This window comes from Rhyacophila brunnea, unplaced genomic scaffold, assembly GCF_057557595.1.
Source record: "Rhyacophila brunnea isolate RB1 unplaced genomic scaffold, BYU_Rbru_1.0 scaffold_3, whole genome shotgun sequence".
Taxonomy (NCBI): Eukaryota; Metazoa; Arthropoda; class Insecta; order Trichoptera; family Rhyacophilidae; genus Rhyacophila; species Rhyacophila brunnea.
The window spans coordinates 3,396,134-3,532,288 of record NW_028232965.1 but is presented as its reverse complement, the minus strand read 5'-3'; the positions used below and the strand labels follow the sequence as shown (position 1 = coordinate 3,532,288).

Sequence of the window (136,155 nt, the reverse complement as noted above, 5' to 3'; positions counted from 1 at the left end):
AATTTTTCATAACTAATAAGAAATGGGCGCGTGGAATTATTGCTTGTTGATATATTGAACCGATTTTGATATTCCCTCTAACCAGTTTAACCCTGACTCGACCCTCGGCGTATCAAAGTGCCTTGCGATTTATTTTCATGCTAATTTCAAGATAGCTATCATTTCGTTTCTTAGAATAGACATGAAATAGTAACGCGCGTTGTGATATCACACCCTTGATCCTCGAATAAAAAAAACTACTCGCATAATAAGAATTCCATCGTAGCAACTGAACAGTCCTCGGTGTGCGGACACACTAAGCTTCATTTTGTGATTGTCATGTAACTATATAATTAAATATAAACCAAAGATACATTTTTTTACAATAAATCATACATACAATTTATTCTGACGATGACGAACATTTTCCCGCAGGTAAATATAAATTAAATTTAAACAACTGTGACTCCTTTTTAAGTATTATTTTTTTGTGCTAGCAAATATTGATTTATTTAACCATTTTATACATTCTAGAAAAATAACAACAGCCTCCATATATATATATAAGTATATAAATAAAAAGAAAATAATCATGTGACTATAACGAGGAAAAATAATTAGTATACTGGGAAATCTGCTGTTGCTTATTATAAATCGTCGCGCGGCTTCACTATCGCTGGTATATTCGATAGTAATAAATTGTGTATTAGAAGGCAAATTTTCAAAACTATCTAGGAAAATTAATCAACAAGAAATGTTTGAAAACTTAGTTTAAAAAATAAGAAAATGTTTCTAAACTAACCAAAGGTTTTTCTCGTATCAAATATCAATAGCTACCTACGTAATATTGCCATCTCTTCGCATACGGCTCCCTAGATCAAGGTCGAATTAATGGTGGTTACCGCCCCGCCCCGCCCCGCCCCTCTCTCAATATAAAATTATTTAATTAAATGGAAATATTTAAAAAACATTCTTCTACAAAATATTTGTATTACTACAAAAATTATCGTGTCATTTTTCATTACAATGGTTGATAACTTAGATAAAATGGATAAACATTTCGCCAATTACATTCTTGGAGAAACATTTCATCACTTTTATGATAGGAAACTGAACATTGAGACTTTGAGAGAATGCTATCAGTATATTTGTAGACATCTGTAATGAATGTTATCAGAGGCTTTATTATCATATACCCTTGTTTAAATATTATATTTTGCGTTTAATTTTTGATTCTCCGCTCTGTGATAAATATCACCATTCGGTAGTATTCAACAGATGTAGTTAATTAAAAGAATGTATTATCTATGAATTTTGCCACCCCTTAAATCCAGCCGCCCGGATTATGTACACCAAAAACACTTCCGCTTGGCGCCTCTCCAGACAAAGGTACCCAGCATTGTCTCTTCTTTATTGTATAAGACCCAGCATTCCAATTGGAAGAAAAGAATGAGACTAATGAAAGTTTTATATTAGGTACCTAGATTTTTGAGAGAAATCTTCTAAAGTATATTATGTAAACCGTATTAGGATTATTTGCCAGTGCAAAGTGTAATAATAATTATTCTTCTACCAATTTATTGACTGGTATAATTTTGAAAAGTGATTAGCTAGCTACTCATAAAATTCATTCGTCAACTGTATCAAATTCAAAGCCATTGGTAGTGAGTGAGTGATGAATGATGATGTTAATGCGAATCACTCGCATGTATTATGTATTGGCTTGATTTCGTTTCGATTATTTACTTACAGAATAATCAAAAAATCGCAAAAAAAAAATTAAACTCCGCCTTCACATTTTAAAGGCATCGTCATAGCCAATAATTAATATCATCGGAGGTATAATAAATCAAACTACCCTCTTGTGTGAGACTTAAAGTCCGAGAGTCCACCCCATCCCCTTCTGCGACGAAGGCAGTGGCTACTTCACCGTCGCGGCGGACAAACATTTCAAGGCTCCGCTGAAAATCAATCAAAAGCTAATAACCTCAGATGGAAGGCGAATTTATATTTTATTATGGCTAACAGGCAAAGTATTTTTTCATATAAATTATTCAGCGATCATCAAACTACTAATACTCGCATGTGTTCCGCGTCCTAGTTCGTACCGGGTCAAAACAATCTGTGTACGTGTAATAATCTTTGGCTCCATCATATTGCAATATGAAGTATTATTCTATACTACAATATTGTTTTTTTTTTTTTTTCATAATAAACAATGAATATTGCGGATGGCATTAGCAGCATATTGCCAACATAGCAGCCCTGAACAAAATATAGACAAGTAGTGCGACATCAGAATAAAATAATACTCGCCTGAGCAAGACTCTGGTAAAAATAAACACGTAATATTGATGCTTTCATATTGTTAGAGGCGCATACTACAGATTCCATGGACGGCAAATAAGACAAATTTAATATCTCTGCTCTAAAATAAAGAATCGTGAAAGGCCGGTCCTCTAAAATATATCACCAAAGAGTTCCGCAGTTTCTTGTCCACATAGCCAAAATAAAAAAAGGTTTATTGTTGCGTAGAATTATAATAGGGAGGTCGCTCATAAAATCGTTCGACCGAATGCTACGGATGTTTCAATACCTTCAGCTATGCGTACGGTGGTATTCAGGGATCGCTGGAGAGACATAACCAGGATATTTAAAAAAATGTTACGATCGTCACCAGTGAGGGGACAAAAACGTACATTTAGTCGGTATAAGTCGATAATACTAAAATTAATTAGCATTTATCGGTAATAGTATTATCTGTTAATCACTAATACAGTTATGTCATATACTAGCAGCGAGAAATCTGTGAAAGCCACCACTAAGACATAATATGTGTAGTTATAATAATAATTGCAAATGAGAAACAAACAAAAATTCTTCGGCCATCTTTCGTGCGCTGCGAGAAGGGATGAAGCCCTTTCTACCTATGTGCCACTCATATCTGGCCCTCTCCGTTATTCGCCACTCCTTTCTCCGCCCAAACTTCCACTTTCCAGTAGGTACGAGTATCAGTTTACAAGGGCGTTGGTCGTTCTTTAACATCTCTTTTGTATAGGTTCACCAGTATAAGTTGTCCGCTGAGTGAGAGCGCCGCATGGTACTCGTAACATTTCACATATCATTCAATACTTTGTATACTGTGATGAGCTCATTTCTGTGGCGATCAACGAGTCCTGTGAGAACCAAGCATTGTCAACAAAATCCATGACTTACGAATTGATCGCGAAAATATTATTTAATTATTTTTATATTTTTTTTTCACAGGCCTTCAGCGGTATCGGTTAGTGCGTGCTCAGTGAGAAATGCCAACGACGAAAATAAGATTGTTTATCATATACATTTTCTTAGTTTTACACGAATCTAGTACAACCAAAGTATTATGTTAAAATTCATTTCTCACCGAAAGGCATGGGATACTCAGTGTCCACATTATTTGATCGTGAGGGGTTCAATAAATAGTTTATCACGATTGAATGAATGTCACTCTGCTTGACCGTGTAACTGTCACTCCATAACTTTACTGTCAAGCAGTATCGCCGAGCCTCGGGCTAAATATCTCTCTTTTTATATCTTATACTATCGTTTTTATTGTACCTATGTAAACTGTACTTGTCAATCAGTAAAAACTCGCCATCTCCAACAGCAAATAATACAATTAATTATTTATACATCACCCATCACTCCTCACTCTTCAAGCTCAGCATCCTCTATCATCATCTTCACTCAACCCCATAGTTCTAAATTCGAGCACCGGACGATATAATATGATAGTAGGTACATCACATATACCATAATTTGACAAAATTCATATTATCGCCATTTATTATTATCCATCCCTCTTTCTGTTGATGCGACATTTATCTTCAATAATTGAGCTTAAATAATTAATTATCGGCTACGATGTAACTGTTTGAATAAATGAATAATTTTATAAAAAAAAGTATTTTTTTTAATATTTTCAAACTTTCTAATCAACAAAACATTGTCAACCATATTATATGTATAGGTGTACGAAGGTTTAACAATATTATTATGATTGTCATAGTGATTATTTTCCATTATTTTTAAATGAAACGTCACAATTATTATCAGTAATAAATTATAAGAATGCGTAAAGCCCTCAATTTAAACTTGTATAATATGTATTAGGTAATTTAGTCTAGTAATTATAATTATTGTTGTTTGAATTAAACGTTTCAAATTAAATTGAAGATCGTAGAACTCCCATTGTAGGGGGATAAAATATGGTAATCAGGGGGCTCTCCACCGATTCCCCCACACCGCTGATCATTCCACATGTCTTCGAAACGGTGAGGCGGTAAGGGTAGCTAGCTGACCAGAAGTCATTCACCTGGCTTTAAAATATAAATAGCCCCGTACCTACCCGCTCGCAAGAATGGATCCTGATCAATAAATAAAATTACCGACCATAATAATACAATTGAATCGTCAAAACATCGCCTATATTACGCTTGGGTAAATATAGTAAACCACTGTTGGATTATACTACTTCATTACATACTTCGATTAGATAATAGGCGAGACAAAATTTTTAATAAAGTACCCACCTAGAACAATCTGGAATATTACATTTTGAATAGGTGTCTAGAAATACATAATTATAATGAATATAATGAAAGACGTCACCAGATGCTTATTTAATAATTGATTGATTGATGAATTTCTGGTCAGAAATTTATATTTATTTTGCAAATAATTCAATTAAGGTGCCTACTACATACCAAGTAGGCTGTTAAGATTCGACATAAATAGTGCACACTAAATTTTGTCAGTTACACTTATTTGTTTTCATTGATAGTGTTTGTTAGTTTGTAAAATTCAATTAAACCCTGCCTAATCCAAGCCATAGTAGATAATAGTGAAAAAATATTCGTTTATCTACAAAATATCTAAAATTATGACAATAAAACATACATCATTTAAGATATTTATAGATAGAAGAATATTTTTTATCTATTATGATTTGGTTTAGGCAGGGCTTAATGAATTTTATAATATTAACCAACACCATCAGCTGTATTAATATGTATTCTTAATTCAACAAAAACAAATAAGTATGACCGAAAAAGTGCGCACTATTTTTGTCGAATCGCCCATAGCATACCTAAACTATTATGGTTTGGCTTGGACAGGGATTCATTGCATTTTAAAAATGTACCAGCGCCATGTGCAAATTGTATTCTCAGTTCAATGAAAACACTGTATCACTGACAAAGCTTAATGTGCACTATTTATGTTGAATCTTAACAGCCTACCTCAACCCTTCGTCGCCACTATATACATAGATATACGACACGAGCCGTTTGTTACAATTTCAATAATCATTATCTTCATCGGTTTTTGAAGGATTATTTTTACATTCCAAATATTTTTTAAAGCCTCGTAAATTTGATTATTACTTACCTACACATATAAACAATTAACACAAATGATGGCGTCCGTTATCATCCCTAGGCAAAGGATAGCCTTATTTTCAGATAAAAAAATGCGAAAGGCAGTATTTTCAGGCTAAAATTTGCCTAGGGGTGTTACTGGAAGTCATCTTTTGTGTTAATTTTTTTTAGCATGTCCGATACTAATAATAAAATTGAAAAACAATATGTGTACTTGCCAGGCCCTGGATTCGAATCTGGGACCCACGACGTTATAGGCCGACGCTTAAGCCGCTCCGCCTTCGTAGGCGAGTTGATAATTTTTATAATTCATACCTATTGAGACATTTTATTATTATGTCAAACAAATAAATTCAATAAAAAATCCATACACTGCCTATAAAAGTTAGCCCACCTTAGCTGGCAACATGTATGGAACGTAGATACTGTCACTAAATTTAATATTCGCAATTCTTCCATAGTTTGTCACTATAAAAGGCATTATATACGCATACGGGACATCACTAATAATAATTGTTTTTTCCATGAACTGATAATACTATGATATTTCAAGCTATTAGTTTCAAAGTTGCTAACCTCGATTTTTATTTATTGATATTTTTCTTGATTCTGATTCTGTAAGTACTTTGGAATAAAATATCAAATCCAACTCCATTTGTTGGTTAAATAAAATTTAACCGGAGGTTGATTGAAAAGTCGTTTATATTCGTTAGCCACCATTTTTTATAATTTAAGCTTTACATGTTTTCCATTAATGTTAATGACGCTAAAAACATTTTTCTAAAAGTGCTTGACGGTTTTTTGCGATCATCTCAAATGGCGGAATATGGAGGTTACGATACTTTGAAACTAACAAGCTAATAATTTTATCATTATCACACCTAAAAACAATTGTGTCAATTACAATAATTGTATAATAATAATACTGGTTTCCTAAAACTCTGACAAAACTACTATTTTGTATTATAAAACAAAAATCAAAAAATAAATCATTCCCATAAAATGAAGGCTGAATAAATCAATGTTCGAAACTTTTACTAATGCTTCCTTTAGCTTTCCAATGATTCCAAAATGCTAATTAAGTATAACACACACACCTACGACTTATAGTTATATGTAGTTTAACTTCAAGGACTAGATAGATTGTTCTCACGCCCATTATTATTTGTCTGCACATTTCCAACAACACGAAGTCACGCAAAATGACCTATTTCATACTTCTGTAAAATGTGGTCAAATTAACGGTCACCCAGCAAAGAAAGTTAATCGGGGCACCACGACTTGACCTGACCTTATGATATTTTACCTCTTGACCTAGTGCAACTTAATACAATACTAATATAATACCTATTACATCATATGGTAATGCACAATATCAACCCTCTCCGTAAGATAAATAATATTGTTTTGTACATCATGTGTTAACATAGATTTATTATTACAATACTTAAGAATCTTTAAATCAGTATTTAATAGTGGTAGGCCAGTATGAATACTCAGGGATTTTTAGTGAACATGAGTGCCCAAGGTCAACTCATAATTTTGAGATACCTCAAAAATTCAAAACTATCGGAAAGAAAATAAATAATACCTGTGCTCGTTTTGTATTCAGTATTGATGTGATTTTGGCTAGGTAGGTAAGTATTAATCGATATTTTATGTTAAAAAAATACTGTACCTACTTACCTAATGTGTAGTATGTTATACGAGTAAACTGCAAACATTCATTCAAGTTATGTATTTTTTAAGTTGAAAATTGATCCTAAAATTCTGAGACCTCGAGTCAGCTGCCCGTTTTTCTTTACGTCACTATATCAATGATGTTATATTCATTTCACTGTATATTAAAAAATGCGCCTATTAGTTAAAGCATAGATCAAGACTTTTTTTATTATGTTACCTACATAGTTTGCGCATCATTATTATTAATGTCAATACAACCCGGTGTGGGTCTTGGGTGTCTCCAACGGTAACCGGACAAAACAGAACAATAACAGAACATGCATAAATAGAACATGAAGAAACAGAACGGTGACAAAACAGAATATGAAAAACAGAATTCTTTATTTTCTTTCTTTCGACCATGTCCGATCCTAACAGGATTATATGGGCCTCCACGGAGTGGAGGTTTGTATTAACAGGGGAAAAATAAAACATTCATTTTTGCCGTATCTCTTTATTAATTAAATACTTATAAAACTTAAGTTTATAAACGAAATACATTTAAAATTGTACCTAGTCACCCAAACATTTTGAACATATTAGATTAATTAAGACGAGATTTACCTAGTTTGCCGACAACACCGAATTGATGAACCGATTAAGAATGCACAAATTATATAATTTGATTTGTTACGGCGTACTGAAAACCTGCCTTATTAAAAAGCTATAATACAACATATACATTACATGGCATTTTCAATATTAATTGTTATATTTTTCCTGAAAGGTCATAGTTCTATTTATCACTGTTCTGTTTTTTCATGTTCTGTTTAGTCACCGTTGTGTTTATTCATGGAACCGTCTCCACCATCTTCTCTCTTGGATCGCCAATTCGCTACCGTTACTCCGAGAGTCTGGTTGTGCTTTTTAATTAGTATTTACGTATAGGAATCATTCTCTTCCGACGCGTTGTACCCTACGAATTTTTAGACGTATTCATTATACTTCCGTTAAATTTTGTAAATCCCTATGAAAAATGTTATATTTTCTGACACGTCCTTTTAAAAACTTGTATATAACTCATACTTATAAAATACCCTTGACGATTTTCAAATTTTATATTGCGCCACCCATGGCATAAACGATGCATCGTGAATACTTTCTACATAGTGGGTAGGTACATATAATAATATGTACTAGAACTAGGGATTAAAAATCGGGAATACGGGATTACTTAGTATTTTTCCATTTCTTGAATCCAGTGAAATGTGTTTTTACCGTTTCGTAGGTACCGACTAGGTATTGCAATACCGGTATTGCAATACCGGTATTTGAAAACCGGTATTCCAGTATTTATCAATACCGAAATACCTGTTTTTAAATTCCAAAATACCGGAATTTTTGGTATTAAGAAAGCACACTAATTTATGTTTTTGAAAATGAATTATAAGTTATGTGCTGCTAAAATGCGAATGCAACAGATGTGAAATAATGAAAAAACAAAATCTATCAAGTATAATATTAATTATATAATTGTCGCGATGAATTATCTTAATATAATTTCGAAATAGTAAACAAATGACAAATGACAAATGTTCAATTATTCTATTATTATTGATGACTGTACAAGCGTTGAATTTAAGAAGCTTTTCCTGCAGCCGAACTTATTTATTTGTACTTGATGAACTAGCCTTTTTGAGGGCTTTTATTAAAATCATAAATATATATTCAAATTATTAGTAAAAATCACCAGTTCTACAATATTATTAACAATGGATGTTTTAAAATTTCAGCATAATAACTGTATGTATATCGGTTTTCGCTATAAAAAATATTTTAAAGACATTTTTAATAGATATAAGTAGTACTTTCTTTTCGTTTTTTTAATGTTTTTACGAATACCGATATTCAATAAGAAATACCGAAAAACCGGTATTAACATTTACGTTCGGTATTGCAATCCCTAGTACCGACATAGTTATACTTATATCTATGAATTTACACAAAAAAATCATACAATAAAATTTCATATTTCGAAGCACGATTTTGATTGATAATTATTTAGTTGGTACCTACCTAAATAATGATAAAGATACTTCTTGGTGAAAATAATGGATAGTATCTACATATTCGATTTTTCCTATCCGACGAATTATGGGTAGGTACCTATATTTTATCTTATTATATAAGAAACTATATTATAATAAGACTCGTACGCTAGGCACTAACAATAATTATTATTATAAAGTTTCCCTTTAGAATCCGGTTAATATTTTAAGATTTTAAAATATTTAATAAATATTATTTGTTAGTATAGAAGACTATAGAATATGGATAATATGATTTCATAGAGAATTAAAATAATATTATACAAAATAATAACTACAAAACAAAATAACTAAGAGTTAGATAATAATAAGTAAGAGTGAGATTAATATAAAATAATATAAGTATACTAATAGGTATATAAAAATATATTATATTATAACAATCTTAATTAGCCCATGATGGCTGAACGGTAACGTCTCAGCTTCGAATCTCTAACCTAGAAAATTCAGATGTTGTTTTTAAATGTTTGTTTGTGAGTGTGGGCCTAATATGTTGAGTAAGTGGATAACTGTTCGAATATTATTAAATAATATAGATAGCCACACTTATTAATTATTATTATCCACTCATCTCCCATACGTTTATTTTATTGCCTATGATCAATTAAATAAAGTGCATTGAAACTCAACTACCGTTTTAGGGGCTTTTGAAAGTAACATGTATGATTTTAGGGGGTTATGAAACTTACATTATAGCAATGGCGCATGAGGAAATTGCAAAAGGCGTCCTGTGGTTATATTTCTTGTAGAAAAAATAAATATGTTTTGCACAAATTAAAAAAAAAATATTTATTCGAAGTAGGTAACTAAAATTAACAATATAAATTATCTTAACGATATAGAATTTACTATTACTAAATAATAATGAAATAGAACAATAGTCTATACTTATATATAAAAATGAATGTTTGTTTGTCCCGCATGCGTTCCTATACCATTCATCCGACTGCGATGAAACTGTGGTGAGTTATTATTTACACACCCGCAAAGGTCTTTGAATTGGAAAAACTATATTTTTCTTCTTCTTCTTCATTCTATCTTATTTTATTCGTATGATTCTTATACCATTCATCCGATTGCGATGAAACTTTGGTGAGTTATTATTTGCACACCCGCTAAGGTTTTTGAATTGGAAAAACTATATTTTTCTTCTTCTTCTTCATTCTATCTTATTTTATTCGTATGATTCCTATACCACTCATCCGATTACGATTAAATTTTCGTCAGTTGTTGTGCGCACACCCGCGAAGGTTTTTAAATTATAAAAATCATCATCATCTTCTTCTTCTTCATTCTATCTTCTTTTATTCGTATGGTTCCTATACCATTCATCCGATTGCGATGACACTTTCGTCGGTTATTGTGCGCACACCCACGAAGGTGTTTCAATTAGAAAAACCATCTTCTTCTTCTTCTATTCTATCTTCTTTTATTCGTATGCGTTCTTATACCGTTCATCCGATTGCGACGAAACTTTCATCAGTTGTTGTGCGCACACCCGCGAAGGTTTCTAAATTAGAACAATTATCATCTTCTTCTTCATTCTATCTTCTTTTATTCGTATAGTTCCTGTACCATTCATCCGATTGCGTTGAAACTTTCGTCAGTTGTTGTGTGCATACCCGCAAAGATTTTTGAATTAGTATAATTATCTTCTTCTTCTTCTTCTTCTTCATTCTATTTTATTCCTATGGTTCCTATACCATTCATCCGATTGCTTTCGTCAGTTATTGTGCGCGCACCCGTGAAGGTTTCTGAGTTTGTACAACCATCTTCTTCTTCTTCTATTCTATCTTCTTGTATGCGTATGCGTTCCTATACCATTCATCCGATTGCGATGAAACTTTCGTCAATTGCTGTGCGCACACCCGCGAAGGTTTCTGAATTAGTACAACTATCTTCTTTTTCTTCTTCTTTTTTTATTCTATCTTCTTATATTTGTATGCGTTCCTATACCATTCATCCGATTTCAGTGAAACTTTGGTGACTTGTGCGGACGCCCGCATAGGTTTCTGAATTAGTACAACCATCATTCAGAAACCTTCGCTGGTGTGAGCACAGCAACTGACGAACGTTTCACCGCAATCGGATGAATGGTATAGCAAGGCAAACGAATAGAAGAAGAAGAAGAAGATGGTTGTACTAATTCAAAAATCTTTGCGGGTGTGCGCACAACAACTGACGAAAGTTTCATTGCAATATGATGAATGGTATAGGAACCATACGAATAAAAGAAAATATAATGAAGAAGAAGAATATGATGAATTTTCTAATTCAGAAACCTTGGCAGATGTGCACACAAAAACTCACCAAAGTTTTATCGTAATCGGATGAAAGGTATAGTGTACATATAATTATTTATATTCTAGTTAGTGGCTGTACCTACTTTATATTTTGTTATTATGCATTTTTAAATATTTGTATAGAAAATAATAAGTTGGTAAAACCGGTCCTGATAATTAATAAAATATGTGAAAAAAGTATTTAGTCAATAGGTACATATTTAACGTTTTCAATGGTAAACTGTAATTATTTTAAATCAAGTAATTTTATAATCAACAATAGGGGCAGTACGACGAGACACCAATGTATTATTGGACAAATAACACGCAGAAATTGTCAATATTCACTTACCGTTTTTGGCGTTCGTTATTGACTTCCCATATTTATTTTCTTTCTAAACGCTTCCTTGACTCATTGGGCTTACGTTTCGACACATTAATCAGTTCAACATTCATTATAAGTATCGAAAAATACTATTAACCTACAGAGCGATCAACACGAAGTCACTTTAATTTTGTTCAGGCAGACATATTATTGAAATGCGTATCACATGACCATCAGAGCAGCCGCTGATTGGCTTATTCATTTTAGGGGGATTTGAAATTCACACGAAAACTAGGGGGTTTTGAAATTAAGCCTAATTTTTGATATTAAATATTCACGGTTTTAGGCCTTTTTTGAAACTATAACTTTGTCCAACATATAGTGGACAAAACATACCTCTAAATATATAATATCTAACTCAGAATTTTATGAAAACCTTTTAGGGGCTTTTGAAACTAGGCGCTTCACATTTCTTTTCGCTACGTGGAACCATCGTGATTGAAGCCACCTTGTCGAATGGCCCAAACACATAACCATCACGTCACGTGCTGTTACGCCAAGATAGAAATAATAAATCACTAATGTCTATCTTCTGTTAGCTGGCGTTCACATCACGTCGTTTGCGGACGGAAAGCATTGTGCCATCGCGTTCGACTGTTGCAAGTATTCAATGGGAGGGAACGAGAGGGAATGTAGTGTTAAGATGCTGAAGCGGGGGGAAACCGCACGCCAGCTTATATAAGGCAGACTCTACCTCTATCAATCTGTGTGACAGCAAGTGACGTGATGATAAAGTGTTCGGCAATAAGAGGCACCAGCTGCCTTGGCGAAACTTCCGAAGAAACCCAAAAGCGGCAGATCACATTGATGTCTGAACGACGACAGTGTTTTCCGACACATTTCTGGCAGCTCAATCCATTTGAGCCCATACGGTCGACTGGTCTCCAGTTGTAATTACATTGGTGTACCTACATGACATACATCTCTATATTTTGTTTGTTTATAGACCAACTTTTGTTTTGATATTATATTGTTTTCTCAAAATCTATAAAAAAAAATATCCTGATTCCTGTGATTTCGGCATCAAAAAATCAGGGTAGATGCCGGATTTCAAATTAAAATTTTAATTTTAAGCTTAGGCAATATTGTAATCTAGGGTAAACAGAGGGAGGTACTTACCATGGTGGTTTCTTGTGCATCTTCATATTACTGTAAAGGGGTCTTGGGGTACTATTATAAGTGTAAGGGTCTGGAGGACCCCCTTGTCCGAGTGACGCATTGCCAACATATGCACTCATGCCACCTCCGTCGAAAGTCATTTTAAAAGATTTGTCACAACGTCTTGCACATTATTTTATTTTATGTTATGAATAATGTCACGCACAAATAATAATTTCTTTATGATATTGTCACTGTAAAATTTTCACTATGATGTGTTTCCATTTCATTGTAGAACAATCACTGTTTTAATATTGTTATATAACGTTAAAAATCAGGATGACATCCTTATAGAGGAATGCGTTCAATCCAATTGAAAGGATATTGATATATTTTATAAGGCTTTTTCAAAATTCGCGCCGCTACCTCAAATTCCGTTATAATATCATTATTGATAGAAAAAATAATACTTTACGTTGTACTGAGATAATAGATGATTATAATAATTTTATTTCTGTCTGAACACGAAATTTATTTTCATCGTGACAGAAGTCTTGTAAACAATGCAGTTCGTTTTTGTTATTTTTGAACGCAAACGTAACCATAACAACTTGCCCTCGTGTTTGCTCTTAATAATATTTGACGTAATCATAGGTCAATAACTTCGAATAAGATAAATCGCTAAAATTATTATAATAGTATTCGTATGTTTTTTTTAGTATATTAATGTTATAAAGCTGTCATACAAACATCAATATCTATTAACTTGACATAATATGTAGATTCCTACGAAACGCAATGTATAACCATTCTATATACATAGGTATACGATTTATTACTTGATACTCTGTCAGATTTTAATAATATTATATGGTTTATTTTTATTACCTACGTTGTAGGTATATCGTAAAATATTTAGGTATAAGCCATACCTACCAAATATAATAGAGTAATATCATGGCAAAATATAACACTGAGTTGAATAATTAATTAATCACGTCTAAATAAATAATGAAAGTCCGAATTTATATCATTAATAAATAAAATATTTAATTATATTTGGTTGGAAACTGGTGGTGATTTTTTTCAGTGCTTACACTCACGAAAAAGTTGTTGTTTTTGTTAACATTGAATATTTTCAATAGCCAACTCAACGTTTGACAGTTAATTCAAAATGGCCTCCCTGAGAGCTTTCAATCGTAACCTTCCTTATTTGAAACAACAATTTTCGGCATTATTAGGAAATACATCGACGTCAGTCAAATTTATATGCATCATAGTAATATTAAGCTATTTCCTTTCATATTCAGAAGAAGCTGTAAATGTTCTCAGTGTCACTCCCGGATATTTAATGCCCCCATCGTTCTGGTTATGGTCTGCATTTACGTTTTGTTTTCTAGAACTCCACTTTTGGGAGGTAATAGTGGATGTCGTCACAGTAGGTCTATGTGGGAAACTAATTGAACCGTTATGGGGCCAGATGGAGATGCTAAAGTTCTTCGCCTTGACGAATTTCGGTGTCGCTGTCATGACATCCTCCTACTATTTATTTTTGTATATGTGCACTCGAAACCCGGATTATTTGTTCTCGGTGCACATTCACGGATTAGCTGGCTATATCGCTGCTGTGAGCGTAGCAGTCAAGCAGGTCATGCCAGACCACCTCCTCATCAAAACTTCCTTGGGTAAGAACAATTTAAAATACTTTTCTTAGTAGGGACTTTCAGATTTTAGATTCTGACACATCAGCCTTATAATTGGCTGTCAATAACTATTTAATATAGTTTTTCATCTCTTCATTATTCTTAGTAGTTATTCAATTAATATTAGCTCCTTATTCTGAAATCACTACCCATCAATATAGATAAGTAAATGGTTATAATTTTGTGGATTACTATTGTTACAGTACAAATTGCAAAATAAATTAAAGTCAAAAGCATTTAATAAGTATTATTTGTTTGTTTTAGGCAAAATGACAAATAGGATCATCCCACTGCTTGTATTGTGCGTTGCCCTCTGCCTGTGGGGTGTGGGTGCTCTTGAGGGCAGCTATCCTTGCATGTGGGCTTGTGGTACCATCGTTTCTTGGATGTATCTCCGATTCTGGCAGCGCCACAGCAATGGCACTCGTGGTGACATTGCCGATAATTTCAGCTTCGATAAGTATGTAAAAATATTACACCTATTCACATCACAAATATTTTGCTATTCCTAATTAGATTAAGTACTTATATTGTGTATAAATAAAAATCAAGAAGCTTCCTCTTGCAGTAAATAATAAAAGATAAGAAATGTCCACAATAATACAAAGAATTCATCTGATCTGTTCAGTATTTCTTATGCTTCCATTATCAATTATCACCATTGAATCTACAGATTATAATCCCGGACAGAATTTTCAGTTGTAAAAAAAATAAAAACTCACGAAAGTTTTAACGTTAAGTAGTATTAATATATAAAAGTGAAAAAGACATTGTAGGACAAGCAAGAAAATAAATGCACTCTATGCTTGATTCTCTTTATCTTCCAAAAACCTGTTACAAAATCCCCAAACTAAAATCCCTATTTTAATTTGACATGTACCTAAGTACTTAATGATATGTATCTGTAAAATTTTAGATGAAAAGAAAAAAAATCTTAAAATGTGATTATGTATGTACCAAATATACTATTTTTGACAAAAACCAATCCTGAGATCCTGGTGTTCGAAGATTTTCAACCGTGGGATTTTGGAATCTGAGAAGACCTTAATTGAAACCACTCATCCAGACAAGGAGTCATAATATGTATTATTTTAAGAATCCAAAACCTACACAGTACTAAAATGCCAGAGATAAAAATATAGTTATTAAGAGAGTACTTTAAATATGTTTTGTGAATATATAGTATCTTAATGCAATTCAATTTAAAAAAAACCAGAGATGATTAAATTAATATAATTAATATTTAGTAATGTAAATGCTAATCTGTTAATAGTCTTCTCTTAGTCAGTCTGTAGGTGTAAATTTTTCAAATGTAATAATAAAAATAAATAAAATTTAAAATAACACCCACAATGGCCGAGCAGCTTAAGCGTTGACTTATATTGTCGTGGGTCCCAGGTTCGAATCCTGGGTCTGGCAAGTACATATTGTTTTTCAATTTGTGTGTGACTCAGAGTATGGACCTAATAGGTTGAGCAATTGGCTAACATCCATTTCTCGTAAAAACAAAATCTATCAATACAAACCTCCACTCTGTGGAGGCCCATATGATCCTTGACAGGATCAGACATGGTCAAAAAATTTAAACTATTTCACCATTGTGCAGCCCTCTCTTCCTTTTCCTTCTGTGATGATATTCGGATCATAAGCATTCACTGAATGAATTCTTGTTATCTTTAGAGCATCCCAAAAACAGCTGTCAAAACAAATGAGTCATTGAATTATCAAAATCTTGTTTCAAAACCATTTAAATGTAGTTCAACCACATAAACCCAAGTTCAATTAAAAACAATTATGTTCCATCTACTCAATAAATACTTATTGCACAATTTGACATTTTTTCTTGCAGTTTCTTCCCACACGTAGTACAGCCGCTAGTGCGAGGTATATCTCATCCAATAGAAAAGTGCCTGGTCCGTATAGGAGCTTGTCCTGCATCCAGGCGACGAGTCCATCTTGCTCTCAGTCCTCGCGGTGTCACCATTACTCTACCAGGTGTAGAACCACAGGATATGGAGAGACGCAGGTTAGCATATGATTATTATATATTTTAAATTGTACTGATAATTATATTTCATTCATATAAAAATAAATATGTGAGCAAAATACACTAAACTTAATTGTAATTTGGGCATAAGTTGTGACCAACAGTAAGAAGTATTCCTTGAGTCTCTACTTCTATTCTAAATTCTGTATTTCCTAATTAGTTGGTATCAAAATAATTGATTGAATTGAATTAAACCCAATTCCAGGCAAATTGCTTTGAAAGCTTTAAGTGAACGACTTTCGAAAACGAGTGAACAGGCCCGCCACAAAGCGCCATCCAGCAAAATATCGCCCGTGCCTCCGTTCCAAAATCCTAATGTCAGCATCCAGATGCAGTCTGAAGCTGCCGGACCCTCATCGAGCGTCTTCATGCCCGACCCTGCCATTGAACCGTCACAGTCGGTGACCGAAGGTGTTTTAATAGACATGGGACCGACTAATCCTCCGAGTGCATCTAATCAACAAACTTTCGGGAACAGTTAATCCAATGACACGTAACCCATCAATAAAGACTATTTAAATGACTAAGACATTATAATATGCATCAATTTACGTTGGATACAAAAAGATGTGCGAAGTGCTGTGTATTTTATATTTCATTGTGTTTTCTTCTTTGGTATTATTATCTACAATAATATTTTTTTATTATTAGTTTCTTTGTTAGTATTATGGATTTTCATCTCCTGTACCATGTGTTATTTTAATGTTATGAACAAAACGATAATACACTATTCATATTAGAATTCATTCATTATCATTATCAGATGTATAATTTAACTATACATACAAATAAATATCATTGTATAAAACATATACACACTAAGTGAACATCGTTGGTCAACATCAGGTTACATATTGTGTTTATCATCTCTCAACTGTTGAATTGAATTTTATCTGTTGCTCAAAGTTCGCTCTTGAAGCTGTAAATCAAATAAACCTTCACTAATAGTGTGTTAACTCACAGTAATTGATTGTGAATCTATGTAAATCAAGAATTCTATCCAATACTGATGAGAGTGACAGTTACATAGATACTTGTATTCATCAACTGTTGATTAATATTTCCATATATTATTTATATATATTGATAGTTAGTACGATAACAAGTTTTTCTATCGAGTAGGTACCTACACATATTTTGTTAAAAGGGAGTTTTAAATTATTCCAGTCTATTGATACCCCACTTGTACACACTCCCAGAATAATAATTCTCAATCTGATGAATTTTGTCAATATTATTGATATTTTACTGTTTAGTGTAAATAAGAAAGTATGTAATATAATATGGTATTGTGCATTTATATACAGTAATTTCATATACCCACTTTTTAATAATATTTAGTTTAATGATAAGCGTTTTAAAAAAACTGAAACCCTTTTATTTACAATCAATGCAATTTCAAAATGAAAAGAATGTTTTCAACAAATTCATCATGAAACATCTATTTCCATTTTATTTACACAATTTTGTATTTCAATATTAATTTTTCTAAATCATAACCAACGAATTTAACATTTCAATTAAATAAATTAATAAAAATTATACTTGCGTATTATGTATCAAATAATTATGTACAAAAATATTTACCAGAAAATAACATTTTTTTTAATCTCTTATGTAATATCCGTAAAATAATTATAATCCTGTTATTGTAATTATAGTATAATAAATTAAATAGTGCTTAATAATTATTATATACAGTTATTATTGTAAATATATGATTAACATTTGGTTTCACCCGAGAGGTAAAGTGTAAAAAATATATATATTATTAAAAAATAATACAATAATGTCAACTCCTATTGATAAAAGAATATTTTTGTTATTGAAATGGTTTACATTGGATCATTTTTCCAGCTTCATTATCTTCTTTAGTCCTATTGGCACTACATTGAAGGCACTATTATATTTTATGCAGAACAGCGTTATTTAAATTTGTCGTGTATATAGGTGCGTCGCTGTCTTCATTATCGTTTGAGATATTTTTCTTTGAATCCTCTTTCAAGAATGTTTCCATTTCTTGAATGACGTTACCATTTTCCTTGAAAGAAACGACACATTTCGGTTAGAAAAGCTATTAGTTGTTTATGAATTAGAATGAAAAAATCCCCAAACTGAATTTGAATACTAAGAGCACAGATAACGTACGTTGAGTTGTAAAATTAAGAGGTGTCGGGCAAAATTAAATACCGAAAATTTTAAAAATTATTATCTTTTTCAATTATTGCTTTTATTGTAATAAAAATGTTTTCAATTGAAAAACTATAATAATTTCTATTAAGTATGTATTCAAACCAATATAGATCGATTATATTGGTAAGAATTCAATAACATGTATAACTATCCTCCCACGATTGCTTGTCACTAACTAAATGTTCTTTAAAACTGTAAAACCGACAATCGTAGATGCATGGCAGAATAGATAAGATTAACAAACAATAAAATTTATTTTGTCAGTGAACATGCCTAGCTTTCCAAATATTTTATTTATGAATTGAATGTGTGATAATACCTACCTTATAATATGCATTTTTCCTTACTGTCAATTATAACTGTATGATTTTTAAATTTGGAGTCACGATGTTAAAATTTCTAAAGCTGTTTTTTTTTAATTTTGCAAAAATCTGTCAATGAAGAAATTTTCTTTAAAATAAAATGACTATTTTTCATGAAACATTTCAGGCCTACTCATTGTGAAATAAGATAAACTGATATTCTTTTTACCTCATGCTGTTGAACCACGTTGTTCCATGACGCTAAGTTTGAATCGCCGAACATAACATAAATAATTCCAGTGGAAAGAAGCCAAGCAGCAGAAATTAAGTAGACCTTTTGCCATTGTTCAACAGTTTGCTAAAAAAAAATATCACTATAATAATATCAACAATTGAAACATCATATTATCTATAAGGCATTCTGACATGACAATGTCAATATTATTAAATATTTTAATAACTAATGATCGACAGAATCTCCAATATTGATACTGTCGACCGAGGGTACTCAATAGAATTTGAATTCTTACTGTTGGAAGTTTTGTACATATGAATCATTTTTAGCGACCCAGGTTTTGCCTTGTTATGGATAAACCTACATTTATAAACAATAACTAATTTGAATTTGTGTCAGTCATATATTTACCATAGGTAGATCATATACATGGTGCATGAAGATACCAAAAAATGAGACCCGGGTCGCAAAAAAAGATTCATATTATGGAATAATAGTACCAAAGTTAATTCAATAAGAAATTAATTTTAAATATACAACAATAATTATTGAACAACTGCATAAAAAGGGAACTTCGTAAAATTCTTTATCATGTCAGCAAAAATCATTTCGATCTGATGCCTGCGCTAAAGATCGAAATATAAACATCCCTGGAACACCTTGGTTATATTAATTAAAATATTTAGACTCATTTTTCTCAAACCACTTACACCCCTGATGCCCAGAATGATTCTTAAATAATTAAAGCTATACTTTTAACTTGTATAATAACTACCAGCCAAAAGCTAGTACCTAATTAAAATTAAATATATAAGACATACCAACTTCGTAAATACAAATAAACCTTGTCATTATTGTATAGAAAACAAAAGGATGCAAATATACAATAACCCTTATTTATTGCTACTAAACTATGACTATATAATTACAAGATAAAAAGAACTTTATATATACAACGTTTTTAAATTTTCTGTTGAATCATATAAACTTGACTTGACTATCAAAAAAATTTGTACTTGATAGAAATACTGAATAAACATAGAATACTGAAATGTCATTTTGACATTTCATATTGATTTCCATAGTAACGCACGTATATATTAATAATTTAGTTGCTAGGACCCCAGATCCCTAGCAACCAATAATAGTTTTACTTTTTACGGATTTCTCCCGAAATAACTTTTCATACAAAACAGAATTAACTGAAAATGAATTCAATTCTACTTAAAGATGGCTAAAAGTATTAAAAGAATTCATTGTCATCTGTGCTAGGTCTAGCTAGTCGGGAAGTTAGTTAAAAATCGATTGCAAGATTTGTACTGGATAAACAACCACCGGACAAACAAAAATACGACCTAATAAAAACGTAAAATGGGACCATTTCATACTTTAATCAAGAGTTAATTTATCTCATTGAATGATTATTATGAGGAAATTCGTGTTAACATAAAATTTATTGAACATACATAACTTAAAAACACCTCCAATATATGCCGACTAGAAAAAATCTTATTTGGAAAAAAAAATACGATGCTGGGTTTGAACCCGTATGAATATATCTCGTAACTGTGCGTTAACCAATTATGCTACGAGCCTCCTATCTAATTGCGACAATTTAAACTAGTAAGTCATACATGAAATGCTTATCAAATTGCGTTATTATTGACTATCGGTTTCTGTGTATTCAAGGAATATTAATTACTAACCGCCGGCTCTCGCCAAATATTTTAGTTATAATGTCTACTTGAACTTGCTAACAATTTTTAATAAACCATTTCTTTTATTCAACGGATAATTCACAAGATTTTGAGTATGTAACATTCCATATATTGAACATACATAACATATCGGAGGTGTTTTCAAGTGATGTATGTTCAATATATGGAATGTTACATTCTCAAAATCTTGTGAATTATCCGTTGAATAAAAGAAATGGTTTATGAAATTTATATCGGTTTATAAATTCCACTTACGTTATTAAGAGTCAGCCATCCGACTATTGCGGGAGAAATGAATCCTGGTAAGCTCGTTATCATGCCGCTAAAGCCCATAGCCACACCTTTGGAAATTATTACAAACCATATAATATATTTTCAACTAGACACTGATAAAATCATTAAAAAAAATATTGATTTTGCAAAGTTCTTACTTGCATAGTTGGGCGTGATATCAATAAAAGAGGCAAGTGGTCCCGTTGATACAGCGCCATTACTCGCTGTGGCGGCCATTATCAGAATAACCGCTGCAATTTTATCACAGTCTACATACGCCAATGCCAACGTGCACAAGCCTTGGACAATACAACCTTTAAATTCAAAAGAAATCTGTGTTAGCTGTTACATATTAGATTGGGAACATTTTATTACTCTTCATATATTATGATCTGATAAGAAGAACTTCTATTATAAGCATCGATGATGAAAGTTAAATACAAAAGTAAATTCATCACTTTGGCCTTTTAGTATTAGTTTGAGCTATTCATGGAAGTTTTAATAACACAGGCATCTTGTATAAATCGGATAACTAATTGTATTTAATATTCATCGAGGTTATTTTTTTGTTGTGACTCCCTCACTTTATTATTATGTAATAAATGTATTCCGTTGCATACCTATAAAATGATTTATAATGCTATACTTCTTTAAAGTTGGCTACAGACATAACCACATGCTTGGATGGTATAATTACAATTTTTTGTCTAAATATATCAAGTAGTATGAACGTCGTCATCGAAAACCACAATGTAAAACATGGAACTAGTTCAGACTCAAGCAACATGAAACATGATAATATTAAATAAATATAATAGTTAACTTACAAACTACGGTGGCCATTTTCCGTACATTTGTTCTAGATAATTTGTTAGTCCGCAGAAGAAAATCTCCCAACTGAGAGAATGCAGACGCAAACACCATCCGTAAAAGATGTGGGATCCCTGACAGTATGCCAGTCTGAAAAAATACAAATAAAAGTAAAAAAAGTAAAGTAATGTTGAAAATGCCTGCACTCTTATCACTTAAATACGGAATCTTGAATATTATAATCCCTGCAGATCTATTACAATCTAAGTACATACGAAATACCTTAAAAACTTTTCTTTTTTTTATGGATCCAAGATAACCATCCATCATGTTACATATTTAAAATGGACAAGGGTTATCTAAATTGCGAGGTAACCTTCCATTAAACAGAAATGTTCAGTATTACAGTAAATGTTGACCTGAGCAGTACTTCATATTGTGGCCAACAGTGTTGCTAACCGTACTATAATTAATTATAGTATTTGTACCATAATAATTTTGGTCTCCGTACTATGTATGATATAAAAAAGGTTTAGTACACCCAAAATACTATAAAAAGTTAATTTTTCTTAAAGATTTCATTACATGATAAGTAACAATTTTATTATTGTTAACAGCCATAATATTATTTAAAAATATATGTATAGAAATGGTGTTGCCATCTAGCAATGTCACATTTGTTTATATAGCAATACATTGGACCGACAATAGTGAAATAAGCTTAAGGAGGTTTTCATCCAGCAGTGGATTTATTTAGGCTGATGATGACAATGATACAAATATAATATTATATCACCAGTTGTTAAATGGCCTTTAAATATTTTTAGGTTATTAAATTTTAATATCTTTCATTGGTTCCATACACGTGCATGGATTTACTGCTGGCAGTTCGTATTATCGCGGCCATAACAACAAAATGCACATTTAAACACGTATTATTGCATGGAAGATTGCATGCATTTATCAAAAAGGTTCAGAAGCGTTCACGCAATAATTGGTACTTGCATGGCGGTGCATATCGTCGTTGAAACTAGAAAATTGTGTAACTCCAAAAACACTACTTTACAGGAGAGACAAAAAACATTATGGTTTCCTATACAAATGTATGGTTTTGGAGTGAAATCATCCATGATTTAACAATGATACAATTTTTCTGGAATTACAAAATTTGCAATACAGATAGATATTATCAACGGCCACTAGATGGCATTCAAAGTCAATTTTCGATCAAAACGGAGTTACACAATTTTCTAGTTTCAACGACGATATGCGCAGTAGAACGATAGTGGCGGACCTGCCGGAAGAAATACAAATTTCACCACACAGAATATTTTGACATCTACCGATTATTTATGAACTTGTCTGAATCTGTCAAATAGCACCAATACGACGACAACGTCGCATCTCGCTTACGCTTGAAGAATAATATTGGAGAGACAGTCAGCACTTTTATGTGTAAACGGTTATTATCGTGATCGTTTAAAATACACACTTGGTGCAAGTAAATCCATACACGTGTACAGGCGCTATTAGTACCTAAACAGGCACAAGGGTTCTAGGTATATTGACAATTGATATTTACTGCTGAAGGAATTATTATTTCTCTAAATAAACTAATCACAATACGAGATGTCCAGCTTACCGATCGAATATCCCACCCATGTATGTGTTTCAGATATGTAGGGGCTTGTGTCATCAGGGTGAATAGGCCCCATATTCCACCCCATTGTGCAAGTGTTGTCATCCAAAGGGAGCGTGACCGCATTATTGCGCCCCATGGAGGTTTCACCTGCAATATATAATTATCTACAATTAATTGATTTACAATTCAGTAGTCTACTATTATTCTTTACATTATATTCCCAGACAAAACATAATATGACCACTATTTTACTCATAATTTTCCATATAAAATAAAAATAGACTTTTAGCTTAATTCGCATAGCTCTGATACATACATTGTTTTTGCCATTTCGTAAGGCAATCGGTCTTAGAAATTACCTATGTAGCCAATGAGGTGTCGGTCCATTAGAATGGAGCGGTTTACAGCCAATGATGACATTTATATCACTAAAATGCATGTGAGTAAAAACTGTACGTGGACTGTACATGATTTTTGCATTTAAATGCATCTCCAAGAGCGCAGCAAAAAAAATTAAACTTCATTGATGTTACTCATATTTTAAATGGTAAACTGCCATTTTTTTTTTGACCTTGTCCGATCCTAATAAGATCATACATTACCAACATCTAACGTCACCCGAGAACTTTCGGTGAGTTGAAATTCCAACAGTTTTACAAAAACACGGGAATGGGGGTCGCTGGTAGTTTGAACCTGGCACAAATCTGGCAGGTCGAAAACTGTCCGTCTATGGGCGCAGCAGATTATCTACCAAAGATAACTGTATGGCCGCCATTACGTATTAACTGGCATGTTCAACATGTTACGAAAACTGTACGTATATGGCCAGCTTATGGGCCTCAACAGAGTGAAGGTTTGTATTAACAGATTTTATTTTTACGAGAAATGGATGTCGGCCACTTACTCAACCTATTATGTCCATACTCTGACTCATACATAAATTGAAAAACAATATGTGTACTTGCCAGACCCAGGATTTGAACTTGGGACCCACGACGCTATAGGCCGACGCTTAAGCCGCACAGCCATCGTGGGTGCCATTAGTTGTTTTATAATAATGCTTTCAATGGAATAATTGTGATTCTCTATGTGAGGTAGTGTCCTGGCATAAGTCAATACGTTATGTGCACACATGACAAGTGAATTTACTTATCAATCGTGCTTAAACATACTAAGAGTGAAATAATGTCATGATTGTACTTCTTTATAATTCAGTAGGCAGCTATTTGATATTCATCAAAAGTGCAATTTCTCGCCTTGTGCTGTGATATGGCTTTTCCGATTGAATTGATGATGTAATCCCGTTCTTCAATACTGATCCTGGGATGCTCTCCTGGCGAGTCGTAGACCAGCATCCACCACAAAACGAACCACACCGTCCCAATGGCACCACTCAAATAGAAGACTAGAGGCCACCCAGCCCAGTGAATGATGTACCCGCACAAAGGGAAGGTAAGTGCCGCCCCTACGGAGCTTCCTGGAAAGGATAACTATTTTATTTCTCATTTCATAAATTTTTTTCATTCATACAAGATTTGTGTTTTGTAAAAGAACCATTTACTTCATTAAAACAGCCATTTCACGTCTGTGGCTATAGATTGACAGATTTTTTCTCTTTCCAAAAGTTTTTTGGTCAGGCTTATATGGAACTTTTATTGACAAAACAAAAATCACAAAAAAGATGCAGTAAAGCATTTTTATGGTGAATAGACAATAAGAATACGACCCAGTGGCTCCTCCTATGTTAGGCGCGTGGACACAAACTTTTAAGGAAGCGCATGTAAAATTGATTGACACCCATGATTGACACATTATTCAATGGAATGAAATTTTGAGATATAAATTGGTACACTTTTTTTATTAAGTATACATATTTGTATTTCCAGTGACATCCCGTGGGGGTAGGCAGATTGAGCGTCGCTTGTGGGCGGCAGTTTCTCGAAGGGCGGCAAATCGATGAGAATCATTGGGTATATATTATAAAAATAGCTACCTAAACATAGTACCTAATAATAACAGTATTTTTTGTCGGTTCGCGATGTCTAGTGTACTTCCGTTGTCCTTGGACGTCACGTCCTTGATGAGCAGCGATAACACGTGCAGATTTACGAATTATATTTGAATTATGGGTAGGTACATACTTACCTAATTTAAAATTTATCCAAATATTTTTGCACTATATCACTCGCGAGTTTCGGAAGTTGTCGGGTGTATTTTTAAACGTATCTGAAACTGTGGACTCTCAATATTGTCTATTGAAGCAGAGATGGCATTTAAATTAGATTTAGTGCTATATATTTTGTTAGTAATGTATCCATACAACACATTTCTTAGATATTGGAGTCACGAAAGGATGATAAAAAAATGGGGCGGCATTTTGGCGCTGCCTAGGGGCGGCATTTTGTCTCGGGACGTCACTGTGTATTTCTAAATATATTACATTTTGTAAAATCATATTATTATATAGTATAAATGACTCCCTCTAGAAAGATTTCGTATATCTCAATTCCGGCTTTTTTCATGTCTGCGTATATTGCTGTACAAAAACTTTTTACAGTAAACATCCGACAGTTTATTTTTGAGAATACAAAATGCAATATAAAATTAAAGGGATCATTGAACAAACATACTACATACAAGAATTTCCTAAATACAGGGAATAAGATGAAAAGTGATCATAGGGGTTTTTCTTAAACTTATGTTTTTTTCTCACTGAACGTATAAGAAAAAAAACGTAAAATAATAAAATCTAATTAATATTAAAACTTTCACAAATAGGTAATTAATTTTTCTTTAAGTAAATAAAAAATAATTACCTAGATAAGCTGTTACGAATTTACTTCTTTCGTTTGGCGGAATCCATCTCGCTGTCAAACTATGCATAGCGGGCCAAGTGAATCCCTAAAACAGAATTTAAAAACTCCATTATAAAATATTTTTTTATAATATATTATAACACACAGGAAGTAAAAACTAGAATGTATTGTCGTAGTGTATAAGAATCGTTGGGTAAATTATTATACCTACACTGAACATCCCTTGCAGGCACCTTACGAAAATGACCGCCGAGTAGTGGATGTGAGACGCGACGGGGATGAAAAAGCAACAGAGTGTGGCAGCAAAATTAGTCACCCCGAAGACTGTCTTGGTGCCGTACTTGTGCGCTAGTAGACCTCCGGGAAGCTGCATCAGCCAGTTTAGCCAGAAGAATGCTCCCAGAATCAGGTTCTGCTGATTTTCATCCCAAGAAAACCTTGCCATCTGAAAATATCAATATCACTTGACCATGCAGTTCCAATCCTAGCCGAGTTGTTCAAAAATTTTAAGTAATAATGATGAATTTAGTTATATATATGTTTTTTCTGAGGATACGGATACCTACCTCAACTCTTTTAATGTATTTTTATAATTAATTTATTTAAAGTTATAAAACAGGTTTCTTTGTTAACACAACAAAACACAGTAAATATAGAGAAATTTGAAAAATCTTTATAGCTATTTCGGTTTTCACGCCATAATCAACAGCGATATTACTGTAACAATTTATTTTAGAAAGAGATGATAATATCTTCCATTACAGTGTAAATCTTGTGGTTTCTCGACTTTTTCGATTCGAAAATAATGGAATATTTGATTCTCGAGAATCTCGAAAATTCTCAGTACTTTTTATGAATACAGGGAAATATTTGATATCAATATCAAGAATTCTCGACCTCAACTTGACTTGTTAAAATTTCGGCATAGAGTAATTGAATGGGAATTAGATAATATTTAATAGAATAAGTCGGTATACATGCACATAAATCCTGACATTCATTATTGCATTATAAATTAAATTTTAATCAATATTATTAAGGTACATAGAACCACTTAAAATGATTTTAAGAATAAACTACAGCCTTAGACTATGTATACCGTAGACCCTCTACGTTTCGCCGTAGAGGGTTTACGGTTTCCGCTAGACTCATGATTTTGATAATATGTAGGCTTCTTTTTCTGACGTCTATTTTTACGGGCGACAACAACTGTTTTTTTTATATTATTTTTCCCGAAAATTGTAAATAGAACATTCTTTATTGAATTACAATAATGGTAACCATTTTATTAATGGTTTTGAAAACAAAAATATGGATAGCATAGTCATTATGAAATATTTGGAAGGATGGTACTCGGATCGGTATTTTAGTAGTTGTAGACGTCGTTCAGCAAGCTAAAAACGTATGTTCGAGTCCAACTCGGACTAAGATTTTTTCTAGATTTTTCTTATGTCTATGTTTTTGACTTTCTTTATTTTTTGTATTATTTCCAAACACGATACTAGATCCACGGCTTTAGACCCGGGCCCTTTAAAAAGAGCTTCACCGTGAATTAATATTATAGTAAGATTTTGCCAAATACTGCAATATTATATTTCAAAACAACTTCACCTAATCAAGATGACATTTTTATCATGAAAATAATTCATATTTTTTCAAAATTTAATTTCTTAGCTTTTTCGCTATTAATTATTTAACAGAATATACAATATTTGCAAAATATTTGCCGATTTTATTCGCCTAAAGATTGATAATTATCTACTGAATATTTCATTTTAAATTTACCCATTTTCCAAGGTAGTCGTCATTAATAAATATATTAATAAGATTAGGAAGATAATTATGTATTATTGACTTGTCCTAAGAATTATATTATGATTCTGCTACATGCGGGCTCCTCATTTAAAAACAATATTACATTTATTTTAATTTCATTGTTATTTTTTATTGCGACGTCCGAAGTAGGTACCTACAGCGCTCGATTTAGCCCAAACAGTCCGATCGCCCTAAAACCGGGCCTTCGTACAATAAAATTGTGGTTGTATATAGTTAGTACTGGGATATATTATCTAATGATATTGAGGGTTATATTCTTGCTAAATTTCGGCTTATTACCTCGGACAAATGCGCTAAATCTAGTTAGCTAGTCTAAAAGCTTTACACGACCCAAATTTGATTCGTAATACTTCATTTTGTTTCGAGGTTTTAAAACATGATTGATCCGTAGCTGATATAGTATAATAAAAGGCAAGCCGTAGAGTTTACTGTAACACAAACGGTTACTCTTCTTCTTTATACTGACCTCTACACCATCATCACTCAGTGATGTGACTGGCATTCCTCCACCACTGTCGTCTTCGGTGGAGTTGTTAATGGAGGAGCAGGCCGCCGGTCGAGTGGGAGTCCCCGCGCGCGCCTTCACCATGGCCACAATGGCGATGTTGAGGTTGATTCTAATCATGTAGTTGACCGCGAAGCCGCAGAACACCAGACACCATAGCACCGAGCGCGCCGACACACCACTCGACATTGAAACTGCCCACACAAAAATAATACATACGGCTACATTTCGTATTTCAGTTTATATTTAATTTTCTTTATTCAGAAAATCAGAATAAAGTAGAAAACATGAAATACACAAAAATATTTAATTACGAGTACTAATATAATAAAGTAATATGAAGATACTGGAGATCGACAACTATAACTTGATGTGTGGCAGGTGGGAGGTCTAATAACGCGCAATACACCGACAGTATTCATATCGCGAGACTAGAACTAGAACTAAGGCCACGGCTCAAATTAAAGTTGTCGGTCTCTAATACACCAAAGATGTTGAATCTTCCTCCAGGTGGAACTTTTTGTGGTTCCTTATAAAAGTCGCTGAAGGCAATTTCAGTTTGTCGTAAGCTCTATATTGTTTTGTGGAAGAAACAAATAAGATAATCCTGATAGTTTATATGAAAATCGGTAGTCACTTTGAAACGTTTGGGCTCTATCTCTATTTAATACACACCTCGGTAACATACGAATACATGTATCGAAAAAGTTGATATTTATAGGCGTGTTGGTAATATGCCTATTCCCTGAATAATTGACTAATTGCTTCTTAGCACATAAAAAATCCTAAAATATCTTTAAAATCAATCCAATTCATACATATTATGTGGTGTATTGTGTCGCTGAAAAAGTTTAAAACTGGAATTTCAACTTCTATTCGTCTGGCAGAAAGTACCACAATTTAAAAAATATTCATATTTTTCACAATCCGAGTGGATACATCACTGTTATTATCTATACACAATCAATCAAAGAGTAGGTACTATAACTGAGCCACGATAACTATTGTATTTTAAATACAAGTATACCATAATAATTATGCAATGTTTTTGCAAGGGGCCTCGGCCTCCACGAAGCAAAAACCGTCACTGAAAGGAAGGCACCATAGTCAAAAATCTTCAAAATGAAAAATCATTTTTGGGAATACATATTATTAGTGTATTGTAGAATTTATTAAATTATAGGTTAAAAAATGCCAACTTAAGCTACTCTAGAGAAGGTCTTGTATACCTATTTGCTAATTGATATTATCAAAGAATATTTAAGCAAAATTTGTTAATATCCCATGGGTATTGCAAAACGCTCTCATTGATTTTTCTTATGTAATGGGCAATTTTTACGACCATCTTTCATGAAATATAAAGTGTATGTAAAAGATTTTCTTAAAAATATGTTAACTTCCTTAGAAATGTATTTTACAACAATTGTATTTACTACAAAATAATAATACATACTTACTTTTTTATTGGTTTGGATTTTTATAATTACCGTATAAAATGTGCTTCTAAATAATATTTTAATAAAAATATATTTAAAAAATATCCACAATGCAAAGAGATGAAAATCACAAAATACTGCTTTTATGAGGTACAGGTGATGAAGTTGATTTACTTTGATATACTAATGAAAACTGTTAAATTAATATTTTCAAAAGTAAACACAACCATTCTCACTTGTAATGAATAAACACGCATAAAACAATTTGTGGAAACCACTGGTTCTCTATCTAATGATTTGACGTAGGAAATACTTACTTATTTAAAAACAAAGCTTATGTTAACATGTTACTATTACAATAATACACATATTATAACCTTGCTACCATCCTCATATATTCTTAACCTTTGTGTCGCTTGGCATATTGAGTGGGTCGCGAAAATCAAGAATAACCAAATTCTTGAGATAAATAGCGTACGATACATTAAAAAAATATTTACAAACATAAATTTGGAAGGAAGAGATAAAATACTGATGATTTGTATTCTGTGCGGAATCTTTTAGTTCGGCGGAAAAATTAATCGTATTGAAGATTTTTCAAAGAAAAGCTAAAAAAACCTCTCGACGTTGAATAAACATATTCTTGGTTCGCGTAGGTAACAAAAACAATTACCTTAATCTTGGTCGCAGCTCAATGATATTAGGAAACCCTGTTGTAGATTACTAGAAACACATTTTATATTCGGATTTTTATAGTCGTAGATAAAGTCACAACTACTGTTCAAATCTACCGAGGTGTTTCTACAGTGGAACCTCGATTATTCGAATTTATTTTTGATCATTAGTTTCGTATGATTATAAAAAGCTACAAATTATATTAAAATAATTACAAGATAAAAAGAACTTTTTATATACTTACAACGTTTTTAAATTTTCTGTTGAATTATTATGCTCAATATGCTCAAACTTGTACTTGATATGAAGTAAATAAAAAACAAACAAACAAATATAGAATACTGAAATGTCATTTTGATTTATATAGTAACGCACGTATATATTATTAATTTAGTTGGTAGGACCATCCACTAAGCAACCAATAATAGTGGATTGGATTACGGATTTCTTCCGAAATAACTTTTCATACAAAACAGAATTAGCTGAAAATGAATTCAATTCTGCTTAAAGATGGCTAAAAGTATTAAAATAATGCATTGGCATCGTGTTCTGATATATTCTAAAAGTTTCAAATGTCTAGCTAGTCGGGAAGTTAGTTAAAAATCGATTGCAAGATTTGTACCGGACAAATAAGAATACGAGCTAATAAAAACGTTGTAATAAATATTGTTTTTTTTTTTTGTTCCGTTAGGATTTTATTATTTTTTTGATTATCCGAATTAATTAAGGAATCTCTAATTAGTTTAGTAAGATAATATAGATTCTACTGTCCGTAATCTACGTGTACCTAAGACAATATCGTCTACGCATGGATATTCGCACACGACACTGTTCTATTCATAATTAGTGGTTATTTTACATAATATTATGACGTTGGTATCAGTTTAATAATGTTTGAGCCTCGCTGAAGTGACAGAATAAAAATATCGTCCACTAAACTATAACCCCATCTTAGAGCATCCCATTCCAAAAATATGCTTGCTAAAAGCAATTTAAATATTGATACATAAAACACAACGGCAATGGGTAAATAACAGGGAACTCAGCAATAATGCGAACTGAAATACCTAACGGGTGTGGAGAAGCTAGCAACCGATCTTGAGTGTGGAAGAATACGGGATAAACTTAAACACGTATATGGAGCCAGTTTTCAATAATCAGCAACTGTCCGCAATAAAGATATAATATTTTAATGGATTTAAGTTTTGTACTATATAGTGTACAGTGCCTGAAGATGCCGAAAGGCGAAACCCGGGTCGCAAAAAACGACTCAAGTGGAATAGTACAAAACTTAAATCCACTATAATTCAAATTCCATCAATTTCCTTCGGTCGATAGTATTAATATTATAGTGTTGTTGTTTAATTTAATAAAACGCATTTTTTTTGTAGTACCTATTCCACTTTTAATCAATAAATTAGGACCGGTTTCGTCCGCCTCAGAGGGACATTTTCAACTAAATATCTACATTAAAAAAAACAATATTTATCAAAAATCCAAAGCGACAGAAATAATATAACAATAGGTACATAAATTATCCGTCCAATAATACCTTCCCAATAACAAACTAATTTAAAATTAATGAGGTTGGACATTATTATTTCATACTACATCTAACGATATTATAAGAATTTTGAAAAATGATCGTATTTTTATGGTTAATAAATTTTACTAATATGCACAACTGATTTTATTTTGGGTTGGTGGCTACTGATTAATATGAAACCTATTGTTAATATATCATATTAAGATATTTTGACAACTGAATTAAATTACGCTATTACTATCTAAGCTTCATTTCATTATGGCACTGTTTATTTTGGATTACCTGATGCGCATCTGTGTCATATTTTAGTAAATTGTATAGGCATGTTAAAACAGCATTATTTATCGTAGTTACACTTCTGTCAGGGAAACCACTTCTAGAGGCGGCCAAGATCCACACCGGATTGTGGAACCATTTTATAAAAAGTCAATAATTTCGTCGCTATAATAATTATTAGACTATTTCTTGCAGGATGATAGGATTTAAATTAATTACAGCAATTCACGACGTAGTCGCCTATAGAATACTAAAATAGCCAATGAAACGGGTAGTGTGATAATAGGTTTACGTATTAGTACATATTATTATATTGTTTTCTGACTGGAAGTTTTCTTCTGACGCACATATTATATAGGTACTTACAATCTTCCATCTTTAATCGCTACCATTAGATGGTTTAAGGATGCCGTCACGGAAACTAGCTTTAATTTTACTCAGGGATGGCATTTTCCTGGTAGCTTTAGTCCGTATTTATCTAATCTATAAAAATAAATATTTGTTTGTTTGTTTGTTTGTTCGAATTGTATGCACTGCCATACCGTTCATCCGATTGCGATAAAACTTTGTTAACTTATTGCTTGCACTTCCGTGAAGAGTATATCTTATATATAAAAATGAATGTCTGTCTGTCTGTATGCCTGTTTGTCTGTCTGTCTTTCTGTCTGTCCCGTATGCGTTCCTATACCATTCATCCGATTGCGATGAAATTTTGGTAAGTGGTTGTATGCACACTCGCAAAGGTTTCTGAATTAGAAAAATCATCATCACCTTCTTCTTCTTCATCATTCTATTTCCTTTTATTCGTATGGTTCCTATACCATTCACCCGATTGCGACGAAACTTTCGTCAGTTATTGTACACACACCCGCAAAGGTTTCTAAATTAGAAAAACCATCTTCTTCTACTTCTTTTATTCGTATGGTTCCTGTACCAATCATCCGATTGCGATGAAACCTTCGTCAGTTGTTGTGGTAACACCCGCAAAGGTTTCTGAATAAGTACAACCATCTTCTTCTTCTTCTTTATCATTCTATCTTTTTTTATTTGTATGGTCCCTATACCATTCATCCGATTGCGATGAAACTTTCATTAGTGGTTGTGCCAACACCGGCGAAGGTTTCTGAATTAGTACAACCATCTTCTTCTTTTTCTTCATTATATCTTCTTTTATTCGTATGGTTCCTATACCATTCATCCGATTGCAATGAAATCTTCGTCAGTTGTTGTGGTAACACCCGCAAAGGTTTCTGAATAAGTACAACCATCTTCTTCTTTTATTTTATATTCTTCTATTCGTATGCGTTTCTATTCCATTCATCCGATTGCAATAAAACTTTCGTCAATAATTGTGCCAAAACCCGCAAAGGTTTCTGAATTAGAATAACCATCTCCTTCTTCTTCTATTTTATCTTCTTCTATTCGCAATGAAACTTTGGTGAGTTGTCGTGCGCATGCCCACAAAGATTTCTGAATTAGAAAATCATCTTCTTCTTCTATTCGTATGCGTTCCTATAACATTCAACCGATTGCGATGAAACTTTTGTCAGTTGTTGTGAGCACACCTGCGAAGGTTTCTAAATTAGTATTATATAAAATACAATGTTTATTGTTTGTTTGTTCCATGAAATTTTGTTTTTTTTTTACTACATATTAATAACATTAATAACGTTTGCATATTTTGGATTCGATTTTAATTAAGTGGTCTTTTGTTTGACCTTTACTCCTATTAGAATTATTTTCATATTGCCATATTGTATAACACAGATATTTTAATATTAAAAAAATAATTACCTCTTATTATTTATTAAATATCTAAGATAAATATAACCACGAAGCGACCCTGTGCGAAGCCGGGTACTTCAGCTAGTTATATATAAATAAATACTAATTATAAACTTACGCTCCTATCTAATTTGGCAAAAATAATGAGTTGCCTAGAGTCATAGCTCACATTTTCAAAAAATCTGATTTTGAGATAAAAGTATTGACCCCCTCGAATATTTATGAGTGAGTGAGTCGATTTACATTATTTTTTAAATATATTATATATATATATATATATATAATATTTCTAAGGCTGCAGACAGATAGCATACTATGAGAAATAGAGCTAACTGATTGGTTAGAAAGGCCTTGGTGACAGAACTCACATTATTCACTTTGTATATTTAACTCAAGAACGACAAAATTGCAAAATGTGAATTATGGCTCTAGGCTACTCAAATATAGATGTGTCTATCTCAATCTCAAGATAAATAATCTAAAACAATATTCTATCTTGAAGTATTGAAAATTTATTTAATTATTCAATCGTTTACTATCAAGGTTTGTAATGCTAATTTCGGGATTTCAATGCCGGAATCCCCTGATTTAAAAATTTCCATATTCCAGGATTATGTTTTTAAATGACAAAATAGACACATTTTCTCAGTACCTACGTAAATAAGTGTAATTTAACGATATCGGTTACTTATATATAAAATATGTAAACACTAGTAATATCCTAACTTTCACGGACTTATGTAATTATATGTAATTTAATTTAAAATTTAGTGTAAACTAAATCTCTAACAACAACTAATACCTACGAAATATGATTTTTTTGTAGGTGTCATTCTTCTATCTGTAGCTTACTCCCAATTCAGGCCTCAACTCCCTGACTGACGGAGGTCATGTTCATTAAAAAAATACTGGAGACAGTATTTTTTATAAATATAAAACTTCACTGATTTTTGTCTAAACCCGCGATTGAAAATTCTCCGCGGAATTGCAATACATGCTAAAACATGTCTACAAATTTCATTACCTTCATCTATGTTATTTATCATTTTAATAACTATCCTCAGGGCTAGAAATATTATAACATTTCACATTTAAATCATTTGATCTAGTAGGTAGAGATTATACTGTGTTTGATGAAAACATATACGATAATAATGATGTAATCATTATGTAAATAGCACATTCGTATATATGCCTATCATAAATCATGTCTGATATAATAATATAATAATTTTCCATCAGCTCAATATGAACTGAGTCTTAAATTTCGTCTGCACATATTATTTTACTGTGAGTAAACTTGGATGTTAAATTAATTCTTTCCTAGAAACAATTAATATATAAGACAAACTATCGTCTTTCAGAATTTTAAAGACTTTCTGCAATAATATTATTATTCTGAATTCTCCACATTATGTCTTTAGAAAAATACCATATATCTACTCACGACCTAAATCTGTGAATCAGAATGCGAATATGAAGATGTCGTTTCAGTTGGAAAGACAAAACTATGTAAGTCGAAGATAAAAAAAAGACCGAAGAAATAAAAGAAAAACTATAAAGTTTGCATACTTTAGCCACGTCACGGGGCATCCCATGAGATATCAACCTCTGCGTATTATCACAAGGAAAGATTTCCTGTAAACGAGGTCTTGGCTGAAGATGAAAGTCCCGGCTCAAGAATCTCGAAGAATGAGACCATCACTCCACTCCTGTTTAGAGCAGCAATAAACAGGACAAAGATGGCAAAATTCATCGTCTATCTCCGATAACGGATAATGCAAATTTAAATGATTTTACTAGTTTTGATCTCATCTTCTGCGTGTGAACTATTTACTATCGTCGGGTGTGCAGTGCACCAAAACAACTAAAATAAAGGTGGAAAATAATACGACGTCATGACTTATGGTTCCGATGTCCTATGGTGGAGAAGACTAGCTGTTGTACTTAGGCAAAAATAATAATACCAATATATGTATACTGCAGTGATCATTGTGTTATATTAGAGATTAGACAAATAATAGATAGTAACACTAAGTAACGTATGGCAATTTATTATAGGGTATTTCTTCCCTAAAAACCGAAAAAATTAGAAGAAACGGAATATGTCCGGAATATTTTAAATATCTACATATTATCTTTGAATATAAACTTCCGACTCCTCACACAGTGCGGTGCTAGTTATTTTCATACAAATTTTAATTGGAATTACAAACCAATAATATCATATTACTTCTCTCGCTTGCAATTTCATTACTTACGGATGAATTGATAAATCAATTTCCACTATGTGTGTTACATAATTGCATGAGGTAGGTATTTGCTTAGAAAATTCTCGTACGACTGCCTCGTAAATTTTACAGGTAGATATATTATTATCGTAATAGATTTGTGGGTTTCCACCGTGTGTACTTCTTCCTTCTCGCTCATTGTAGAGGCCATTATCAAGAGATCTTATCTTTTATATCTAATCGTCAGCTGAATGCAGAAGTATTCTAACTCACATTTTAAATATTTTGCAGGAGAGTTTTTTGAAACAGCCTACTTCAGTTATTTATTATTTATATAGACAAGTGTATGCACCATTTTTTTCATCAATAATCCTACTAAAATATGATGCATCCATTTATCCATAAAGATAATAAAAAAGTTGTTTCAAAAAACTCTCCTCAAAAATTTCAAACATACGTTATAATAGTTCTGTATTCAGCTGACGTCTTGATAATGGCCTCTGCAACGAGCTCGAAACGTCGAGGAAAGAAGGAAGAAGCACACACGGTGGAAACCCAAAAACCTATTACGATAAAAAAAACAACCGTGAAAGTCTCAAACATTACTATTTAACAAAATATGTTTGCCTATTTGTATCCAAAGATCAGCAAAGTTATACATAAGCATTAAAGTACCTACATCATTTTCTTAGAAAAAAGTGAAAATGCCTCATTTTCTACATGCCATTTGGAAATTATGTTATATTCGATGATCGCCTCGAATTAAGCAAAAAGGATTGTTCAAAATGATTGTAGTGGTAATTACGAAAAAACCTATTCAAAAATATTTTTGTAAGGTCATAGGTAGTTACCCTACCTATATTTATATGTAATGTTTTTATGTTTTTTTATGCTTGGTAATGAAATAGTTTATGTCAACATTTTCAAACGTTTAATGAGTAATCAATCAGCGCTTTATCTATCATCTGAAATAACCTGCAAACATAGTAAAACGAATGAATAATTAATGGGGATTTCCCGTAGAGCCGTCAATAGATTTGTAATTAGCGGAATAAAAATCGATCTTAAATGAAATACTAACCTTGCCAAAGGAAATTAAAATGAAATAATTTGTAAACGCATGTATGTATATATATAGTACCTATACATTATAGTTTCCTACCACAAATAAATAATTATATCTAAAACAAAAAATCTATTATAGCCTTTGTTGGATAGTAATTCCAATTCAGTAGCGAAGGATGGAGGTAGGCTGTTAATATTCGCCATAAATAGTTTTTTTTTACATTTTTTGACCATGTCCAATCATAATAAGATCATAATATGGGCCTCAACAGAGTGGAGGTTTGTATTAACAGATTTTATTTTTACGAGAAATGGATGTCAGCCACTTGCTCAATATATTAGGTCCATACTCTGACTCATACATAAATTGAAAAACAATATGTGTACTTGCCAGACCCATAATTCGTACCTGGGACCCACGACGCTATAGGCCGACGCTTAAGCCGCGCGGCCATCGTGGGTCGTTAAATTACGTCTGTCAATAATCACTTGAGAGGGTGGCGACCTCAGTCTTGGATATCTGGTCCTGCGACATTCCCAGGCGTAAACAACTACTGATACTTCACACACAAACGTAGGGCCTCGTGAAACGCTCAATTAATACCGAGTGTGGTGCGGGACGTGTTGATTTGAGGGTCCATGTTTGTGTTATCCAACAGAATTTATTATTAGATAAACACAGGGACAAACAAAGTCACATTGATTTATTAAAACAAGATCCTACGAATTATTGTAAAATCTATATCAGTTGGCTACACAAATGGCGTTAGGATGGTGTGATTGTCATAAATTATAAATTCAATCAACATAATATCTGTTATCTATAAGACTATGAATACATCCGACTAAGGGACTTACGAACGCACCCTGCTAATATTTCCCGTGTAAATATGTAGATTTTAGCTGTAGTGTAATCGAAAGAAGGATTAAATTCCAATAGAATACGATGGCTCGACTAAAATACGAGATCATTGTCCTGAGCAACAGGCTCCTAATCACCACGATGATTTTCTAAGTGACACCAGAAGAAACATACATATTCAAGCATAATAAACATATTGTAATTTACCATGCACAGTAAGTAAAAATCACGACGTGCAACTTACATTTTCTTCTTGCATCTTCTGGTTTCCTTGAGCCTGATGCTCTGCCTTGTTCTAACATCAGCTCTTCTTCGACTCCATAATCATCCATTCCCATTAGTGCTGATCTATATATTCATTAAAAAATATATGGGTACACTGATATCAGTGGCGAAGTGTTAAGATCAGCCATAAATAGTGCACACTAAACTTAGTCAGTCATACGTATTTGTTTTCATTGAAATAAGTAATACTACAATAATTAATAGATGGTGTTGGTTAGTTTTAAAAATAAATAATAATAAATAATAGTCAAAAAATACTCATCAATCTATAAAATATCTAAAATTATTCAATTAAATCATACATAATTTTGGATATTTTATAGATATTTGTTATATATTATAATTTGGTTTAAGCATGGCTTAATGAATTTAAAAAAAATAACCAACAATATGTGTAATATGCATTCCTAATCCAACGAAAACAGATAAGTATGCATGAAAAACTGTGCACTATTTTGTCGAATCGCCTATAGCACACCAAAACTATTATGGCTTGGTTTAGGCAAGGTTTAATCGATTTTTAAAAACTAACCAACACCATCAGCTGTAAAGTGTAGTCTTAGTTCCATAAAAACAAATACGTATGACTAATAAAGTATAATGTGCACTATTTATGGAGGACCTAAACAACCCACCTCCACCCTTCGCTGCCGACTGATATACCAAATTGATTTCGCACCAAGTAAGAATATGTAATTATAATTTTTGACTAATTGTTCTGTGGATATCTTATTATAGGTAAGTAGGTACACACAACATAGAAGTAGGTACCTAAACACGTTTCGGCTGTTCTGCAGTCCACGTGTGATTTTTAAGTATCAATTCAATCTTTTTTTTAAATCATGCACTGGTGACGCACTTTACTTTTTTCACAGGGAAAAATGTAAAAAGAAACGATAAACTCTACACTCACATTTTGGGAAAGTCTGCCGAACAAAAGTTAAATCGTTGATAATTAATTTATAGTTATCACTGACTCAAAGATATCGAAAGGCGAAACCCGGGTCGCAAATAACGATATGTAATATATTTATATTACAGAAATATATTTATTTGGATAATTGTGAATTTACTATCAATTTCCATCGAGCACTTCCAGTCGATATGTATATTATTGACATTTCTAGGAACATGCTGTTGTTATTACTTAGCATATTTAAAAATGCCGACCTTTGACACTGTTAAAAATAATTGTGTGTGTACCTACCTGAGTATTAATTTACAATGTACTAAAACTACACATTGGTTGGAAAATGCACGATTGAGTTCTTTAAAAATGACGAAATATTAACGCAATGTATATAAGAATTTAATTTAGTATGAGAATGTGTGAATACACCTACCCTTTCGTCGTGTGACATTTCGCGTGAACTGTTTGAATTGGAGCGACCGCGTGCGGAGGAATATTTTTATCAACTGCTCAATTCGTAAATTAAAATCAGCTTCGCCGGACAAAACAAAATCAAGCAATTGTATTTTAAGAAGCAATAAAATAAAGGAAGCATTTCATTTAAATCAAAACTGCATATTATTATGTCTCGTCCCGTCTGTCACTCGGAAAGAAACCTCTGGGCATGCGCGAAAGTGGAACACGTCAGGGGGCGTTCTGTAACCTAGTTCCTGCGAATTTGTGTGACGTCATACAACGGAAGGGGAGACGGATGACCTTGAGGGGGAGAAAATATAGATTTCCACACACCGAACCATAGACAAGCTGCGTGAAAAACTTACCTACCTATACTATTTTACAATTGGGATATCCCTTGCGAATAAGATAAACCATTATTATACCATATAATTTTCATATTAAATAATACGTATTTTGTAAACTAAAGAATTACAGCATACCTAATAACAATGACTAGCTTTAGAATAGGTCAGTATAAAATACTTATAAATACGAAAATATTAATTCGTTTACAACAATCCAATGGGGAGAATCAAAGAATTTGCATAAACTGGAAACTAACAGTCTCAGAACCTATAAAATTAATAAAATTTAAACGAATAGAAAAGATGTAAAATGAAATAAAAAACGGTTTTCAAGATACTATGAAAAGTATAACGTTTTCCAGTAAATGAAGAGTGACTTTGAAATGAAACTAAATGTAATGTTTGTTAATTTAAAATTATAAGCAAATTCCGTGCGAAAAAGAGTTTGCTTGACTGACTGACTTTCATTTTTTATGGGAAAATTTCAACGACAATTTCATAGTTTATAACTCGAATTTAAACCCACTGTTGTTTTCCTTCATTTGAAATACTGTAGACGTTATTCATTTTCATTATAATAACAATAGGGTAAGCTTAGAGATTTACATAAAAATGTGACGCAAAATATTTTTTTCATTACTTACCTATAGTATCCATAACAGTTTTTTAGTGGGCAAAATTTCAGGTTTTCGCCAATTATTATGAAATACTTGAATCCTTCATCCTGGGATCGGCAACCTTTTCAATTATGCGCCACTTTCACCATTTAGTTTTACTGAATAATAGAACTGACAAGATAAGTACCTAGTGTATAAAAATTACTTATCAAATTTTAATACTTAAATCTTCAAAAATACAGAAATATTTTAAATAGATACGAGATATTATTATATAAACTATAATGAAAAAATATTATTCAGTAAAAATAATAACAATGGATTACTTACAACCAGCGCTCGAAATGGTAAATTTTACGAACCGGAGCGCTCGATAATTTTACAAAAGTATTAACATGGTCATCTAATTTTATGTGTAGTTTATAAAAACAAATGTGTTTGATTTTATTCAGATTTAGGCGTATCTAGCTCAGACGGTCAATTTGATATTTCCACGAGACAAAGAGATAATCATCATGATTTTACGAACCGGAATGGCGTTCCGGTCCTTTTCGAGCTCTGATTACAACTAAAATAGAGATTATGCATCTACCATACTTTGGAATTAATACCAGGTATCGATATGATAGCCGTCTTCACTGCCCTAGATATGTGGCTGTTTTCCCTTAGGTCCAACTAAAAGTATATTAGTCTATGGGTCCAACTATCCATATCCACTTGAAAACCTGGAGAGCAAATTCGAATTGAAGCACGCAGATGTTCTTCAGTCAGTCAAACAGAAAATATTCTTTCCAAAACTCATGGAAAATAACCACTTGTTCGAAAACCTGTGTGCTTCTAAATGCCACATCATCATTTTCGCGAAACTGATTAATTCCTAATTTGTTGTAGTATCATTAAAATTGTTGAATATTATGACGAAAATGCGTTTTTCAATATTTCATTATGTTATATATTTCATATTTTACATCTATAGTTGGTTTAGTACGTCATTTATAAAGCTTGGGATTTCTTTGTGATGATTTTTATCATTTCTTTAGATTCGAGAATTCTCTAAATCCAAAATAGGTATTAATTGTTTTCTCAGAATTCTCGAGAAAACGACATTATTAAGAAACTACTTCTTTGCTCTTGCCAATTTTTTTGAATTTCTCGATTTCTCAAAAAAATGAGAATTCTCGAAACTTCAGAAACTTAATTTCCCGAGAATTTACGAACACAATCCCTAGTCATCGAAAACTACGATATCACTAAATATATAAAATAATGTACCTAGGTATTTACGTGAAATAATTCAAAACATAACCGCATACTACGAGGGTGGGTCAATAATTCCTTAGAAAAAAGCATTAAAACAGTTTTTATTTTTGTATTTTTTTTTTCTCAACATAATCTCCTTGGAGCTCAATACACTTGGTTAGACGTTTCTCAATTTTTTTTAAACCGTCAGAAAAATAAGTTTTCGTTAGGTCCTCAAAATAAGCATTTGTCCGATCGATGACTTCTTCATTTGAAAAAAAACGTTGTCCACTTAGCCATTTTTTTAAGTTTGGGAAAAGGAAAAAGTCACTGGGGGCTAAATCTGGCGAATACGGTGGGTGGTCGACCAATTCGAACTTCAATTCTTCAATTTTAGCCATTGATCGTAAACATGTGTGAACACGGGCATTGTCCTGATGAAAGAGGATTTTTTTCCTGTTTAAATGAGGCCGTTTTTTTTCAATTTCGTTTTTTAGCTGGTCCAATAAAGATGCATAATAATCCCCTGTTATTGTTTTTCCTTTTTCCAAATAGTCAACGAAAATAATTCTACGTGCATCCCAAAATACAGTAGCCATAACCTTACCAGCTGATTTTACGGTTTTCGCCTTCTTTGGACATGGTTCGCCTTTCGCAATCCACTGCTTTGACTGTTCTTTCGTCTCGGGATTATAGTGGTATATCCATGTTTCATCTACAGTCACAAAGCGACGAAAAAATTCATCCGGATTGCGTTGCATGAGCGACAACAGGGCTTTAGAGGCCACCACCCTATTGCGTTTATTGTCGACTGTGAGCAAACGCGGCACCCATCTTGCAGAAACTTTTTTCATGCCCAATTTGTCATGTAAAATAGAAATGACGCTACCTTTTGAGATCCCTGTAACCTCAATTATCTCACTCAACTTTAATCTTCGGTCACTTAACACCATATCGTGGATTTTATTGATCATTTCTGGTGTAGTCACCTCTACAGGACGTCCTGAGCGTGGTTCATCCTTTGTTGATGTACGACCACGTTTAAATTCATTTAACCAGTTATAAATAGTTGCAAGTGAAGGAGCAGATATGCCGTGAACTAAATCCAACTCATTTTTTATTTCCTTTGCTGTTAACCCTTTTATATTAAAATGTTTAATAACAGCTCTAAACTCAATTTTCTCCATTTTTGTAAACAAGCAAATTTTTTTTTTAAATGTACGAAAATAAAAAACAACAACCCGACCAATCTGATTGAAACTTCGCAGCATACTGAATCGGTAGTGCCGCTGCATGAAAACAAACCGCTTACAGTACTAGTCGCGCCACCTGTCGGCTTTTCTAAGGACTTATTGACCCACCCTCGTACCTACGACTATATAACTAGTATAAAAAATAGACAATCATTCATGTCGCATGTTACTGACCCCTGCTCTAATTGATATAATTCATTATTATTATAGGGTCGGTAAATTCCTCGATAGATGCTGAACTGGAGATAATGTTATATACCTTAGCAGTTAGATGGAGGAAAAAACTACATTAGAGTCCGGCTGCTATATCGAGACGCACACGTCAGCGCGGCCGTTTCTGGAACTAAAACCATTTCTATCTTACTATCATCGCATACAGCGCCATGGCGTAGGTGTCAATATAAAAAGCCAAACAATGGTTCTGTTTAAGTAATTTTTAGAAAAAATTGACACGTCAGAAATTATAAAATCACTCATCATCCGTGGGCATAATTATTGTTTCCAGGATCCTTTCATTGTTGACTCTTTTATTTCAGCTCACGAGTCTCCAATATTGTCTATTATGTTCCAAAAATCTCCAATGATGTAAGCTCACCTTCCCTGTCAGTTGTGGTTCTCCATTATTGTCCTCATATAATATCGTTTAAATATAGCTATCACTGTTTAGTCCATGGGCTGTATGAGGCAGGTAGGGCAGGGAGGAATAAACAACATTCTGCAGAGATTTTAGCTGTCCAGGAACATCGGCACGCATCCTAAAGCAAGACTAAGCTTGTTTACGTACTTGAGAAGGTGACAGAAGAAGCGGAGGAGAGAGCGACTGCACGGAAGCACACCATTTTTGCATTATCAACAAAAATCAAAATTTTAAGAATTTTACAAAATAGCAAATTGTATGAAAGTAGAATGTACGAAAGTCAAGGGCCGGCCGCTTGTACAAATACGGTAATTGGACTATCACGCCGTGGGTCTCAGGTTCAAATCCTGTGTCTGGCAAGTACACATATTGTTTTTCAATTTGTGTCTGTCAGGGTATGGACCTAATAGGTTGAGCAAGTGGCTGACATCCATTTCTCGTAAAAAACAAAATCTGTTAATACAAACCTCTACTCTGTGGAGGCCCATGATCCTACTAGGACAGACATGGTCGGGAACACTTTTGTGTAACATGCTAATTTAGGTTGTGGGGTGGCATTGATACGGGGTATCAAAGTGGCCCCCACACTTAATACCTACACTGAAGATGGTGTAAGTTGCTAAATTTTTAGGATATTCTTGAGAAAATTTTTATAATTTCCATGTTTTTAATTTCAGAATAAGAATAAGATAATGCGAGAGTACAAAAAAAAACTAAGTTGAAGAGCTTACTAAATTTACACGAATGGCAAAATGTGACAGAGCAGTTTTAAACATAAAAACAAAATTGTATCTATCAAGGCAGCTTCTCGACAGTATAAAAATTATTTTGAAACCCTCCACAATAAATTAAATGGAAAACAGACAAGGGAAGTTGGGGGGTGTCACAATTTTTTTAGAGACAGAAGAAAATGCACTTATGGAAGCAGCTACTAAATGTGGCGACTGGGAATTTCCCTTAAATATTCACGATTTACAAATGTTCGTGAAATACTATTTAGAACAGCAAGATAGAACGGTACTATATTACAACGTTTTTATTGGGTCGTATTCTAATTTGTCCGGTGGTTGTTTATCCAGTACAAATCTTGCAATCGATTTTTAACTAACTTCCCGACTAGCTAGACATTTAAAACTTTTAGAATATATCAGAACACGATGAAAATGCATTTTTTTAATACTTTTAGCCATCTTTATGTAGAATTGAATTCATTTTCAGTTAATTCTGTTTTGTATGAAAAGTTATTTCGGAAGAAATCCGTAATCCAATCCACTATTTAAGTGTTGCTAGGGGTCTGGGGTCCTAGCAACTAAATTATTAATATATACATGCTTTACTATGGAAATCAATATGAAATGTGAAAATGACATTTCAGTATTATTTCTATCAAGTACAAATTTTTTTGATCGTTTAAGCTAGTCAAGTCAAGTTTATATGATTCAACAGAAAATTTAAAAACGTACAAAAAAGTTCTTTTTATCTTGTAATTATTTACAAACAATATACCTGGAAAGGATTGGGTCTTACCCCTATTAAAGAGACATACATCCATGGTATCACGACTAGCCTCCAATATAAAGCGGTCTCGGGCAGCAGTGTCTCGTGAAACAATAAATAATTATTTTGAAAATCTATTTTTTTTGTCAAGACAATAGAACCATCCACCTTTTTTAATTATGACGAAAGCAATAAGTGTAACGACCCTGGTAAGAAACTTGCTTTCTACAGAAGAGGAGTAAAATACCCTGAACGAGTTATGAGTTACGAGATCAATAATTATGATGTGTGGATAAACTGATGGGGTTCTTCTCCCTCCATAACATACTATGTTGTTCATCGAAGTGAATGGATGCATGTGGGATACTTAGCGAGTGGGTGGTCCTAAAAGATCTCCATGTTGTGAAAATATCTGCTGCAATCAGGGAACTCAATATCCTCATTGTAATTAATTGTAAATTTGGTCTCATATAAAAATGTCCCTAGTTCTTGTTGTTTACCCTGTATTTTTTTGATAACATGATGAATAAATGCAAATCTGTACATTTTTTGTTTATTTTCTTGATTGAGAATATGTTTTCATATTTTTATTTTATTGGTTAACTTACAGGGTGACATTGATACCCTATCAAAGTCACCCCACTATAACTTAGTGCTTGTAACTCCTGATTTTTGTTTTTTTAAGTAATGAAATATAGGGGTCGGTTTATAATCCCACATATAATCGAACGAAAGCAGAAAATAGGTATCAAAGTAATCCTACCCCATGGTGTGACTTTGATTGGGTACATTTTATTTTTTATTTCCATACGTGTTCGTTAAAATGTCAGGTCGGTTGGCGTTACTTGTGCAATATTTGGGTTTTTTTCAGTCTATACCTATAGTCAGTTTTCAAATTATCATAAATACAAAATCAAAATCGATCATGGTATCTTTGTTTTAAACCATGTAAATATTTTTACATACATTTCCAAAGATCACTATTTTGGCACAAAGGCTTTTCTAACCAATCAAGAATCTGTATTTCTCACATTGCCATAGCAGATTATATATCTCAGGCAGGAGACAGAATGAGTTTTCAATATTTAAAAAATAATTTAAAAAGACAATAATTTAAAGAATAATAATTTGTGTTTTTCTCAAAATTTGATTTTTGGAAAATGTGAGTTATGATTCCAGACTAGCCTAATTACAATGCATAAAATAAAACCATAAGCTAGAGTTTTTTGAGTAATTTATTATTTTTTCTTAGTATACAATAATTTCTTGTACAAACCGATATTATTTCTTTCATTTAAGATAAAAATATAATTATTTCTATAAGTATTATTTATTTATCTTTACCTACTTACATGTAATATAGATTATTAATTAAAAATTGTTAATACACAAAACGAAAACTGAATACTGAAAAGTTTCACTTCACTGTACAAAAATTACTTTCATGACCATTATAATAAAACAGTACTTTCTTTTAAACAATAATAAAACTGAAAAATAATATTATCTAATAATAATAATTGATTATCTTCGTTAACAACATTTTTAACTAAAGATCGCACCAATATCGAGTGCAAACCGTTAACAGTTAACATTGAGACATCATTGAACATTTGTACGCTATCCGAGGGATCGAAATATGTCGATGGACATCTTATATAATTGATTACATTAATTTACCAACAATATAAAAAGGTAATTCTCTAATATTTTATTTTATTCTCCATCATAATTGCACCTAACAATAGAATTGAAGATATTATTTTTGAACACTCAATGATGGTAATACATAGCAGAAATGCTGTGTGAAGTCAAACATGTAAACAAAACAGATTCTCCAACTGAAGCCATGATGCCAAAAAGAAATATGAACTTCAGCTGTATCGATAATATGATAATAACAAGGTTGGGTTGGGATGATTTCAGCCGTTATAATCGCAAGTCTTCCGCAAAATAATATGTGCTCATTCTCGTTAAAGCCTTTAATAAAAAATATCAATGTTGTGTTTGCTGTTGATAACAAAACAAAATACAACGACTGATATATCTCCTTAGTAATGATATTAAATAGTTTGACTTGTATAAGAATGTAATAAGTTCAAGCGAGATATACAAGAATATCTAACGTAATGAAAAGAAAATTTAATATTTTTCAGGCATCGATCATGAAATAAATCAATAATATCCCCAATAATATTCTGCCGATTCCTTGGTTATAAGTGTGCTATTTTATTTGTATAATATGAACAATGAATAACAAGAAAATGATTAATGGTAATTTATGATTTATAAATAATGAGAGGATGGGGTGAATACAATAATATTTGATTTACATGGAATATTCTCTGCACCATTATGTCGTAGGCCATCCGAATTACACCTTATCGCGACACCGGATAATAATTTGGTATAGTAAAAGGATTACTCTTTCTTATGTACAAAATATAAAAACTATTTTTAATCGTAGGTAATATAATTAATTATTGCATTTCGCCCAAAAATTATTAGGTTTATAAAAACTAAAATTGAACCGCGGTTTTGATTATTTGTTACACGTCACTCCGTTTCTGTCTCTTAGTAAATAATAAGATAATGCGACTAGTCCGCGGGTCCTCGTTACGGACCGATTATATTTTACATTCCCAAAAAAGTTTTATAAAATAGACTATTCCTACAAGGTACTAATGTACTAATAATACATTTTCAACAAATTCAAAGGAAGGACTCACGTAATGGAGGAAGATATGTTTCGCATGCAATTTTATTCTTTTCATCAGATACGATACCAGTTATGCATCCACGCTTTTTATTAATGCTACATAATTTTAGCAATCGAAACAAACCATATGAATTACTGGCTAAAGTCGTTGTGTGCGAAATTATCATTACACCCTTGGTTTTTATAAAATAGCTGCATGTATATATACAACGAAAGCTGCAATATTAATGGTGTATCATCATAATACATACGAAATGAATTCAAACGAGATCAGGTCTCCTGGAAACGTGCGGAGAGCCCACATTTGCATTACTGTTGAAATAATAAGAATAAAGCTAATATAAATAATACAATATGTAGCGACCAATTTAAATAACAAAAATAATCTCACTCGATCTTCGCATTAAAAACTAAGTTGACTGTTTATTTGTTTGAAAGAATATTTTACAACACTATTAAAAAATAATCACTAATTAAGTCAAAGGAGCAGCTTAGTAGATCGAAATAATATTGATAATAATTACAAATTGACAACAGCACCTCACTTTAACCGAACGAATGTTTCTATCCTTGCAAACTCACACTAAGACGAATGGACGAATACCGCTACCGTCGGACGACGAGACGATTCATTTTTTCCTGTCAAAGAGTGGCAACTTAGATTTGACGGCGCCCTCGCACACCATGAGACGCTGCTGGGAGAGACACTTTCGGGCGCAGGAGGGGATGGCCGGCCCCGGGTCCTCCCGCCGAACGTCCACATTCAGACACAGGTCGGCAAATTTCCCCTGACCGCTCAGCCTCTGCCTCAGCTCTGCCATCTTGCGGCCCGTCTCACCGAAACTGTACTCCTTCTGGCTGTCGGATACATTACGGGAATCCCCGTCAAAGTGTCTTCTCACATCCAAAAACTCCGGCTGGATAGTCTGCTTCCGGGAATTTTTACTCGAAAACAGAATTTCCCCAGCGGTCATCTTGGATACCAGGCCGGCACTCCCGGGGATCTTGAATCGAGAGCCGGCGGCAAACGCCGCGGCACTGGATGGCACACTCGACAGATTGGTTTTGAGAACCGACGGCTTGAAGGCAGAACCCTTGCGCTCAAAATATTCCACAATTTTGGAAATCTGTGCCGATCTAGTGTTGTTGATGCCTGGATAGCTGATTCTGTCCTCAAAGTAGAGGGAGTCGGAGCCAGCCAGTGAGGAAATGTCATCCGAGCTGTCGGTGTAGATGCTGGATGCACGCTTACTAGAGGAGTACAGCAGTTGGTTGGTGAGGGAGCGCCGCTGCATGATTATGTTGGCGATCTCCTCATCCATGGCCAGCCGGTTGACGAGACTGAGGTCCACGCTGCCCGCATCGATGTCCACGTTGGCTGCGCACCCATGGAACGGACAACCACGACTCCGGCGACCTGGCGGTGACGGACAGTGCCAGCCAGGCGGCTGACCCTCTCGATGGGGAAATGGATTCGAGCAGTTTCTATGGGAACAGCCTCGGGATGGAATTGTGTCTCCTTCAGTTTCTGAGCTAGCATCATGACTTTTTCCGCCACAAGCGTGAATCTCCCCGCGTCCACGGCACCGAAAGAATCCGGGAAACAGACTCTCGGGGTCGGATGGGCGCAGGTGTTCCCGGGACGAGGCAGCATTAAGACAGTCCAAATCGTCTAAACTCCGCAGTGAGCTGACTGTGGTGGTGGACACGGCTGAGTCGTCCAAAAGGAATAGACTGGAGTTCGCCGAACTCCCGGAGAAAGTGCGGCATCCCGGAGCGTGCCCGGAATTGAAGTTCCCATAGCAATACTTGTAGTGCAGCATCTGACAGTAGTTGTCAAGGCAGTCACGGCACATGTCGAGGTGGGCGTCGCAGACCGTCTCACTTTCCGCAGAGAGGTCCCCGCCGTCCCCCGCACTCTCGGAGTTCTCCTCTTTCTTCCCGTCCACCAAATCATCCTTCTCCGAGGACTTTTTGCTCTCGCGGACAAAGTCAGAGCGGTCGGGAAAATCCCGGTCGTCGCAGCCTGCCTTGCAGTCACAGTCACTATCGAAGGCGGCGTCATCGGCCGTGGAGCCATAAGGCTTCCCCTCCCAGTCGAGGGCGAAACGGTCGGCCCCATCGGAGAAGCGGCAGGCGTCAGCTGCCGGACACCGGCAGTGGCAGAAGAATCGAAGAACACAAGGGCAGACGGAGGGGCGACAGCACGGCGCATGGAAATGGGCAGAGGAGAAATCTTCATTGACGACAGAAAAGATTCCACTCTCACAGGAACCACGCCTTCTGGTCAAATTGTTTCCAACCTTAGAGTCAAGGGCTCCCGGCGAGAGAGAGCCGCCTTCCATTGACAGTTCAATGTTGGAGCTGCTCTTCTGCAGCAAGATTGGCGATTTCTTTTTTCGCGAGACGCTTTCATCTAATATGTCCCCGTCGCTTGCAGTGCCATCTCTTGTTTCCCCGTCCGCCGAGTCATAGGGAGGTGATGTGACCTCTTTCATATTTTTAAACCAAGGATGAGAACGCAGAGTACTCGTTTTAGTTTTAGAAGCATTCTTGATGTAACCCCCGGTGCAGTATTGCATATCGTTGTCTTCAGCTACTATCTTGTTTAAATTCGATTCATTTTGACCCTCATCCCCTTCACAAGAAGGGAGGGCGCTCTGATCATCAGCACGGTTATTTTCGCAGGCCGCAGTATTGGGTGAGCTATCGTTGCATAGCTCAGGAATTGAGCCCTCGGGGTTCAATTTCAAGGATACCAATCTGTTGACACACTCTTGAACACGGTCAGCATCGGAACGAGGGGACGGATCGTCGCGATCGACGGAATCACGGCTGTTCTGTCGTGACAGAACGGGGGAAGCAGGTAGCGATGCTGGCCTCTTGACTGGCCCACCGGGACTCTCCCTCGGCTCTCTTCGGGGCCCATGCATCTCATCTACCGTGTCTACTCTCGCTCCCTGCCCCCGGTCACCGAAGAATGGCGATGGCAACTCGAAGCAGGAAGAGAATAGGTCTCCGACCCCAGAGGCGTAGGAGTCCGGAGGACCGCCCAAAATTTTCTTGACTCCCCGGAATCGCGCGAATGTGGTGAAAGGGTTGGATGTGGCAACCCCCGGGGGGCTACCCTCGACCCCGGTGGAGACGCGAGGCTTATAGTGGTGATCTTTAAGCTGCATGACTTCTGCGATTTTGTTAAGAGCGGCGCGGTCGGAGATAGGATTCGGCTGATGGAGAGATGACTGTCCGGGCCTGGAGTGGGGTCGGGAACGGGGAGCGGGCGAACGCTGAAGAAGGTGGCAGCGCGCCTTGTCACTGGGGGCCGTGTGAGGAGAGAAAGTCAAACCGCTCACAGTTTCCGACAGGGAACGTCGATGTTGCACTGAAAAGAAATAGAACATCAAACAGATGAATTAAATATAGACTTCTATATGTAAATTAATTCAAAACGACATCAGCCAAGACGTCAAATGAAGACCGTCTGACCGTCATCTATTTATATACCATATACATACACGCTCATATACATAAACATTTAACAGAGATCATAAGTTTAGATGGCACATTGGTCAAAATTGGTCAAAACCATAATATGCAGTTTCAGTCAGTGTATGGTCTCCTAGGCTGCAATAGTTGGACAAGTATCCCTGAACCTGAGACAACAGAGGAAGCATGTGGCAAACAAAGGGGAGTGAAAATATTTCCTGCAGCAACCAAGACCCATATAGAGCTATAGTACTGATGACGATGATACATTTGTATATTATTTAGTGACTTAATAAATAAATACAAACATTTTTTGTGAAAGCCAGGCCGCTTCGATTCTCTCCGTATACGATCGGATGAATTTGTGACGATGCTCCTGCCGTCAGCAGCTTTAGACGAAGGCGGCGATGGTGTCCCGTAATAGTCGCTACCCGTAGAATCCGTACTTCCTGTGGCGTAATCTCGTAAAGTTGACACATCTACAGAATTACGTTTTGAGACTTCACACTTTACATTTGGTTGCCGGACCGGGGTACTGTAAACAAAAGTTAAAATATTACTTAGCAACGAGTTATGTGCACATGACGTCATGCTATGCCACAAGATAATTTTTATAAAAATATTTTTAGCTCTGTCTTATAAGACAATAAAACAAATAGCCATAAAATTGAATACCTGTGAGTAGATGTGTTAGCTGATGATGACTCGATACTTTTCCAAGCATTTTCTAATTTTCTATCCAATTCTTCAGTGATGCCCTCCAATGATTTGACAATCTCGGAAAACAATGGCCTAGCTTTTGCATCAAACTGAAACAGAAAAATTCAGGTTACACGACATACGAATACATCACATTTTTTAAAACTATTTAACGACCATTTGCCAGTTAACATTATTTGCTGAATAATAATAATTGGGAATCAAAACCTAAGAAAGGCGGTAAGTTTTATTTTTTTAGTAATAGGTATTATGGTATAATAATATATTTTGAAAAATATTTTTTGCATTATTGCTATTGTGTGACATAGTCGATATCTGTAAATGTACCTTCTGAAGAATGGTCCATGAATAGACAGGATTAATCAAGACGGTTCAGAAATAACAACAAAATAATAAAAACCAATTTTACGTACAATGCAACAATGAAACGTAAGTTTCAGAAATCCTGGAATGGTGTCCCCCTCACAGAGTTGTGTGAATGCCTGGTAATCTAAGCCAAAGTTATCAGTCCGCGGCAAAATATCAGGATCAGCATCCAACTAAAATAAGAAGAAAACCAGTCATTCAAGTGCAGTCATAAATTATATAACCACTCATTGACGGATGAAACCTATCACGATTGTCATTACACTATATGAAATAAGTGGATACTATATTAATTATTGTATTGTTGTTTGATTTAATAAAACAACAATACAATGCAGTTCCACCATGAATTGACAGTTAACAAAATAAAAGATATTAATTATTGTTTTGTTTTGATTACTATAATGTCTTTTCATCAAGAATAATTGACATTTAACTCCATTAAATAAATAGATTTAATTCATTTAAGTTGAGTTGCAAGTGAAATTCCATATTTGTCCTCACCCTAGCAATGAGCTGACAAAGAATGATGCCGTACGAGAAGATATCAGAGCGGTGATCGTACCAACGGCCTTTTAAGCATTCCGGAGACATCCACCATGGTGAACCCACACTCGGTAATCGGTAACCGTTCCTGAAATGAAAAAATTATGACACAATTGAACAACAAGTACTATTAGATCCCTGCTTCTTTGAAAGGTTTCTCAGGTTCCCATATATACCATAGCTTATCACCACTATATTCCTAGTCTCCTAAATACAGACCCCAATTCTGCATTATTCAAAAGTTGGAAGTATGTTTATTATTTTATAATTTAGTTTAGAAGATATCAATTTAACACTATGTATTTATTTGACATGGGCAAGACAATGGTTTTGCAGTAAAAAATAACAGCAGCGATAATATATGGATACAATATCATGATATAAACCAATGATACTCAACCTTTTTTTTCTTCGGGCCAAATACATATATTTGTAAAGTAACGCGGGCCGCATCACTACTGATGTGACGAAAAAAATCATGAAACCCCCCCTTTTTTACAAAACATTTTTGAGATTTTAAAAATTATGCGTGTTTTTTTAAATTAATCGTGTGCAATAGCAACACTCTTATACCAGATCTGATGTGGACCATATTGACAATCTTCTTCGGGTGTCACTATCTGTGTGTCAAAGTCGAAACGAATCTCAAGATACACGAAATTCCTGATAATAAATGTGTTTCGGGCCGCACATAAAAGCTTAAAGGGCCGCAGGTTTAGTATCGCTGATATAAACAATTTGAATTTCAATTCACTTTACACTACAATCTTAATTACAGTACAATATGAAATGCATATGGAGAAATTGTCGTTAAACTACAACCGTTAAAGGAACACTTGCAACGCCTCATCCCTATGACTAATCAGATTTATGTCGGTAGCTTTTATTAATTTATGGCTTTTATTTTATATCATGGACGGCCTCAAAATCAATCAGTACCTTGAGCCTCCACGTTCCTAAACCCGGCACTGTTTATGTAGCATAAAAACGCAAAGCATTTGGCATATGTTTATATCTCGCATACCTACACAATGTGAATAACAATTGTGACAATATTTAACAGGAGATACTTACACAGGGTGTGGAATCTTAGCAGCAAGACCAAAATCGGCAACTACAGCTGTCATGTCGCCATTATCCTCGTCTATTCGTATGAGGACATTCTGAAATGAAATTAAAGAAAAATGTGAGTATTGATACATTCACAAGTCAATACAGATACCAGCATCCAATTTATTCTAACACTTACACTTTTGTAAGCCTTGCATACTATAAATCGTAGAGTTTTTAGAAGAAGTTCGTAGAAGTTTTCCTAATGGGTTCTGTACGCAAAAGCATTTTTAAATTAACCATCGAAAAGCCCGCGTGATCTCGTCGTATTACTTGATTCATATTGCATCACTCACAACCTGCCATAGGAGTGGGACAAAGAGAAGATGTGGATCATTTTACGTTTAAACTGAAACCTAGTTCCGCTAACCGTCGTGCAGTAGGCTACTGTAGGAAAATGAATAGGTTGACAATGAGTACAATAAATGTCCAAAAGACATAAATTTTATGACTAATAGGAAATTGAGTAGGAGTGTCCTCACAGATCGCCGTTAGCTTTCTTATCGGAAAGAGATGACCGTATACTATATGGCAGGGGTGTCCTTGATAAAATTATTTATGGCGAAAAAAATGTTTTTTTTTAACTAAACACAAAAAAAATAAGTTAAAAGGTATCAATTTTCAATTTTTTGAGACGGTTTTTATTTGCCCCTGAAAATTTTAATTAATTGACTTCCGCGGTGTTGTTTCTTAAGCGACGATATACAAAAAAATCAAATTAATGACAATAATATTATATTATTATGTCTTTCACTTCTAAAAAAATCAAGTAGGTACACATTAACTGTAATTTCGACATAGTTACACAATTTACATGTCTATCGAATATTAGAAATTTTGTAGTAGCGAAGTAACATGCAACCCTTTGCCAGGAAACATACTTCTATTACATAAATTCTATACATGAATTATTATCATTTAATTACATCAATAACAATATCACATCAAAGTGCATCGCACCACCATGTATTTTAAAATGTAAATTTTCCCTGAGGAAAATAGCTTTTTTTAGAAACCTTTTTTTAGAAACCTAAAACGCACAGTTGTGCAATATCCGTGCAATCTACCGACTCGTCAAATTGCAAAGATAAGAATTTACATTTATTTTAAATGTTTTCCTGTAGAATTTCTTCCAAGTTTAAGCTCATCACTTGTGTTCTTCGCATGACTGTCTTTCTTGATAATAATATGTAAGAGAAGAGATAAGAACTAGCGGATTTTAAGAGCTGGAAAGTCAAGTAATTTTGACTCGTTTGAACAAGAAATAGTCCAATATATTATTATGTCCGCGATCGACCAAAAATACCTTCGCGATCGACGCACTGGTCATCCCTGCTATATGGTCTCCAATTTTATTAGATTCAATATGAACATTAATTAAATTTTCATAGCTGATTTTGGCAAAATTCATGAATTCATGAATGAAAACCTAACCTAACCTAACCCAACAAATAATCCAGTATATCGGCTATTTTCAAAATTTGTTTGCTGCTGGCTTCCAGTAAAGTGTAAATCGACAAGAACCGTGTTTTATTTAGACATGTTTTTTCCATATATTTCCAAAACAAAATTTCACAGTGAAGACGTGTGATACGGAGAACTGCATACGTATAAGTTACCGGACACAGTATTATAGTCGATCCACTGCCAGTTTTGATACTAGAAAGTCAATCACAGGCTACTTGATGTTGGACATGCCTGACACATGAAATTATTTCTTTATCAACCTCTTGCATAATAACAGTTAGAAAAGATCATTTAAAACTTTATTATATTTTAAATTCTTGATTACAAACCCAATCAAAAAAAATATTATATCTTCAGGCAATGTTTCTACATTTGTGGCCCATTTTATATTTCCATCCAGTGGGTGCATTATTCTGTATCATATCATTGTGTGTGATGTGTGGGTGTTTAATCACGTGTGGGTGTATGCGTGTTGCACTCGACATATTATGTGAGATTTTTGGAAGAGTGTGGGTGTGGATAAAGTGTAGCAACAAGACACATGTAGTCCCAGCGAGATTGAAATGTATTCAAATCCGAGTAGCTTTTTCATTGGGTTCGTTTGTAATCATTCCATGAATCAGCATGAATTAAGGACAGTACAATGGTCAAGAAAATAACATCAAAAGATACACAATTATTAACGAAAAATAGTAGTCCCACTTGAACAATAATAACATTATGACATAATATTATGCAAAAAAAAAATTGAAAGAGAGTCAATGTCATTTGTATGCGCTCACATTATTTACCTTTTTAATGATAGTTACTTCCCAAATATTTGATCAGTAAAAATCAACACAGAATGTAAATTCGTAATTAAATAAATAACTACATGTACTTTTTAAATACAGTGAAAATAAAATCAACCTTAAAAATATTTTATATTATGGTATATTTATTATACAGAAAAATGGTTTCTTAATAAACTGGTATACAAGATTAAAAATTTAATATAAATTCAGCTCGACACATTCAACCGAAAGTTGATATTTATTTTTTATATTAATTTCATTCTGACAATTTAAAAAAAAACAAGATCTTTAAATAAAAAAAAGTGGTTTATATTCATTAAAGAAAGCGGTCTTTACGAAAATACGCTATTGTGATTTTTATTAAAAATTCAATATAAATTTAATTTGAGTGTCTTCTTTTAGCATACACAAATCAGTGTGATAATATAATGTTATATAACGCAACAATGATAAATTTTAATAAAATACGTTTATTTTAAACTTATTAACTTCTGAAGAAAATTTGTACGTTTTTAACTTATCCAAGTATTTATATAATCGCAATCTTAATCAATCGATAATGAATCACTTTGCTCTTCTCCGTTATAGATACTAGATTATTTTATATCAATGTTTTTCGAAGTTGAAAAATATAATATATTACCTTGCTCGTAAGATCTCTGTGAAAGACGCCGCAAGAGTGTAGGTAGAGCATTCCCCGTGCGACGTCTGTGGCCAGAGAGACCCTCACCCGCTGAGGGAGAGGTCCGCCGCCCTGCAGGACTTGCTCCATCGAACCGCCGTTCATGAACTCAGTCAGGGCATGGAGTTGACACTCGTGGACGCACACGCCCATGAACCTGGAATATAACATAAGAGACTTTAATTATAACGCAAGGAACATGGAAAACCATGGACGCCACTCGTAAAAGACTGACCACACACAAGTTGACAACATCATAAAAAAAGGTCACTCGGCTTGCTTCGCCAATGAAATCTCGGAATATGTAACAAAATGAGGCTGTTATTAGTAAAAGAAATAATTATAAGGCAAATATTTTATACGGTTGTCAACTGCTTCTCTGTGTGTAGGTCTTGGCCCCACAAGGGGGGGACTGACAGGGCTCTAGCCTGGGGCTTAAGGGGGGCCCGGCTTGGCGGATCGATCAGTCAAGTGCGATAAAACACACATCACGAAATTGCAGTAAAAGTAAAAAAAATATGATTATACGCTATTTCACTTCAAGCGTAATAACATTAAAGCAATTTAAGCAATTTTTGATTATTGTTTGTCGATATATTTTGACAATTTCATAATTCAAGTGAATGCATTCAAAGACACAAAAAATCGCTAAAAAATACACTATATACCTACCCTTAATTTTTATCTCGAATACCATTTGGAACATGCAAATGTAGATCACCACACGTTTTTAATTAAGTTTTGCAATAGGTAGGGGGGACGCCAAAGATTCTTGCCTGGGGACCCGCTTCAGGATGTTGAGGCTATGGTGTAGGTACTAAGTAGGTATAGCTTTAAAATAATTGCAAAAAATGTATAACTAAACAATAAAGTAGGTAAAAACTTATCACCCATATATTACCTAAGTCACTTTGAGTTGTTGATTAAGTTGACTTAATAGGTATGTGATGATTTGTTACCTATTTTATTGTATTGATTTGTATATTAAGTTAGAGTTAATAGTATTCGGTGTCAGCGTTTATTTGCCTTTTGGTGAGTGTACACAGTGCCTGAAGATGCCGAAAGACGAAACCCAGATCGCAAAAAAACGACTCAAATTCTTCCTTCGGTCGATAGCATTAATAGTATAACTAAACAGTGAAGAACGGTAACTTTTCATTGTATTTAAGCAAGTCGTGATCGTTTGTGATATTATTTTCATGGATTCCATACAATAGTGAAAATGCCCAAAAAAAAATATCGATTATATTTCTACTGGATTTCAAAATGTACAACTTCCATCATCATCATTCGTGGAAGAAGATATCGGGGGTAATAGGAAGATGCTTGGTAGTGGGTAAAGGTGAAAGCGGAACGCGGAGGACGCGTTGTCGACTACATTGTTGAAAGGCCAAAATGCAACTGTTCTAGGACGACGATCGAGATGCAACTGTTTCCTTTTCCGTTTTTGCGAAGTTGTCTATGGACTATCGATGACCATAGACAACAACATAACAGCTTGTAGGTTTATATACAAAACCTTTACAAAGATGTATTAATTGAGTTATCACTTACTTGGTAGAATTCCATTTTACAAGAAATTAAAATATAATTAATATTAAATTCTACAGGTTTTTAAAAGGTTTGTCGATAGCTATTTCGGTTGTAACACCATTATCAAGATTATTCAGATAGGCCGTTTGCCTTTTCTTATATACTATACGTATAGATAGAGACAGAATACATTTTTTTATTCGTTCAAACAATATTATGACTTTGTATACTTATTATTAATTGTAATATTATTAATACTTTGAAAACCCTAAGTGGGTTTTTAATGGATATCAAAATTTACAAAATTTATCGAAAGTACAGTGTTCGAGTGCATTGGTTATTTCTTGACATTATTAATCAATTAAAATATTATTATTAATCATGTGCTTAAATTATATTTAATAGTGGCGACGAATGCATTATCAAATTTTCATTTATTATGTGATTACTTTTGGATAATTCGCGATTAATTTCCAACTGTTTGAGTAAATTTAATTTTAGACCTTTGTTACATATATGCAAACATTCTGGCGTTATGTTATTACTGATGCTATGCGAATTTGATATCAAATGTTTAGCGAACTGAGAATCTGTTTTACCATTCCTGAAAGACCGGAGGTGTTCATCGAAACGCGTTTTATAGGCCTGCCAGATTGACCAATGTAGGTGCTACATGTGCCACATGTTATTTTATAAACTCCGCTTTTCTCCAGTTTGTTGATTTTATCTTTACTATTTTTTTTTCTTTACAAAGATCCCAGCGGCGGTGGGCCCTGTTGCCGTCGATTGCTTGTGCATCCTTTGTTACCAACGCTATCTAATCACCGCAACGGTTTCGTTGGACATAATCAGTCCTAGTGAGCACAATCTGATCTATCTGATGTGACATCTTTTTGTATAACTCTTTATATCTATTAATTATGACAGAATTTACTTAGAGGTCATATTTCAACTATTGTCAAACCATGCTATTATTTTGCATAATATATTATATTAATATATTCATAAAAAAACATATACTGACTACGTGATAATAATAACAAAATTAACTCTTCTGCGAGTAGGTACGTAGAACGGGAAAATGATAAAAAAAAAAAATAAGTAGTACCTAGTGACAATCCCGTGGACTGTGAAGATAAAATATTTTTGTGCATCCGCGACATTTCGATAACTGCAACATACTATAAAATCCGTTTGATGAACATCCTTGTTGGAACCAGTCGCAGATGCGAGTTGTAATGCAGAAGTGGGAGGATGATGGATGTGGAAATCAAAAACAGGATAGCGTGGGAGGCACTTTCGAGCCCGATAAAAATGCGTAAAGCGGTATTTTCGGTAGGCACTTGCAGATAAACCAAATCAAAATGCAACAGAGGAAATCACACTAAATATAAACGAGGACGATTCTTGGTCGGCGATAAAAATGTATTGGTACCTACACAATAATCTAAAACAGGGGCGGGCAAACTTTTTAGATGGAGGGCCAAATTCAAGAATTCAAAATGACCGGCGGGCCGCAAGTAAAATACTATTTTTAGATATACACTATTTATTATCACGAAAAATAAACATTACAAAAAAAATAATGAGAAGAATGAAAGTGTTGTACATTTTTTCAAATTCAGGTGTTAATTTTGTGGTTGATATTTTCAAAACTGCTTGTAAATGGGCATCGGAGATATTTGATCGTAAAGAATTTTTATTGAGGTTTATGATCAGAAATGTTTGTTCACATATATAGGTTGATCCACAAACAACGAACAAAGTTGTTCGAATTTGTCTGAATTAAGGGCATTGTAAAATTTGGATATATCTTCGCGACGATGCAATTCTCTTAAATCAGTGTCACACTGCAGACCAATAATCTCAAGTTGTAGCTCTGTCAGTACACTATCAATATCTATTGAAAATGGATTGCGTACTGTTGCTAAACTTGTCTCAATTTTTCGGAAGTCACCAAATCTTTGTAAAAAATCGTCATTCAGAGCTTTAATAATTTTACCATATTCTTCAAATTTATATTCTGGTATATTCAGCAACTTCAAAGTTGGAAAGTGGTCCACGTTCTTATTCGATATTTGTCGAAGGAACAACTTGAGTTTTAATTGAAATCCATTCAAACTCTTCACCATATCGTGGGCATATATTTTTTTTCCTTGCAACGCAGAGTTAAAAGTATTTAAATGTGTCACGATGTTCAACATAGAAAATAGTGGTTACATAGTGTGAGACGAGACGCAAGGAAGACGTACTGAGATAATACATTAACGGAACAACAAATTCTTTAAATTTTAATCTATTGTCAATATTTTAAAAAAATATATAAAAAAAGTTATTCGTAATCAGAAGTACAATTAATGACGGCGGGCCGCAAAAAAATACCCGGCGGGCCGCAGTTTGCCCTCCCCTGATCTAAAATAATGTTAAAAGTCATGTTGAGGTGACCATACGACCATTAACCACAGCCACCGGTGGTAACCATACACTGGAAACTGCATTTCCTATAAGTATAGTTTGTACGTGTCATAAAAACACGCTTATTAGCATGCGTCGACCGGATGCCACGAACTACAGAGTTCAAAGAGTCGACAGATAACTGTCACGACTGATGACCGCTCGTACCCCGCCTATTGCCCTACCGCACCTTGTCGCTACCACGGTGAACACGCGTACTTTATCGTACCCAGACATTCCACGATTTGATTCTAGCGATGAATACATGACGAAGGATTCTCATGCGACGAACTACAGAGTTCAAAAACTTGACAGATAACCGTCACGACAGATTTTCAATTCAATTTCAATTTATTTTTTAACATATTGTGGACATTACAAATTATAAGTTTAGGACGTTCACATCATGACATGAAACATTATAAACGATAAAAATGAAAATTTAAAAAGAGAACATAATATAAACATACAAAAGCAGTGAAAATACAATTATACATATATAGAAGTTCAAATAAGTGCACTGAGTTTGCTAAGGAGACCCTATTTTAGGAATTTATAAAATAGCGTCCACCTAAACTCACCCTCACGCAAGTGGAATATATCCAACACTCGAAGCAATTCGGTTGAACATAGTGACCGCCCGTGCCCTGCCTATAGCCCTACTGCATCTTGTCACTTCCACGGTGGACACGAGTACTTTATCGTACCCAGACATTTCACAATTTGATTCTAGCGATGAATACATGACGAAGGATTCACAACTACAAGTCGTTACGACGTGTCGCACCCGTACGTAGGTAGTTATCGGTTGCGCCTGGCATATGGCACTTTGATGATGATACACTTTTTTGACGTTGTCTTTAGAGATACATAAATATTATTGATAGTTATGTGGGACCACCACAACACAATACAAAACGTTTTATGACAATTTCCTAATGATCTTAATTTTTCAAAGTATAACTTTGAGTCGTTAACAAACGTAGATAAAAAATCTGTAGGTATAGCAAAACTTTAAAAAATAATAGAAATTTTGTCACCGCTAACAAAAATAAACATGTCAACAGTAGTATAAAGTGAAAATTAGTTTTTCTTTTTGCATCTTGTTAATATTTCATTGGGTTATTTATGATGTTTTTCTTGCGTCACAAATGCAGACGCTTTAAACGCTCAATTAATAATATCACAAAAAATATTTAAAAAATACTCCCCCGTAAATAAAGCGGCGATTTCAGATTTTGTCACATTTATTCGCCATCAACAGACACCAAAAATTTATTTCGCATTCGAGGCAGGATACGCATCTCTGGAACGGGTCCAAAAATTCACTAAAAGACGAAAACTGCGACTAATAAGCAGGTGTAATAGCACAAACGATTTTCAATATCATTACGACACACACCACCTTTCAAGTAAAGTGAGGTAAATTGTATAATAAAACTCATTAAAGTGACAATAATACTTGTAACAATGAACAGAGAGATAATTAAAGCAACCAGTGGATCTATTCAATACATAAGGCGGCTATCTTATATATTAGGCGGCTATATTTATATATTGAGGCGGTTAATTGTTAATAAGTTAACCTTCTAAACTGACAAAAAATTCTGTTTTAACAGCCCCTCTCTTGGCTGTGTTAACTTTTAGAGCGAGATAGACAAATTTGTCAGTTTAGACAACTAACTAATTGTAACAATTATAACCCTCAATAGATAAATATGATAAAATACCGTCGATAGCCTCCGATAGCCGCCTTGTGTATAGAATAGACCCACAGGAAACCCCTGAGAATCGCTTATTTTGAAGAAACGGATAAATACCAGATCACTCACATTTTCAATTCATTATATTCGCATTCGAGTGATCCTATTCTATAGAAGCTCACATCGCTTTAAAGAAATAAGCACAGCTAAAAAAGCGCATTAAAATTAGTACCTACCACCTACCTACTTCCACAATACTGTACACATCTGCAAAAAATTCATTTCAAGTAGGAAACGACCTATTATGGATATTTCAGAATTTGAAAGTATTCGTTAGAAATTGTCGAAAATCATAAGTAGGTATTATTCTGCTAGTAATAATTAATATCGTCGGTGTTTCGTAAAAAGGGCGAATTAACCAAAATGCTACTTTACAGGAGGAGGATTTTTAACTTTTGACATTTATTTGTTTTTTACCTGTAGATGATTATAAATATCTAACAAGTTTATAATAAAGCTTAGAAAGAATACTGTCATTATAATATATAATATTTTAAAAGGCCTAATATGTCACATTTGCTTTTTATTTCGTAATTTTAATTAATTTAATTTTAGTCGATTATCGTTTTTAAGTACTTTCCTGGGGAGATAAAAATTCGCCGTTTTTACACAACAAAGCTAGTGGGGTACATATTGTATTTTCATTAAAATCTCGATTTCGCCAAAACGGTTGATTCGCCCTTTTTACAAAACATCGACGATATTGAACTGCAAATATAATAAATAATAATTTGAACCATGTATTTAAATTTGGAACCTGTAAGCATTTTGAGTGCAGAACAGATCCATGCAAGTAAGCCAAAAAACATCGATCATAGAGAATACTTATATGTTTGTAAATTTTAAGTAGAAGTTTGTTGTATTTGTTATTATAATTATACCAATATTACGACAAGGCGTTCAATTCAAATAGTGCATTTTTTGACAGCGAGACTTTTATAAATGAAAAATATTAAGTCCGATGTTAATAATTGGTAAGATGTAATGCTTCCTTTCTGTGATGTAGGTGAGTAGGTTAACAACCATTTAAAAATAATACTAGAAGGGATTAATTATCATGAGTAAACAAAAGCGTGTCCGTTCATTTTAGAATATTATGGAATGAGTTTTTGTTACTGATTTTTCACTGAATACGATAAGAAAAGGTTTCCCACTTTCATAGTGTCAACAATGTTAACTACCGGAATAATAAATTAATATTATACACAAACGCCCACTGCAAATATTTTTACGTAATCACATAAAGAGGACCGGTTTAAAAGGTAGGTAGGTACTTATTAACATGCATACATTTCGAAAGCTACCTAACACTTTTTAAAAAAGGAGAGTCGACGGAATGCAGTTATTTATTATAAAACATACAATTAAAAAGAAAGCATGAAAAATAAATGAACTCCATTAAAAGAATGATAGAAGTAGTAATGCACTTATTTCGTATCTGAAAATGGCGGTCACTTTTCGACCGAGTGTTCCAAATATTCGCCGCAGAGATAACGCTACATTCATAATTTCATTCAAAGAGATTTCACACAAGAAACGGCTAAAATCATTTTACTTTTGAATTACACGTGAAAGTGAGCAGTCTAATAAGACGTAAAGAGCCGTTTTAATTACACCAATAAAAATATTAATATTATAATATAGAAATTTAAATGTTCTTATGATATTACTAATAAAATATCATAGGCTTCCGCTTCGTTAGGAGTTTTCTTCTGTCATGTTTGTTCTAGTTTCTATGTTCACTTCAGTATTACCATGTATCCGTAAATCCCAGACCAAAGAAACCAATCTTACCGTCGGTAAATAAGCACACCTTTATGCGACAATTTGTTAATAGCTAGTGTAGATTGCAAATAAATACGGAATGTCTGGGATTCTCATATTGTATTTCGGTACTCGAACCAAATGCTGTTTTACGGCAGCGAATAGCATCTTACGAATTAAAACCTGCGAGAACCAAGCCATAATAGATACGTAATAGGAAAAAATACTCCTCGATCTATAAAAAACCTAAAATGATGCAATTAAATATACATAACTTTGGATATTTTATAGATTTTTTTATCTAATAAACATATTTTGGTTTTGGCAAGGCATAATGAATTTTAAAAAAATGGACCAACAATATATTGTGTCATACTAATATGTATTCTTAATCCAACGAAAACAAATAAGTATAAATGAAAAAATGTGCACAATTTTGTTGTATCGCCCAAAGTATGTATACAAAAACTATTATAGTTTATTGAACATTATATAATTTAGAAAAACACTAACTGAGAGAGTATATCACAACCAATAGAAAAAACCTTTTTGAAAAAAGTAAGCCAACCGGTCGGGAATCGAACCCGGCATCTCCAACGGGTAAACGCCCCAAACTCGTCGCATTCAGCCATAGAGATTAAAAGAAATAGTTAATTAAATATTATAGTTTAGTTTAGGCATGGTTTAATTGATTTTTTTTTTAATTAACCAACACCATCTGTAAATTGTAGTCTTAGTTCAATAAAAACAAATACTTATGACTAACAAAGTTTAATGTGCACTATGTATGGCGGATCTTAACAGCCTACCTCTCGAGAGATTCTTAAGCTTGCCTTCTTTCTCTTCAAGCGAAACGTATTCCGGCGTCCTGTAAGTCTGCTAAATACCATCCACATTTTGTAAACGACGGACATGACTCAGGGAGACGTAAGCCTAGCGAGCCACAGAGATTCTTGCGTCGTGGTGTCCATAATGCTCTACTTAAGGAGCAAAACATGGACTAACAAACTAAGAATGAGAAAAAACCATCACACAGTTCTGGGGCCATATTCTTAAAAAGTCTATATGCAATGGGTATTAAAATTAATTTACAATTTGGAGCAAGCCTTGGAAAGCGCAGTTGCAAATTGTTAGCTTGCGTAAATTCCTTCGGGAGTTTAGAAAATAGCACATTATAAATAAGACGAAAATGCATTCAACGTAATAAAAAAAATTCACAACAACTTGAGGAAAACCTGGGAATCAAAAAATAGTGTTTTAATAATAAAATTGGGTCGGTCTTAGCTTTGGGTTTTCGTATGCAGAACTTTAGTTTTAATTTGCATTTACTTAAGCTAAACATCACTGCGATACTAATGTACGATTGGATGCTAGCCCTTTGTTCTAAACTACATTTTTCGGTAGTGAACTGTCATAACAAATTTTAAGTATGTACCTACGTAACGCAGGGCTACAGTATTCGGAGAATACAACTCATGAAACCAATTTATTGTTGATTTTGAACCCATAACCTTCCGTTGCCAAAAATTCTAATAATCTAATGGGTGACCAATGACATTAATATGGACGAATCATCTGGAAAAGAAAATGACACTCACTTTATTGTCGGGTCTGCCGAATGGCATAATCTGTTCCAACGCCATTACAATAAGGGTGATATTGCTATAAATTCCTGATGCTTTTTGTTGGATCTGCCGAATGGTTCGGTTCGAACGGGTTCGCTCAAACATTAGAAACACTGCTCTAACGCCATTACAATAAAGGTCATATTGCTATAAATTCCCAATGCGTGATATCGCATAATGGAAATTGCGTGACGTCTACCTATACATGCGAATGCGCGAATTTACTTGTTAGCTACTGTATTGAGTGCGTCGTCCATTAATAATGTCATTGATGGTGACAGACAATTAACTGCACATCCGAGTGCTAGATCCATTATTCAAATAATATATCTGACCACTTCAGCTATGTTCAGAGAACCTTCACCATCAGAGTCACGTCTTCACACCCTTTCCGTCGTAACCAGTGTCCGAAAACTTGTACATATGCAGTTCGCCGTATCACACTTCACCGTGAAATGTTATATCGGAAATATATGGCCGTATATTAAAGACAGTTCAACCTCTTTGGGTCGTATAGTACTGACATAAAATTCATCTAAATAAAACACGGTTCCAGCGTAACGTAGAAGCACCTTCCAAAATTATGCTGGGAGTGTATCAGCAATATTAACGTATACAGGACACACACCTCCATACAAATTCTCAATATTAAAGTAGACATTAGCAGAATAGATCATCGACGTGAACGCATTTTTTCAATAATCACCCTTATTGCAATTTCGGTTAGAGTTTATTTTCAGATAGGTATATGCAAAGCATTTATTTGTGTGTAACTATATTTAAGCGTACACATACAGCCGCGTTAGCAGAATAGGATAACAATATGGAAAGGCATGAACGACCTATCTTTTTACGAAAGGACGAATTTGTTTGTGCAGACGCATCACTGAATGTGTCTATATTATCTTCGGTGCTTACAACTAGTGGTATCCCACAAGCTCGACGCAAAGAAATAGTTGAAAGTATAAAAAATCGTGACATATTGTGTGTCAATGCCCAGGAAGACTTCAACAAAACACGGATTTTGAAACCCGTGTACATGATTCCTAATTTGATAACCATACTGTTGCTAAATAATGCATTTATTCACCCGTCTTCCATGAACCTCGCACAATTTATCATTATTAAAGCGTTTAAGTATTCGTTATTAGTTTTAATGAGTAAAATGATTCAGTAAGTAATGCTATTGCTATTACTTTCGCCAATCAGATAGTCCGAGAACTATTAAGGGCACTCGATGAAATGCTGTAGACCTTGAAACACATAATATCGATCATCCAACGAGAGTCCGAGAAGATCTTAATCACATCACGTTATAAAGATAGAAGATAACATAGATCGGTCGACAGATCGTCGCTATAGGAATGGTTTGTCGAATATCCGTTTTTGTCGAAATCGACCTTTTAATGCAGAGTGTTTTTTTGTATCTAAATGGTCTAGAACCATCCTTTTCTTTAAATTACTTTGTAATGGTAATGAATACATCATTCATATGCTGTAAAAATAATTTAAATATCGCCATGTATTTAAATATAGAATTATGAAATTTGTTTTTCGTCTCCTGAACATTTGGTCTATTCGACAAACTAATCCTACAGCGACGAGATGTCACACAAATATAGGGGACAGTTTGACGAATAATGTAGAATTAGAGATATTATTTATAAAATACACTGCGTCCGATGTGAAGGACTACCACTGGCGCAGAACACAAACACGCCCTCCAAACCAAACCGCCCCGCACCGCACTCGGTCTTAATCTAGCGTATCGCGAGGCACTACGTTTGATGTGAAGCATCTGTACATTTGTTTACGCCTGGTAATGTCTCAGGAGCAGATACCCAAGTCTGAGGTCACCACGCTCTAAGTGAGTTCTGACTGAGTTTACTGATTTTACTCTAATGCAAAGTGCCGGGGAGAGAAAAGGCACAGGAGACTAACAAAAAAGAATATCGATAGTAATGAATGACAATGGATATGCGAAGGTAATGGCTAATGATTAATCCGCTGATTAACTAGCGATTGTGTCACGGCCACGTACGACACTTTATTATAATCCTTTGATATTACATACATCCAGGTCAAAGATGGCGTTAGTCACCATAATAAGTGGCTTTAGGAGCAACTAATTAATCTCTACAAAAACACAATTCGAGGGCTTGATGTCAAACAACACTATCTACAAAAGTGCAACTTTACAGGAGACAAAAATCGTTTTTTTAGATTCTTGTAACTCAACAAGAGAAATGTTTATTTCAAACCTAATGTTAATATTTTATAATGTATTGTACATTTATCTTGCTTAATAGGAATAGTATTTAAAAAATATATATGAAAACAAGGGTAACTTACGTAGTTAATGTTAAACTTTACTGACGATTTAAGAAGAAATTAGAAAAGATTGACATAACATTGCTTGACTATCATGTAGCCGAAAATGTAAAATAACGTTATCTCAAAAAAAAAACACTTTTTTTGTAGATAACGTTGTTTAACTTTAAGCACTCGAATAACAAAAGCACAAACCCCCTCGCAGGGTTCTTGTGCCTTTGACGGTGATTGATTATATTATTATAGGATTTTAATTCCCCTCCGAGCGAGTATTAGGATTTAAGGTAAATGCTCAGCCTACCAGAGGCATCTAGCGAAAAAATGTTAAGATTGGAGTTTGAGACCTTTCATTGATAATTTAATCAATTCGTATCACCAAAAACATTTTTAAAAAATAAGTCAGCGATAAACTTTTCTAAAGTTTCATGATACAATAATTTATCAGAAAGTACCAGAAACAAATAAAATATAGCACAGTTGCAGAGCCTCCCTATCCCTACCAGTTGACATTGTCTAATATATGACATTGCCTAATATATTCAAAAATAGCACATCGCTTTATCCAATCTGAGATTTCACATACGAAACTAAAATAATTGTATATTACTTATGTGGTAAGAATATGGAGAGGGAAACTTAGCCAGTTAAATCAATCAATTAGAAATTATATTCAAATTCCGCGAAGGTCGATGGTATTTATTTTATAGTTATTTAAAAAAAAAAAACATCGATGTTTCCAAAACATAAAAATGTGGATAACTTGATCGAGATAAGGGGTTTTGCCCGACAATATAATCACCGTAACGAAATTAGATTTGATTTGAATAAAAACTTCTTCGTCTTTCCGTGCATCTCGTTTATCAAAAATTGGACGAGCTTTAATTAGCAATCGCAAGATTAGGTATTATGTTATCGAGAGGCGTCTCTATGCACATTTACTCCGCCATTCAATCCCATTTCAGTCCCGTTTATCGCCCAACGCGCATAGCGAATAATAGACACACCAGTGCATAGCAACCACCGTTAGGCGTGAGATGTGGCTACATATCTAATGCCAATATAACATACCGGCAGCGCCTATTTTATTATACGACCTTATAAACTGGTGAAGCTACTACTGCTTATATCCAAGCATCTGATGCACTTCTCTGTCTATGCAATACCGCTAGCGCCAGGTGCGATCAATCACGCTTCGTAACTGTACAAATAAATGGTTCAGATAATAATGCAAATCTGCCACATGCAGGGTTCGTCAAAGTAAGTTAATAACAATAATTAATTACATAAATGTAATATAAGATATCATTCAATTAGTTTGACATCTATTATCCCAATTACAACCGACAAAGGGTGATAAATGACCATGTAATTCAAAATCTAAAATCAGGACATTGAAGTTAATGGCCCCACGAAACCACACCCGCCCCGCACCACACCCGGTCTTAATCGGGCGTATCACGGGACCCTATATTTGGATGTGAAGCATCATTTTTTTATGACTGGGAATGTCTCAGGACCAGTTACCCAAGACTAAGGTCGATAAGACTTAAGTTAAGGTACCCATGGGAGAGATGAGCACGTAAAGGCAATATTAAAAATTGTAGTAAGTAACAAATTAAAGATAATACAAAACTGCCGAAGAGATCTTCGTTGTGAGAAATACAGGATGCAAACCACATCCTCTGTGAATGTCCTAAAATGTGTACGGAAAGGGAAGAGCTGCTCAAGTCGGTTCACCCAGCTGTTGGGCCCATCGGATCGTCCGACCTGGTCGCCACAAAGGTCTATCCACCGCTGGAAAACATCTCCATATTGTAATCTAATTAATTATATAGTGTACTCATTATTAAGTAGACCTATTTAATAAAAAAAAAATCTAATCGATAGTGTCCCTAAAAAAGTTTCATTTTTAGTAAGGACGTCGTATAGAGAGACCACATGTTTGAAACATCGGACTGTCGCCAAATTTTAATAGTTTTGAAATTGCATTAGCACATGTGTATCGAATTTAAAGTAAAGAGTGCATGCATACAGAGCTCAAAAATTTGAAAATACATATACCGAATTTATTTACTGTGAAATTAAATTGCAACTAAGAATATTGCGATATTTACATTTAAAAAAGTTCCAATTACAGTCCCAAACACCTAGTGAAAAAAAATGCGTCAAACTCCGGAGACGATATTTACTAGCCCTGCCTTAAACCGTATGACACTACAATGGAGATGATACAACAGAGGTTATGAAAAGGACCTACTTAGCGTAAACCTCATTTTTTTCAGACTGTCGCCCCAATTCAGAACACATTTATCGACGTCATTGATAAAACCAGTCAAAAATAAATTTTAATAAAAGAGTCGTGTTAGTGATAGCATTACCTCGATTCAACCATAAAGCTGGTGGCTTAACTTTGGAGAAGTTTAGAGATATAATTCGCATGTTAGGTTGGTCGATAACTCAATTGGAAGACCATCACTCGGAAAGTAGAAAAATGTAAGGCAATTACGACGTATTGCAACAAAACGTATCACCGATTAAAACTCATAAAATGACACACACCTACTGCAGAAAAAAATACACGTTTGTTCCGTTATATAGCTATACTCGTGACTTTAAAACAAAAACAATTGTTCACACAAGTAAAAAAAACGTGGTGTCAATTGGTATTCTTTGTCGACTTTTAGCAGCCTGGCGTCCTCCAAGGGGGCGCCAGCACCACTTTGGGAATCACTGATTAAACCATAATACACATCTTCGCCAGTTATTGTGTAAGTTAATTATAAAGAATTTTACAATACCAATAACGCTCATGATTCAATAAATAATATTACGTATTTTTTTAAATTTACGTAATATAAATTCCATTGGTACACGCAGATATGTTATCGATACTTCGTAATTTAGGTACCTACCTACACAGCTTTTTTATACAGCATTACCTATCCTAAAAGCAAAATAAATGTTCATTCACTACATACAAGATACCTACATATACAGTTAATTTCGAGATATACATATATACATTTGATAACGTAACCATATAAGTATGCAGATAAGTAATTATGTGATTTGAAATCTAAAATATTTTGCATGACAATTTCTTATCCTTATAAAACAGATGCCAGCCCGGATGTATGCTAAATTACTGTGTAAATGCGACAGATATATACTTATGTTATCTGTTATATAAATAATTTGAATAATAAGCAAGATGATAAAATAACGCACTAATAATAATGAAATGATGACTGCTCGCCATTACTATGTAGTATTAAGTGCACAATTTTACATATTTTTAAAAATCAAAACCCAAGCCATTACATACATAAAATCAAATGACAGCAAAATTATCATAAACGAATAAATGTATGAATAAGTAATTTAGAGTGATATCGACAAGAAGCTATTTTACAACGGATGTGTTTTTTTATATCGATCTGACATATTATAATATACATCGTAGTTGGTTCTCCCGTTTCTCGTCTCTATTCACGCGGTCAAACTAACGATTTAAAAAATCTCCCTTTAGCAAATGTTTTATATTGATATTTTGACAACCTAGTTTAGAATATCAATACAGATTATAGTTACGGTAGCCGACCGTTCGCTACGGCGCGGGACATAAAAAAGCTGGCGTGTGCTATGCCCTGATTATGACACGTGACAGGGTGAAGTAGTCATTATTATTGAAGGGAGGATTACAAAAACAACATAATAATGTAAGTTTTTTTTTTTCATATTTCAGATATATGTAATTTTGTTTTTAAAAAATGTCTATATGCTCTAATTTACTGTTCTTCAAAAAACAACATATGCCATGAATAAAAATGTGTTAAAGTTTCTGTGATTCCAGAAAAAAATCGCTGACAAAATAATTTCTACAAAAAACTTAAGTATGTCAAATGACATCTGCATATTACATATTTTTCTGATAAGTAGGTACTTCAAAAGTTATAATATAATGATCATTTCTCATTGAAAACTAACCACATTATTGTGTATAACATCAAAAAAAAAAGTTTTTTTTCTCTCCTATAATCCACCCTTCAATTTATTGATAGCTCGACATCTATCATTTTATTAAGATTGCAAAAACTATACTTGCACTCGAATATGATACCTATCCAATGACTATAATATGACGTAAGGATAAAAATAATTACACGATAAAAAGAACTTTTTATATACCACGCTTTTAAATTTTCTGTTGAATCATATAAACTTGACAATTCTGTGTATTAACAAATATTTTTTTGTACTTGATAAAAATACTGAATAAAAATGGAATACTGAAATGTCATTTTGACATTTCATATTGATTTCCATAGTAACGCACATATATATTAATAATTTTGTTGCTAGGACTGGACACACAAGAAAAAATTTGTACTGGACAAACAAGAATACGAGCTAATAAAAACGTGGTAATAACCACAGTAAACTATCATTATTTTGGATTTATTGAAAAAAACAGGAAAAAGGTAATAATTTAACAAACAACATGATATCATGCATTTTAATATGTGTACCTACAATGCGTCGTCAGGGTATTTATTACGAATCATTTCGCAAGTGGACATCGTTACTAAATTATCAACGTAATGGGTGTTAAAAGATATTGAAATAATGTCAAATCGAGTTTTAATGAGATAAAGGTTGAAGCGAACTCACCCCAGGATATTCGGATGATTGAGTTTATTCATCAGCTGCACCTCCTTCAGCATGTTGGGCCGGTTGGACCTCTGTTGGTTCAGCTTTAGCACCATCACCTTGCCCGTCGTCCGATGGGTCACCTGAAATGACAAGAGACATTCGAGTATTACGATAAACGCCACATATTATTTACAATGTCAATTGAAGGGTGAATCGAGTATCGATTTCTAGTGAGGGTTGAATAAATTACTTGATACTTCGTTGATAATTAAAAATTGGATGTCAACATATAGATAAGTGGGGGATCAATATGTGAGGTTTTTCAACCAACTAAATCAAGAATTCAGATTGGCGATCATCATATTGGTCATCAGCTGTTTGGCCAACCAATTGGACTCTGGATCAAACATTATGTCATTTTTGTCACATACGTGAATCGAACCTGCACCCACCGGCTTCAGTGATGGGTAAGTACTTTATGTGGTAATATATTTTGACTGTTTTTTGTACATCAGTATATAAAACAAACAATTTTAATTGGAATGGCAGCAGGTTAAAGTAGAAACATCAAGGATGAACATAAAAAATAAGTTTTAATTTCAATAAAACATCGTAAAATATTACAACTTCTAGGCTAATAAAAAACATCTCAGCTTGTTTTAATTATACCAAGGCTTGTTCAGCAATAAAGCAACGAAGATAAATATTTATAAATTAGACATCAGCTATTATTAAATCGTTTCGTAATCAAGATATTTCTTATTAATTAATTATCATTAATCTCTTAACAATACAATAATTACTAAATAATCCCAGTGGGATAAAACAATATTACACGTGACAGGTTAGCGCTAAACACAAGGTAGCGTGTGCTTTTTTCGCTATTCAAAGAACGTAAGCGAAAATATCTTGGTTTTTTTTTTATCAGCCGACTAGTATTAATTGTGTTGTGTGGAATTCGCTTTACTTTCTTCTATTGTCTAACAATTTTAACATTTCGTAATTAATATTTAAAATAGTGAGCATCGTGTTTCGCTTTCTACGTGCCAGGCACAATGGGTCTGACACCAGGGCATGTCAACCGGCATTCACACACCAATGTGTGCTCTATTAATGAGACAAACAAAGGTATTGATAAAAAAACAAGTACCGTAGATTGCACTTAAGATAGGCAAGTTTGCCTTACTTAATTACATTCTGATGAAAAAATCGCAAAGGATAAATAATTCAGGGGCTGAGGATTAAAAGAGCACAGGTGACATAAATGTAAAAAAAATAGTTAAGTTTAGGTAGTTTTCACATCACGTGATTAATAGTTCGTTTAAAATGAATCAACCATGTAACCACTTTTATTTATGAAAAGTTATTAATATAAGTATTGTATTAATTAAAATAAAACGCAATGCATAGTAAGTAAGTACGTAATACCTACACATAATTTAATAATCATCAGGACTGGTTTCAGACGTTGTCAACTGATACAAAATATACAATAGTAGGTACGATTATAAATATAGATACTAAAGTCATCTATTTATGAAAAATAATTAAATACAAATATAAAACTTTGTGAAAATCGAATTACACTCCACTTACGCATATAATATAATTATGTATATCCATAACAAAATATGTATATACTTACATATTATTTTGAATGTAACATAAAAACTTAAAAAAACGTAAATATTTTTATTGTATAGGAATAATGTACATAGCATTTAAAAATCAGACCTCATTTAGAGAATGTTGCAACGGTTGCACAGAATTAATAATCGCATATTTAACTTAACTCAAGTTGATTATTTAGGCACTGAGATTCATTTAATACCCAGCACCCCAAATATTAGTTAAATAAATAAAAAATAATAATAAACAGACTGTCAATTTTCAATTAGATAACGTCAAACTGTGTAAGTATACCTATCCGATAATTATTAATTATATCATCGTATTATCTACACAAACACGTTAAGTGGTTAGAAATAACTCTTTTGTAGGTATATTGTATAAATATCAATATTTTGTAGAAATGTAAAAAAATATTATCATAAGACAATCACATTCTTAGCTTGAATGAGAACCTAGTAATACGGCACATCGGGTAGAGTGATATGGAAAAATCAACAAGTGGGTGGCGAGCAGAGGTTTTCACTTTTACTGGTGAACACCGTTTAAAGGAATAAATTATACAAACGCATCACGCGACCGAGGTGACTGTGAGGTGTGCCCCTTGCAATAAATACTCACCTAGCCATTAATCCTGACTACAATAGCTGTTTATTTATTTAGAAAAAAAGAAACAAGTAAATGGCGTGATACACCCATCAAATGACTTAGTCCAGAGTGGGAAGCCGGCAGCTTAGAATTAATAAAATTATATGAAATGGACAGGACCGGATGCACTACCGCTGTTTAGTGTTCGGCGTAATGAAAATTGACAGATCGAGGCGAGCCTATGACACTATAAATTGAATTGCCGTCAGTTTACAGTCTTATAAATTAACAAATGCGAATGAAAATACGGCCAATCAGCTTACACTAATAGAAAATACAGAAAGTATAATAATTTGTAAATATGTTACATAGATAAAGTAGAACGACCTCATAAATACAAATACATTGAAAGTATCATCTATATATTTTTATCGGTTGTCTTTGGTAAAAATATATCATGTACATTAATTCTATATAATACATTAATAATGACTAATACACGTCATTAGTACTTATATGAAAATTATCAAGGACGTTTTGTTGTTTTTCATTTATATCTATGACTAGATAGATACGTTATCTTTTTAGAACAGGTAAGTGTAACTCAAAAATTTCATTTTCGCTTCTGGGTTTTCTTATATGAAGACTTTCTTTTATTTCATTTTCTCAAACGTGTAATTATAGCCCACGACTTTTCCATTACTACACTATTGGATGTGCACATTGCAACAATAAATTGACACTAAATACCTTTATATACCATGCACTTTACGTTGTATTAGCCTTTATTTTGTTTGACCATGTCCGTTCCTAATATGATCATCTCCACAGTACGGTGATTTGTATAAACAGATTTTTGTTTCTACGAGAAATTGATGTTAGCCACTTGGACTACAAACACAAATTGAAAAACAAACTGCTAATTTCCACGTAATAATAATAAACAAACAAATAAGTAAAAATAATCATAAAGTACGTAAAAAAACAACCCTTGATACAAACTAGCATCCAAGCTACAAATATCAATAACAATAACGTGAAAATATAATTTTAAAATAAAAAAAAGCCCCTTCAAGGATTTGGTGTATCTTTTAAATCAATGTAACAACTACAGTTTATGTAGGTCGTTTCCGATTATATCCAAATGCTTTTTTACACCTTTGACATGTAAAACCATAGAGAAATCCACATACAACGTATAAATTCCATGTCCTGTACGTTACTCGGCAGTTTCCATCTCCACATACTGTTTCAAATTTTTCTCAATATCCTCTCCCTTTCATTCAAGAAATAACGTAATCGTAGATGCATAACAATATTATCTGGTGCAATGGATCTATCGTATCATGATTTCACCCATTTTGCATAACAAAATTTATCATTTAATAATAAGTAGGTAGAATGAATGCATTTAAATTCCATCCTCCAACCTTAACGTGTGAGTTAAGTTATTTGGCAATATTGATTTCAACAGTCTCTTGCATCCAAATACGGTTTATGCTGTGTTTATACATAGTTAACACGGAATTAAAGTCAATAAATATCTATCTTTCAATACAAACGCATGTGTGTTGGAAATCGAAACGGAATTATAATAAAAAGGCGATGTTAGGCAATCAATGTTGAAAAGTGTGCCTAGTGATGCGAGAGTTATCGCAATTAGTTTAAAGTGAAAATTGTTCCTGGTTAAGACAGGTGTAGTCAGGAAATTAAACATATGCGCTATCACTTTAACAAGGTAGAAAGCAGTGAACGCATAAGAAAACCAGCGCTCGTCGCTATGGAAAATACAATGTTGAACAGCATTACATGTTTTATGGACATATTATTAACTTGAGCACAAAATGTAAGGCACCGCGAATGGTACCACAGTACATATTCTTCTGTTGATAAAGAACGTAAGATAATGAAATTAGATAACGCAAGTTTCAATGAGATATCGCTGATATGAAATCTGAATTTCAGCTTGAAACAAAGATTATTAACAAAATTATATCGTTGATTTGAATTGACTTTATTTATTGAAATAGCATTTTAGTCGAATTGTTAAGTTATGATAAAAGATAAGTATCGGAACAGAAAATGAATAGGAACTGGCTTATCCTATCGGGTGTGGTAAAACAGGCACGGATCTCAAATGTGAAACAATATGAGATAAACTTAAACACGTGAATTTTATTTTTAATAATTACCTCCGTTTCATAATATGGATTAAAATTTGTCCGTAACATAAGGCACATGAAATATTTGAAGACAGTCGGCGCGATATGTCCTTTGGTTTTAAGCCTAAAACAATAAAGCGAACCCTGCTTCAAAACCAGTCAAAGTCAGTCTCTTTAATTTTTGTGTTTTCTGGTAAGTATATTAATAATTAATAACAGCTGTAACGCCATTATAAAAACTGCGTCATGTATGAATTTTGCCGTTGCATACAATGATAATTACGGAAAGAGACGAGATTATATTTCTTATTAATTTTATATTATTTTTTTTACAATGTCCGATCCTAAAAAGATCATATGGTTCGTTTGCTTGTTTGTTTTTCGTGGGTTTGTGCTAACAGATTTTTGTTTAGTCATTTGCTCAACATATTAGGTCCATACTCTTGACTCCAAACATACATCGAAAAACAATATGATGTGTAGGTATTTGCCAGACTCAGGTTTTGAACCTGAGACCTACGACATTATAAGCCGATGCGTTAACCGCTCGGCCATCGTATGCGTATTTTATGTAATTAATAGTAGTTGATCTGGAAACCTTATGAACGTAATAATTTTTAAATAGGTTTTTACAAGTCATATGTTCTTGTGCCCTCGGGTATTTTATTTATCAATTGAAATAAACCACATTAAGTATGTACTTAGAATCAAATTATCAATATGTATATATTAAATGTATACTATTAACATGTATAGAGCATGGTTTCCCAAAGTGGGCGATAAAGCATTGCTGGCCACCGCGGTAGACGAGGATCAAGTAGGCAATAGGAAATATAGAACTTAATAAAGACACACTGGTACCACAACCCCAGGCCCATCCTTTTCGTTAGCTATGACGTTTATTTTACTGAAACAATACTAAGAATAGTGAAAAATATATTACAGTGTTCCGTTTTATAGTCCAAACTATTTCATGGTCTCGTAACAAAATCCGTTAAGTGTGATAACAATATTATCAGTTATTACCTACTGAATAAAACCAAGTCACTTGGTCTGCTTACAAAATCTATATTTCGACAAGAAAGTCAAGAAATTGGCGGTACGCCAGGTTCTCGGGTATTTGTCAAGCCATTAAGTATAATACCGTGGAATTTAATAATAAGACTCGTCACCTGGGAGCGTGTTAACCTGGCCAAGGAAAGGAGGGGGATTTTAACAGAAGCTTCACTAAGAAAAACCAGTATTGGGTGTACACCCATTAAATATTGTATATGTATAGAAATCGTACCTATATGCCATTGTCTTTTTCTTTATTTTAGTTGAAGGGTGTTATAAAAATATGGCTAATAGTAGGTAGGCATTTACTAATTTAATAACATCCCTTTTCAATTAGCTATTTTTATTCAATGGATAATAACAAGATTTAATAACGTAGGTAGCATATAACATAAGTAATTTTTTTTTTGACCATGTCCGATCCTGATAGGATAATATGGGCCTCCACAGAGTGGAGGTTTGCATTGACAGATTTTGTTTTTTACGAGAAATGGATGTCAGCCACTTGCTCAACCTATTAGGTCCATACCCTGACACACACAAATTGAAAAACAATATGTGTACTTGCCAGACCCAGGATTCGAACCTGGGACCCACGGCTTTATAGTCCAACGCTTATCCCGCGCGGCCACCGTGGGCGTAATTTGGGACACCTCAAATAAGTCAAAACTAAAATTTCAGAAAATCCTGACAGCGTCTATGAACCCAACCCATTACATGTTAATACATTGATTCAAATTACAAAAGATAATTGCTAATATTAACGAAATTTGAAATAACACCTCCACTTACTTAATTGACAAAGCACGTCGCTCGAATCGCAATGTTTGTAGGTTCAAATCATTCGGTAGATACAAAAAGTTTTATAAAACATGTATGTTTCTAATGTGTTCCAAAATTTATTTTATATGTTATCAGTTATCATGACGTATTTAATCTGTGTTTGTTCTCCGTGCTCCTTTCTACCATGGCAAAGTAATTTTAAATTCAGTCAGAGCACACTTGAATGCGTTGCGTCTTCATTGTTGGGTAACTGTTCCTGAGACATTCCCAGTCGTAAAAATTCCTGATGCTTCATACCCAAAAGTATGGTACCGTGATACACCCGATTAAGACCAGATGTGGTGCGGTTGTGTAGTATGTGCAAAATATGTGTGTTTGAGGCATCATTGTTAAATAAGCTTTTTTTTTACTAGAATTCGTTGTTATCCGTTCACCTCAATCATCAGGGTTAGAATAAAAACACAAAAATTGACAAACAAAATATCGTGTGAATTCGACCTACCCACCAGGAATGCAGCGCGTTATTCTGTACTCCACAGTGCACGATAAAACATAATAATCGTAACGACGAAAATATGAGTAAAATTCTTCATTATTTAACGTAATAAGAATAATTCAGTTCAAACCGGGTTTTGCTTTTGCCACGAAATCGAGTGACATATTTTTTGTACTAAATTTTCCCATTTTTAAATTAAACATCTTCGTGGAACGTAATTCTGGTCCTTACACCTCGATATTATATTACAATATGCACCTACAGCTTAATTTGGGCGATATTATGTAAGCATATTTGATGGGTCAGTTAGTACCTACTACCTACCTATCAATTTTATTACATTATTTACATACGAGTATATACATATTATTATTTTAACAATAATTCAGCAATACTTACAGAAAAAAACGATAATTGAACTAAAACCCGTAATAAAATATTTACTATACTGATCTGGTGGCTAAAGTCGTACAGCTAGCTACCTGCGCACCCACACATTAGTCTAATAGTTAGAGCACACTGTCTGTATAATAGATGACATATGAGTTGCTGACTGCCGTATATTCAACTATGGGTACATCACAAATTCGTACACTTCCATGGTTTAGCAGGATTAGCTAATAATTTATTAGCACTAAAATTAAGTCCAATCGTTGGTTATATACCACTAAAAAGGGTACTTACACCGGTATATCTATTTATAACTCTAATACTACCTTATAACATTGGTACTCTAACTGTGGTCCGCGAAACCCTGGTGGTTATGTGACAAATTAAACATTTGTACTATGTTTTTGGTGCATTAAGTTGTGACTATATTGAGATGCATGTCGCGTACTATCACGCTGTCATGGCGACAAATATAGTATATGGTTTCGTCATTTTGCAGAATATTTTGAACACGATTTCTGTAAATTCAATGATGGCGTAACCTAGTAACAAGTCGCTGTAAATTCAATAATATTTTGAACAGAACCCAACCCGCAGACCATAGATAATATACAACATTCTTATAGAAAATATATAGTGCCAACTACAAAAAACAAAAATCACGAGATTTTAACATCATTTGAAAATATGTTGGCAGGTAGAAAATGATAAAAAAACGTTCATTGAGTCATGCAGGTGTCGATGCGGTGCAGTACAACGTGAGGTGACCTCATTGTTGTTCTGGTGATTTCGGCAGATTTTGCTAACTGACAATGTTCCTTTAAAGGTTAAAAATGTGCTACGGGATGGGAGCATCAGTCTGATAACATTTTAAACACCAAGAAAAGCGACATTACAAACTTTTTCCCGTACCGGCAGCTAACTGTGACGTCACGTGATAGTACACGACATGCACCATAATATAGTTCGAGCTTAAGTATACTATATACCTACTTAAGATAACAAGTAGGTACGTATATAATGCCTACGTACGCCAAAAAACTATAATTTAAGTAGAGTTATTTTTCAAAATCGGAAAAGAAAAGAAAGAAAGATTTTCTATTGGCAGGTTAGAAGACATTAAAAAAAGTTCCGATATGATTCTGAAAAGAAAATTTTCAATTGGCTATTCAGAGAACCTAAAAAAATATATTAAGAAATTCATTATTCAGTAAAAGCGGAGTATATCAGTTAAATCGATGTCTCTAGAGGGGTACTAGCATGTTGGAAGTTTAGGAAGTTTAGGGAAGTTACAAAATTAGCTTTGTGGGAGCAGTTAATCCGCGTCTCCAACAAATTTTATTTCAATTTGCATAAACAAACCATCCGAGATAGAAGTGGTATAAACAAAATAAGCATTAATCATGTTTATATGCGAGCGTTACATAAATTTATTGTCCCTCTTGATACATTATAACGTAATACGACCGAAATGTCACAAAGTGGAAGTAAAAATGCGGAAAATGCGGTCCGCTCAGAAAAGAAAATGTCACGAAAACATTTTCGAAAAGGGCGGCCGTACGAAATTGTGCACGATACAAATAATATTATGTATATTATACGAAAACGAACATAATAATTTTGAAGGCATGTGACCCATTAAATAAATGGCATATTCATAGAGCCATGCCCACTAAATTTAATATTGATGCAAGGCACGCTCAATGCGTGGCATACTACGAAAATTCAGTCAACTGAAATTAGCGAGAGCGTTTTTGAGAAAAGTGACAAGGAAAAATATTTGTTATGTTTATCAAAAAAGATATTTTTGAACATATCTAAATGTTACCAAATCAGTTTATTATGACATTTTGACTTTTAAAACAAGCCATGCTGTGAACGGGGAACACAAACAGCATATTATCTAGTATTTTAAATTCAAGTTCTACTAAGATTATAAACTCGTTGATTTTTTATACGATTTATGGATTTTATATATAAATAAATGGTGATGAAGCGATTTTGTTTTATAGTTGCATACATTAAAAATTTAATAACGATAAGCATGAGAAAAAGCCTATTTTAGAAGTATTTCATAATTTTTTTTTTTAAATTATAAGGCATGCGACGTATCTATCGCATGTATGAACGGTCCGCCACTAATATCTATCTAAATATGATGACAATCTTAGATCTCTTCTACATAGTTTTCCTACTTTCAAAGGTAGTTGTAATAATATTATCGCCGTATCTCGAAAGATACACTGTGTGGAAGCAAATAATTTAATGTTTCATTATAGAATAAATATGTTAATTTCGTTATATATTTTTCGAAACAAGATCTTAACTTAAAACAACAACTTTCGTTGATCTAATAATTGATAGGTACAACTGATATGCATTGTGTGTTTTTTTTTTGGAAAGTCAATCGATGTTGCACACGTGCAAGAGATAAGATCTATGATTAAAATATACTGCAGAAATTTAGGAAGGCAGACTATCAAGGTACGAGGGTGGGTCAATAAGTCCTTAGAAAAGCCGACAGGTGGCGCGACTAGTACTGTAAGCGGTTTGTTTTCATGCAGCGGCACTACCGATTCAGTATGCTGCGAAGTTTCAATCAGATTGGTCGGGTTGTTGTGTGTTTCTCGTACATTTAAAAAAAAAATTTGCTTGTGGAAAATGGAAAAATGGAAAATGGAGAAAATTGAGTTTAGAGCTGTTATTAAACATTTTAATATAAAAGGGTTAACAGCAAAGGAAATAAAAAATGAGTTGGATTTAGTTCACGGCATATCTGCTCCTTCACTTGCAACTATTTATAACTGGTTAAATGAATTTAAACGTGGTCGTACATCAACAAAGGATGAACCACGCTCAGGACGTCCTGTAGAGGTGACTACACCAGAAATGATCAATAAAATCCACGATATGGTGTTAAGTGACCAAAGATTAAAGTTGAGTGAGATAATTGAGGTTACAGGGATCTCAAAAGGTAGCGTCATTTCTATTTTACATGACAAATTGGGCATGAAAAATATTTCTGCAAGATGGGTGCCGCGTTTGCTCACAGTCGACAATAAACGCAATAGGGTGGTGGCCTCTAAAGCCCTGTTTGTCGCTCATGCAACGCAATCCGGATGAATTTTTTCGTCGCTTTGTGACTGTAGATGAAACATGGATACACCACTATACTCCCGAGACGAAAGAACAGTCAAAGCAGTGGATTGCGAAGGCAAACCATGTCCAAAGAAGGCGAAAACCGTAAAATCAGCTGGTAAGGTTATGGCTACTGTATTTTGGGATGCACGTGAAATTATTTTCGTTGACTATTTGGAAAAAGGAAAAACAATAACAGGGGATTATTATGCATCTTTATTGGACCAGCTAAAAAACAAAATTGAAGAAAAACGGCCTCATTTAAACAGGAAAAAAATCCTCTTTCATCAGGACAATGCCCGTGTTCACACATGTTTACGATCAATGGCTAAAATTGAAGAATTGAAGTTCGAATTGGTCGACCACCCACCGTATTCGCCAGATTTAGCCCCCAGTGACTTTTTCCTTTTCCCAAACTTAAAAAAATGGCTAAGTGGACAACGTTTTTTTTCAAATGAAGAAGTCATCGATCGGACAAATGCTTATTTTGAGGACCTTCCGAAAACTTATTTTTCTGACGGTTTAAAAAAAATTGAGAAACGTCTAACCAAGTGTATTGAGCTCCAAGGAGATTATGTTGAGAAATAAAAAAAAAATACAAAAATAAAAACTGTTTTAATGCTTTTTTCTAAGGAATTATTGACCCACCCTCGTATTTTTGTAATTTACGTCGGTCGGTAGCTTAACTGGTAGGTACTTACAGACCGACTCCCGCCCGGAATGGGCTATGTAGATTAAATCACCATTCGGCCCAGGATTTTTGTATTTTGCTAACTAGACTCGGTCCAAATTTTTTTCTAGAATCTTTCAAATATATTTCTGGGACCGTTCCAAATTATGTAAATATGAGATACGTTTGATAGTATACTTAACTAACCTTGCCAAACTGCATCCAGCAGAAATACGAATATACTGTAGAATAATTACAAGATAAATAGAACTGTTTACATACCACGTTTTCAAATTTTCTATTGAATCATATTAACTTGACAATTCTATGTTCTTATTAATAATGTAGGATAAATAAGGCAATTTTCAACAAATCATTTTTTTGCTATTTTGCAACAAACAAATATAGAATACTGAAATGTCATTTTGATTTCCATAGTAACGCACGTATATATTAATAATTTAGTTGCTAGGACCACCCCCTTAGCAACCAATAATAGTGGATTAGATTACGGATTTCTTCCGAAATAACTTTTCATACAAAACAGAATTAACTGAAAATGAATTCAATTCTACTTAAAGATGGCTAAAAGTATTAAAAGAATGCATTGGCATCGTGTTTTGATATATTCTAAAAGTTTCAAATGTCTAGCTGGTCGGGAAGTTAATTAAAAATCGATTGCAAGATTTGTACTGGACAAACAAGAATACGAGCTAAGAAAAACGTCGTAAATATACACAACAAGACGTAGTTATCGTTAAACTTTTATACAAACAAACACACTAGCAATAAATTTGAAGTTGTTATAAACGGTTTAAATTTGGAATAATATGATCGATTCTAATAAATAATGCAAATTCAATTTTAATTGACACTTTACAATTATGAAACTTCTTATATTATTATTATGGTATCATAATGTCAGTACGGCAAAATAAAATACAGAATTCGCCAGAGGAAACAGGCAATGACATGTTTTTAATAACCCAGCGAATAATTATTGTAAAGTATCACATAAGTAATAAATTATTATCCCCCTTTTGTTTAGGAAATAAGTATGTCATGCGATAATGAAATCACTTGGTTATTATTCACCACATACTATAAAGTTTATTTATATTTTGATGACACACGTTATTGAACATTATATTATTTAGAAGAACACTAACTGAGAGAGTATATCACAACCAATAGAAAAAACTTTTTTGAAAAAAGTAAGCCAACCGGTCGGGAATCGAACCCGGCATCTCCAACGGGTAAACGCCCCAAACTAGTCGCATTCAGCCATTATGCTACGGAAGACATACTAATGACGACAAATATTTAAGCTATTGGCTATTAAATACCTACCACTCAGCGCTCTTCGAAATCATGTTACTTCGGCAATCGATTTTTGTTTATTAAATCAAAGTAGGTAGTTATTTTACTATTACAACGATTACTAACCGACGTCTAGGAATTTCTCCAATATTTTTTAAGCAACTTCTTGTACTTGCTAATAATTTTTAATTAACTATTTCTTTTATTCAAACGAATAATTCACAAGATTTAAGAATATATCATTCTGATTATTGAACATTATATTATTTAGAAGAACACTAACTGAGAGAGTATATCACAACCAATAGAAAAAACTTTTTTGAAAAAAGTAAGCCAACCGGTCGGGAAACACACGTTATGTTTACATTAAAATATGTATATTTATAAAAATGCATTCAAAAGAAATTTCTGATAATTAGTCAGAATTTAAACAATAGTTGGATGATCGCTCATTCATCTTACTAAAGCTCACACTTTAATAGCTATACAAAAATAGATTTTTAATTAAATCATTTATCATATATGATGACATTAAGTAGCCGGAGAGAGAGATGATGCACTCGATAAATTAGAGATAGTTAAAAAATCTATCCGAGCAGTTATATGTAAATCATATAAGAGTATCCATATTTTTTAATTACTATCGAGACTTTCATATTATTATTGCCCAACGAAATTCGCACGGAATCATTGACCACGAACAAAAGAAGCTATGTGTTCTTTTATGTGAAAACATGATGTATTACAAAAATATGCAAAATTTCGGAAAATCCTTTCACTCTCTACTGGCGTTGTGCATAACGATTATTGTTACCTGAACCCGCTCGATTATTTCACTGGCATTTCGAGCACTTTCTTTGGTTAACGAGATAAACGCCTATATGCGCTGCGGAATAATAAAAGAAATTAGTGAGAAAATTTTCTGTTAAAAAAACGCCCATTGTTAACGAATTTTATTTTCGCTGAGATTTAAAATAATAATATTATAAACAAGTGATAATATTTTCTTATTGTTTATTTTTTAATTATAACATAAACAAAGAAAATAATGAAAGTCCCACGTCGGTTAACGCACCCTGAACCGTGGTTAAATTAATAAAACATTGACCTATAGGTACCTACTGTAAAATGTTCTCGGTTAAATTCTCAGGCGGGTAAAATATAATTAATACGATATGCTTTTGCAATGAATGCTAAAAATATCGTTCTAACAATAGGTTGCCAGCTCTTTAAACTATATCAATTTGCTGATCCAGCGTCTTTAAGTTTCGTTTCTTGCCTCTTCTGTTTCTATAACTTTATGAGTGTTTTCTTTTATAGCGATTAACCACTCGCCCAGAAAAAAAAATGAAAGAAAATCTGGTCTAAAATAATCGACTTAGGACAATTTAAAATGACGTCATATGTTTTCCCAATCGACATCTACGTTGATAATAATATAATTATCGGAAATTTACTATATCGTGTTACGATAATTACCGAGAATTTGGGTGAACGAGATTTGTGGAAGTAAAGATTTAAAATGATTTTAGCGCCGGTATAGTACGTAGAGAGTTGCACGCAAGCTCTTAGTAGTCACACGAATAAAAATAAAATCTCTCGGGAGATATTTTCGAATCGGTCGGGAATGCAATGAAATAATTTCATTTGTGACGCAAGACACCGCGCATCTCCGCAAACCACGCTCAAACACACGGGAATTGATATTTCTCATTTATAGGTGTAGTATCTTTACATCCGCATTCAGATGGAGCATATAGCTATCAAACATGTGTGCATACTTATCAATAGTTTATGTTGGAAACGTTGACTTATACTTAGGACGGTCAAAGAAGTATCGATAATTAATTTACTTACAACATGAAGTAGGGATTCCAATCCCGGGATCCCGGGCTATTTTCGATACCTATGAATCCCGGGATTGATAAACATAATCCCGCAACTTTCGGAATTGATATTTTTATCAATTTTTATGGAAAATAAAATAAAAACGAAAATATAACAGAAAAAATACTTTTAATAACAAATAACTACATTAGAAATAAACTGAGTTTGAATGAAGTTTGATTTATACCCATGTGTAAGTTGCCGATTCATTTTATGTTTTGACATAAATTAATAAAAATGAGAAAGATTGGAAAAAAACAATACTTCGCACTACACGTTTGACGGCAGTTTCATATTTGGCTGACTAATTAGATTTATGAAGCGGAAAGGCCATAAGTATACCATGATTTGCTTTACTATTTTAAATCTCTCTAACCCATTCATTAAGTATTTACTATCAGAAACAGCAATCTCATATTAAATTCACATTATTATTTATATTAAAATATTATTTACTCCATTAAACTTATGTATTTCCAAGATTGAACGTATACAATATTAACAATAGATGTCTTAAATAATGTTATTTGTAAATATAAAAAATTTATATTAACAATGGAAAAAATGCCAATCCGGGATTGTCAAATTGTAATCCAGAAATCCCGGGATCAGAATTTTGGCACGGGATTGGATTCCTTACTTAGGACGGTCAAAGAAGTATCGATAATTTATTTACTTATAATATGAAGTACGTCACGCTTACGTAAAGGGGCATTATAAGCAATGGCAGTCTAATAACATAAACTACATAGTAATTACCTATATTTGTCACTAAACGTCGATTATAAGTAGGAAATAATAATCGGTAAATCTGGAAAATAGAATCATATGTCCGTAAGCGTTCTTGGGTGGGTCTCCACGACTCAAATCTGAATACGAGATATTATCAATATGACAATATACAATAGTGGACTAGTTAGCAAAAAAGGTTAAATAAGTGAACGCGAATTCACACCATCCAACCTTATTAAAATGTATGTAAATATAATTATTTTTTCCAGCACAAACAATACTTGTATATTATATAGGACAACAGGATGTACCGTTTAAAAAAAATAAAAAATAAATCGGTTAGGTACATGTTCAAACACGCGCGTTAACATGATCTTACTCCCTACTTCAATTTTAGTTTGTCAATTTATGGCTACGGCCGTATGTTGTAGCTTAACCACTGGGGAATGACAAAAGAAATGGCGTATTTCAAAAAAACACTACCTTATACTTAGGTCAATAATTATTATAAAGCAATCATTATTCGTAGAATGTTTATTACACTTGAATGGTCAAAGACATAGCTTATAATTATTATCTTTAGAATTATCTTCAAATGTGTTAATCTTGCCCATTTTTTTAATAATAAAATGCCTAATTCTTGTCAAATTTGGGATCACAGAGATTATCAATATATTTTTTTATCGTAAATATTTTACAAAAATTATCTCGTCATAAATTATACTAATGGTTTTATAAATGCGTTTAAAATTTAATAAATGTAAAAAATCTTAACACCGCTGCACATTCATGTACTGAAATATGACTATATTCTAAAACATTAGAGCGAGAGGTTTAAAAGAACACTATTTTATGTAATAAAAATACTTTTTGCAGTCATCGAATGTTTAAAATAAATATAAAGGATAATAAGGCTTCAAAATTATATAAATAGATTATCTACAACGTTTAAGGTATGTCCAGGATCATGCTTTGAAAATAGAAAAAAGTTCTATTTTGACCCACGCTGAGCACGTCCGCCCTTTAAATACGGCTAAATTATATTTTACCACAGCATTAAAAAACTTAGGTTATTAAAGGGCAAAATAAATCATAAAATTTACGGATCTATTTATAGGGATAATTTGTGACTATAATATCACAATATAAGTTGTATGAAATCAGCATACATTTTAAATATTAAGCAATCATAAACAATAAGCTAAGAAATTCTGTTTGCTCATTGCAGCAGTGTCGACCGACTGATAAGTTTATTTATATTCGATCCTGTAAGTAAAAATGAAAATTATCGTAACGAATTATTTATAGTTATTTGAAGAATTGCACGCGCATTGGAGTAATGGAGTCGTGGACACATAATTTTTTTTCCAATGCACCTTTGGATCCAGAACCTCTACTATACTATTTCCACAACCTCATAAGATAACATCCAGTATATCGAGACCAATATGTTATGAAAATGGTCGGTTACATACCTACTCAACAAATAAAATTACATATATGCATAATATGTGCCTACATACATTTGATTAATTAAATAAAAGGAGATTTGAATGAATTCACTCGTCTGAATCTCATTTCCGGCAAATATACATACATATTGTTTTTCCAATGTGTGTTTTAATACAGATTATGGCCTTAATAATTCGAGTAATTAGTTACAATTATTTCTCGTTAAAAAAAATCTGTTATGATACAATATTTTCTTTTTAAATACATAGAAACTGTAACTAAGTGTGTGAAATATTCACACGAAATTCTTTTAATACTGTAACTGCAGAGTATGTTATAAGTCAACAGTAAATACGGTAAGTATCTGGTCCAAATCTCTTGAAAAACGTAAAATCGCAAGTAAACAATACGTGACATATATTATGTAGGTATTTTAATACTTTCTATGATGTTTTTGAAAGAAAATCAATTCACAAAAATTAATAATAATATGCAGTTCTAAAAGCGGGCGCCTGGCGAGGAAGAGCGTTAGAATTTAAATTGAAATTGATGAAACGAGTTGATGACGACAGACAGACGACGCGAGAAGATTCCGTTGCCAAGGTTTTTGTGGGCGCTATGCGTCGCTGCCGCCCAGCGCTCGTCATCGTCACCGAGAAGCAAGGAGTTGAAAATCGCGGAGTAGGCGTCCATCCAGGAATGCAACAAGACAGTGCATATACAGTAAACAAACCGAACCACTGTACCGAACGAGTACCTACCTTTAATATAGGCCAGATTTATTAAAAGGATTAAAATATCGGTATTTTAGTATGAATATTATTATTCATGTTTAACATCACCATTTAAAAAATATTTTAGTCAAAGTGAGTTGACAATCGACAGAGACAAAATTGAAACACTTATAGGTCGGTACTTCGTGACACTGAACCAGGAAATATCACAACAAATAGAGGCCTATGAATGTCATGAACTGACACGATGACTGACGACGACTGACGTTGACGTTCTCAAATGAATGAGAAAAAACCGAGAAGCTCTTCGTAGTATGTATTACATATACGCTACCCTTGGCCATATTGTGAGCGAACGAAACCCATAGCATTCCCCATGTCATTATCCAAGGCATTAGTATACGTGGCAGAGGAAGGAAGACACCGCATTTCGTAGTTTAATGAACTCTACCACTGCAATCAGTCAATATAATGAAGATCACCGTGGCATGGTGACCGAGCTCCGATAGGGATTGGCACACGAAGACGAAGTTTCTGTGGACTTACAATTATTGCTACACGGATTTAACCTTCAAATAACACCAGGGTTATTGTTATTGATACCCAGCATGGTAATATATTTACTTTAGAGAAGATTAGTTGTCCTACTAACAAAAGAATATTGAAGAAACCAGTAAATAATGTATCAATTCTGTAGTATTTTAATCGTTATTATATTGAAATATTGACCCTATATTTTTTGTTTACCTATGTTACGATGTAAATTTCAGCAATGCTCAAGTACGAAGCCGTGCTACATATATAAAAGAAATTTTGTATACGAATGGCGTTTTCCCTTCAATACACAACAGTAAACAGCGTAAACATCTCATCCCAACCGTTCAACCTGAGCCCCGAGGTTGAACTTAATTTTAATACACACGTAAATAACATTGGGATATCTTTGTTTTGCAGGTAAACAGCATGTAAATAAAATATTTTAAACGCGCTTTTCCGCGTCAACTGCGACGCGAATGGAATGTCAAATATTCAGCGGAATGCAATGCTATAAAAAACGCAGCATGCAAAGTAGACCTCCATCGTAAAAAAAAACGAAGGTTTTATATTAACCTTCGCCGTTCAAGTAGGTACTGCACTGCATAATTTATTAAATATCAGTTATCACCGTAATCCATTCACATCAATTTTGCATTAGAGAAAAAATACATAGTATATTAATAAAAATGTAATCATCATTAACATCCAATTCCGGTGAAGGTTTTTCCTAGCTCGCGCTATAATTCTTCGCTGCCTCGTACTTCTGTCAAACTTGATGATCAGTCCGTCGATCCACCAGATTGTATGGCGGCCATTTTAGCGTTTACCACTGGATACTTGGGTACCGCTGTTTCCTTTTGTCCAGCGGTTAATTCCGACGCATTGCCATTTTACCTTCATGACGACTACTATCACATCACGTACTCTCGCCTGCCACGGTACCCATTGATTTCTTTCTGGTCTTTAAGCGTTGTGCCCAAATGCTACGAGTACATTCCATGCCACGTCTAAATAATAAAATGTAATGCCTACTTTAATTCACAGGGTAATGTAGGTGCAACGCAATAAAACATAATATTTAAAATAAATCACCACTTTCGGTCCTATGTGGAGCATTTGGGCCACGACAGAGTGGAGTGAAGGTTTCTACAATGCTTGAACTACCGCCAAAATGCTGCATGTGTTGGTATTATATACTTAATAGGTATATCTAGGGAAAGACCAAAGTTATGAGATCATAATTACCTAGTAGTGGCGAAGAATGCCTATTGTAGAGAGCTGAAAAGGGTGAAATTGAATGTTGTTTCAGCAGTAGTTCACTATTTTAATTTTACAAGATATTTTACAAAAAAATGACCAGGAACACACTTGGACTTACGTCTCGGCTCCTTAAACGGCCTTTTTGTCCACAGAGCTATAAAGGACTCGCAAAACGTGAAAAAATAAACGTGTACATATAACTAAACTAGATAATAAAGCTTTTGGAAGAACGCTGCCCTCTCGCACATACAACTGAAAGTATTATTTTTTGTAATAAAACTTGTGACGTCATCAGCGTCATTTCATTTAGACACAGAACAGTTTTTGTGCCCCCTGTTGAAAGCGTGGAAAGGCTGCGATAATTGACTATTCACTGCCTAATTTCGCGTAAATAATATTATTTCTTCTACCGCTGGTTACTTTATAGTGGAAAATAAATTCTCGTAGATAAATGATATATTATTTACAAGTCAATGTTAAATAATCGTTTGCTATCGAATCCTTAATAATTAAGATTTATTTTTATTAATACTTTGGACGCGGAAGACGCACCCGGCGCGTAATGACCAGCGGCCGATCGATGTAATTAACGTGCATTTTAAAGGGGGAAATTAAAAAATCATTATCTACTCAGCAGCGAATGAGTTAAGATAGGCTTCAAATAATCCCCTAGTACGGAGTTTTTCACTGGTATATTAAGTAGTATGTACTGTGCGCCCCTATATATTGATATCTACGTCATGGCGCTGTATTCGATGACAGTATTATGGCACACACTTTTTGCATGCAGGCAGTATTGCAACGGTTTTAGTTGCAGAAACGGCCGCGGTGATGTGTATGTCTCGATATAGAAGCCGCAGTCTACGTACATAATAAAGAGTCACTTAGTCCAGTATGCTTAGCTGAAATAATCCTAACATTATGAAGATATAATTTTCTAACGCAGTCAGCATAATATAAATTATGAGAAGAGAGACAGCTTGTCTAAGTGAAAATATAGTTTAATTTTCCGCATTGCAGGTGCTCGTCTAATGAAATATCGCGCAATACAAGTCAATTATAAGAGGAAACGATCAGAGTCGCTACATTATATGCATAATAATTCAAATTGGAAACGTCCATGATATAATTATTGTCGGAACGGATCGACTGCAAGTTTGACGTAACTTTTACTAAATAATCACCGGCAATTATTACGAAATCCAATCGAAACTATGCGGGTACAATTTCAATTTAACGCACACGGTACGAAAACGCGGGAGGAACGTGGCATCCGATTTCCGATGCGTGAATCAACGAAAGTATGGGAAAGCACGTAAAAAACCGATCATGCTGGCTATCAAACCTTCCCACGCCGCAAACTCTTTTCATTTTCACTTTCGCTGTTAATTTATGAGGATCGGTTTGTCATTCATTGTTTATCATTTATTAGTGTGACAACAAAGGTGAAATAAGTGGAATGTTTTCCACTCATTTCTTATTTTATTGCGTGTGTGAATTTTGTGGAGATATAATAAACGGTATACGCGTCTGTCATTTTTTTACCATCTGGCAGAGACACCCCATTTGGCATTCGATAAAACCAACATACTCGTACTATCAGCTGTAGTAACAACTCTCACTATTAACAAGCAATAAGCCAACGCCCAACTAAAGACCTTAGCAAATACCTGAAACTTCATTGATTTAGTTAGACTTTGACTCCACATTAATAAAATAAAGCACTATACAAGTTTGATAAAAGTTGATTTAGTTACACAAAGACATGGGACATGCTAAATACATGAACGTGAATGAAAAAAATTACGTTAAAATTAGTTGCAAATTAAACAAACATCACGCAATGAGATAAAAATGCCTTGCGTTGGTGTTACTAGCGTAAAACAAGTATGTTACAAAATAAATCGTCATTATTTAGACTATAAATGAATAAATACAAAAAAAAACTCAAACAATAGTATATCGCACATAATGTATTACAATCAAACGGGCTACCATCTTGTTTATATGTGCCATTTTCAATACGCCAACGTATAAATAGATACACATTATTTCTTATATAGCCACTAATTCAGCAATTATACTAAAAGCGTCTTGAAATCGCACTGAAATGTATCCCGCTAGTTAGGTTTAGTCCAAGGTATATTATTTAATTGCTTACACATTATAAGGTAAATTACCATTTCTGCTCCGAGGCAGAGAATATAGGGCTTCACAGAGTAGATCTAATTTACGAATAATGGTTGTAAGACATTACCTCAAGCCACTAAATCCATAGTCATGCATTGAAAAAAAACAATATGTCAATCTGATCCTACTTCGGGATTCAAAACGACGATCAACGGATTTAGAGGTAGGCGTTGTGTCCACCAATCCATTGCGGGCAATATTTTCATATTAAGTAGCCATCACTTGAGCAAAATTGTAAAGTTCTTCAACAGAATAGGAGTGAGGACCTGATCGGCGGATCCCCTTCTAGAAGAGAAGAGGCGATATGACAGCGAGTCGCAATCAAAGCCTCGGTAAAATCACAAAAAAAACCACTCTGTGAGGCGTCCCAGATCCACACGGGATTGTAGAACCATTTTTTTCAAAGTAACAAAATAAAAATGTATGAAAACTATGCATATTGTATAGATAGAGCCTACTCACATTCATGATAACTGATAACAATTAAAAAATTGAATTTCCCTTACAACAAGATAGAAATCGGGTGAATATGTAAACTAAATAGGTATATGTACCTACTTATTTGTTTGACGAGTTTACTAATGTGTGTTTACTTACCAGCAGGTTTGCTTATATGTAGATAGGTATATTGATTTTATAAGTGTTACATATTAGTAATGTTATGAAGTTATTATGATGCATAAACCTTTCGAGCATGACTCAGATAGAAATCATGCGTGCGATGACTAAACTTGGAAAGCACTATGACATGATCAAAAAGAGCAAATAAAATGTAGGCACTGTGTACAATGTACATACCTACTTAAGTATCAATCAACATAATATTCTCATCAGGTATCTACCTACTTTTATTGCTGTATTCTTCTTGGGCATGTGACACTATAACACCAGCGTTGCCAACTTAGCGATTTTCTTACCAACTCTAGTCATTATTAAATAAGCATCTATCTACCTAGCAAATTTCGCATCTGGCGTATGGCGTAACAGACTAAAACAACTGATAAAAAATCTCGAATATTAATTACACCTGCACATCTATTCTATACACAAGACTGCTATCGACCGCTGTGGCAGCTATCGAGGGTAGTTTTTCATATTTTTGTATGGAAGTATTACTTAGCACTTATTGTAACATTTACAATAAGTTAGTTGTAATTATTATAAAAAGTGTTATGTTTTAACAGCATCTCTCTTGGCTGTGCTAAATTTAAGAGCGAGATAGACAGATTTGACTGTTTAAACGGCTAACTTATTGTAACAATATATAGTACTACAATGCAAACATATGATAAACTACCCTCGTTAACCGCCGACAGTTAGTAGTCTTCTGTATAGAAAAAAATTTCGTACCTGCATTATAATATTTTAGTTGTACGACTCGCTGTGACCCTCATAGCCCAGTGCGTAAGGCGATGGCCTTACATCTGGAAGCTCCTATTTCAATTCCCGGTGAGGTCACAATTTATTTATGTAATTTTCTCAAAGTCTGGGTGTTAGTGACACTTGACCTGTTGTTAAAAAAGGGAGGAAAAGAAATAAAAGAAGAAAAAAGAAAACTTATTTATTAGTTGTGAATTGAATTGAAAGTCGAATCACCACTGATGTAATAAACATGTAATTATTTTGTGGTTTTTATATCAATTTTAGCTAGGATTATCGGATTAAAAATTTAATAGTAATTACTTTACGATACGAGCGGATGAAAAAAACCAATGTGCACAAATGTTTCAATAGCATTATACCCCGTTTACACTGCATGGATTTACTGCTAACAGTACGTATTATCACGGCCATAACAAGAAAATGCACGAGTAAACATGTATTATCATGCAAGTTGCAAGATTGCATGCATGCATCAAAAAAGTTCGAAAGCTTCTGAATTTTCACGCGACAGTTGGGATTTGTAGATACTATATCTGCGCCTGCGCAGTAGAACGATAGTGGTCAACCATCCGGTAAAAAAATTAACTACACTCATTTTGAGGTTAACCTATTTTCACGACCTATCAAATAGTGCACGTGTACATGCGCTATTATGTTATATTTAACTTGTCAAGGTGAATGTTAAATCATCTTTAGTATCGAGTTGCCATCATTGCAGTAAGAAAAAACAAATGATTCGAATATTAATAATATACGTCTGAATAAAAATATTTTCCTATCTTTATGACACATTATTTGATAATTGGAAATCGCTGGAGGGAAAATAATTGCAAGACGCCATCAGTGATAATGACGTCCATAACGATCCAAAAATTGTTGGCAAAGAAACACAGCGAAAATAAAAAAAAAACTGGCGCGTCAGATTCATGCAAAAAGTTAGTAAATATTGTAAAATACAATTATGAATACATTTTACGGCAAAAATACTGTAAGAAAAAAACGTGGATCAATGTTCAAATAAGAGATATTTTTTTATAACTATACAGCAAAGTTCAAAACAATACAATAATAATTGTAATGAATGCCTGCTTACCTTGTATATAATAATATTATGAGTAATCGCAAAGGCATAATATTTACAATACATGTTATATTATTTTATTATTTAAATACTAGATATAAGTCCAATATAATGACGGTCTACGCTACGGCATTTAGCCATCTTATCAGTTTAAATTTAAATTTGAATTATATCAAAATTATTTAATAATTTTAGTTAGTTAGTTTTAGTAAGTTAATTGAAAAGCATTCAGTACGTTCTAATCTATAGTTAAATCAAATGCGAAAAAAATAAGCCATATATTTAGTAACATATGTTAACAAAATGATACACAAATTGCACATTTTCTATTGAGCTATCGCTAAAAAAACACTTTCATATAATCCGCCCAACTTTCATACGAAACAGCTGATATTTATAGCGGCTATGCTATTTACCAGGTGAGTACCTACCTACATACTTCAAACGGAGCGCCACACTCTCGCTATAATTAGTTAAATATTTACATGCTGTGAAATACCCAAGTAATTTCATATTAGGTAACTAACTATAAACCGTTGTTTATCTGGCTACAGACGCTGTGGATAATAGTTTTATCATTACTTCTTTTAATTTTTCTATTGTTAATGGTTATTCAAATCAGCTGATAAAATCATGTGTAAGATATCCACCAGTTGGTCACGTGACGAATTGGCTCAAACGGGTGAAAAATCTCTGCCAATTCTGCAAAAGCATAGTTCCAACGCCGCATGCTGAATTATATTGTTATTAATTACCATTGTGAAAAACCATGTACAACCGTTTCTTGTCATTGATCAATGATCACGTTTTGTATTACTAATCGAACTAAGCCACCTATGTCCTATAGTCATTCCATAAAGCAAGGATAACCAATTAAATTAAAAGTAGATACATTCATTAATAATGAATCATACTAAAATGTTGATCATTTTTTATTGTATTTATAAGGTACATAATCAAACTAAAACTGAATAAAATTGAAATTCGAAAGTCTCTATAGGAACTATATTATATCAATGCGGACAAAAGCCGTAGGCGACATTTGTGGCGTAGTGTAATACCCTGTTTACACGTGCATGGATTTACTGCTGACAGTATGTATTATCGCGGCCATAACAAAAAAAAATGCACGTGTAAACACGTTAATACGATTGGAAGATTGCATGCATGAATCAAAAAAGTTCAGAAGCTTCTGAATTTTCATGCGACGATTGGACCGTGCAATATCTGCGCCTGCGCAGTAGGATAGTAGCGAACCTGCTGGTAAAAAAAACGAGCTACACCGCGCAGACTCATTTTGAGATTAACCGATTTTCACGACCGGTCAAATAGTACCGTAAAATGACAACATCGCGTCTCGCTTACTCTTGAAGAATGAGATTGACGAGACAGTCAGCACTTTTACGTGCATCAGTTATTATCGCGATAGTTACAAATACACACTATTGGTGCAAGTAAATATATGCCCGTGTACAGGCGCTATAAGCATTTGAGAATCGCGACAATAAGATGGGAATATAATGTATGCGATTTTGTTCAAGGGCGCCTTCAAATAGCTTCGCTAGCTACCAAGCGCCAGTGCACTACCAATTATTAAGTATTATGATACTATAAAATTAATAATATATACTTAATGATAAATGTTTTTTCTGGATTCCTTTATGGATACCTCTCATTTACTATCAAGGTTTCTTTAAGAACTTTGGCACGCGAACTACTCTACGTCATGCTAATTAAAAAGAAATTTGTGTCGGCTGAGAAAAATACCTTATTGAAAACAATAATTCATCTACCCGCATAAAACCGCATTGCAAAAAACCTAGAAATTCTTTGTAACGCAAGGTGGTGGTGATTCTGATGAATATATTGTCGTATTAATTGGGAAATGAGAACTGTTTTCTCCAAACGGTCACTTTTGTCTTGCAATGCGCTTAGTCCTGCAAGTGAGGATGGTGGTAGATACCCAGTATTAATAATTGTGTGTATGTAGTGCCTTGGAGATGTATATAAGGTATGTATGTATGTAATGTATGGAGAAAATATATTTATACAAATAATATTCTCTCGTGAATAATTTATTAACTCTTAAAAACAATTTTCAAATTCAATGAATTTAGCACGATGTGAAATATTAATAAATGTGTATGTAAAATAGATAAATAAATAATCAGCGGATTAAGTAAATTCAGGTGAAAATACAACCATAATATACCTATATGAAAAGATTTTTGCTAGGATGACAAGTCGGATATGCGAATATCATTTCCTCGATATGCATTTCCCTTTCTTTCGGCGTCTTAACGAGGTTCGTTGAACTGCCAACTCAGCTCCGCGGAAAAATATAAATAGTGCCAAATAGAGAAAGAAGCCGACGTAAACAACAAACAGCTGTTTATGTTCTTCTCGAGACTGCGTCTAACCACTGGGCAAAAGAACTAGGCAGCCAGTCTGCGTCACAAGAGCAAGTGGAGAGATACCGCAATACAATTCAACGAACGCGATTTTCTAAAAGTCTCATTAGGAAAAAGGAAACGAAAAGTGGTTTAATATTGTCATTAATAGTACAAGTCGTAATTGAACGTTCCGTCAAATGTGTTGGAGCCGCTTCGGGCATCGGTGGCTGTAAAGAAATTATATCGCTACTTCCTTCCGGAAAAGCTATAAATCGCTACATCTACCATATTATGCTTACCTACCTATTGCCTCGCATGTGAAATCGTAATATCATAATAACTGCGTATTAGGAAATAACAGCAATGAATAAGTAACAATTTGCTATATAATAATTATAGTAAGATCCGAATTGAATCAATTAGAAAATCTAATCTTCGATTGCCATCAATCAATACAGCTAATATCAGATATTAGACGTTAAATTTAATGTTACCATATTAAATTGAAGGCTTCGTTTCCTCACAATCTCCCGATAATACGCCCATTTAAGAAGATTGAAAAATCCACAAGAAAAAAATATATAAATTGAAGTGGCGTTTACGTGATAGGCACCTAAAACATCGCATGTTAATTTAAACTTCTTGTGATAATTTCTAATATGTACATTTTTTAACTTTGCAAACAAAGCAATATATTATATATATTTATTTGATAAATAATCGATTTATTATGTCGGCATGTTTTTCTTTCAATATTGTAAGAACATCGACACAAATATTTTTTTTCAAATAACTACAGCATACCAATATTAATGTAGGTATGTTTGTATCAGATGAAAATGACATTGTAAACTGTAACTCAAACGAAACCGAAAGCGCTATAATAACTTCTATATATGGATAATGTACCAAAGTATGTACTATAAACAATAATTGTATTTTTTTTTTTTTAAACATATGTAGTAGTATTCACCACATCATAAGTACAAGCCTACTAACTATAGGAACCAAACGCGTGTCGTATTTAAAATATAATATATACCCTCGTAGTGAATACCCAATGATAGATAAATTTTATAAAATTAACATAAATTACCTAGAATACACTACTAATCACTGACTCGTTTGAAAATGTGCAACCAAAATTTTATTATTTTTCCCTATAAAGTACATAATAATATTGAAAATTACCGGTCCCCGTATTGAGTAGCCCAATGCTCAAGGCACTGACTTTTCATACGAGCGTTTCCGGGTTCGATCCCGGTAAAGTGACAGTGCATCGACGCGATTTTCTCAATCCTAGATGTTTCTGTGACGTGCTTAACAACTGCAATTGCCCTCCTCGTGGCATGGTTTAGTGTTAATTTTATAAGTCGCACGAAAATAATTTAACAATATCAGATCGTGAAAAATATAAATCATCACTAATTGATGTATCAGCATGCAAGCGATAGATTTTCTCGAAGTTTTCACAATAAACGATATCATTATTTTCCCAATCGAATACTTGCGTGTACAGCTATAATAAATAATTAATGCAAATAAAGCCTTTGGCGTTGATAGCAGGTTAGACTGATAGCTTATTATTCGATCATCACAATAACATGTTCGCTATTATCAATGTCAAATGTATATTGCTTCACTATTTACTATTAAACTTATTGTATTGCTAGGAAAACAGCTGATGGACCTTGACCGGAATCTTCTGACTTTGTATAAATTATGCAAATTATTTAGTATTATTGACAAGAAAAATATGCAAAAAAACAAACGGTGCGCATCACTTCTACAAAACAAGTTCCAAGACCACTTTCAATATTTATCCTAATATGGTAGGTATGCAAATAGCGTTATTTTCAAAGCAAAATAATGTGTAACATAGCGTCGCAATATATTATTCAGGAAGTTCTCAGGCTCATCTTAATGTCAATAACTCGGTAAAAATAAAACCAAAAAAGCTCCATTTTACATTTACATAACATTTAAAGAGAAAATACGTTTCAGTGCACAATTTAAAATAAATAATAACACACTTATTATTATTATTATTAATTTTCCATATCTATTTATAAATTGAGTTAATAAAAAAAATACAAATAATTATGTTATTTGACAAGGATTATTAGATATTATTAAATCATCCATATGACGATATTTGGTGGAGATGTGGCGCAACTCTTCGAACCCTGAGCACAACAGTTCAAATCTTGACAGCACGAAGACTCGGATGGGCCGGTCACGTCGTTAGGTCCAGACTCTAGAGCTATCCATAAGGTTTATGAATGAACCCAAGTAGGCACCGACCCCTGAACCGCCACCGGAGTAGAGCGGACAACGAGGAACGCAGAGATTTTGCTTGTCACCAACTGGAGAGATTACCTAGAGGATGGTTGAGCCGTCGGCCATCTACCTTAATGGTCTGTAGCGCCTTACGTAAATATATAAAATATTATAATACTAAAGTCTAAAATCATATTAACTGATGAGTGTATCCCCATTTTGAGAGGAAGGCACTGATAAATAATTGTATTTTCGTTGGAATCTTTTCTTAATATATATACATTTATTTTTTTACTGACTATAAGTACAAGAGTGCAAATTTTAAATTTAAAAAATACGCAGATACGACATTGATCGATGATGATGACGGGCTGTACAATCTAAATAAACGTAGGCCAATCTCTCTGACTAGCAAAAGTGTGAACTTCAGCAGTGGGTGTCCAAAATTTCCACGATCGCATACAATTCGTCCGAGGACGAACCTGCCAGCAAAGAAACATTCTGGAAAATTCTACCATAAATAAGATCATATTTTGTTAACATCTAATTGACAACGAATAAAATTTATCAAAATTCATCACGTCATGTCGTAAATATATATTATAAAAAAATCGCTTTACAGCACGTGGTTCGCTCACATTGTGGGTGAGGGAGGGGGTGGGAATTTTTAATAGGAAAAGCACGAGTGGGGAGCACTAATATACGCTTGTCTTATAAATACTGTCACCAAAAGAAAAAGGAAGGCCCTGGTGCCCGACAGTTTCAAATTCCAGATCAGCGATTTAATCAAAAACACCATTGCCCCTGACGAATGTTTAGAATCTCTGACAAAGCTAAGTAAACAATAACACCCTCGACGGGCGAACAAAATTGTACCTTCCGACAGAAAAGATCACCGTTAGGTTTTGACTTGACCGAAAGATTCCCTTCGTACCCCTCCCCGCTGTCTCACCACCGGGAGGGTCGTTGCAGATAAGAGCATGAGGCAGTACTCATTCTCCCGCCAAAGTGGAAGCGGACATCCGGGGTTGCACCTTCGGTGCGGCCCGGGGTCTTTACGATGTAAACTGTAAAGTCGCGCTCGTTTCATTATTATAAATCAGTGAATTCCTTTCGTGTAAGCGGCCCGATAGTAATCCCTATAACCACCTAAAAACCATGTGTCGCGTCCTCGATAAAACACTTTCGCGCCGATTCGGCTAATGTGTTTAAACATGTGTTCCCATATAATGACTGTGCGATAGCTAAATCTAAGACTCCTGTGCAAGTGTAATTAATGATGTAATCCAACCAATGTCTGAAAAGTTAATGTAATTAAACGTCCCTGCGCAGGGAAATTGTCAAATCAAAGACGTGTTTTATCTTGAATTATATGTCCTGATGTCCACACAACCCTCAATCAAGGTGATACTCGTGAAGAATGCTGCCAGCATACATGTGAGTTCTCCACCCATTCTTCCCGGTATTAATACATAACGAGGTTTCGTTAATAATCTCAAATATAAACGCACAATAAAATGTATTGTACGTACCGGGTAAGTATAATAATATTAATATTTACGTGACAGTGTTGCCACTCTCAATAAAAACAAGGTCTTGAAAACAATAAAGGACGATACATACATCAACAGCCCGAGTCGAGGCGATAATAAATTATTTAAATTCACCCACAAAACACGCACTGAAACTTCCAAGATGTGTTTCGCTTTAATCAACCTTCACAACGTCCTCTGCGGTGAAGACAAATTCAAAAATGTTTTTAATTATTGTAATAAATAATATTGATAATTATGTGTGAATACATACCGCATAATATATGGATTTGATTGGCAATTGAAATCCTACGTAATCAGTATTTTTAAAAAAATGTTTTACTGTCCGTGTCCTTAATAAAAAAAATCATAAGTAATAAACATTTCCTCTGAAAGGAAATGTATTATTCTTCCATGAATCTGAAAATAATACCCCTTTATCATGAGAATATTTCCACAAAATAATGGTAGAGATAAACACAATCCGTTGTTCTCATTGCTGTCAAGCTATAAAAACAAACGAGCAGTGTGTTTCCAGTTTTAGCAGCAAAATAATACCATAACAAGATCGTTCGTTGTAAGGGGCAATCTTATAATATGAAGAATAAAATTTATAAATACTTACATACAGAGCGCCAATCTCAATAAAAGATGGCCAGCAGTGTTACCAACTGACATTCGCAAAAATATGCCAGATAGGGTAAAAAAATAAACCAGATGGCAGAAAAAATGCCAATTTTTCAAAAAATAAGAAGATCGAAAAAGAAAAAGACATAATTATTATTAACAAGATTTTCATAAGACAAATATTGAAGAAGAACTTATTATGTCACAAGCAATACAACTAAAAAGCATCGATTGTACAAAATTTGGTCATCACATAAATGATCTTATCAATAAAATAAAAGACAAAAGGCAATCATGTTATTTTTCAAGAAAATCATGTTTGATATTCTAGAGTTTTATGAGATGTTTTAAGGTATTTGCGATGTCTAAAAACTCTATATTTAACGCCATAATATGCCAAAAAAAATTCGCAAGCTAGATGCATATTCAAAAATGCAATATCTGCCAAGAAAAAAGCCAACTTGGCAACGCTGATGGTCATAGGATACACAAGCGCTAGAATTTTACCAACATTAGAGGTTAAATACATTCCAAAATTATAGAAAATTTATTGCTATACATAAACAACAAACTTATTAACTATGCAGTGCAAAGATTTGAATAGTTAAAGTCATCATCGTCAGTTGAGATCAACGCACTCGATGAAAGCCTCCCAAAGTTTCAAGTTCCCACGACCGTTACTTAATCGTTGCCACATATTCCCAATTAACAGTTAAAAGAAAACATTTCTAAACTTAATCAATCCGTTGATCTTGGGTCGTATAGTCTTCGCATCCGTTAGGTACCCCACTGGACCGATTATCTACTCGCGAACGATATTATTTTCTGCCCATTTCCATTTCAACCGTCCTCTGACACGTCGTGGTTTTATTTGGTTTCTTAACATTTATTCTCTGGTCTTTCCATGCTGTGCAAAAATGCAACTTTTCTTATTGCATACTTATATGCACTTGTAGTTGTTGGACAAGCATTGTACCTTGTACCTACCTATGGAGAATCCATGGTTCCAGATACATGTGTGTGTAAGAATTAATACAAAAATAATTTTATACACCTTCTACATAATTTAATAACGATCAGGAATATCGTTTGAATCTAGACATTAATTTAAAAAATAGGATAATTAGTGATAGAACATCTTCACAAATATGTATATAATTAAAGGCATTATGCTTGCGGCAATTTCAAAACCCCACAATCAAAAAAATATGTCCGGGATCACAATATCTAGTGAGTTTGCAATGGATGATTTTATCAAAGCCACTGTAAGAAGCATCCGTATGACTGGATTAATTTCTAATAAATAATCTGCATCGTAAACGAAATCGTTTTACTGCTTAGCGGTCAATTCCGATGAGAGGTAAACGCAACTGCCGTTGGGCGATCTCAGATATCAAACAGATTGTATGGTCTGAACGGAATAATTGACCATAAAACGGCAAATCCTACTGTTATTCGATAGTTAAACTCTATTCAGCCAGATACCATTGAGGCTACGGCACATCTGGGTCGACATTGGCGAATGATTTATGATGAATAATCAATACGAATATTTTCGTTCTGGAAGAAATGTGAGAGGTTCAACTCTTGCAAGTATTTAGTCATATAGCCAGAAAACGATAGGTTCATAGTCAGCGGAAACGTCATGGGTCGGTGCGAGATATGAAAATCGCCTACTCTATCTCACAACTAAGTGAAAGACCAACATACAGCCTTATCAATACACTTGGCTTAGCGATCGGCGCAATCTAGAGATTTCTGGAGAGATATAACAAGGACTTATTATGTGTGTCAAAGCGGGTACCCAGAGAATGCGAGCGTGAGCCGAACCACGAAAGACCTAAACTGATTGTTATGGGAAGATCGGGATCAGGACATGAATTTCAGGGACAGAAGGCAGCAGAGAACATTCGTGAATACAAAAGGTACTTATACAAAAGATAAAAATACATGAATGTTTATTTATTGATGAAACAGGTGTCATTAATGTTATAAGTGAAAATAAAATCATTAGGCCACAAAACCACAACAATTATTACAAAATTCGATGCGCTCAGAGAAATTTTAATGATATTTTTATATTCAATTAATTATTATTTGTGTAAATTGTATTTTATTTACGCCAATGCGGAATATCAATAATTTTGGCAGTATTTAATCCGGTTAACCACTTTCGGCTAATTCTATCATCCATTTAAACACCTGAAATCAGATATAGTAAGCAAACGGGTCTGAATATCACAGTGCAAAATCTGTTGGAATTTTACAAATTTCCAATCAGTTAACGAACTCAATCAAGCTAATTTAGTTTGTTACCATCGTTGCGACGGCAAGTAACGTGGAGTTCTCAGCCTTGGGCGGCATTGACACGAATCTAATTTATGCAAGGCTGACCTTATTTGAAGTGCGTTCACGCTATGCAACCAACCACCTATCTACTCCGTGGTGATGATTCACTTCCAGGCACACCGTTGGTACAGTGAATCATCTTCCTACTCGAGCCATGTGGCCCATATATTATTGCGAGTGGGTTACCAAGTGCAAAATATTTATAGCTCTGAGGACGCCACCCGGAGAGTTGCAATAATTATAGTCAAGGAATAATATTATCAATACTATTCTTTAAGTTTTCTGTATACTTGATTTTATTAGGAAGTAACTGAGAAAAGGTTTACGTAGGCATTAGTTATTAGATGTCTGGGCTAAGCAACATACTAATACAAATATTATTAATGCAATGATGATGTATTATAATTCCATACCAATAATACCAAACAAGTCATATGAAAATAAACGGTAAGAAACATAATATTATATTCCACAGTACAATGAAAACATCTGGTTCTTGAAAAGTACAATGTAGACTAAGGAATCCAATCCCGAGCCAAATTTTTGATCCCGGGATTTCGGGATCACAATTTGACTATCCCGGAATCCCGGGATTGGTCCCAGGATTGGCATTTTTTTCAATAGTTAATATTAATTTTTTATATATATATAAATAACGTTGATAAAATCGGTCAAAGTATCTAGTAGTCTAGTATAATTTATACTATTTAAAACATTTATTGTAAATATTGTGTACATTCAATCTTGGAAATACATAGGTTTAATGGAGTAAATAATATTGTAATATAAAAAATAATGTGAAAGTAAAACAGTTTTATTTATTTATGAAAAGATAACAAATACAAGTTCGATTAAAATAAAAAAATAACATATTCTGTTGACAATAAATACAATATAAAAAATAAAGATTTTAGTAATTAAAACATTATTCTGAATAATATGCCCGAAGTAATTAACCAAAGCATGAAGTGTTAGTTTTTTTCTGACGTTGTTACAATTGCGAAACACTCCACACAAACAAAAATTTATCAAAAAGTCAACTCGGGCACCTTTATTTAAATTTTGCCCAATTACCTCTGTGGACTTTGAGATGTCGTTTTCCGCATATAAACAAAATACTGACCGATTTGCGGAAAATTTTAATGTCTAAACACATTGAAAAAAAATATTTTAACTTATTTTTTCGGACAAAAAAATAGCAAATAATATTTAGGAATAGTTAAGTGTCGTTTTTGTTTTTTAAGTGGTGTTTAGTTTACATGGCACTTCTTATTCAATTATTTATACTTGTAACCAAATTTTTATATTGATTATTTGTGTTTTTTTGTTATTGTATTATATTGATTGAGATTATTAATTTGTTATTTGATTTTATATCAGTAATATTGGGTGAAGTGAGTACTTGTTTACAATTTTTTTCATATAAATGTCAATTTTTAACTGCATATTTCTCCGGTTTTAGCGCATATTTTAATGATTTTAAGTGCATACGTGCCTGCATATAAATCATGTTTTTTGTTGTATATAAATCCGCTCCCTAGTAATAACATTACCTAACAAATAACTATTACAAAATTAATATTAGTGAAATCGTTAAATAGTAAATAATTCACGATCAATTAAATTGTTTAAATGGAAACTCCATAAACGCAGAAAAGTGAATGCATCAATGCAGTTAACTGGTTAATTAATTAAAAAAATAAGCATTATTTTAATGTGCATCCATGTGTATTGGCTTATCGTTAAATCGACGGTAATACACGTCAAGTGATAAAACTAAGGTGCAAAGTGTAAAGAATAAAAATGTCAACCATTTTATTATCATACTTTCTAAAATTGTTGGTTACGTTACATCGTTACAAGTTCATATCTAATGTATATGTATTTACTAAAGCAACGCATCTCTGTATCGTGGCCAGTCGCTGAATTCGAGCCTACGATCCACACATCAAAATACTAGCGTTATAATCTCTGCTCCACGACAATCAAATAATAATAAAATCACCCAATTAGGTCATCGATGATCCTTTAAAATAGTAATCACACTAATCACAATCAGTCATTACAACTATTATAATGCATGCCACATGATTCAATGTGTAACAATTAAGCGATGCAGACGCTTGTGGATTCTTAGCGCGGACCACCGACAATAGAGGAAACGTTTTGCGGATAGCTAACAGAGAAATAAAAATATTATTTATATAGTAACGTAATATAATGACGTCCGATAGCAGTTGATTTCGTTACCTACATAAAACCATTAATCTATTTTAAGAATAAAAACACAAACACTTGCAGTTACACGCGTTTTGAAGATTTTATTGTAAATTTTAGCATAGGCAGAAAATGTACAACCGGTTGAGAAACACTGATGTAGAAATATTATGGAAATAATTGTATTGATATTATAGATACGAAATGAGTCGAAACAAACGATTATTTAACATGTAGTTAACTACGATTATATAACAAATTGCTGGGCGTTACTATATACTGCAGGTATATTATATCTATATAACACATTAAACAAGTGAGTATCATTAGTCATTCGCTTGTCATAATTGTTTACTTATTTAAAATATACATCATTCGCCACTGGTAGATAGATGGCTTCAATTCCAACGTTGAACGCAGAACGGTAAGATATTATAAAGTGCATGTGCAACAGAGTACAGGCGCCTGATGCGATACGATCTATGCATCATCGAACGTGACAAAATCAAACGAGTAGATGCATACTTACGTATAATATGAAAGTATGAGCCGCAAACTTGCCGTTACATTCTTCACTTGCTTACCCAATATAATCATTATTAGCCAAACGAGTTTCTGATTATTTTACCTTAAGTCTACGACACAGCATTTACTCTCATATTAACATTATGTTATGATGTTTACCGCGTTAAATGAATGGACCAGGGAACACAAAATTAATCTGTTCTGTGGAATGGACCATCAAAAGACTGGGGGCTTTCGAGATGTGAATATGTATCGGCGTACGATGAGGACTTCTTGGGCTGTAACTTAATCAATGAGGGGTTATTCAGACGACCCGATAAATAAAAATAACGTACAGCTACCATCAAGCACACAAAGGCCGCATACTTCGCCTATATTTTTCGCAATTAGAAATATAACATAAAATACTCCAGCCCGAAGAAGAGGGCAGTGGAGACATAGGTAAGAGGCTGGCAACACAATCTCAGTAAACGGCTTAATGTCCAAAGCGTAGATGATCTGATATGACTGGGCCGGGATTATGTAGGTACATACCTACTGCAATTTGGTCGATAACCTTCGATAGAAGACGATATCAAAATAATGTTTTTAATTTTTTTACATAAGTAAGTATCTTCTTATTAAATCGAGTGTACTTACTGTGTGTATACATATTACAGTTTTTATGAATATGTACTAAAAGTTTTAATAATGTTTTACTTTTTTTTTTCAAGAATGTGTTTTAAAGTCCAAGAATATTATTCATTGTAATGCTATGAAAAATCTAATTCTTTTTTGCCACATCATGCGAAATGACAAATATTCCATCGCTTCAGTTAACCATACAAGGGAAGAACGAGAGCAAACTGAAGAATCTAAGTTAATTGTTCGGCCAGAGTCACTTTTCAGATTAATCCCTGTAGCCCTTCGTACGGCACATAGAGAAGATTGCATAGAGGTAGATTTTCTAACAAAAGTTTTAGATATTTTTGTAATCATAAAAGAAATGTTGAAAAAATGTATTTTTATGAAAATATAAAGAAATCATGCATTTCTCTACTTTGGGGACCCATATCAACAATTATTTAAATACACGTCATAAAATTAACTATGTACCTACCTATACGTGAATATTAATACTGTGTTAGAAATAGACTAATCTTTTCGTACACTTGTGTACTAAAAAATAGCTGTCATTCGGCAGCAGCGGATTCTCTGTATCCCCAAATGCATTAAAACTGTTTTGTGATAAACTATTTTGGCGAAAATATTACAGGTAGAAAAAAAATATAGAATTTTGTGCATACCAGGTGCTTCATTAACGGATAGAAGGGGCGTATAGTATAGCAATTCATACGAACATTGGTAAGGACCCTCTGTGTTTTGTTATGTAAGACAGAGTATTGAATTCATTATGAACAGTAAATTGAAACAAAACAATCACGCAGCTAAGCCCCCGCTACTCAGCATAAGTAAAGTGTAGAGTGGGCACTCCATAAACCATACAGAATGACACTACTTAAATGTACCCGGTGGATTAGTGACAGAGCGTTGGCCTCTAAAGCCGTGGTTCGCGAGTTCGAAGCAAACATCTGGAAAATTCAGATGTTGTTGAAGTCAGAGCCTAATAAGTAATACCTCTTAATCAGTGTTATGGACCTAATGAGTAAACACAAGGCCGACTATATTTAAGCAATAGTACTGAATTGCGAATTACGATGGTAATGCTAGTTATTAATTTTCTTCGAACGCAATGTGGGTAACTTGTTCACAAATAAATGAAGATTTTCAATTGCATATTTCGTTCAAATTAATACCATTTATTTAAATATCCAACAATCGTCATTTTCTACAAACAGTTTACCAAATTGAATTTAAAGTATGAGCAATAACTAGCACTACCATCGAAATGTACAATTTCGTGTCACAGTCTGACTATAGAGGGCCTCGGGGTTAACGTTAAGCTAATGCTCGCAGTAAAAACAATATATCCACTTCGTGAAGGCCTACATATGCCATGCTTTAAAGCGAAATGGTTTGCCGTTTGCCTAAATAACAAACAACCAATAAAAAGGGGGGAAATGTTCATGGTGCTCGTACCAAAATAATATGTAGGTATAAATGAGGAACCAGTGTCAGTTCCTGAGCATTACTTTCTATAATAACAGCGCAATCATCGTTGACGTTGACAACATCCCTGTTCAACTGATATGACAATAATGTTATCAAATACGAAATCGTATATCATTTATCACCAACATCAATAATATAATAATTAATTGTATTATCTAATAAGTATACTCAAGTACGTATTAGTAATTTCATTATAAATACAAAATATATCATTGTATGGGTAATTAATTAACTATGAACGATATTCAAAGAAATCGACAGGCGTGCATGGCAACAATAGTACAGTAGTTTATTTGCGGTATCAGAGATTCTTTTCGCGATCATGTATTCATTAGAATCAGAATGATAAGGAAATATTATAAAATAACTTAGGAACACAACATATAGGGTCGACTTTTGAAATTTATTGGTGGACAGCTACATTGAGCATAACCAAAATTCGCGCCCAATTCGAGTGCTTAAAGTCAGACGTTTGTTTTTTTTGAGATAACGTTATTTTACATTTACGGCTACATGATAGTCAAACAACGTTATGTCAATCTTTTCTAATTTCTTATTAAATCGTCAGTAAAGTTTCACGCTAATTACATAAGTTACCCTTGTTTTCATATTTTTTAAAAACTATCCCTATAAATTTTAACATCATCATAAGCAAGATAAATGTACAATACACAATAAATTATAAAATATTAACATTAGGTTTTAAATAAACATTTCCCTTGTTAAGTTACAAGAATCTAAAATAACGATTTTTGGCTCTCCTGTAAAGTTGCACTTTTGTAGATAGTGTTGTTTGACACTAAGCCCTCGAATTTAGTATACCAATTCTAGATACACATTAAATATATGCATCCATCAGTGGATCATGAGTGGCTGGCAATATGATGATTTGTTTATCGCCTTATTACCTTAGAGCTCCATCAGATTTCAGTATGATCCTAATATGTAACAGACTAAAATAATACGAAAGAGTGTTGAATATTAACTTTAATGTAAATACCGACAAATTCGGTTGAGATCGTTATCAAGATGCACCTTATCTTTTAAGATTGCTACAATCTACAATTACCAAATTCGATTTTGGAAACATATAATGTCACTGTTATAAATCGCAATAAGTACAATACTTTTAATAACTTATTTATTTTCTTATCCAACGAATAATTCACAATATTTGAAAATGTAACATTATCTATATTGAACAGGCATAATTCGGAGTTCTATGTTTCTTTCCGTTTATTACCACCAGCGATTAGCCCCTATATACAGCGAGACTTTTTTTAAGTACACGATAATTTAATATCTGCATGAGACAAATTAATCTTAAAAAGGACACAATCTTCGGACAAATCTAGTCATCCAAGAGGTAGAAAACAACCGACAGGTAGACACAGAAGCCGCTGAAATGAAGAGATAGTTACATATTGTCAAGAACGTGCCAATGACAGACTTCCATCCAGATGAGCATTGACATTTTATTTCCCGAATAATCAAAGCACGGTACAAGGTACAACGCATCACCAGATTCAAATAAATAACCAAAAAATCATGTAGCGAAAATTTCACTACATCTTTGATTTTATCAGACCTGATGAATTATCTCAAGAATGTACATATGTACGTATTCTCTCAGAGAGCGCATAAATTGCGAAATAAAAAAATGTGTATGCAGCCAAGACGGTGGAGCAGTCGGCGGCTCATGTGTATTCATGAGTCGCGCCGTCCGAGAGAAAGTGAGATAAAAAAAAGTAATTGGAAAATAATACAATCAGAGCGAAAAAATGTCGATTCACGCAAAATCTGGGAGAATCGCATACAAGTTTTTATTGCAAGTGTTATTGTTAGCTGAGTTGGTACACTAACGGATGTTATCAAGTCAGAGAATCTTCTTTGGTATTACTGTTGATTGACACCAAGTGCAAAAATAAATGTTGACGAAAGTTAGATAAGAAACTAAAAAATAACACTCTGCTACTTAAATGTAAAAAGGTTTTATAGCCAATTTTAAATACTTGTCAGAGCTGTTTTTTATGCGTTTTTATTACTTAGTTAGTTGTGGTCATTGATAATTTATTATATATTACATTCAATTCATCCGGATTAAGTCCGCAGAGGAACTCTTTTTCAATCTCAACTCGACTTAAACAATCGAACTCAATTTACTAAAAGGGTGGTGTACAAATTCGCATCAAATTTTGATTTTTATATTCTATGGCCCTTACATAATATTATGCATAGATTAATTATATGAATGATCTTAGATAAAATGAATGACTTATAGACAATATAAAATTAACTTTCGCGACAATACGAGTCAGAAGGTATTTAGATTAATCCACTTCATGCATACATGTTAAAATTGTCGAAACAATAAGGATTGTCGACAATACAGTTGATTGTATAAATATACCTATAACTGATTATTCACAAATCATATCACAATAAATACGAAGAATATAAAACGCAGCCATTAAACCACCGATGTCAAAAAATCTTCTGTCCAAAAACATCTCCAAATCTACAATAGACAACTGACCGACATCAACAATAAATAAACATGTAAAATATAGGTAGGTATTAATACTATCGACCGAAGGTACTTGATGGAATTTGAATTTAAATTCTAATGGATTTAAGTTTTGTACTATTCCATTCGAGTCGTTTTTGCGACCCGGGTTTCGCCTTTTTATTAATTATTCCATTAATTGTTTAACTAATAACTTTTAAAGACTGATTGATATCAAGGTATGGGGTTTTTTACAAACACTTCTATTCATAATTTGTTTGTCATATTTTTTGACTTAATAAGTAAGTAGATGATTTTTTACCTACTTTATTGTACTGATTTGTTATATAACAGTTAATAGTATTCGTTGACAGTGTGTATTTGTCTTTTAGTGAGTATGCAGTGCCTGAAGATGCCGAAGGTCGAAACCGGGGTCGCAAAAATCGACTCAAATGGATTAGTACAAAACTTAAATCCATTAGAATTTTAAATATAGGTAATTAGTAACACAATATGGGTAAATAATATTAATTTAATAAAACTCTAATAATTTCAATTAATTAAGTATACAGAATTTGAAAATCCCTAATTTAAATAGACATGTAATTTAATGTGATAACACAAGCAAGAAAAAATATTGAACGCGGTAAAATAATCACATTAAAAAAAAAGTAAATAGTTAGGTACTGCATATTATACATGATGTGCGTGATATAGTTTGTCTCGCAGAATCGTACATACAACAAAAACTCCATATGAGAAAGTATTCGCACGAGAGGTTCGATGATGCGTTCACATTTTTTTTGTCTTAACCAAGAACATACATGGTTTCGAGAATTTTACATACAATGTTTAACATCGTCATTAGTGCAGTAGGTACAGCAGAGTAACAATGTAATTATTTAGAATTAGATACTCATCACGAGTGCAGTAGGTACATAATAATGCAGTACCGACCGAAGAATATATTTGCCTTATTGTAATGAAATAATAGTTTAAAATATACGGATGCGTTACTTCATAACTAGTAGCTACTTGCTTATTATATACACCTTTATTTATTTATTTTATTATTAAGCTACGAAGTCTCAACTGAGTCCTAGCTTTACGTTCACATAATTATATACACTGTTAATACATATTATAACAATTACTCATGCAGTATTACAATTCAAATTTACAGAAGAAAAAATACAATGTACACTTGTACGCCACACTCCCTCAGAAACACTTGGGACACACTGGAACGCCTTTGATATTCGGCCGAGCCAAAAATATAGCAAGATCCAGTGGCAATTATTGGTACTTTTGTTTGCTTAGTTCTCCAAGAAACCGCTGTCTCTGGGTATCATACAGAGGACATTGCCAAACAACGTAATTAATTTCTTCAATCTCACTTCCGCACTAGCACCTAGGGTAATTTATTATACCCAAGCGAGCCAGGGATGCGGCAAGATTATAATGATCCGCTCTACAGCGATTAATTGTGACAATTGTTTTCCTATTGAACTTTTTATTGGTATACCATGGTTTGGTTTCAGAACTGTAATATGTTTGAAAGTACTTTTTTATTTTGTAAGTCCTTGTTTTTTTTAATGTATTCATCTGTTTCAGTTTTAGCTATTCTCTTGAATGTTTCAAAAAAGTCCATATAAGACTATAAGGTATGGGGAGTTTATCTATGCTCCTCTCAAGAGTTGCTGTTTTTTCTAGACTCTCTTCCTCGTTTCCCAGAATTCCAATAAGAAAAATCCTCTCGTCTCTAGATTGCTTCTACGATTTTTCTAATATAATTCTATTTCGACCATTCCAAAAGTTGAAACCATATTCAACAAGGTCTACCGTCTCATATGGAGTTATATTAACATATGAGAGGTGGCCGTCATGCATTCGCTCAACTCACATATTAAAAAAAACATGCCAATTTTATCTAACCGAGGGATTCGAGCATGCGTCCCACATATTTGAAGACAAGCATTTATCTACTACTTCAGTGCGGCCACAAAACAGAGGTTGGTCAAATGGTTAATAACAAACAAACGTCTTAAAATACCATTATGATGTCAAAACCGCAATTATTAAGATACCAAACATTACATTGTTGGATATAATTGAAATGTTTATTATACTTTTTTTTAATATATAATAGGCACTAACATTTATATTGCGTATATAATAAACAGTGCGCTATAATTTTGAGGATTCAGCCATGATTTTACAAATCCGAATCGAAAAAAAAACTGATTGTAAGGAGCGTATTCATTGTACCATAAAGCTATCTTTCTGTATATTTCATTTTTATGAATACAAGTCGATTGGTTCCATTCTACATAAGTCCATCGAATATTAATTTTATCCCATCCTATCAATTAAATAATTGTATAGTACCTACCTAAGCAACGTCAGCTCATATGGGTGAGAAAATGTTTATGAGAAAATAATTAGTACCTATATGAAAAAAATCCCCCGGCAGATAAACAAATTATTGCCCATTTTGGCGGCTTTTCGGCGGCCGCGAGAAAAGCGATCGATATGTAGAGAGCGCGGCGTAGGGGAAGGAGGCGTGGATGGCGCGTCGCCACACCGGAAGGAGCCGCGATGGCGAGTGAAAATTCTTCGATACAATGCGTCCGGGCACTTGTGAACCTTCCTGATCTCCCAAGAGGATAGGCCGACAGACTCTCGTCTTTGTAAACAATGTGTAAACCGAAGCAGCTGTCAAAACGTATACAAACGTAATTCACATAATATACCTACTGTAGATTTATTAAAATTCCTACATATTTTATTTTACTAGCATTGTTCTTGCAGTATTTAAATAAACTGATAATGTCAATTTAAAAGTCCACGACGCATACAATATTTGAAAATATAAATGATTGCAGTACTAATTAACTTCGACAGGTCGACAACAAGATAGTTTATTATTTTTTTTCTTAACTCTACAATCCGAAGTGGACCTCGAATAATGACGCTATCTATCGTGCAGTAAACCTATTTAATTGTGATTTTATGGCTATAACCGTTGACAAAATATTATATAACTAGCTGAGCCAGCTGGCTCTCGCCAGTCTGTCTCGCTAGGTCTTGCAGACGGCTTGAAGGTATTGGATATTAATATAATTGTGAAGTATGCATAGACGGCGCCATATTTTTCCCTTCGGGATGGATTTTCATTCACCTCAGACAGTTTGACATTTCGCCGATTTGCAGGTCGTCACTGCCAATATAAATTTGGGGTCATATGCGTAGTCTATTCTGGAGTCTGGCCTTCGCAATATCGTCTGACACCACTTCAGACTGATAGGCCTAGCAGAACAGCTGACAATTGCCGATTGCTACCACTGACATTTTAATAGAATATAATATGTTTATATATTGCACTTTTTCATTCATTCTCATTTGTTTTCGTTGAACTAATAACATACATTACACGTCATGTTGTTGGTTAGTTTTTTTATAATTCATTTAACCCTGCCTAAACCAAACAATAGTAGTTAAAATATTATTCTATCTATTAAATATCCAAAATGATGTATGATTTAATTTTTTTTTTTTTTCAATTTTCAATTTATTTATTTTTACATATTGTGGACATTACAAATTATAAGTTTAAGACGTTCACAACAATAAAATAAAAATAAAATAATTTTAAATATTTTATGGACAGATACGTATTATGGCTTGGTTTCCCAGGGTTAATTTGAATTGTAAAAACTAACCAACACCATCTGTAAATTGTAGTCTTAGTTCAATGTAAACAAATACATATGAATGACAAAGCTTAGTCTGTACTATCTATGGTGGATCCACCCTACCTCTACCCATCGCCACTGCAGGATAGTCAAATTTTTCATACATTTAGATTATTGCATTATAATACGTTTTATTTATTCAATGGGAGAAGATCCCATTAGATTGAAAAAATGTAAAAACCATTTCTCATAATGTCTTTTAAGATACTCGTAATTACCACCCTGAAGCGGTGTGTCCATATGCTTTGCTTCGGAACAAAAATGGTATTTTATTTTAAAATTCTTTAAAGTACTTAATATACTAATGAATAAATTCCAACATGCTAAATTTATTTTTAAATTTAACAAATTATCTGGGTGAGTAAATAAAAAAGTATTATTTTTATCATGTAAAAAAGTGGAAAAAGAAGCAGGTATCTACTTACATATTGTACCTAATTGTGTAATAAAAATGTCATAATTGACTATATTTCACTATACGTATATTATATTTCCCTTATAAGTGATGAATGATAAAATAGCAAAGAACATGCATAATAAGAAACGTTATTGGAATTTTATTTTTATTGAGTAGGTATTAATAGTTACTAATGATATAAAAGAAGAAGAAAGGTTACTGTTATTTTATATACAATAATTATTATCATAAAATATATAAACATCATTAATTTTTAATTACCTACTTGTATTAAACGTCATATCAATTTCATTTACCTACCTAAATGTAAAAATAATACAATTATTACTGAATCACGATAACTACCTATATATTATATTATATGGAAGTATGTGATACTTCGACGTTTATCTGACAATAGTATCTATCAGACATTTATAGCCGATTTTTTAGGGGGTTCAAAAAACGGTTTTTGTCGGTATCAGTGTTATTTTTATTTTTCAAGTGAAATGATTTAATATTAGTACTAAAACAGTCGTTTAAAGATGTATGGAAATTGTAATGTCATAATAAAATAAATCAAGCAGATAGATAATATTTCTTTTTAGTTTCTAGACACTTCAATGCAGATAGACACCATTGTCCACGTCAAATTTGAGCATTTTTTTCGTAGAACAATAATATTTCCATTTGATCCGTCACAATTTTGTACAAAATACACCAATAATCTAGAATTCGCCAAAACTGCAGATAGATACTTTTGTCAGATCACCATCGACTTACTATAATATTGAGAAGAGCGTAATATGTACCTATATAATGAAGTTTCTTATTTATTAAGTCTGAAATTATTCAATTTACTGATAGAAGTATTAAAATTATCTTCATCTTACAATAAATGCCTTGATTGAAATTGATTATTTAATATGCTAATAGAAATGTCACATTTTTTTCGATTATTTCTGCAAATTCTAAATTTGAATTTTGACACGTCAAATGAACTTGTTTATATCACAAAAGAAAACAATTGAAAATCAATCATCTATTATTTCAGTTTGACAGATAAGTGGCAGTGAAGTGGTTTTAGATTATATTTTAGTAGTAATTAGTGAGGAAATATGCTTTTTTTCTTGTTAAAAGGAATAGTACGCCTATGTGCTGCTTACAGATTTGAATAATTTTGTGGAATATTAATTTAGATTTGTGAAATTTCGGTTATATAGAAAGAATTAAGCGACATTATAATCGATTTGCGGTACACGGACAGCAAGATGCGAAAATGTATGGTGACGGATATAAAACGCTATTTAAAAACGATATTATCTGTGATTGTATCGAGTTTTATCAGATTGTGCCGGATTCAAATGGAAGTAGATTCGGGACTCCAAAAATTGAAGTGAATTCCTTTATTAATCAAAAAAATGGTATTTAAATTTAAATAAAAATTCAAATAAAAAAGTTGACGTATTTTCCAAAATCTCTTACGATAATAATATATAGGAGATTATTTACTTTTTCTTTCCTACTGTTTTTCATCGTATTACATTATGTAAGTAAATCGATCACCAGTACTTATTCTCTGCTATCAGCGCATTATTCTATACATTATACTGCTTTCGGCCGCTACGGCAGCTATCTAGGGTAGGTGTATATCGAAGTATTAGCACTTATTGTAACAATTACAATAAGTTAGTTGTAAATGTTACAATAAGTGATAGGTATGTTTTAACGGTACCTCTTTTGGCTGTGGTAAATTTTAGAGCGAGATATACAGTGTTGACTGTTTAGAGTCTAGACAGTCAAAACTGTCTATCTCGCTCTAAAATTTAGCATAACCAAGAGAGGCGCTGTCTCATCATCACATCTAAATAGTGTGACGTCTCATGGACCACTGGTGATACGCAATTCATTTTTTTTCCTGTCAATTGAGGCTAGGTACTGCAGTCGGAACAGTGATCGCAGTTAAAATTAAAAATTCAAATTTATTTATTTACATATTATAGTGAATTTTACAGATTACAAATTCAAGACGTTTACACCACGACAAAAAATAATAGTATGAAAACAGTATTAAACTATTTATTTACATTATTTTGTCACAGATGACATGTGGGCCTTGAGACGACATATAGTATATACAGTGGGCTAAACACCCCATGCTGAGATCAATATAAGAATCGAATATAAGAAAAATACATGTTTTGCATCAATGAAACATTTCTACTACAGTGTGGTATTATTATAGTGACGACACCCGTTGGATGTCAATACGACGTTGAAACCTGAACGCTAAAAGACAATACATAATATCGAAGCCAAGAATAGATGCTATCAGATGTGGATTCACCGAAGATATGCCGCTCCGATCCTGTCACCAACGAAAATGTGTTTAATCGATCGACTGCAAAAATTAGATATTAAATTTCATTGTTCGTTTTTATTATTCAATCACTGTACTTGCCCATAATTATAATAAGTAGTCCGTTAGATGCATTCAGTTAGACACCGAATAATGATTAGTTTCTAAATAGATAAAACAGTGATTTATTATTGTAAGATATTTTCGCGGGATCGTCGGCCGCGATGGGAAATAGAAAGTGGCTTAGTAGAGTGATGGGGTCGCACGGCGCAATAGGCACGCGGGGACGGGGGGGGTAAAGGCGACGAGATGGCCGCGAGTGACCTTGGAGGGGCGCGGGGGGACGCGGAAGTTTTTCCGCTACGGCCGCTTCCTCGCAAACAGTGCGCCAGTTCAAATCCCTGCGCTTATGAAATCGCGAACCGTCTACGTTTTAATGAGGGTGCCAAATTCATTGTATGATGAAAATTAGATGATTTACTTTTATTTCATATTTATATGAAACAAAAAAAAAATCAACATAACTGCGACAGCAAATGAAGACAATGACATGGCTACTTAATACATTTATCAACAAAAAATTTCAAACATTACGTAGTAAGTAGGTACTAACAATTAGATAAAAAATTCGAGGACAGATTTTTGCTGTCCCTAATATCGGAAATTGTATTTTTTCAATCACGTGATCCTGGAATTGGACGATACCTATATGAAAATTATTTAAGTACCTATTATAATTTTAATTTTAATCTATTAATTAGACGTAAGAAGTTATAAATCCCCCCCCCCCACGATTAAGAAAGATTTTTTTCCATAACTATACTGAAAATTCTTTTATAAAATAGTGAAATTACTTCAATTTTCATATTTACTGTATATAATTGATTATTGAGAGATTTCCCTTATCAAATAATAAACATATTTTAGACAACAAGCATAAAAAATCAAATTCCGGGAATCTAGGGTTTTCAGTACCGGGATTGCAAACCCTACTATCTGCTGCAATTAAATAGTATTCAAATTCTAGTGGATTTAAGATTTGTACTATTCCATTCGAGTCGTTTTTTGCTACCGTCGATAATATTAATATTATTATAAATAGTATTCCACTTACAATCTCCACATAGTCAAGTCATTGGTTTATGTAATTAAAAAACGAGTTGTTTATTTCATAAACTTTAGTATAAACTATTTTAAAGCATAACCTCAAATTAATAAGAACGTTAGAACATAATATTTTATTGTGACAATCATGGGCGGCTGGCTCCTAGGGTCAAATAGTCAATGACCTCCCAAAAATAAATATCTTACAATCTATATACATTATACAATGTCAATTATCTCCTATATATTATTATCCTACGCCTTTTTCCGTTTTGGTGAGCGATCGTAACGTGACGCACGCTAATTTGTATGTAAGTGTATCTAACCACCATACACACACACGTATCTCAACTCTCACAAGCGTTTCTCGGTCAATTTCATAAACGCCAAGATTCATATTTCTTAATAATATTTCTTTCTCTCTCATTTCCCATATGTGAGACGGAAAGAAAGCACAAAACACGCCTTTTTTTCATATTGTTTTATCGCTTGCATACACTAAATTTTGGTCATTGCCGAAAACGAGACAGCTATACTATTTTCAATATGTAAAATGAAACAGAATGATATAAATTTTTCCTTAAATGTTTCAAGAGTTTTGTTCTGTGGTTTCAAGGTCTCATTTGTGCGGCAAACCTTTTTATTCTTATTTGTTGTCGCTTATTATTTCAAACTGACCATTGTTCTCTGAAAGTTTCATATTATTATGTTATTAATTTGTAGTTCAGTTTAAATCCAACCTTTGAGTAAAACCCATCGACTGCATTTTCTGTATTAAACCATTGTGTACAAGTTACCGATTAAAATGTAATCTGCTATATTAATCATAAAGTTACCTTCTAATGAGATCAGTGGAAATATAAAAAGTGTTTATATATAAATGATCCCGCCATTCCATAACACTAGGTATTATAACGGAGTTTTTATTAAATGTGTTTGATTGTTTTAATCTTATGTTCTTAAATAGTATTAAGTACAACAGTTATTAGGTGTATAAATAGACACACAAAGTTTATTTTTTGACCTAATTTACAAAAAAATATAACGTGTTGGGTGCAATTTCGGTTAACGATGAGTTGACAACGTGAAAAATGGAATTTTTTTAAGGGTAAGTAACCTACATATAAAAATTTATAGTACTTCTTCTATAATGTATAAAAAGCTAATTTGCAATACGTCTTTTAAGTATACAACGAAAAGGCAAATTAAAATAATATATTCAAAATTGACCTACCCCGTTGCCAGGCTTAAGGCCGCTATTGGTGACAATAACCGTCAATAACCGACAATAACGTCGTTAATTTATTTCATTTTTAGTTTTCAGGAAACAGTGTAGAAATATAATATGTTACGCTTGGATATTGAATGTATGAATGATTCCAAGAATAGAAGATTAGTACTTTCTCCTCTCCTATGTAAATATTAAAACTACCATTCCGAAAGTAATAAAACTCAGAAGGGAAACCTTTATGTTGATTAACATCGTCGCTAAAAGAATTGATAGCATTAAACAGCGTGTGCAAATACTAAAAGTGCATTACCGCTTTCACGCGTATGCTGAACTAATGGAGTTACACAAAAACTAAACTCACGTTATAAAGCAGCCTATACGTCAAACGGTATGCAAGTATACAGAATGCGGAAGGGAGACTTATTATGCGAGAGCTCCGACCGCCTCCAGCGGAGTTGAATAAAGCAAACCTGCCTCCAAAAGCGGTCCTGCGGCCTGACCGATGAGCCGTGACGTCGCTCCGCTGAGCGGCCGACAGCAACTCCTAATAACAATCATTATACGTGCAAAACCATACGTGTGCCTACTTATTAACAAGTTAATTACATTATTGACGGCTGTAAATTGCGGTAGGTCTCGGCTGAAGAATGCGGATGAAATTTCTAAGGCAAGCGTAGAAGACGTAGGCCGTAGAGCGTCGGGTTGAGCTACGCGAGGGCTACGGAATTTATAAACAGTAGTGAGACTTGACGTCTCGCCCGCGCCGGCGCGTGGTGGTTCAACTATTATTAATGTAATTATGCTGTTGTAAAGACTTCGTGGACCAGTAACGCGCTGGCTTCTCACACCAGGGGTCCCGGGTTCGAAACCCGGTGAGTTACATAATAACATGTAGCTACGCATATAACATGATTTTCTCAAGTTCGGGTGCTTATATTGTGGTGAAACACCACTGTAATTGGTGCCCTTGTGGCGTGCTGTATTGTGTGAGAAGAATAAAATTATTCACAATAATTATGGATTTACTCGGTGGGTCACAAATGCTGTTATATAAACCGACTGACTCAATGTATCAATCATCCTACAGAGGTTAACGGACAACATAAATTATCAAAATTACAAACGCTAATAAACACATTAGGTACCTACCAACATATTATTAATATTACATTCATCTATTTGTCAATACATTTAATTACGTATAGGTACCAGATGTGGTCAAGTTAATTATTGTTATGGTCGACCTTTTGTATAAAAAAGACGAGATATATTAACATTTGTTTTTATTTTATGATAATTTTCGAGCCTCTAGTTTTGAAGATTACAATGATCAGATTGCCGAGTATGTTCTACTATCTTCATACATAATACAATTGTTTTCAATATCGAATATATCAGAAATTGTTCCCGCAATATACTTCAGATGTGAATCTGCTTTAAAAGGAAAACATAGATAGTCAACAAAATCATTGATATTTTTTAAAATCTGAAAATTTCCATAACAATATCAATAATTGCTAACGCTTTTGGGGGGGGGAGGCGTATAAATTGCAATGTTGTCGAATTTCAAATAGATGCGGTGACGATCGACCAAAAATTGCTTCGCGATCAACAAATTGGCAACACCAGTTTAATACCTATAATCTAGAAATATTATATAATTTGCATACCTTAACGTAAACGTATTTCTAGATCATCTGTCGTTAACTACAGGACATGGGTCTCGGTTTATCTTTTTCACGTATTCTTGTCACCACTGTCAAACACGTGCAGGTGAATATTTGAATATATGACAGAATGACCTGCTAATGTGCAATGCTAATTTATAAAACTTTGGTAGAACCGTAAATTATAATGTCATTAATTATTAAGTCGGTACTCAGTCACGTACGTGCAAGAAACATGGACGTCGATTTTGTGAATGACAGTTATTAGTAGTAGGTACTGCATAGTTCAGTCACCTTTGCATATTATATTTTCAATTCATATGCATCAGCTGTCCACGTCTGGGAGGTCAGTTTAAGCAAAAAAAAACATTAAGAGAGGTTAGCTTAATCATTAATAAACAAAAAAAAGTTTGAGCAGATAAAACAGTTCTTATATACCTACTTAGTAAGAATTCATCAATGACCAAGTGCATTTTCTTAATCCAAGAAAAAAACATATAAACATAATAAAATTATGTTAAGTTACTTAAGGTAAACAGTTATACAAAAAAAAATGGTTTGAAAAGCCTTGAAAAATCTTGAATGAATGGTATTACAATACACGCATTTTTATGTAAACCTTTACAGACTGATAGGTACTTTCAACTTTAAATTAAAATAATATGGCCGCAATTTTGTTTTAAGTTTAAGAGAAGATAGGCAGTGTAATAAAAAGGATAATTATTATGTAGGTATACAAATCTTTAAAAATACAGAAATATTTGAGTGTGAAATATGAAAGAAATATGATTTATAAAAACGAAACCAAGTAAATATATTATTAAGTAGCGAGTACCCGGCATGCGTTGCAATGCCACCCAAAGAATGAAAATGTTTGTGTATTAATTCTGTTTATTGAATTGCTTAAGGATACTTACTTACACAATATTTTTTGTTTTCCGTATGGTGCGTACACGAATAAATCAGAAGATTTTCCAACGCGTGAGTGGGCCACATACAGCTGTCCATGTGAGAAGCATGGATTTTCCAAATTAGGTATAGGAACGCATACGAATAGAAAAAGATAGAATAGAAGAAAAAGAGGGTTGTACTAATTCAGAAACCTTCGCAGGTGTGCGCACAACAACTCACTAATGCTTCATCGCAATCGGATGAATGGTATAAGAACCATGCGAATAAAAGAAGATAGAATGAAGAGGAAGAAGAAAATGGTTTTTCTAATTCAGAAACCTCCGCGGGTGTGCACACAACAATTCACAAAAGTTTCATCGCAATCCGATGAATGGTATATGAACCATACGAATAAAAGAAGATAGAATGAAGAAGAAGATTAAGATGGTTTTTCTAATTCAGAAACCTCCGCGGGTGTGCACAAAACAACTCACCAAAGTTTCACCGCAATCGGATGAATGGTATAGGAACGCAAACGGGACAGACAGACAAACAAACATCAATTTTTATATATTATAGATATGGAAAAACAAAAATACGTAATATATTAAAAACAAAATAATGTTATTAAAAATGTATTCCCCAATACATTGCTGTTCACCCCTTTAGCCACTGAGTTGTCTGCCTCCCTTGAAAATTGTGTCCAATATACCTATTGTTATTGTTATATTATGATCTGAAGATTTTTCCAATTCCCGTCAACAAATGGCTACCATCTTGTAATTTAAATCACAACTAACATCATTTAATTTATATTAGCGTCAAAATCAAACATATATGAATACAGGAAATAAAAATGGCACTAAGTGCCCGAAAATCGAAAAAAAAACTGAGTATGCAGAAATATTCTATGTGCCATCGCCAATATCCTAAATACATGTCTAAGTACCAAAAAAAAATATTAGAACTTCTATGGATATTTAAAGATGGCTCTGGGTGTAAGAGGGAGCGCGATTAGTTTTAAAATTGGCACTAAGTGCCATTCTGTTTCAACTGACATTAGTATCAAAATGGCTGAGAATGATGTTTCAGCGTCTTGTCCTAATGTTATAAAACGTCGTAAAAATGGTGAAAAGAGTATGAATTGTGCGAGAAAAAACTGAAAGACGCCGGCAAAGGATATGTATCATGTGTTAATAAAGTGATATCTGCAAGAAAACCGCCAAATAATGAGGAAAATGCTAATTTAAATTTTCAAGTCATATTATAATTTTCGTCAAGATTTTATCAGAGATTGGCAACCGTTTTCAAATTATGATATACAAGAATTGCATATGAGAACATATTATTAGAAAATAAGCCATAAGGATATTGTAAGTTTCGAAAATAACTAGTTGAAGATGATGTCATATTGTGATAATATTTGGTAGGGTTGTCAAAAAACGGTATTTTTTAGAAAATCTTTATCTTACGAAATTAAAAAAACAATAATGTAACATGGAATCCAAATTTGAAAAATGAATAAGAAATAAATATTAACAAAAATTAAATTTATTGCCATAAAACAAGTATACTTACATGAAAAAAACATAATATAGGTATGTAAAAAGAAATTCTCGCATATTGGAACATGAGTTATAAAAAATAAAATGAAAATTATTAATACGAGTACCTTTAAAAATATGACGAAAATGAAAGAATATGATATTGTTAGTATCAATATAGAAATTGGGTTTTGCAACTAAATCAAGATTTAGAAAGAGACGGCATAATATCTTTATGTTTGTATTTAAAAATAATAAAAAAGGAGTTTTTGTATAATTTGCGTATCCTTTGCCCTTGTCGGACATTGATGATTGCTTGTAAAAAATAGTTTCATTGGCCATTTCATTTCTCAGTTTAATTCATATTATAATTCTTTAAATTCTAATGGATTTCAGTTTTGTAATATTCCATTTAAGTCATTTTTTGCGACCCGGGTTTCGCCTTTCGGCATCTTCAGGCAGTGTACACTCACCAAAGGTTTCAATATAATAATATGTTTTATTTTAATAGATACAGTCATTCTTTTTATGAGTAATTGTGAAAATCCATTACAAAATGTCATCATCATTTGTTAATTATACTATTAATGGTTAAGTTAAGTATTATTTGATTATTCAGACACGTAAAAGGTTTCCTATCTCTTAGAAATATAAGAAGTTAATAACAATGTGTGTCATTGAGACTTAGTGCCTCATTACCGACATAGAGCGAGGCACTTAGTGCTTATTTTAAGAAATTAGTGTTGCGACGTAGTGCTTTTCTAAAATGTCGTTGTTCAAACGTGTTTTTCTTAGAATGTTTAATTATAAATTGTATTTTTTTTTCTTCTAATGATATTAAGATTGTATGCTAAATCTATTGAGAATTTAATAAAATAGTGCTTTTATGAAAAATAAACGAACTATTCATTAAAACCGCCATATCTCAAATTCAACTTTTTGGTACTTAGTGCCTTTTTTATTTCGTGTATTCATATATGCTTGTAGCACATATTATAGGTATCTATAGTCATAATTAGTAAGTACGTACGTCGGTATTACCTACATACTACTTATGTAGCATAATAAATAAAACTTAAAAACAATAAGTATTACATTAAGTATACGGTTTATATATAGATATCTAATAAATAACTAGATAGGTGATAATAACAAAATACTTTCTGTTCACTCTCAAAGATATGAGTAGATAGATATTCAATGTATGTGTGTAAACGCTTTATACTTCGGCGAGAGGAGTTAATTTCTAAAATTTCCTCAGTCTCATGTAGAGCGTGACCAATATTAGCTCTAGCTATTCTATTATACTATAGGTGGTAAAGTATTTGCACTCTACTCAAAACATATTGGACTATCGAAAATACAAAATATTGCTGTATAATAATATATCACAAATCTACGCAATTTTATAATTTTCATATAAACTTGGCTTTCAAACTAATATAAAATCATGTTTATGAAACCAACATGACCAAGCTAATATATATATATATAACCAAACGACTTGAAATTGAAACAGATAATTTGAAAGAAGTAGGTAGGTATATCCACTAGAAAGAATCTGGAAAAGCTGGGCGAATACTCTGGTTATAAGGATAGCAATACATACCGGTATACTTCGATACCGAAATACCGGTTTTGAAAATCCAAAGAACAGGTATTTTCGGTATAAGGAAAGCAGAGAAATTTAATAAAAAGTATATCTTAAATATCTGAATCATTGAGATTCTAGAAAAAGTGAAATAAGATATTTATTTTGGGCGGCAAAGCCTCTCGATTTTCGTTTTGGGTGGAATAAATTTTGACAAGAGACATTTGGTTTTGGACGGAATTTCGCTAAAGTTAAAAAAGCTCTCTCTCGACTTTCGACGGTTTCTGAACGGAATTTTGTCCCATTGTTGAAAGATAAACGTTGACGGCATTTTCTTGATACATTTTTAACGAATACCGGTATTAATGTTTTCAGTCGGTATTGTAATTCCTATGTGGTCAATACTTAACTTGTATTATTTACTGAAATGTGTATCTTACATAAGTATTTCTTTCAATAACACAATAAAGTACTTACTTAAGGGCCCGCTGAAGAGCCCGCCGTTCAAATATAATTTAGTATAAAAAGGACCTCGGCGTCGTAACTACGTCAATTTAAATCGATCTTTTCGCAAAAATCACTAATCATCGGAGATTTTATTTCAAGAAATATTATTATTATTATTACTGATAATTTCTGCCGCGCGGAGAATTATTATTATTTTATGAACACCTGCGACATGAAGCCGATCAGAAAACAGGGCTGTCAAAATAATATTAAGCATTCATATTTTTTAAATGTTAATTTCATCATGGTTTTTAATCAAACCTGTGCAAGTACGTACTGATAACTTGGGTGGATTTTGTAGCAAACATACTATTGATATATACGGGTATATTATTATTATAACCCAATTCAAATTGAACATAGGTTGATACTCAAATACTATTATAGTATGTTTATGATTTCGAGAAAATAATACGATGGTATAATTAATCCATATCAATTATTTGAAAACATTACATTCGCACTTTGCACAAAATTACAAACACATTCGAAGTTTGCCGCACACGTACAGACCACGTGATATTTGTTTACGCAAAATCGTCGCTTTTCAAAATGGCGAATTTGATTACCAGATTTTACTGCGATGAATCAGTATGTTCCTTTTTGTCTTTTTTTATTCGTAGGTTTGTTTACTATGTACACCGAGAAATTTCCATTTATAAACTCGGAAACGATTTTTACAGAAGAGTTTTGGAATATAATGCAACCAAAACTGGAAAAAATTCTATCATGGGTGTTGACTTCCTGAATTAGCTAACCCCAGGTCCATGCCACTACGTGAACCACAGTGGATATTAAGCCATTTCCACACTGGCAACAAGTTGCTGGCAACCTCATTAAATTTTACGATACTTACCATAATTGCTTAAGAAATTTTACAATAATTATCGTAAAATCTAACGAGGTTGCCAGCAAATTAACTTGTTGCCAGTGTGGACCCGGCATTAGATGCACAAAACTTAAATAATATATATTATAAATAAAAATTTAAAATTATAAATATATATTATGATTTATGTCTTCGACAGCCCTGATGAAATAAATGTGAAATATGAGTCGGATCAGTCACAGAGCAAATTTATTAACACAAACAACTTTGACACGACCTTTTTATATTAACTAGTAGACCAGATATTATGGACCACATGTTAAAAAATCATATTTTCAATTCTCAAGGCCATTTCTGTAGAACGTCCTCTTAAGTACCTATCCTAATGTGAATTGAAAAAAACTTTTTATTTATTCAAAAAAAAATAAGTAATGTGACACAATAGCAACTGGGCAATGAGCCATAATATACAATAAAAAAAATATGTTGGTAAATATCAAAAGGTAGGTATGTAAAGTACTCCAGCAAATATTGCTACAAAATTCCTAGGTTCCTGTATAATAAGTTACATTATTAAATAAGCAATATTACTGGTCCAGTGGATAGTTTGACCATCAAAATAATATCAGTTAAATTTACCAAGTAAATAACATGATTTTTTTTTTTTTTAGAATAGGTGTATTAATATAATAAATATCTATGCCTAATTAATATTAGGTATTAATAAAATGAAGTAAGTAACCCATTGGGAATGGATAGTGAGACTGCAAAATACTCCAGTAAATCACAAATTTAATTCTGGATTTATAACAAAGCAAAAATCTAACTAAATACCAGAAAATTTATATATAACCAAGCTATTACAGAATAATATTAATATTAAGGGATGAAAACTCACATTCCTCCTATAAAAAAGACGATATACTATAATAAGTAGGCGTACTTAGATACCTAGAGTGCATGTATTGTATGCCAAAAGATGTGTCTAAGTGCATACTAGCAATATTACAACTAAGTATGTACACACTTAAAGTACTTACTTATATTTTCCAAAAATACTCCTTGATAATCGTTTATGTTGAATAGTTAGTAAGAAATTTAATTACAAATCTAAAAATTGCTTGTGGAATCAATCAGTAAGACATTTCAGCATTTTCACTACCAAGAATCTGACGTTAAACCGAAATAGCTAACGACACAAAAACCAATTCTAGAATTATAATACAATGTATTGATCTGGCTATTTTAAATAAAATTCTAGTAATCAGTAGATGTAAATGATCAATTTATATAATCATTTATTATACCAATATATTTAAAACTTTTTTTTCAATGAATAATAAGTAAATACAACAGATTTAAGAATATAACATTTGTTATGGGACATAAATAACTTAGACCAACACTTCAGAAACATACCAATTACAAAATATAATTAAACTTGAATAGAATTGTAGATAACACCTCGGACACACCAGTTGCTTATTCGGTAAAGTACATTGCACGGAATGAAATGAATGCGTTCAAGTCCTGCTTGGTAGAAATATTTTCTGATAAGTTCCAAATTACAATTCAAATAATACTAGTTCTGCTAGTGCAGTAGTATTATCTGCATATTATTAATAGTAGTAAGTTAGTGCACAGCTTTCAATTCATAAACAATTTCAGTGGTTTGCACACTATCAAATCTATGCTCTACTATTTTTATGTACCTATTCACCATACATTTCACTTCAGCTTAAGTATACTATAATAATATGTATTGACATCTAAAGACCAACCATGACTTTCTGGCACCTTAGGTGGTACTTACTGTTTACTATGAGACAAACTGCCAAATAGAAAGGAACATAATTATGAAGTTACCCAGTATGAAGATAAAAATAATCCTCCAGTACACATATTGCTTGTTTTAGTTTGTTATAAATGAAAATAATGTAGATAATGATAAATAAGAAATGTGGTGCACATACCTTGAAAACTTCTGAGAAGAATCCTGACCCGATCTTCTCAGGAATAAAGTCATCGAAGGGGTAAAGAGCTGCGACAGCAGTGCGGAGAGCCTTGCATGAGGACCCCGTCACCTGCCTGTCACTGGAAGGAGGCGGGGCGCCCTGGGTTATGCCAGGAACACCTTCACTTTCCGGTGAGCTGCCCCATTGTCTACTCACTTCACTGTACTTTTTACTATGCACATTAGGAAATGAACTACAACTATTATTTAAAGAGTCAGAATCGCAGGGCGATTTAGGATCAGGTGGGACATCACGAGTGTCACAACTGTTTTCATTTTGGCTCGGGTCATTCAGTCTTGTATTGGTGGCAACGGGGTTGCAGTCTCTAGTATTGGTGTATTTTGTTACTTTACGATGCTTCTGGGAGTAACCTTCGTGATCGAGGGTCTTCGCCGGTCCAGCGTCCAGCCTCGACAATTCAGCCCCCTGTCTGACGTTCTCATCACTCTCCTCGTTAAAGGAGCCTCTGGTCCTCTTGCACTTGGACAATTCATGATCTTTGTTGGTGAAACTTTCGGCTATTTTCAAAACTTTAGAGGACCTTATCCTCAGATTTTCGTCTGCCGGGGGAGACTTTTTAATATTTCTGTAGCCCCCATCGCTCACTTCATTCACTTGCATTATAGATAAGAAGCTATTATGGATCGAGTACTCGCAGAATCATACCTATTCGTCTACCCGATCTCGTACATGTTGGATTACTTTTTCTCGAAGTGTTCAGTGACGGTTGCCGCATTCGAACGAAACTATTATCATTTACTTATCGTATCACGAGCAGACAGTTACCTCACACTGCAATTGTTATTTATAATATGAAAAAGTCATAAGGAAGTGTATCAATCTTATTAGTCTTATTACGCTTATAAGTTGATCTGCAGAAGAAGACTGACACTTTGGACAATGTCATTTTAGTAACAGAACTATTTAAAACCCCCAAAATATATTGCAAGAATACACAACGAATGACAAAACATAATTCGGGTTTCACTTATCTTCAGATATCCAGATCATAACATAACACTCACTAACTTGAACACGCACATTCAAGATTCGCTACAGCCGAACGCAGCTCTTCAAATCGGAATAACACAATATTTATTAAAGACAACACAATCTCTCGGAAGCTCGTCGATCGTAAGCGAAATGTGAATAGAATAGGAATAGAGCGAATATGCAATTAATGCTTTCACCGTTCAGACAATTGAACAGTAGCAGCTGCCATTTTAGACCGTCGTAGTATGTTCGTATCCTTCAATATGAGATCTGTAATGTCTCTTTCTCTTACATACATCTCAACGGATACTAAAAAGAGATAACACTATACATCAAAATGTATACTGAATTTATATACCTATATCATTTATGTCACTCTGAAATAATACAATAATGTAGCCAGTATAAATTAGATGTTTCCATACTTCCCCAGATGCCAATCCTCAAATCAAACTATTGAAAATATTTATATTATTATGTTGTATACGTTCCATTCAAATATTATATCATGCTATTTTTAGTAGTTTACAATGTTATTCGAAGAAAACCATATCATATTATACTTACTGTTTGGAGGTTTATTAATATTACCTTTCAAACCAAATAAATAGGTACGTATGTCCTTTAAGAGAATAATTATTCAACAATTTTCAATTTAATATATTTTTTATAATAAAACGTCTTCTCTTGACATTAATATATGCCTATTTTTTTCATTCATTATTTATTTTGCTACTGTTACGCCGTGTTGCCTATGGTTTCACCATCATAGATAATAATATGCGTAACAATAACCTAACCTCATATTTTGACGTTTGACAGCGGACGAACAATTTATTTAATAACACAACTACATACTTCAAACTTTTACTTACATAAGAGGAAAATGTTTCACAAGTTACTTAAAATCACTCCATTGCTTACAACTCAAATTTCTGTCCGATATTTAAATTCGAATTCTTCGAGCATAGTTAAAATTCACCGTAAAGTATTTGCAAGAACATATCCTACGATAATGGTTCTTGCAGATGGATCTACTATTAATTTCCGATATCATGAACCGAGGCGGATTTTAAAAGTATGTTTTGGCTAAGTGTACTTGATACATTAGTTTACTTTGAAATATACGTCAACATTCTTATACTAATATAATATTTTACAGATGCCTTTGGATCTTACTCAATTGACAGAAGCACAACGTGCCGAACGGCTTGAAAGAAGAAAGCCAAAGGTGCAAGTAAAGATTGAAGAAGAAATCGAAGATAATTTCAGTTCCAAGAAATATTTAAAATTTATGAAGAAATGAGATTCTAGAATTTTCTTCCTAAACAGTACTTCTGGAAATTAGAATTCAATTATAAAATGTCACATTAAGTTTCCTGTACAAATTCATAATAACTACTATGTAAAAGCACTCGGTACAAGTCGGTTATGGGGAAGCCAGGCGGGAACCGCGCTAATTGTCATAGCAAAATTCATGAATTCAAGAATGAAAACCTAACTTAACCTAAACTAACAAATAATCTAGTATATCAGCTATTTTCAAAATGTGTTTGCCGCCGGCTTCCCCATAACCGACTTGTACCAAGCACTCCTATGGTATAACTAACTACTCATTACCTCGAATTGTGTTCATTAGGGGCTCCTATCGGCCTATACGTTATTAGGTACATTTTTTTTAATAACCTCTTAAAGTTTTTCCTAATTTCTGGATTTAACTACTTACCGTTTTGTGTAATTAGAACAATACCAAATTACTGAGGCGCAAAAATTTCCAAAAACCAAGAAGACCCCACAATATTTGTAGTTATTGAATTTCAAGCATAAATCATTTCAAGCATAAAACCTTGGTTTCTTTCCAGTGTTGTATTTTTAAATTGAAGCAATAGTCACCGCAATTATAAAAAGTGTAACAAGTTAGTAGTCATTCAAAGGAATAGCTCCAATGTTATGTACATTATATTAATATTGATAAAAGTCTGAATATATTTGGTTTTATTTACTTACCTTTGAATACCCATCCTTTTGTGTATTACTTATTATAGACCTTGGATGGCAAACATCTTATTATAGACCTTGGATGGCAAACATAATTCGTTCTGGATATGTGTTTATAATCCAAACCACTCATAATTATAATATGAAAGCGAATTACCCCATATGAAATAATGGAAAATCAGATGATTCATTCCACAATCCAAAAATATATTCATTATAAAACTGATTTAATACAAAATAGCTTTGTATATTTTTATTATTTAAATATAAAATAATCAGATTTATTAATTATTGTGTAGGACTTTCATTGTCACTAACGGAATCACTGCTATCTATTGGCTCACCTGGATCTTTTTATGTGACTTACATAGAACCTAACACTTGAGGATTTCTCAGCGAGAGAAGAATCATTGGCTCAGTTGTGATCACATGACGCTCGGCAGACAGCATATAATATGTAAAACTCGTATTGCTAGACCTCGCTCGTTTATCAAGTTATAATTTTAAAAATCTCATCTTTCAAAACACTAGCAGATTATGTCACTCGTCATCCAAGGTATTAATGTAATGCATTATATAAAATTTAATGAAGGCACCTAACCTTTTCCGGATCAGAGTTTTAATTTTTTTTTTCCAATTGGTATATAAATCATTTTTTTAAATTTCTTTGAAAATAAAGTTTCCACTATAGTTTAAGATATTCTATATTTTTACCAGTTTTGCTCTCTAAGTGTAACATTGAGTTATTTAACTCCTACAGATAAATGAGCGAGACACAGTATTCCACAACGCCAACTCATTTAGTGCTAACACGGTGACTGGCGCGTTTGGAGTAGTTAGCCATTAGATATAATTAACATGTTATTTAAATGTGGTGATTAAATAACATGTTAATTATATCTAATGGCCAACGACTCCAAATGCGCCAGTCGTGGTGTTAGCACTAAACGAGTTAACTTAAACACGAAAACGTATTGTCGCATGGTCGTGTTGAAAGGATTCAATGAGTTCATAAAACAGTCATCCAGTTTTACTCAATTAATGCTGCCAATAATGAACACAGATACTCTAATCTGCCTGTTTCGGTAGGATTATTGCAAATAC

At 33.4% G+C, this 136,155-nt stretch overlaps 4 protein-coding genes across 4 annotated transcripts; 2 read left to right on the top strand and 2 right to left on the bottom strand.

Annotated features, from left to right (window-relative positions):
• The first annotated feature begins 14,090 nt into the window (after positions 1-14,090).
• LOC147067759 (transmembrane protein 115) lies at positions 14,091-17,297 on the top strand. The gene is made up of 4 exons (XM_085952704.1): positions 14,091-14,616; positions 14,899-15,094; positions 16,484-16,660; positions 16,887-17,297. Exons 1-4 carry the CDS (start codon positions 14,106-14,108, stop codon positions 17,161-17,163), a joined length of 1,161 nt encoding a protein of 386 aa, XP_085808830.1. The 5' UTR covers positions 14,091-14,105; the 3' UTR covers positions 17,164-17,297.
• A 1,147-nt stretch (positions 17,298-18,444) lies between these two features.
• NaPi-T (Na[+]-dependent inorganic phosphate cotransporter) lies at positions 18,445-40,741 on the bottom strand. The gene is made up of 12 exons (XM_085952703.1): positions 40,516-40,741; positions 39,132-39,235; positions 28,973-29,205; positions 26,882-27,115; positions 26,671-26,755; positions 25,111-25,331; positions 23,855-24,001; positions 22,230-22,362; positions 21,561-21,716; positions 21,385-21,470; positions 19,406-19,534; positions 18,445-18,722 (listed from the first exon to the last, which is right to left on the bottom strand). The coding sequence occupies exons 2-12, from the start codon at positions 39,223-39,225 to the stop codon at positions 18,585-18,587; spliced, it is 1,656 nt and encodes a 551-aa protein (XP_085808829.1). The 5' UTR covers positions 39,226-39,235; positions 40,516-40,741; the 3' UTR covers positions 18,445-18,584.
• Positions 40,742-48,905: 8,164 nt separating this feature from the next.
• cdi (serine/threonine kinase) lies at positions 48,906-133,327 on the bottom strand. The gene is made up of 9 exons (XM_085952688.1): positions 132,019-133,327; positions 74,160-74,281; positions 57,980-58,175; positions 55,040-55,128; positions 53,924-54,053; positions 53,467-53,592; positions 53,009-53,142; positions 52,642-52,868; positions 48,906-52,229 (listed from the first exon to the last, which is right to left on the bottom strand). The coding sequence occupies exons 1-9, from the start codon at positions 132,679-132,681 to the stop codon at positions 49,477-49,479; spliced, it is 4,440 nt and encodes a 1,479-aa protein (XP_085808814.1). The 5' UTR covers positions 132,682-133,327; the 3' UTR covers positions 48,906-49,476.
• Positions 133,328-133,832: 505 nt separating this feature from the next.
• Positions 133,833-135,041, top strand: mRpL55 (mitochondrial ribosomal protein L55). Its single transcript, XM_085952498.1, has 2 exons — positions 133,833-134,131; positions 134,216-135,041. The coding sequence occupies exons 1-2, from the start codon at positions 133,940-133,942 to the stop codon at positions 134,357-134,359; spliced, it is 336 nt and encodes a 111-aa protein (XP_085808624.1). The 5' UTR covers positions 133,833-133,939; the 3' UTR covers positions 134,360-135,041.
• The last annotated feature ends 1,114 nt before the right edge of the window (positions 135,042-136,155 follow it).

Coding starts and splice junctions, on each gene's coding strand:
- cdi (XM_085952688.1), bottom strand. CDS start 132,681: ATGCAAGTGAATGAAGTGAGCGATGGGGGCTACAGAAATATTAAAAAG. Junction 74,282..132,018: donor TCTTCTCAGAAGTTTTCAAG/GTATGTGCACCA, acceptor TTGTCATTTCAG/GTGACCCATCGGACGACGGG. Junction 52,230..52,641: donor GCCTGGCTTTCACAAAAAAT/GTTTGTATTTAT, acceptor ATTTCTTTTCAG/TGCAACATCGACGTTCCCTG.
- LOC147067759 (XM_085952704.1), top strand. CDS start 14,106: ATGGCCTCCCTGAGAGCTTTCAATCGTAACCTTCCTTATTTGAAACAA. Junction 15,095..16,483: donor GATAATTTCAGCTTCGATAA/GTATGTAAAAAT, acceptor TTTTTCTTGCAG/TTTCTTCCCACACGTAGTAC. Junction 16,661..16,886: donor CAGGATATGGAGAGACGCAG/GTTAGCATATGA, acceptor ACCCAATTCCAG/GCAAATTGCTTTGAAAGCTT.
- NaPi-T (XM_085952703.1), bottom strand. CDS start 39,225: ATGGGAATGGATGATTATGGAGTCGAAGAAGAGCTGATGTTAGAACAA. Junction 29,206..39,131: donor AGAAGATGCAAGAAGAAAAT/GTAAGTTGCACG, acceptor TTGTGTGGGCAG/TTTCAATGTCGAGTGGTGTG. Junction 21,717..22,229: donor GAAAATGGCCACCGTAGTTT/GTAAGTTAACTA, acceptor TTGAATTTAAAG/GTTGTATTGTCCAAGGCTTG.
- mRpL55 (XM_085952498.1), top strand. CDS start 133,940: ATGTTTCACAAGTTACTTAAAATCACTCCATTGCTTACAACTCAAATT. Junction 134,132..134,215: donor AACCGAGGCGGATTTTAAAA/GTATGTTTTGGC, acceptor AATATTTTACAG/ATGCCTTTGGATCTTACTCA.